This window comes from Lynx canadensis, chromosome E1, assembly GCF_007474595.2.
Source record: "Lynx canadensis isolate LIC74 chromosome E1, mLynCan4.pri.v2, whole genome shotgun sequence".
NCBI classification, from domain to species: Eukaryota; Metazoa; Chordata; class Mammalia; order Carnivora; family Felidae; genus Lynx; species Lynx canadensis.
Genome location: NC_044316.2, coordinates 4,050,566 through 4,191,513, shown reverse-complemented (window position 1 = coordinate 4,191,513; position 140,948 = coordinate 4,050,566). Strand labels below are relative to the sequence as shown.

At 50.1% G+C, this 140,948-nt stretch overlaps 5 protein-coding genes across 15 annotated transcripts in view; 4 read left to right on the top strand and 1 right to left on the bottom strand.

Annotated features, from left to right (window-relative positions):
• The window catches only part of GAS7 (growth arrest specific 7), a 201,908-nt gene extending 184,592 nt beyond the window's left edge, over positions 1 to 17,316 (top strand). For all 10 annotated transcript variants that reach the window (XM_030295012.1, XM_030295013.1, XM_030295022.1 and 7 more), the window contains 5 exons: positions 2,619 to 2,747; positions 3,337 to 3,460; positions 8,246 to 8,325; positions 9,644 to 9,742; positions 11,054 to 17,316. In XM_030295012.1, coding sequence (XP_030150872.1) covers positions 2,619 to 2,747; positions 3,337 to 3,460; positions 8,246 to 8,325; positions 9,644 to 9,742; positions 11,054 to 11,167 — 546 coding nt within the window. In that variant the 3' untranslated portion in view covers positions 11,168 to 17,316. The remainder of the gene's footprint in view (positions 1 to 2,618; positions 2,748 to 3,336; positions 3,461 to 8,245; positions 8,326 to 9,643; positions 9,743 to 11,053) is intronic.
• Positions 17,317 to 18,082: 766 nt separating this feature from the next.
• RCVRN (recoverin) lies at positions 18,083 to 27,934 on the top strand. The gene is made up of 3 exons (XM_030296764.1): positions 18,083 to 21,178; positions 24,628 to 24,739; positions 27,540 to 27,934. The coding sequence occupies exons 1-3, from the start codon at positions 20,453 to 20,455 to the stop codon at positions 27,653 to 27,655; spliced, it is 954 nt and encodes a 317-aa protein (XP_030152624.1). The 5' UTR covers positions 18,083 to 20,452; the 3' UTR covers positions 27,656 to 27,934.
• A 3,822-nt stretch (positions 27,935 to 31,756) lies between these two features.
• GLP2R (glucagon like peptide 2 receptor) lies at positions 31,757 to 83,829 on the bottom strand. Its single transcript, XM_030296149.1, has 13 exons — positions 83,731 to 83,829; positions 77,739 to 77,826; positions 75,641 to 75,745; positions 71,827 to 71,948; positions 64,391 to 64,497; positions 62,351 to 62,504; positions 60,498 to 60,657; positions 59,037 to 59,097; positions 57,592 to 57,661; positions 48,765 to 48,853; positions 41,617 to 41,755; positions 33,026 to 33,067; positions 31,757 to 32,160 (listed from the first exon to the last, which is right to left on the bottom strand). The coding sequence occupies exons 1-13, from the start codon at positions 83,827 to 83,829 to the stop codon at positions 31,825 to 31,827; spliced, it is 1,572 nt and encodes a 523-aa protein (XP_030152009.1). The 3' UTR covers positions 31,757 to 31,824.
• A 3,266-nt stretch (positions 83,830 to 87,095) lies between these two features.
• Positions 87,096 to 104,232, top strand: GSG1L2 (GSG1 like 2). Its single transcript, XM_030296451.1, has 5 exons — positions 87,096 to 87,402; positions 95,893 to 95,940; positions 97,580 to 97,732; positions 99,522 to 99,633; positions 103,502 to 104,232. Exons 1-5 carry the CDS (start codon positions 87,096 to 87,098, stop codon positions 103,755 to 103,757), a joined length of 876 nt encoding a protein of 291 aa, XP_030152311.1. The 3' UTR covers positions 103,758 to 104,232.
• Positions 104,233 to 114,495: 10,263 nt separating this feature from the next.
• Positions 114,496 to 131,290, top strand: DHRS7C (dehydrogenase/reductase 7C). 2 transcript variants are annotated; one of them, XM_030296943.1, is made up of 7 exons: positions 114,496 to 114,613; positions 114,841 to 115,000; positions 120,103 to 120,215; positions 122,218 to 122,428; positions 124,643 to 124,735; positions 129,342 to 129,497; positions 131,031 to 131,290. In XM_030296943.1, the coding sequence occupies exons 2-7, from the start codon at positions 114,847 to 114,849 to the stop codon at positions 131,237 to 131,239; spliced, it is 936 nt and encodes a 311-aa protein (XP_030152803.1). In that variant the 5' UTR covers positions 114,496 to 114,613; positions 114,841 to 114,846; the 3' UTR covers positions 131,240 to 131,290. The 2 variants fall into 2 exon arrangements, with proteins under 2 accessions (XP_030152803.1, XP_030152802.1); XM_030296942.1 differs by having other exon boundaries at positions 122,215 to 122,428.
• The last annotated feature ends 9,658 nt before the right edge of the window (positions 131,291 to 140,948 follow it).

Here is a 140,948-nt window from a genome sequence, read left to right as displayed (position 1 = left end):
AGGGGCCTGTCCCACCCGAGACAGCAGGGAGGTCATGAGGACAAATGTCCAGGAAGGCCTTCCACCATCTGGATAGACAGAGATGCTCAACAGTTAAGAATGAGTATAAGAGGACACTCAGCCAGAGTTCTTAAAGAAAGAATTAGCCTTTTTTTTTAATGTTTATTTATTTATTTTGAGAGAGAGAGTTGGAGGGGCATAAACAGAGAGAGAGAGAGAGAGAGAGAGAGAGAGACAGAGGGAGAATCCCAAGCAGGAGCCCACTGTGGGGGCTCGATCCCACGGACCATGAGATCATGACCCGAGCTGAAATCAAGAATCAGACGCTTAACCGACTGAGCCACTCAGGGGGCCCCCAAAAAGTTAGTTTTTTAGGGGCCCTTGAGTGGCTCAGTCGGTTAAACGTCTGTCTGACATCCACCCAGGTCGTGATCTCATGGTTTGTGAGTTCGAGCCCCACAATGGGCTCTGTGCTGACAGCTCAGAGCCTGGACCTTGCCTCGGATTCTGTGTCTCCCTCTTTCTCTGCCCCTCTCCTGCTCATGCTCTGTCTCTCAGTCTCTCAAAAATAAATAAATGTTAAAAAAATTTTTTTAAATTAGTTTTTTTAAAAGCACTTAAGATACAGGAGAATCCATGGGTCTCTATGGGATTGCCTATGGATGACAACCAGTGGCCTTATGTTTCCAGAAAGTCCTTCGAAATCTGGGGAACGGATTTTGCTGTATTGGCAGGTTCTTGGGCCCCTCCCCCAGACCACAGAACTAGGGGTACTGGAGCCCAGGATGAATGTTGAAAACACCCTCAGGGGGTCGCTCCTGGGCACATGGAAATCTGGAAATCAATTCCCTTTGTAGGCCCTGGGAAAGAGACCCCAGAGTTACCGAGTGAGCAGGCTGTTATCCCTCATAGACCCCCAGTCGGGGGCAGGTTCCTACTACGAAAGCTAAGTTTGGCTACTCCTTCCCTGATCTGTATGGAAAGGGATCTACGCAGTCCTCAGTGGCTGCTCTCAGGCGTGAAGCATTTTACAAGCTGCCACCAGATGGGGGTGTTTTCCTCTGCAAGGCAACTTCAAGGGGCACAGAAAATTCATAGGAAGCCTTTACAACTCACAGCAGGGGGAGAGGGCTATTTGGATGGCCTGCCCTCTATTAGCCTTTAAAGGTCATCTGACCACAAAGGTGTCACCTTCTGCCCCTGGGCATTGGGCACTGAAGATTTTGCCATTCTCCCCGGTAGTAAAGGGGCACCTGGCCCGCATGGGCTCCGACCAGACCCTGCGGACACAGTGGGGGCAAAGCCAGCAGGGCCTCTGCCCTCTTGGAGGTCACAGTCCCGAGTATTTGGTGGCTTAGAGCTGCAAACGCCCAAGGCCTGAGGTCTCCAGAGAAAGAGACAATGTAGCCAGAGCCTGGTGAAGAGGAAGAGAGAGAAGTGACAGATGTCCAGTGTTGGGAGGTCCTGTGTCCAGGATGGTTCAGCTGTGCTTTTCAAAGGCACTTCTGGGACAGGTGCAGGCCGAGGGACCCTGGAAGGCCGTCAGGGGGGCCCATCAGAGGTTGAGTCAGGGGCTTCTGGGAGGCTGAGTGCTGAATCTGGGGGGAGGACTGCTCTGGGAGGCTGAGCCTGGTGGGGGGGGAGCTCCAGGAGGCTGAGTTGGGGGGGGGGGGCAGAGGAATGAGCCAGGCGGGGGCTCCGGGAGACTGAGTGGAGGGGTGAATGAGACTCTGAGAGTGTGAGTCCTCTGGGCTCTGACTGTGGCTGCAACAGACCCACACCGTTCACATCAAACCCCCTCATCAAACATAACCTATGTTCACACACACACACACACACACACACACACACACAAGTAAAATCTCTCCTGAAGAGAGTGGAGTAGGGAAAAGGGAAGGAATAAAAGAGAAAGAAAAAGCTCGAAATACCCCCGTCACCCAGCGCCTCTCTGGCCCTTGAAGGGCGAGGCCGGCCCCTTCTGGCGGGAGGGTCCGTGCACCTGTCCCCATGCAGGCGGGAGGGGTGAGGAAAGCCTTCCTGGGCGCAGCTGTGAGCTTCTCCCAGCCTCCAGCGGCTCCCACCGGGGCTTCCTCGGGCTCTGAACTGTGTCCAGACCACCTTTGCGGTCCCAGCGCCTGGCACGTAGCAGATGTTCAACAAAGAGAGCTGACTTGAGTTCCTCTAATTAAATGGCGTCCGTGTGGCAGTCGCTGTGCGAAGTGCTTGGGGACACAGAGGTGGGCTTTTGGTTTCTGCCCCCAGGAGGTTCCCAGTGGGGAAGGGAAGGGTGACGGGCACCTGAGCAAAACCCAACGGGCAGCTCTAGGAATCTAGAGGAGGCAGGAGGTAGGAGGCAGCGGATGAAGGGCCCAGAAAGCCTCGGACACTAACCAACCCCTCAGTCCGTTGGCGTGAACCCCGGGGCCTCGCCAGCTGAGGGGACCTCCTCTCACCGGAGACCTGACACCTGGCCCCTTCTGTCTGCCTTCCTGTCGGGTGGCCCAGGCCACTGTCCCCGAGTCCACCTTCCCCTGTGGAGTTGGGGGGAGCGCCCCCCTCCTCCTCCCGCGGCGGCCGTCCCGGGGCCCTGAGCGCGTCCCCCCTCCTGTCCTTGACAGCTTCACAGCGAGGTCGAGAAGCCCCTGATGAACTTCCGGGAGAACTTTAAGAAGGACATGAAAAAGTGTGAACACCACATCACCGACCTCCGTAAGCAGCTTGCCAGCCGTCACGCCGCAGTGGAGAAGGTGAGCGGCCTGGGAGGCCGGACCTGCTGGGAGCGGGTGGGCCGGCTCCCCCGTGGCAGGGGCGGGGGGGCGGGGAGCGCCAGCCTCCAGCCCCGTCCCGGCCAAAGGGTCAGGGAGGAGCCGCTTCCCCGTGGCACTCGGGTCACTGCCACAGGGCCAGTGGGAGACACGGTGGGGCTCACTCAGGCACACGCACCGTGCTTTTGTGGGACGCCCCCCGCTGGCTCGTGTGCTGGTCCACAGGCCCTTCTCCGGGCCTCCCGGGGCTGATTCTCTCCTGAGTGCGTCGCTCCCCTGCCAAGGGCTGGGAGGTCCGACCTCGCCGGGAGCCGCTGACCCCAGCGCCTTGGGGAGGGGTGCAGGACAAGGGACGCGTACTCCTGTGGGCACCCCCGAGTTTGCCAGCTGCTGCTGGCAAAGGACCCATCCGGCCCCCAAACGGGCTGGCTGGTGCTTGCGGCCACTAAGCATGCTGGGAAAAAAACATCACGAACCAGGGAGAAGAGAGGACTCTTATCCGGCAAGGGGGAGGAGGGCCACATAACCTGTGGGGCCCTGTGAGCAGCGTCCCCGTGTCGTTGGACCCCAGGCCCGGAAGGCCCTCACGGAGAGGCAGAGAGACCTGGAGATAAAGACCCAGCAGCTGGAGATCAAGCTGAGCAACAAGACAGAGGAGGATATCAAGAAGGCGCGGAGGAAGTCCACGCAGGCTGGTGAGTGCGGCCAGCCCCGCCCCCACCTCTCCTGCCCTCCCCCGACCTTGGCCTTGGCCGCACAGAAAGACCAGGCTGGGGTGGGGGCCCTGACACTGTGTCCTGTTCCTCCGAGGAGCCCATAGCAGAAGTAAAGACCCCCCACGTCCCCAGGGAGTGATACTCCAAGGGCTCGCCCGTGGCGATCAGGGCTCTCCTGCCCCAGAACGGAGGCCCACGTCTTGTTCAGTGAAATAACCAGGTTTCACCTCCTCTCCTGAAGATTTGCCCAGTTGAGTCGGTTTCTGCTTCCACCTTGTGGCAAAAATTAGCCGATGCACAAGAAGGGTAAACCAGTAAAAAACTTAGTAAATATTCCTTCAGAAAGCCAGAGTTGTTGGGGTTTTTTTAAGATTTATTTTTGAGAGAGAGAGAGACTGCGAGCAGGGGAGGGGCAGAGAGAGAGAGGGAGACACAGAATCCAAAGCGGGCTCCAGGCTCTGAGCTGTCAGCACAGAGCCCCATGCGGGGCTCGAACCCACGAACCATGAGATCGTGACCTGAGATCGGTTGTTTAACCGACTGAGCCACCCAGGAACCCCTAGAAACCCAGAGTTTAACCGCCTGCAAGGACAGTGCGTGTTGCCCTCTGGGATTAAAGCGTGTGCTGTGATTAGGGTTTGGATCAGATGGCTTCTGAGTCTTTCCCACCTCAACTGCTGGTGAGCTCAGGACAGTTCATTCATCATAGAACAAAGCAGCCACCGTCTGGACGTTACGAGATACAGTGGCGTAGGAAGAGCGGATAGCAAAGCAATGTCACGTAAACACAACATTCGATGGAAAGATCTTACAACGTTTGGTGGTAATTGGATCCAGAAATAGAAGGCGTAATGTACTTAAGCGGGGATTGAGAAGGGAAACCCAGGACAGGGAGAGGCTATTTAAATTCGTTTAATTTATTAAGTTATTTTAAAAATAAAATTCTGTCGCTGCTTGGCAAAACATTGTAATCAGCACCTAAGAACATAAACTCTTCTCCACTTCATAATCACTATGAACACTTACTGGTGTTTGAATTTAAAAATAAAAATTTTTTTAATATTTATTTTTGAGAGAGAGTGAGAGAGGACAGAGTCGAGCGGGGGAGGAACAGAGAGAGAGGGAGACACAGAATCCGAAGCAGGCTCCAGGCTCCGAGCTGTCAGCACGGAGCCCAACATGGGGCTCGAACTCACAAACCGTGAGATCGTGACCTGAGCCGAAGTCGGATGCTTAACTGACTGAGCCACCCGGGCGTCCCCTGTACATCGGACTTCTTAAATGGTTGAATAGTGTCCAAGTGTGTGAGTGGCCCCGAATTTATTTCGTGAGTTCACCTGGTTGATGTTTGCAGGACTTTCAGATTCGTCAGCGGCCGTGATGGTTGTTAGTGTCCCGGGGTCTGTGTGTATGTGAGACTCAGTCCTCGGATAGAGAGAACACAGATGTGGATTTTCTGGGTCAAAGCGTTGTGTGGGTTTGGGTGGGCATTTCCAAATCGCTTTCCAGAGAGGTGTGCGTGTTCCCGAAAGTAGGGATGTCCGTTCCCTAAACTCTGGTCAGTGCTGTGTGCGATCCGACTTCGACACCATTGCTGTCTAGTGAGCATCCATATTGTGTGGGTAACTCAGTTTTACGTTTCTTTTTGAGTGAGTTTGAGCATTTTATTTTATTTTATTTTTTAATTTTTTTTAACGTTTATTTATTTTTGAGACAGAGAGACAGAGCATGAACGGGGGAGGGTCAGAGAGAGGGAGACACAGAATCTGAAACAGGCTCCAGGCTCCGAGCCGTCAGCACAGAGCCCGACGCGGGGCTCGAACCCACGGACTGCGAGATCATGACCCGAGCCGAAGTCAGCCGCTTAACTGACTGAGCCACCCAGGCGCCCCGAGTTTGAGCATTTTAAAAACAGACTTGTGGAGGTCACGTGTGACTTTTTCATGTGAACTGATGAACTCCTGTCCTGTCCCCAGTTTCTTGTCGACGTAGCTGGTCTTTTTCTGACAGATTGGTTGACGAGGATTACGTTTCTGTGTCAGGAAAATTAACCTTCTGTGGTTTGAATTGGAAATATTTTTCCGGGGTTGCCCTCGATCATTTAATTTTGGTCTTTGTGTTTCTTTCTTTTCTTCTCTCTCTGGCTTGTTTTGTTGAATTTCTTTGTACAGCGGTCTTTTCCCTTGTAAATTCTGGGTTTTGTGACTGACTTAGACCTTTCCTTTCTGAATATTTTTTTAATCACTTTTTTTGCCTTTGACCCCAGGTTTAAAAAATAAATACGTAAATATTTGCCCCGGTGGGTGTTTATTTTTCCTCACACCACTGCTCCTTGCCATGTTCCTGAAGTCCTGATTTCTCGTGTTTTCCTTTCTCTTGTGTTCTAGATGAATCTTGGAATTGCTACTTCTACTAAATCTAAGCCAAATTTAGAAAATGTTGCATTTTCACAAGCCGGGGGCTCGGTTAGTTTGGCTCTCTGGTTTTGCTGTGTCTCCATTGGGGGCATTGCCATCAGACAATATGTCTCTTATCCCTAAAGTTTGGAATTATTTTGTGATGGAAGTGACTTGTCCTTGTCCTTGGATCTGATCGTGAAAAAGTCTACCTTTCCCAAACCTTTTCTGTGTGCGAGGTGCCCAGCCCATGTGTCATAGCCTCCGCATTGAACCCCCCATTCCTGCAGGGAGGTATTTCTATGCCCTTTACAGGCGAGAAAGCAGATGGCAGGTGACAAACATTCCCCAGGATCACAATCATGGAGCCCCGTGGCCCAGAATCCCACCTTCTTTTCTTCCAAAGACTCCTTGTCTCCGTTTCGCTGGACAGCATGTTACCCAGAAGATGCCTGCTTTTCTTCTCTCCTTTCTTTTCCTTCCCTCCCTCATCCTTTCCAAGGCTGCTGGAAGGGAGTACCTCTGGGTCCTCAGGGGGCTTGACCTCATTTGTCACCGTCACCCCCTTAGCTCGCGTTACTGTCACGCTAACTCTGCCTGTGTCCATTCCAAACACCAGACAGGTATCGGGTGACTTAACTGTCCGCGTGACCCTGTGAAGGTACTGTTGTTTTATAGATGTTTGCATAGATGAGGAAACTGAGGCTTAAGCAGGTTCATTGATTTGTCCAAGTTCCCACAGCTCCTACACAGGGATGCCGGTAAGACAGCCCGGATACTCTGGTTCCAGAATCCACGTTTTCCCACTCAGCTTGTTCAGAAGGGTACCCTTGGGCTACTTGGAGAGAAGACACAGTCTCCTTCAGCTACCCTATTTCCTGGTGTCGGAGAAGTTTTCCGAAGCATGTTCTCGAAATCGGGATCGACAAAGAGGGCTTTGGGAGTTTTATCATTGTACGTTTGTAGGGTGATATGCTGACCCCCCTCGGCCAGGCGGTGGGCGGGGGCTGGTGGGAATGTGTTTGCAGTGAAGCATACACTTCCTTCTCTCCTGGTCATTCCGTCTTGGGATCGGGGACCCATTCGCTGGCCATAGATCAAAAGCAAAATGAACACAGCCCTTGACTGGGTTCTGTCACTCAGCCCCGTCTCCCAGCTGGCTAGGTATAGTTCAGTAGAGGGGGTACTGAGCTGGGCCCTGGGTCACGTGGACACGAGTCTCCCTGATTTCTTTCACCTCCCTTTCAGAATACCCGCGAGCCAGGGGATATTATTAAGTAACTTTGAATTTGCTGGAATTACCATACTAGACCTGAAGAGTGAGCTTCGGGTTGGCTCATGAGGTTTTCCCACCGCAAACAAAGACCACGATGCCTTCCTGTCTCTGGCACCCTGCGATGATCAGAAAACCACACTGAGACGGAGCCGCGTGCTCTGGTGGTACCCCAGCGGCAAGGTGCACGCCGCTCACCCGAGGCTCTTCTGAAAATGCAGTTTCCTGTTCGGCAGGCCTCCTCTGTGCCCCGAGATCTGCATTTCTAGCAAGCTCTCAGTGCACGTAGATGCTACAGGTCCAGGAATTGTGTTTCAGGTGATGAGGTTCTTGGTGCCTATTTACTTAGTAATGTTTGCAATTGTTTTTACATAAAGCGTGTTTTCTTACTGGTTAACGAAAGGCTTCAAATGTACCTGCCGTTACAGAAGGTAGTAACATGCCAGCCATCGAGATTGAGTAGTTACGTTGGTTTCCCGTCTCTCTTTTATGAAATAAAATGCTGTGGGAAGAGCTCATTCCCTCCCACCTACCCTCTCTTTGTTTCCCTCTCTTTGTCACCCCTGTCCTGGAATTGGTATATAGCTGCCAGTGCACGTTTTTGTACCCTCGCTGCACATGAACGAGCCACAAACCGTCAGACACGTTATTTTGTGTTTCAGAATTATATTCTGGGGTGCACACACACACACACACACACAATTTGCAGACTTTTCCTTTTGAACTCTTGGCTGCTTCCAGGTTGCTGTGACACGTTTTAAAACCAAGAAGGACCCTCCAATCTCAAATGAAACTGGCATCTTTAGAGAGGGAAGCTTTCCTTGGGCTCATGGTAGGATTGGGGGTGCCCTGGGAGCACCGCACACGTTCGCACGTACACACACTGAGGAAACCGTCATCCTGAGTTCTTGGTTATCTGGGGTCAAGTTCCGATGGGCACTCCGAAGCTGTTCTCTCGTGATGCTGGGTGGCCCCTTTCCTTTGCTCTGCTTTCCATCTGTCCGCTTTCCAGTGGCTTCCACGACCCAGGGACACGAGAGGGCAGCCATGGTGAGGACAAGACAGAGTGTGATGGTGGCTGATGGTCTCTTCCAGGAGATGACCTCATGCGCTGCGTGGATCTCTACAACCAGGCCCAGTCCAAGTGGTTTGAAGAGATGGTGACCACCACACTGGTGAGTGAGCAGAGATGTGTAAGCGTGTCGGCACAGGGACCCGTGCTCAGGAAGTCCTGGGGGTGGGGGGGTGGGGGGGGATGCTGGCGTCCGTGAGGATGATGGAGTGGAGGTGGCCGTCAAGGTGGTCGTTAGATCCGCTCTACCGCCAAGGTCAAGACCTCGACCCTGAGCCAGTCTGTGTGGGCACTTCCTAGCCGTGTGGACACAGGAGAGGGTTGAGTCTTACTGTGTCCTCCTTGGCTGTCCTCTGAGGGGTCCGGGTCATCCAAGGATGCCCTCAACCAAACGTACAGTGGTGCCTTTAGGACAAACAGCCAGGTTGTAGGACGCGTGACCCTTCCCACCCCCAGAAGGATAACGTATAGAGTGGGATGGGGGGTAGTAGGTACTTAGGGAGAGTGGGAGGGGAGGTCCCTGCCCAAAGGGCACAGGGAATAGGCATCAGACCCCTTTTCTTTTGCCTTCCTGAGTATTTCTTGTGAAGGGAGAGCATCTCCTCCCCAGCACCCGTTGGATTGGACAGTGAAGCGTGGTTGGCACTTGGGCCATCGGGTCGGACGAGAAGGGAGGTCTTGGGCCAGGCATTATTGTCCCCACCACCCAAAGCTATCCTCGTCCATCCAGCACAGGACAGAAGAACTTTCTGCCTTCCCCACGTGTCAGCCCCCCAGAGCAGATTAGAGGCCTTCCCCACGTGTCAGCCCCCCAGAGCAGATTAGAGGACAGCAACCCAGTTTTCCTCCTGGTTAATCCCCTAATTAAGCCCCCCTGACTTACCCTCCTTCCCGGTTAATCACTTAGGCAGTGACCTAGTTGTGCCCAGAACAGCAGTCTGATCCCCTAAATTCCCAAGGTGCAGAACCCTCTAGAAGCCAGAGGACAAACCCTTTCTCTTCCGTTTCCCAGTGGCCGTCCCCTCCGCTCCCTGCTTCCCCTGACCTGGTCTCTGGTCTGAACCTCAGCACCCGGAATGGACACAGGAGGGGAGGCTGTTCCGCAGAGGCCCAGGGACAGAGTCCCAAGAGTCGGAGGCACAGAACCTCCACACGTGACCTATTTGTCCACCTCATTGGGGAACTAGGGCTGGGTATGCACTGGTGCAGAATCAGGAGTCCGAGCCCAACAGACCCTGCTTCGAACCCCACTGCTCCCCCATAATGCCGCGCGCTTCAGGCAAGCGATGCTTGTGTGTTAAAATCATCGAGGACAATTAAGTCGCGTGTCTTGCGTACAGGGCGGGCTGGGACCTGCATGGTGGGAAGGTCCCCCGAGGGGAGGGCGCACGCTCAGGGCTGTGTGGTCTCCTCCTCGGCAGGAGCTAGAGCGGCTGGAGGCGGAGAGGGTAGAGATGATTCGACAGCATCTATGCCAGTACACGCAGCTGCGGCACGAGACAGACATGTTCAACCAAAGCGTGAGTTCCCTGCCCGGGGCCGGTAGGACCCACGGGGCGGGGCGAGAGGAGAGCCACCCTGCGCTGGGCTGGCGAAGGTGGTCCGTGGCAGGTGCTGGAACCCACGGGCCACCTCTTGGGAGGGGCTCACGGTCTGTTCTGCACGTCCGTGTGAATCCGTCCCAAGCACGTGACTTGGAGACGCACGTGAGCTGCTCCCTTGAGGAGAGAGAAGGTCATGACCATTGAAGTACTGAAGGCCTATTGCCTCCCCTGGCAAATGTCTTTTTTTGTTTGTTTGTTTATTCACTTATTTATTTATTTTTTTTAATTTTTTTTTTCAACGTTTATTTATTTTTGGGACAGAGAGAGACAGAGCATGAACGGGGGAGGGGCAGAGAGAGAGGGAGACACAGAATCGGAAGCAGGCTCCAGGCTCTGAGCCATCAGCCCAGAGCCTGACGCGGGGCTCGAACTCACGGACCGTGAGATCGTGACCTGGCTGAAGTCGGACGCTTAACCGACTGCGCCACCCAGGCGCCCCTCACTTATTTATTTTTTAAATATTTATTTTTGAGACAGAGAGACAGAGCACAAGCAAGGGGAGGGTAGAGAGAGAGAGAGGGAAACACAGAATCTCAGGCTGCAGGCTCTGAGCCATCAGCACAGAGCCCGACGCGGGGCTCGAACCCACAAACCATGAGATCACGACCTGAGCTGAAGTCAGACGCTTAACCGACTGAGCCCGCCCCCCAGGCACCCCGAGTTTGTTTGTTTATTTTGAGAGAAAGAGAGAGTCAGAGAGAGAGAATCCCAACCAGGCTCCGTGCTGTCGGCACAGAGCCCAACACGGGGCTTGAACCCACCAACCGTGAGATCATGATCTGAGCTGAAATCAAGACTCAGGCACTTAACCGACTGAGCCACCCAGGCACCCCCTCCCCTGGCAAATTTCTTACCACCTGCCTGCTCACCCCCAAAATAATAAATAACCCGGAAGCGTTGTTCAAAATCTCTAAAGCTGAAGTTCTGTCTGCCATGTTCTTGGATGGTTAAGGTGGGGACGGATGGAGGAGTTCCCGGACTGGTGGCCATGGGCCACCCTGCCTGGTCACGCAGGCCTGTGGGCTGGAGGGCAGAAGGGGGACAGGAGCCTGGGGCTCCCTGCTCTTGCAACCCTGCGTACGGCCGTCCCTCCCCAGGGCCTCCCTTGGGGCCCCCACGACCTTCTAGAAAGGCTACTCCGAAGGCCAGAAGGCATAAGCAGCGTGGCCCAATGGTGCTGTCCCCAGCCGCCACCTCTGACCACGTCCCTTTCTCTGTCCCTTACAGACAGTCGAGCCTGTGGACCAACTGCTTCGGAAAGTGGACCCAGCCAAAGACCGGGAGCTGTGGGTCAGAGAGCACAAGACAGGCAACATCCGCCCCGTGGACATGGAGATTTAGACGGGCGTGCACGGCCCCGGGGGTCCTGCCGAGGAGAGGGGCCGGGGGGTCCCATGGAGAGCAGGTGGCCAGGGGGCCGCTGCTGGGTGCAGCTGTCCTCCCGCCCACTGTCCGGGTCTGCTGAGCTGGTGATTCCAGAAAGGCGGCCCCGCAGGGAGCTGCCTGTGTCCCCAGGCCAAGAAGACCGATCCACAGCCCTGCCCTTGTCTCCGAGGCTGAAGCCCCCCGATTCCTGTCCTGTGCTTGCTGCTCCGAGAACAGACTGAGGCTGGAACTTTATGGTCCCTGCTGCACCCTGTAGGGGTCACGTCCCCACCCAGAGCTGGCTGCGTCGCACGCTTGTGTCCCCGGAAGCCCCAAGGCCCTGCCTCCGGCTGTGTCGCGGGCTTTTGGAGGGTCATGGGAGAAAGGTCCCTGTCTCCAACCCAGGATGAGGGTCGGAATCGTGGATAGAAGGCACCGTTCAGCTCAACAGCCCGCACCCAGAACCTCTTGCGGCCCGCCCTCTTAGTTTTTTTCCCCCCCGTTGCATTCTGGGAACCCACATCCTGGCTCTTCCTTTGCCACTTTTCATCGTCTGGGGTCTTGGGAATAAGGCCTGGTTCCTCTCTACCCAGACTGACCCTGCCTGGAGAGGTCAGGACGGAACTACCTCATTCAGCACATCGGCCCCAAGTCAGAGTGTTGAGTCGTGTTTTATATTCGGTCAGGCATCTCCTGTCAGGTCTCTGGGGCTGGAAACCTTCCTCCAACCCAGCCCTCGGCTGTTTCCTCAAGGAAGCTCCCGCCCCCACCCCCTCCCGGGCTCTTACTGGGGCTGGGTCGGTCCCCTGTGGGAGATGGGTTGGGATGGGTCTTTGCCACCCCCAGAAGAGGGCTCCTCCTGCTTGTGCATGGGGGGGTGGGGGTGACTCTCCAACCCCCCCCCAACCCCCATGAGGCTTTCGCTCCCTGGTGGACACCGTGCGGGCATGGCAGACGGTCCTGGCTTCCAGGCAGTGTCCTGTCACCTTGACCTCCGCTTCGGCACAATCCAGAGCCCTGCTTGGTGCTGGTGCCCCCTTCCCCTTTCGCCACTCCCCCCCACCCCGAATTCCTGGGAAAGCCGGGTTAGTGCGTGACTTGGGAAGCTTTCAGCCCGTCCCATTGGGTCCTCGCTCATCAGTCTCTCCCTTTATAGAAACACGGCAAACAACCTTGTGCAGCATCTAACCCTGAGAATTGGCTCCAGGGGACCCGTAGAAGTGCCCCCTGAAGGTGGGCGTGATCACACGGCCAGCAGGGGGCAGAGTCTAGCCCAGAACCCGTGCCCTGAGAGCCCATCCTTCTTAGTTCGTCTTTCCCTTCGATTACTTTGGACGTGCAGGGTCCATACCCCACCCCCCCCCACCCCCCAACACACACAAGGTCATGATTCTAAGAGCACAACTCGCTGGTCCCTGGGTCTCCCGTGGCGGGAGTTGATGACTTCGAGTCTTTCGGCCCCTCTTTCACTGATTCAGAATTACCACCTCACAGCTTCTAGTAGAAAGATGCTGAGTGTTCTAGAGCAAGCCAGACGTTGTCACTTTTCTTCTTGAACCGTCCCCGACCCAGACGGGTCAGCGTGAAAGCCTTCCCCAGCGCGAGAGTGTGAGAATGGGTGCGTCCCTGCCACGGAGGACGACAGCTTCCAGATCTGGGGTTGGCGCCCATGACACCAGCGACCAATTTTAGGATGCTATTTCTGGGTTTCTCTGTTCAAAATGGGTGCTCCAGTCATCGCTTTGTGGCTTAGTAAACTAATTTGTGGGTGATTTTCAAATGTTCAAAGCCAGTAAGTAGCCTTGTTACTAACACAGATATTTTGAGCGCGATACGGCTCGTTGATTTTGTTTTCTCCTTCCCGTGTGAGGATTCTTGAGTCTTCCTTTGCTCCCTGGGACGGGGGGAGCTCTCTTGCCTTTTCCAGGGGAGCCTGGATTGGGCCCCGTGTGGGCCGGTCTATTTTCCGGAATCATTCTTCCCGCCCCCCCTCCCCCACGTTAGTACACACTTCGTTTCTTTGCTTTTCGTTGTTCTCTCCTCCTCTCCGTTCACTGAGAATTTAGAGAAGGCTGGGCAGTGCGCTGAGATCTGGGGACAAGACCGGGCACGGGATCTCTTCGTTGGTATAGACTTAGACTTTTTTCACCGGGGCTCTTGCAATTCGGCGACCTTGGCATTCACACCCAAGTACTCTCTGCAGCATTGAGGTTTCCTGAGATCCTGTTATGCTGGTAGATCCGCGTTCATTCATTCACTCGCTCACTCGTTCACTTATCGAGTGATAACTGGGCATGAGCCAGGCGGGGTGCTGGAAACGTAGCTACATGTGAGACCGGCAGTCTCTCCCCATCCCCTTTGTTCTCCACGCAGACAAGGGGCTCTTGGGAGGTCTTTCTGGACAGTGAGAGCATTGCATCTGTCCCACATTCGACCCACCTGGAGCCTGTCATGAGAACACAAACCACCGCCAGTGCGGGGTCCACCATTGGATGGCAGGTGGACAGTCAACAAGAGTGTAATCACCTGGTCACCAGAGCTCGCAGCCCATATCCGACTGGGATCTCAGAGATCTCTCTTGTTTCTCGTAAATAACTCTCCTCTCTTCACAAAGAGGAATAACGAAGCCCAAGGCCGGCCAGCGAGCCCAGTGAATGAAGAGCGCGGTCTGTTCACGGGGCTCCTGCCCTGGGGGGGGGATCCGAGCTTAGGGTGAAGTCTAGAATGTCCCAAAGCGAGCTTTGGGAGTAGCCCTCTGTCTCGTTGTTGTTGTTCTCTTTTGTTCTTGCGTTCGGGTTAGAAGAGGGTTGGCCGGGCGTATTCGGGAGTGTGTCTGGAATGTTCCTGAGCCCCTCCATTGTTCTCTTTCTCGGAACAGGTGGGTCCTTCTCCCTGCCCCCCGGGAAACATGGACGCACCTCGTTTGGTCAGTGAAAGCCAGATCGTTGAGAAACGAAATGTAAGACAAATGGTGTGCAGAGTAAGTCGGTTTCCATGACAGTGTCTGGGAGAAATCTCTTGTTCCTTCCTTTTTTTTTTTTTTTTTTTCTGTCGCCTTCAATCACTATTGCAAAGCACCGGCCAGCAGAGCCATAGGGTAGCTGCGATCAAGACCACCTTGGGTCTCCTTTCTACCCTCCACCCACCTCCTGTCGAGCCAGGAGCATTTCTGCAGTAGGAGGCCCCCCTCATTGGGGCTGGTTAGCGACTGAAGCAGACGGGAACGCTGTGCATGTGCACAAAGCAGGGCTTTCTAATCCCTTTGTGAGAACCAATCGATTGCTGGATGAGTGGATGGGTGCATGAACATCTCGGGCTGAGCCAAACTCCCTTCTTGGAAACACAAGCCATAAACTTCAAAGGACGGCAAAGACTTTGGCTTGTTTTAAGTGATTTCGCTTCCAGCCGTGCGTGGCCTTGACAGGGAGATCTTAAACAGGACCCTATGCTGGTGGTCGTGTACACAGAGAAAGCACTTTAAAGATGTGAAGTGAGGTACAGATCCGCATATTCCCCCCACCCCCAACCCCGTCGCCCCTCCAAGACCTACTGCCTTTTCTTTTCTTCAGGTTTATCGAGAGGTATTTGACGTAACAGTATCGGGGCTCATTGATGTGCAGTGAGAGTCCTCCCGGCCCGTGAGTTTTGACAAATGCACCACCAAAGTCAACATAATATTTCCATCACTCCTGAAAATTCCCTGCGGCTCCCTTACGGTCGATCCACTCCTGTCCCCCTTCCCCCCACTCCCACTGGTGGGTTTTCTGATGCTGTGGTGTTTGCCTCGTCTAGAATGTCGGGGAAACGGAGCTGCTGATGTGGCCCTCGCGCCTTCTTCCTCTCGGCTTAATGCTTTGGGTCACCCACGTTGTGCGTGTGTCACCAGCGTGTCCCCTTGTCTCGCAGAGTAGCGCTCCGTTGCACGGGTGGGTGACCCACGGCCGCTTCCCCGCTCTTTGAAGTGAGTTGTTCGCGCCCGTGAGTGGTTCCCGGCCCGGCGTCTCCGGCTTATTTGCACGACTGCTTCCTGTGTCTCCCGAGGCTCCCTCTCCAGATGCCAGCTGTGCCCACAGTGGTTCTTTGTGGTCCATTTGAGGCTTTTGTGCAGAAAGGGGCCAGGGAAGGGGGGGGGGAAGGGGGCCTCCCACTTGTGTTGCACTGCTGGCTGGCAAATCCACACACTCCCTGGGACCCTGGCTTCAACCCCCCGCCGTGGCCCTGGGCAGGCACTGAGCATTAGGAGGTGTGGAAAGCGAACAGACAAAGCGGGGGGTGAGAACACGGGGCTGGCTCGTCAGCGGCCTTCCCCTGGATCTGTGTCGCTTCGTTGGCGGGCTGCAGGTGTCCATTCTGGTCTCCCCAGGCTCCTCCAGCTACTTTGCACGCTGTCCCCTTCTTGTTTCCGGTCCCTCACCTGACACCCGGTCGTGCCTGGCCTGGGCCCCACGGGCGCCGTTGTGCACGCTGGGGTCTGGAACCTGCCCGAGAGGGGTACCCTGGCACTTCTCTGTGTAGACGCAAAGCGGAGCTAAAACTAAAGAGTTTCCTGAGCCGGTGAGAATGAAGCAGTTCCTCCCGGGCCCCTGAAGGAAGCAGAAGTCATTACCTTTTGGGTCTCGTCCGCCGATCTTTGATCGCGTGTGCTGAGGTCTTCGGGCGTGAAGAACGCGTCTCTCCCCGCGAGGTTCCTGTCCCTGCTGGAGCCTCGTTCAGCTGGCGGTCACATCGGGCCAGGCGTGTGCCTGCGGCCCACTGGGTAGTGGCCGGCGGTGACGGAGATAGGACCAAACCCCACTAACGCCGGGCAGGCTGTGGGCGTGACCCCCAAGGTAATGACTCCACCAACCGTGTCTTGCTTAGGTCCTGCTCAGTGGAAGGTGAGCCCTTGAAGGCAACCAGGCACCCCCCGCCCCGCCCCCAGCAAACAAAACATTCCTGGGTCCCGGCCAGGTGAAGGTGTTGGCCGTGGAGCCCAAGTCCGCAGGGTCCCATGCTTCGTGGGCGCCTCTGGGTCGAGATGTGCCAGGAAGGACTCCCAACATCCCCCCCCCCACCCCCGCGGGAGAATTTTTTTTGTGGACGGTGAAGGACCCGATCCTGTTGCAACAGGCTTGGGTGGGAATAAGACCGGTGACCAGAACCGATGGTTCGTTTTCCTTGACCCTTTAGATGCTGGCGCGTGGCTCTGTCCGGAGCCTTTCTGTTGGGAGGGTCCTCTGACGGAGACGGGTGGCGGTGCCCCTCGGATCTCTCTGTGTGCCGTTCCGGGGACATTGACCCTTGGTGTTTGAGAGACGTTTCTAGTAGGATCGCAGTGGTGGAATGCAAAAGGTCTGGGCTCGCGGGTGCTGTAATGGGGACGGTGTGACGTGGGGACAGAGAAGGAAAGCCTATGGCGTCGGGGCAAGAGCACTGGACTGGCCCCACTCTGCTGCCTCATTCGTCCCGTAACCCAAAGTCAAGTCACATTCCCTTCCGAGACCTCTACTCCCCTGTCAAGCGGAGACGGGCCCTTTCTGGCATCGCGCTCAGCAGACTGGCTCTTAGCAGCCACATGGACCCAGGAACAGACATATAAAGGGACGCCAGCCATCCTTGGTGACGAGGGGTCCCAAATTGGCATCCCTTCCCTTTCCTTCCCTTCGGAAGAGGAGATGGGGGCCGGGGGCGGGGGCAGCCCTTTCACAGACGAGCACATCAGCAAAGCCCGTGACAGTGGAATTTTCTAACAAAATAAACTTGCTTATTTGGTCTGTTTTCTGTAACTTTTGCTAAATACTTTATACATTTTTAATGTTAAAAAGCTGCGTCTCCTGCCAGCATTGCTCATCCTGGTATGAATGTGTTTACCCCACATTGTATATCCTTCCTTCCTCTGGCTGCCTAGATCAGTAAATAACATCGATGTACCATAATTTATAAGTAACACTGTTGAAACTCTGATCCCTATGGAGGCTGTAACTCGCCCTTTCCTCCGGTCCCCCGGCTGCCCCCCGCCCCGTCCCCCGTAATAGCATTTGTGTGTATTAATGCTAAAGAACTAATGTTTAAAGGGTTTAAATTTTGAAGGCGTTTGCTATATATAATTGTTCTGCATTATTATAAAGCGTTTTCAGGAAGTTAAATGCTCTCTCTCTCTTTCTTCCCCCCCCCCACTTTGGCTCTGTGTATACACTCGAGATGCTTACATTCATCCCATGTAAAATAAACTGTCCAGAGACACTGGGTCCTGCTGGGTGACCCTCCTTCCTGGAGCCCGCTGTCACCCTCTCCTTTGTATAAATGGGCTCAGCATAACCACAGGGCGCCCAGGGGTGGTGATCATTTTATGCCTGATGTCTTAGCAGAGGGCACCTAGGCACTGACCGCACCCCCCCCCCAGATGGGTACCACGATGCCAGACCCAGGCACTTGGCCCTGCTCGGCCCCCTCCCCTGGTGCCTAACGTCCCTGTGGACAGAAGTGGCTCCTGGCTTTTGTTCTCCCCCCATCCATCCATCCATCCATCCAACCATTCATCCATGCGGTAATTATCGAGCACGTACTCGATCCCAAACACCACTTTAGGTCATGGGGACGCATCGGCGAGTGAGCCCTGCCCTCGTGGACCTGGCTTTTTGCCAGGGAGAGGCAAACAAAGAAGGTCGACATAATAACGAGTCTAGCGTGGCTGTGGAAGGTGCTAGGTGTTCGGGAGAAAGAAGCACAGGGCAGGGTGTGAGGCTGACCATGGGTACGTCGCAGTATTAAAGAGGGCAGCTGGGGCGGCGTCCTTGAGAAGGCGGCATTGGCTCGAAGGCAAGGAGACCCGGGTGGTGGGGGAGGCAGGTGCGGGATGGTGGGCGGGGACAGCTTCTGTGGGGCTTTGCTGGTCCTTGAAGGACTCTGGCTTTCACGCCGGGGAGGGGTTTCTGAGCCAAGGAGCACACGGCCTACTTCATGGCTATGGGGCTGGCTTCACAGCCTGCTGGGGACAAGGGCAGAGGCAGGGACCAGACCGGTGACAGTGCCTGCAGGAGGTGGTATCGTGGAAGTCAGGGAAGTCATCAGGGGCCGGATGTGCCGGCACACTGGGGTGGGGTGTGATAGGTGCTGACGGGACAGGACGGCCCCAGGACTCCAGTCCAAGCCACCGAAAGATGGACAGCCACTTAGTGCAACAGGGGAGCCGTGGGAGGGCCGCCCGGACACCCTCTCCACACCCCCTTTCCGGGCACCAGTGCGGACGGGGGTGCCGGCTCCGGTTCCGGGACGAGTGAGGGAAGGCCACCTTGCCCTTCGGCTCTGAGGAAGGGAAGGTAGGAGTTGGGGGTGGCATGAGTGTGGCGACCAGGCCCCCGTGAGCGGCCGAGATAGAGCTCCTGGCTCCAGGAGGGACCGACCCGGCCTCTGGGAAGAGACCGCTTCTTTCCGTGGAGGCAAGGCCGGGATGGGGAGACACAAACGGAGGACCTCTGGTTGGGGGGCCGGCCTCCTCCCCAGCACCCTCTGGGGTTCGAGGAGAGTTTATGGCCCCAGCTCAGACTTAACAAACCCATTCACAATACATCATCTCCAACAACTTGTTTGACTAAGGCGCATACGCATAAACTCTCCCTCTGATAGAAGATGTTTATACAGGTTTTCAAACAAACCCCCCAGGTCATGACCCCTCTCCCAACAGCATCAACACAGCTGCCTGTGGTCCTTTCCACGCGGCGGGGCCCTCCTGGGTACGACAACCTGAGGAATGTGGACCCAAAGTACCAGGCTGCTTCCCACCTGGTTCTGGCTCCTTCCTCCTTGACTTTGCACAGGGCAGAAGGCCCCAGGGCGGAGGGGGGGGGGGTGTCTTTGGCTCCCTCCTGTGTTAACCCAGGGCCCTGTCTCCTTGCCCACCACCTCTTCTGCCAGGGCAACCCCAGCTCTTACAAAAATGGAGCTTCTTAGCCCCTCACTCAGGCCTCCTTGGGAAAGGAGGTAGTTGCAATATAACAAAAAGACCCCGAACAGAGAGCCTGGCAGACCGGGGCTTTCCTTCCGGCTTTGCCGTTTAGCAACATGTGACCCAGGCAGGCTACATGCCCTTCAGGGCTCCATTTCCTCCCTATAATATTGCTTCTCCTGATCCGCAGGCCCCACGCGGACAGGCCCAGCACGAGCAGGCATTTCTAATCACCTCCCCCCTCTGGTTCAAGGGCAAGAGGTGAAGCCTGTGGCCTCACTTTCATGGGCTGGGGTGGATTGGTTTGTTGGTTGGTTGGTTTTTGAGTTTGGTGACTGTCCTATTCCCAACTGCTCTTGAGAACAAATGCCTCACTATGGGATAGTGAAGTTCTAGGAAAAAAAAGAAAAGCCTTCCATTACGAAATCACATGCGCTCACAAACTGGTGGGAAAAAATAGTAAGTAAACACAGAGTCACACAGAAACACCCCCAACATTAAGGCCTCCTGAGAAATCCTCTGGAACCCCAGGGGTCAGCACTGAAAAATCTGGTAACACTGGGCTGTCATCTCGGATGACCACATTCACATGGCTTTGACCACAGGCAGCCCCTTCTGTGTGTGGTACAGGCCTTACCACCTGTCTTGTCCCTGATTCACCTGCTTCGCTCACTTCCTCCACCTGCTGGCCCCTGAAGGCAGTCTAGATTTTGATCCCTGTTGCAGATGAATAATAAGTAACACGAATTTAGCACTGACTGTGTGCCAGGCTCTAACTGCATTGCATGTATTAACTCATTTTAGCCTCAAAATAACAATGAGATAGATACTGTTTTTATGCCTTTTCACTCAAGGAATATTCACCGAGAGCCCAAACCTGCCAGGCACCATTCGGGCAGTGGCAATGTGGCTGAGAACAAAACAGAGAGAATCCCTGCCTTCACGGAGCTTTCGTTCTGGTACAGGCATAGCACACGGGATCATTAAAAGTGAATCAGGAGGTGTACCTGCAAGGGAGGAAAATAAAGCAGGGTTTGGGGCATGCAGACGGCTGGCAGCGGGGTGCGTTGTTGTAAATAGAGTAGTCAGTCCAGCTTGCTGAGAAGGTGACATTTGAGGGAAGCCCTGAAGGAGGTGAAGAATTTGAGGAGCACTGTAGGCACAGAGAGGTTAAGAAACACGCCTAGGGTCACACAGCTAGTAAGTTGCAAAGCTGGGGTTTGAACCGGGGCTGGCTCCAGAGCCTGGCTTTTAAGGGTTGCGGTATAGGGCCCAATGCAAGATGCCACTCCTGTCCCTGGGACCTTCAGAGTTTGGGGTGGGGGGGAGGACAGGCCATGAGCCTCATGGCTTCTGGAAAGCTGGAGTCGAAGAGGAGGAGGAGGGACGGACAAGGGGCAGCAGGGAAGGCCAAGGCTTTGGCTCTGAAGTTTCTGACCTCCTGCCCTGTCCTCCCAGAAGGCCGAGATGGATTGGCCACCTGCTGTCAGCTCTTTATTTTAATCTTGGTGGGGGGGGGGGGTCTTGGAGCTTGCACCCGCCCCCACCCGATCCCGGCCCCTCCTCCCTCCCAGTGCTGGGGTGAACCCGCCACACGGCCTCTCATCTGCCAGCACCTTCTCTGCCTCCAGCAGCACCCGCCTCTGCAGCCAGGAGACCACCCCAGCCGCCCGGCCTCACCCATGGGGAACAGCAAAAGCGGGGCCCTGTCCAAGGAGATCCTGGAGGAGCTGCAGCTGAACACCAAGTTCACAGAGGAGGAGCTGTGTGCCTGGTACCAGTCCTTCCTGAAGGACTGTCCCAGCGGCCGCATCACGCGACAGGAGTTCCAGAGCATCTACGCCAAGTTCTTCCCCGAAGCCGACCCCAAGGCCTACGCCCAGCATGTGTTCCGAAGCTTCGACGCCAACAGCGACGGCACCCTGGACTTCAAGGAGTATGTCATCGCCCTGCACATGACCTCCGCGGGCAAGACCAACCAGAAGCTGGAGTGGGCCTTCTCCCTCTACGACGTGGACGGCAACGGAGCCATCAGCAAGAACGAAGTGCTGGAGATTGTCATGGTCGGTCTCCAGCGCCCCGTGGTGGGACCGGGGTCACGGGCTTGGGGGGCGGGGTCCGGGCCCCCGCCGCCGCTGCCGCCCCCGGGGTGTGGGGGTGCCCGACGGGGGCCGGGCTGGCAGGTGGAGCGGGGATCCCAGCTCTGGGGCTCAGGGGTGCTGAGTGCACGGGAGGAGGGGTCTCCAGGGTTTCTTCTCTCCCTTCCTTCCTTCCTTCCTTCTTTCCCTCCCTCCTTCTTCCTTTCTTCTTTCCTTCCTTCCTTGCCTTCTTTCTTTCCTTCCTTCCCTCCTTCTTTCTTTCCTTCCTTCCCTCCCTCCTTCCTTCCTCCCTTCCTTCCTTCCCTCCTTCTTTCTTTCCTTCCTTCCTTCCCTCCCTCCTTCTTCCTTCCTTCCCCCTTCCTTTCCTTCTTCCTTCCTTCCTTCCTTCCTTCCTTCCTTCCCTCCCTCCCTCCTTTCCTCCCTCCTTCCTCCCTTCTTTCCTTCCTTCCCTCCCTCCTTCTTTCCTCCCTTCTTTCCTTCCTTCCCTCCCTCCTTCTTTCCTCCCTTCTTTCCTTCCTTCCCTCCCTCCTTCTTTCCTCCCTTCTTTCCTTCCTTCCCTCCCTCCTTCTTTCCTCCCTTCTTCCTCCCCTCCCTCCTTCTTTCCTACCTTCCTTCCCTCCTTCTTTCTTTCCTTCCTTCCTTCCCTCCTTCTGTCCTTCCTTCCATCTGTCCTTCTCTCCATGTGCCCTTCCATTCATCCTTCCAACCTCCATTAAAATGTTTCCAAACCTTCCACAGTACATATTCAGCTTCTTCCACAATTAGTTTTAAGTCTGTAACATGTTTCCAATACACAGCAGAAGGAGGCCAGCTTTGAGGGACGTGAAATCTGGGTTCCAGGCCTCATGGTCTTTCGTAGCCTGGGACAGGCCACTTCACCCCGGGCCGTTGGGTCGGGGGGCTCTGCTTTCACACCCACCGCCCCCCTCCCCAACCGTGTGCTCTGGGCTGAGCGAGGGGTCTTCAGGCTCCTTGCTGGCCAGCGCTTCCGCAAACACGCTCACTCTCCTTCCCGCCCGCACTGGCCCAGCATCACATCATTTGCTGTAAAGAATTTAGGTGTCTCGAGAATAGTCCTATTTAATAGGTGAAACTTAAAAGCAATTGCAATTGCCTTTAATTCCATCATCCAGAGGGAGAGACCGTCAGCATATTGGTATAAGCCTTCCCAGCCTTTCATCTCTATATATTTAAAGATAATTTTAGGAACGATGGCGTCGCCATGTATGATTTCTATCAGAACTTTCTTCGGTTACGATTTTGTTATGTTTTCTCTCTCCGTGGATTCTCTTCAAAACCATTTGAAATAGTTGCTTAAAATTCCATCTTAATGGAAGTGCCATAAAAGACATATAAGTAGCCCCATATTTTGGGGCAATTCGGATGCTTCTATTTTTTCCGTATGATGTCATTTGAGGTACTCTTCACTTGGTATCTTTTCCCTAAATCTTTTTAGTCCCCCCTCACCCCACATCCTTGCTTTATTTCCCTAATTCCGTGCCTGGCGAGAGGGGAGACTGTCTCCGTCTTTTATTTCATTTTTTTGGTGCATTTGTAACCTTGTTTTCGTTTGCACGGCCCACCCCCTGATTAGGGAGAGACCATAGACCAAGTAGCCAAGAGGGCAGCCCGCGGGCAGCAGACTCTGCTAGGGCCTCCCGTTCAGGGCGGGAACCTCACTGGCACCCGGGCACCGCCCACAGACAGCTCCCCTGGGTTGGCAGGTGGCCTGGGACAGGGACCGCGTCCTCAGAACCACCTAAAGGGGGTCAGGCCCAGCCGTGGCCTGCAAGTTGGTTGCTCCTTGAGGAAGAGGAGGAGGAAGGGGAGGGAGGGGGGGAGGGGAAGAAAGAAGGGAGGGAAAGAGGGAGAGGGGGCGGGGTGGCAGCCAGCCGCTGAGGCTGTGCAAGGTGGTGCCCGGGTTCTGCAATTCACTGGATCGCGCGGCCGCTGCCCTGGGAGACCCAAGTTATGGGTTCTAATCCCAGCTCTCGTGGCCTTGGAAAAAATCTCTGGGGCCCGGGGTAAGGCCTGTTCCTTCACTGAGCCCCTGGCGGTCTGTCCTCGGAGTAGGAAGCAGGGTGGGGCAGACAGGCACGGTGGCCGGTGTTCAGCAGTTGGGCCTGCACGTGGTCGCCCCGGCTCAGGACAGAGAGAGGCGTTCAGGGAGCCCCCCACCCACACTTGCTGGGCCCCCCTAGGCCCTGAGCGCTGCCAGCCAGGCTCCTGCCTGGAGTGGATTTTTGCTTCTCTTGCTACAGCTTGCGGGGGGAGGGACGGGGGCGAGGGGGGACTTGGGAGGAGACTTCCCAAAGCTTTTGACCTTCCCTCCAGGCTAGTTTCACAGGCTTACTGCGCCTGCCTCGGTGTCTCCAAGGTGCCCCCCACTCCCACCCAACACGCCTGCCTGCCCTCCAGGTCTGGGTTTACGGAGCTGGTGGAATCCCAGTAACCCGGAGCTGGCAGAGCCCAGGGAGACCTGCCCAGGTCTCCCCTCCCTGTCACCGGCGCTGCTTTGTCCTACGTCACACATCGAGCTCCTTTACTAGCGCGAGCAGAGGGAGGCGAGAAGGATCCTGGAGCCTAAATCTAAACCTTTCTCTGGATCCCCCCCTGAGCGGAAGCATAAATGAGAGGCTTCCTGTGTCCTGGGTGGGGTGGGGGTGGGGGTGGGGGTGGGGGCTTTGGAATGTTCTCGTTGACACTCCCCTCTCCCCCAGCCTCTGGGATGCCCTCCAAGTGGAGGTTCTAGAACCAAACTGCTGGGTTAGAATCTCTGCTCTGCTTCTAGCCGGGAGACTTTTAGCACACTAGTTTGTCTCAGTTTTTTCACCCATAAAATGGGGCCAGTGACACCCACCTCGTGAGGTTGTCGTGAAGGTAACATATGAAGATGTTTGGAAATGTGGCACGGGAAGTGTTCAACACTTCTCATCAATTCTTACCACGCGGCCAGCCCGGCTGGGCAACCAAGGTACCACATGGACCCGGAAGAAGCCGTTTGATATCCTAAAACTTCCGGGCATCAGGCTCAAGGTAGCGGATCCCAGACTGCAACCTGGGGGCTGCTGTGGGCTTATCATCACAACGCTTTTAAGTTCTTCCTCTCATATTTTCATAAAATGAAAGTAATGTGCCTACATGGTCGGGAAATGCAAAAGGCACAGGAGGGAGAAAATAACCGACGGCCTCTTCACTTCTCCACCATGTTCCCTGTCCCTCCTGAGGATCTCGGAGGTGGAGACGCCCCGACCCCACTCCCGTGAATTCTGGTTCAACAGGGCAGCCCGGGGCCTGGACATCTGCATTTCAGTCTCTGCCATAGAGGATGCTTGGCCCCGGGCGGGGGGGAGGGGGTGCACACAGGCTTCTGCTTCTCCTTCTGATGAGACCTTCATCTTTATTTGGTTCAGGCTATTTTCAAAATGATCAGTCCCGAGGACGCGAAGAACCTTCCAGAGGATGAAAACACCCCAGAGAAGCGAACCGAGAAGATCTGGGGGTTCTTTGGAAAGAAAGATGATGGTGAATTCCCTCCCCTTCATAGCCTGTGGTTTTACGGTCACGGGTTGTTTCCTGGAGACCCCGAGAGTGATCCTTCCGGGGGCCAGTGCCCAGACAGGACCAGGACACCTCATCCCAGCATGCACGGCAGGGCTGTCTGGGGGCTTGGAGTTGCGGGCAGGGGACACCCCATCCCAGCATGCACTGCAGGGCTGTCTGAGGGCCTGGGGTCGGGGCCGGGGGACACTCATCCCAGCATGCACTGCAGGGCTGTCTGGGGGCTTGGGGACAGGGGCAGGGGACATCTCAACCCAGCATGCACTGCAGGGCTGTCTGGGGGCCTGGGGTCGGGGGCAGGGGACACCCCATCCCAGCATGCACTGCAGGGCAGTCTGGGGCCTGGGGTCGGGGGCCGGAGGACACTCATCCCAGCATGCACTGCAGGGCAGTCTGGGGCCTGGGGTCGGGGGCCGGAGGACACTCATCCCAGCATGCACTGCAGGGCAGTCTGGGGGCCTGGGGTCGGGGGCAGGGGACACCCCATCCCAGCATGCACTGCAGGGCAGTCTGGGGCCTGGGGTCGGGGGCAGGGGACACTCCATCCCAGCATGCACTGCAGGGCTGACTGAGGGCCTGGGGTCGGGGCCGGGAGACACTCATCCCAGCATGCACTGCAGGGCTGTCTGGGGGCTTGGGGACAGGGGCAGGGGACATCTCAACCCAGCACGCACTGCAGGGCAGGCTGGGGGCCTGGGGTCGGGGGCAGGGGACACCCCTTCCCAGCATGCACTGCAGGGCCGTCTGGGGGCCTGGGGGGGGGCCTGGAGGGGGGTCAGCAGAGCAGTCAGCAGGGCCCAGCTCTGCTCCAGCCCTGGAACAGAAGCTGCTGATGGGGAATGCCACCACACGCCCCTGGCTCGCCCAGCTCCATGGCTGCCTGAGCCTCTGGGGCCGAGGGAAGGCTCTGGGCGGTGGGGCGCCTGTGAAGGACATCTGTCGCCAGCCTCAGCGGCCCTCGGAGTGGTGGAGAGTAAGGCCAGCAGCTCCTAAGCCGAGCGGACGCAGTGGCGGGTTTAGGGGAACTACAAAGCAGCTTTCTGTTTAAACGGGCTGCTTATCCGCCTTAGACGCTTGGGCGTGCTTTACTCGGTCTTAAGGATGCTCTCTGCAAGGTTAGGACAGGGCCGGCCGACTTTGGCTCAGTCTCCGGCCGTATTAGCATCGAGTCCCCGGTAAGTGGGCTCTCGGCTTACCTGGTTTTACTCTAGGGAGTCAGTCTGGGTCCCGGAGAAGATGGAATTCAATTTAGAGTAGATTGCAAGGGATTTACTGAGGAAGGGCCTAGGGAGGCCGGGCTCGGGGAGGAGGGACTCGGAGGAGGCCGGGAATGCCACCAGACTGCAGAGAAGGTGGGACCCGCAGAGGAAGGTGCAGCAGAGAGTGGCGTCAGGCGGGAGCTGCAAAGTCACATGGTCACAGGGACCCGGATGGTGAAGGGACAGAAGGGGACAGTAGGCCTACTACATGACAGGGACTGGCAGATAGTGGTCTGATGGCTTCCTGCTGATTGCTGCAGGCCCACTGGGGCCCACTGGGACCCCATCACCTGATTTCCTCTCTTTCTTTTTTGGTAAATTTTTTGTTTACTTATTTTTGAGAGAGAGAGCACAAGCGGGGAGGAGGGAGAGAGAGAGGGAGACACAGAATCCAAAGCAGGCTCCAGGCTCCGAGCTGTCAGCCCGACGCGGGGCTCGAACCCACAATCCATGAGATCACGCCCTGAGCCAAAGTCGAGGTTCAACCGACTGGGCCGTCCAGGCACCCCACCCCCACCCCCACTGGCTCTTTAACCCCGTCTGGCACATCGCTCAGGTCTGCTTCGTGTGGGGTCCCCTGTTCTACCTGAAAACTGACCCAGGTGAACATCACGGTCACAGGAGGCGGTGGTGTTCGGGGGCTGGTTCCGGATGGCCCCACTGGAGACAATGAATGCCTCACTCCACAGTTGGGCTCTGACTGTGGAAGTTTCAAGCTCTGTGTGAGGCTGATGGGGCAGCTGAGCCTTTACGACCCAAATTTCACGACCCAGACCTGTGCAGAGAATCACCCTGAACCCGGGAAGGCACTAAGGATTTCCAGAAGGCGCGGAACATAGGCCAATGGAAACCCAGTTCAGTTCAGCCGAGCTTTGCATGTAGCAGGTGCTGTGCACAGAACCGTAAGCAGAAAGACGCTCCTCCTTCCAGAGGTTTTTCAACATGGGACTGCCTTCCCCATCAGACCAGGAGCTGCAGCGACCTCAGCCCCAAGCACAGTGGCACTGCCACAGCCCGAGCACTGGGAGGGGGACGGAGAGACCTCTCCGCAAGCCAGGCTCTCCCAGGGAACCACGTTTGGACCCCTCACTTGTCACTCCTCACTCCCTGGGTGGATGCTGTTTCCTGCTTCTGACAGGGATTCTGTTTGCTTTGCTCAGTCTCCCAGAAGTCCCCCCCCCCCCCCCAGGGCTTGAAGCTTGGGGGCTAGGGCAATATTCTAAATAATAACCAGCAAGGCAAAGGCTTGCTATGAAATGTTCTAAATATTTAATAACCCGCCAGAAAAGTCGAGGCACCGGAATGCACCCTGGAGGATCACCGAGAGGCCCAGGGCGCCCTGGGGAGGAGCTGGGTCTCTGGGGGGCGGAAGCCTCGGGGGGCGCAGATACTCCGTGTTTTCATATCGGATAATGTCCGCACGGGGCGCGCTGGCCGGCCTCAGCTCGGCCGCAGCTTGAAACAGCCGAGCCTGACGGCGCTCTTTTCCCCCCCTTCGCGCACAGACAAACTCACGGAGGAAGAGTTCATCGAGGGGACCCTGGCCAATAAGGAAATCCTGCGACTGATCCAATTTGAGCCTCAAAAAGTGAAGGAAAAGTTAAAGGAGAAGAAACCCTGATGCCAACTGCGCAGCCCTGTCCCCCTCACCCCTTCCCCCGCCGCGCACAGAAACCCGGGCATGCGCACACCTCCCCAGGGGCCAAGGGGGTTTCCCAGGCCTCAGCGTCCCTCCCGTTCCTCCCAGCCACCTCCTCTCCCTTGCCCGCCCCTTGGGGCCTCCGTGATAATCCCAGGATTGGGTCGCTGGAGTCCTACCAACCCCCCCCCCCCACCCGCCCACCACCGTGTAAGCTCCTTTGTGGTTTGCTGGGTAAGCAGGTTCCAATAAATGCGAGAGGAGCTGGGCACACAGCTGACTGGTCGTTCTTGAACTGGGAGAAGGAATGATTTCTGTTGTCTCAGCCTCCGAGACCAGGACGTATGGCCGTTGCAGACACCCGCCAGGGTGGGGAGGGGTGAGGGGAGGGGAGCAAGCACTGCCCTGCTCTCTGGCAGATGGAGGGCTGCAGGGGGTGCCCTGTGGGCCTCCAACAAGCTGTTCCGGGTGGTGAGGTTACCGTGGAGACCTGCACAGCATGGGCAGGAGGGGCCAGCTGCTCGAGAGGGTCAGGGAAGGGGTTATTGTTACAATCACCTGCCTAAGACACCCCTCCAGTATCAGACAAGTAGGAGCCAGCTCAGGGGGAGAAGAAGGACCTTGGGTCCAGCTCAGGGTAGCCCAAGGGTTGAGCCAAAGGGCTTCAGGGTTCCTTCGCCAACCCCCACCCTGCCCCCCAGCCCTCCACGAGTGAATCTGATTTGTTGGGGAGTCAGGTTGGGGGCTTTTCACTTCTCTCTGAAGTCAGGGCACCCATGTCACTTGAGTTGAAAAGGAGATAGGGCACCTGGGTGGCTCTGTTGGTTAAGCGTCCACCCAGGACATCGATTTCGGCTCAGGTCATGATCTCATGGTTGTGAGATCAAGCCCCGGGTGGGGCTGTGTGTTGAGTGTAGAGCCTACATGAGGTTCTCTCTTTGCCCCTTCCCCCCACTCACATGTGCTCGCACACTCTCTGTCTCTCAAAAATAAAAACAAAACAAAAATGCAAATTAAAACCACTCTAGCTACCATCCCGTACCTGTTAGGATGGCAATTATCAAAAAAGGAGAAAGTAGGTGTTGGCAAGGATGTGGATAAATTGGAACCCTTGTGCTTGGTGGGTGGGACTATAAAATGGTGCAGTTTCGGAGAACAGCTTGGCCATTCCTCAGCTTGGTTAAACAGAATGATCATGTGATCCAGCCGTTCTCCTAAGCATCTATCCAAAGAATTGAAAACAGAGACCCAAGCAGACCCCTTCACACCGCCATGCTGACACAGCGTGATTCGACAGTGGCTAAAATGGGGAAGCAACCCAGGCGTCCATCAACCGATGAATGGATCGAAAAAATAGCCGTACAATGGAATATTATTCTGTCATAAGAAAGAATGAAATTTGGGGTGCCCGGGTGGCTCAGTCGGTTCAGTGTCCAACTTCGGCTCAGGTCATGATCTCACGGTCCGTGAGTTCGAGCCCCACATTGGGCTCTGTGCTGAGGGCTCAGAGCCTGGAGCCTGCTTTGGATTCTGTGTCTCCCTATCTCTCTGTTCCTCCCCTGCTCTCTCGCGCTCTCTCTCTCTCTCAAAAATAAACAAAAAAGAATGAATGAAATTCTAGTACATGCTGCACCATGGATGAACCTTGAGGACATTATGCTGAGCGAGGTAAGCCAGTCACCAAAAGACAAATACCGTGATTCCGCTGATATAATTAATGTACCTAGAGTCGTCACGTTCAGAGACAGGAGGTAGAATGGTTGTGCCAGGGGCTGGGGTGGGAAGATGGGGGGTTATTGTTTAATGGGGGCAGAGTTTCCGTTTGGGAAGGTGAGAAAGTTCTGGAGACGGACGGTAGGGATGGTTGGACAACAGTGACTTAATGTCACTGAACTATAGACTTAAAAGTGGTTAGAGTGGCAAATTCGGTGTTATATATATTTAACCACAGTAAAAAAACAGAATCACTCAAGAACTTCTAAAAATACCTGTGTCCAGGTTCATTCAGACCAATTTCGTCAGAATCTCTGGCTCAGGCCCCGGCCATCAGTGTTTCTAGAAATTTCCTCAGGTAATTGTCATGCCAGGATTGAGACCCACTAGGCCAGACCTTCAAAGCAACAAGCAAAGTGAATGACCTACGGGGTGGTCTAGATGAGGGAAGACACTTGCTCCCCGCCCTCTCGACCGCTGACCTCTGACCTCTGTCCCCTACCCTTCTGCCCACTCCTCTTGGTCCCCGAGGAAGCTTAATGCCACAGCCCTTTCTTCTATTTCTTTTTTTTTTTAATTTTTTTTTTAACGTTTATTCATTTTTGAGAGACAGAATGCAAGCAGGGGAGGGGCAGAGAGAGAGGGAGAGGGAGACACAGAATCTGAAACGGGCTCCAGGCTCTGAGCTGTCAGCACAGAGCCCGACGCGGGGCTTGAACTCACGAACCGTGAGATCATGACCTGAGCCGAAGCCGGCTGCCTAACCGACTGAGCCACCCGGGTGCCCCCTGTTTCTTCCACTTCTACCCAAGAACAGCTCACTGGGTCCTTCAAGGCACCAGTAAGAAACACATGTCAAAGAATCGACCACATACAAACCAAATTAAATAAACTTGTTATTTTAATGTTTAGCAAGAGCAAGCTGTGTGTGTGTGTGTGTGCGTGTGTGTGTGTGTGTGTGAGTGTGCGTGCACGCGCCCACATGCACGCCATTTGCGGAGTGAAGACAGGGCGGGACATATTTACAGATGCTTTGGGGAAAGAAAAGTTCCCTCTATTCGAGGCCGGATCCCGGGTGACTCACCCGCATCTGATGATCCCAGGACATTTCTGTCCTGTGTCACCGATGAACGTGTGCTGAGTGCCTACTCTGGTCCAGCTGTGCTGGGACCCCAGCTTTCTAGGATGAGGAAAGTCAGAAACATTGAGAGCAAGGAGAAATTAGAAGGATGTGTATTTTAATGACTGAACTCTGGAAAATCTGGACCCCGCCCCCCCACAAATACCCCTTTGCTTTGTTATGCCCTCGTCTGTCCTGGGGAAAGTGCCAAGAAAACCTCAATCACCAAGATAAATAATATTTTGGGGCAATCGTTTAAAAATAGAAACGAATATTAAAAAGTCCATGATGAGCAGAATAGTCAATAAAGTCGGGATCAGGCTCTGACTTTGTAGGAACTGACCTCACTCTCAGCCTGGCCCTGGTTCTGGTAAAAAGTTATGTTTACAAAGGGCCCATCCGCTGTAGCTCGCGGATTATAGTTTTTTGTTTTTTTTTTTTAATTTTTTTTCAACGTTTATTTATTTTTGGGACAGAGAGAGACAGAGCATGAACGGGCGAGGGGCAGAGAGAGAGGGAGACACAGAATCGGAAGCAGGCTCCAGGCTCCGAGCCGTCAGCCCAGAGCCCGACGCGGGGCTCGAACTCACGGACCGCGAGATCGCGACCCGGCTGAGGTCGGACGCTTAACCGACTGCGCCACCCAGGCGCCCCTATAGTTTATTTTTTTAATGTCGTGTTAAAATATCACTTATCGTGACAATCGAGGTGTTTTTCCCAGGACTGTCCGAAATCTTGTACCCAAACTGCGTTCCTCACCTGCCTCACCCTTGTCCCCACCCGTGTTGCAAAGCATCCTTGACAATGGAGTTGCCAAATAAAATACAGGATGCAGGACTTCATCTGAGTTGCAGATAAAGGGGGAATACTGCTACAATACGATTATTCATGTATCTGAAATGCAAATGTAACTGACTGTTATGTATTTGAACTCCTAAGTCTGGCAACCCGCCTTGATAAATACCATACCGTCCCTCCCCCTGTTGCGTGGCTCTATCTGGTCCCCTGGCAACGTACCCGCCCACGTACACATGCATTTTGCACTCCCTAAAAGCGACACTCCAGGGAATGAACACGCTCTTCTCTAGGCTGTTCCTCCTGTGGTTTTCCTTCAGCCCCTTGACTTATGCATTCAGTCGCTGAGCCTGACTCTAATGGCCCGGACCCCGCTCAGCCTCCGGATCACGCTCCCCTCAAGGTCTCCAGCATGCAAGACTGGGACGTGAACTTGATGCCAAAGTGGCCGGGGTGCGTGGGGAAGACCGGTGACTCTGAACCGTGCTCTCGGGGAGCAGAGCCAGGGCGGTGGGCCTCCAGCCTAGATCTCGCTCTCTTCCAGAATCTCCTCCATGGTGTGGGTCAGGGTGAAGTCTCCCTCGCTGCTCTCGGACAGGCTGCTGCCCCGGGGCCAGGCCCCGTGTCCCCGCGGCGGCCGAGCGCCCAGCCCCCCCAGGCCCTGCATGGCCAGGTGCAGGAGCTGCCCACCGCCCGGCGAGGCCTGCGGCTTCTGGAGCGTCCCCTTGCCGTCTGCCTGGGACAGCTTCTTGGGACATTTCCCCAGGAATCGGAAGTTCTTCTCCAGGACCCAGGCCCTGCAGCCGGAGTGGCGGGCGAGCAGGAAGCGGACCCAGTGCTTGCGCAGCTCAGCCTTCACCTGCCGGGGTGGGGGTGGAGGGGAGAGAGGGCGGGTCACTGCCCTGGAGTCACTCTGCCGTGTGTGTGTGTGTGTGTGTGTGTGTGTGTGTCCTCTCGGTGATTATTTACTGCGTGGCTCCTACGTGTCGCCGCTGGGACACTTACCTCCTAACTGGGGATGATGAGCAGACAGAAGCAACTGAGAAGCACAGGACGCTGAGCAGGACAGTGGGGCGAGGGGGCAGAACTTTCAGATACGGTGTTCTGGAAAGGACTGTGTCAAGGCAGCACAGGACACGTGCCTGGCGGGCAAGGTGCCCCCTCGCGAAGACAGAGGCAGCAGCAATGAACAGGGAGGGGGAAGCGGGTTTTGCTGTCGAGAAGCTCCCATTCTAGTGGGTGAAAGGGGGCCTGGAAATTCCACCAACTCCTAAAGCCGAGAGAGAACCGTCTGGCCCCTGCCCCCCTCCTTTCGAGCCTCTTTCCAGTGTTTGCAATAATATTAATAAGAAAAGCCATCATAGTTACCAGGTGTGGGGCTTTTACCAGGAGCTCAGCAAGCCCAGGGCAATACTATAGGGCAGGGACAGATATTATTCCCAATGCACAGATGAGAAAACTGAGGCTCAAATAGCTACGGTGCCCCGATTGACTCAGGGTTGGGTTCTGAGCTTTTCACTCATCCCAACACATTTTCCCACTGGTCTCAGCTGACTCCTGCTCCCCCTGCTGGGTGCTCAGGGTACAAATTTGTCCCAATACGTGCCCGGCACTGCACCCACCCCGCCCCACGGCACCATCACACGCCCAGCCACCTCCAGGGGGGACAGCAGGAGGCCAACCCCGGCCTCACCGGAACCTGGCTGGCCGCTCCGGAGACGTACCTCTCCATTGGCAAAGCAGTACTGCAAAGCCACGAGCAATCCCTGTAACAAAAGGAGGAGGCGGTGAGAGGTTTGACTCGGTCAAAGGTGTCCGAGAGTCCCCTGGAAAGCCCAAGGGCCCGCCAGTCCTGGTAGCGTCCAGAAGAGGCAGACAATTACAATGCTAGCACTAACCAGAGGGTCGTCATCCGGGTTATGTTAACCTGGATTTCGTTGGGGTCTCTTCTCACTTTGACCCCCCACCCCCCACATCAGCCCAGATGTTCGCTTAGATGCTTACAGGTGAATGACGATGGAATCCCAAAGACCCTATATTCTTCACCCAGTTGTACAAATATTGTACAAGACCGCCGTCCCACGTCTACTTGCCCACAGTAAGCCTTGGCTAACTGTTTTGGGCCTGAATTTCATTCTTTCCTTTTGGGAGCTCACCCTCCCCTATTCTCCGGGCTTCTGGGAAGGCTGCCAGTCACGGTCCCCACGTTCCAGGATGGTCATCACCACAATAAACCAGCCCAAATGGGCACAGGGCCCAAACAGGGCCAACTGAGTTCTTTTCACTGGGAACAGAAAAAAGGGTTCAACTCTCTTCCCTGTGTTTGCCAACTGTATCCTGTCCAAGGAAGCCTGGAGATGCTCATGAGTACCCAGCTGCATGGAGGGGGCAAGGATGATGCCAACAGAGAGAAAAGCAGAGGCTGGAGATGGTAAGATTTACAATTTTTATTGGAGTACCTGGATCTAGCTATGCCTTCTCTTGTCAGAACATTTGTTTTCGAAAGGTAGATTGGGGTGCCTGGGTGGCTCAGTGGGTTGGGCATCCAACTTCAGCTCAGGTCATGATCTCAACGTTTGTGAGTTTGAGCCCCGTGTCGGGCTCTGGGCTGACAGTGCAGAGCCTGGAGCCTTCTTCAGATTGTCTCTCTTTCTCTCTCTCTCTCTCTGCCCCTCCCCCACTCACACTCTTGTGTCTCTCACTCAAAACTAAATAAACATTAAAATTTTTTTTTAAAAAAAGAAAAGTTAGGGGCGCCTGGGTGGCTCAGTCAGTTGGGCGTCTGACTTTGGCTCAGGTCATGATCTCACGGTCTGTGGGTTCGATCCCCGCGTCGGGTTCTGTGCTGACAGCTCAGAGCCTGGAGCCTGCTTCGGATTCTGTGTCTCCCTCTCTCTCTATCCCTCCCTGACTAGTCCTCTGTCTCTCAAAAATAATAAATGTAAAAAAAAAAATTAAAAAATAAAGAAAAGATAGATCATTTCATGCCAGTAATTTCTCATCACGCTTAGATAAAATAGTATCTCCTCACCACAGAAGGGACTAAAGGCGACCTGGGCTCCGTGTCTGTGTCGCTGACTTGATCTTTGTGCCCTGTTTACCCTTAACCACTGTTTTCCAGCCACACCGGCCTTCTGGTTCCCTCCAGCATCTCAAGCTAATGTATTAGTTACCTGTTGCCATATAACTTGGTAGATCAAAACAGTAAAGATTTATCGCCTCACATACTTACTATGGGCCAAGAATCTGGCAGTGGCTAAGCTGGGTATTTTGGCTCAGGGTCACCGTTCAAATTATGGTCAAGATGTTGGATGGAGCCTTAGTCATCTGAAGGCTTGACTTGCTTCCAAGATGGTTCACACGCCTGGCACGTTGGTGCCGGTGGGTGGTAGGAGGCCTCAGTCTCCCCCACAGAGCTGCTTGAATGTCCTCATGACCCGGGGGCTGGCTTCCCCCAGAGTGGGGGTTGATCCAAGGGAGCAAAATGGAAACTACAACCCCTTGATGACGTGGCCTCCAAAGCCACACACCTTCATGTCCACAATACGGTCACACAGGTCAACCCCATTCCATATGAACGGGGACTCTGCGGGGCCATGAGCACCAGGAGGAGACGATCCTTGGGGGCCATATTGGAGACTGACTAGCATGACTCATTCCTTACTGAGGTCCTTTCACACTTTCTGTCTTCTGGACCCTTCTTCTCTCAACTCTCTGCCTAACTGGCTTCTCAAAATCCAGGTCTTAGCTCAAATATCACCAGAGCTGTGGGCTCTCTCGTTTATATTCTTTGTGGCCCGAGAATTATATTGTTACTTGCCTATTATCTGTCCTTCCCTGCCCCTGCCCCAGCAAGCCTCGCATCTTTTCACGGCCAGATCCCCAGCACCAGAAACAAATGTCTGGCACATGAGAGGAGCTCAATCATATCCATAAAAGGAATACGTGAATGAGTGAATGAGTGAATGAATGAATGAGTTGGATTTCTGTAACTTACTCCTACAGGAGTCTTGCCTTGTACGACGTCGGACGATTTCTAAAATAGGACAGGACAGTTTCCTTTCTGTTGTCTCCCTAGTCATTTGTAAAGAATTGTGGGGGCCCCTGGGTGGTTCCGTTGGTTAAGCATCTGAGTCTTGACTTCGGCTTAGGTCATGATCTCACGGTTCATGGGTTCGAGCCCTGCATCGGGCTCTGTGCTGACAGTGCAGAGCCTGCTTGGGATTCTCTCTCTCTCCCTATCTCTCTGTTCCTCCCCCTCTCAAAATAAATAAGTAAACATTAAAGGAAAAAAAGAACGGTGGACACAAGGGTCCCAGTAAAAACAATAGGCCACCTTCACACAGCACTTCCCTTTCCAGAACATCTCTGCTGGGGAATTCTCAGTACAGGGATACTGACTTGATATTGGAAAATTTTTCTGGATTCACTGCTCAACTGCCAGAGGTCTGGAATCAAGGCTACTCGAGCTCATGTTGGTCTCCCAGCATTTTCTGACTCCTATGCTTCCTCATGTGATAACCACCCGAGCTGAGCTCCATGCCACGGCTTCCCGCCCACCATGACATGAGGGTCTAGGGGGCCTGGACTGTGTGCCTGAAATACTGGACCTCCATACGTGTTCAGGACCCAAGCACTTGAGTGTTTATGGGAGGAACCTCGTAAAAAGCCAGGACTCACAAGCAAAGGACACATTTCCAACTGAAGAGTGAAGGTCACAGGGCAGGCTGACTCTCCCATCTCTGTTGAGAACAATTCTCTTACCCCTAGTGGCTGGTAAGGGGGGGTCTGGTACTGGGAAAGGAGCTGACATTGTAAAGGAATTATAACATGTTGCCCTGGGCGGGGGGGGAAGTTTTTATGCTTTCTTATGGAAGCTGAAAGTCTAGCATGCTGGCTATCCCGATGTCACTTTGGACTCTGTCCGTCAGTGCGGGATTTTCTTTCTCTTATGCACCCCATATTCCATGGCTATAGCTCCTAAACAGGGGCACAGTGGGACCAGTTTATCACTGTCAAACACACAAGTTCATTGGAGGCTCACAGCCGCCCGGTGCAGTTAGCAGGGCTGGTCATGCTTGCCTCTGGACATATGATATCAGAAGGGTGTCAGAATTCTCACAAATGACTTGGCTAAAATAGGATTCCACATCACAAACGTGTCCTTCACGTCTTCGGGTTCTTGGGTCACCATTTTAGGAGCCTCCTGGCGTCCAGTTAACTCTCCTTCCAGATAAAGCAAGTGAGAAGGGAGTAGTCCCACAGAAGAGACGACGCTCACTCCCAACGTGACCACCACTGGGCAGTCTTCCCAAAGATCCCTTGAAGGTGAAACTCCCTAAGAGATGGACGCTTGGGGGCGCCTAGATGGCTCGGTTGGTTGAGCTTCCGACTTCGGCTCAGGTCATGATCTCACAGTCCGTGGGTTCGAGCCCCGCGTCGGGCTCTGTGCTGACAGCTCAGAGCCTGGAGCCTGCTTCCGATTCTGTGTCTCTGTCTCTTCCCGCCCCTCCCTCACTCCCTCTCTCTCTCCCTCTCTCCCCCTACTCTCTCTGTCTCTCAAAAATAAACATTAAAAAATTTTAAAAAAGAAAAGAAATAAGCACTCGGAAGAGTGAAGGACCCTCCAAGCAGCTGCTAGGTTCATGCCAATTCCTGCCGATGCACTGAGATGGGACCCACCGGATTTGCTCCCACACCTCTGCCCACCCACACTCTCACTTCTGCCTGGCCACATGGAGGGGAGCCATGCAGGTTGCTCAGAAGGAGGGAAGTCTCTGCGCATGCACAGACCCTCTCAGTGTGCTTCCTGCCCCAGTCTGCAGGGCCACCCTGGTTCCTCACGTCCTTCAGCAGGTGCAGGGTGAAGGGCAGAGCTCCAGCTGCAGGACCAAAGGATCCAGCGTGGTGGCCAGTGTCTAGAAATGGTCCCAAAGACCTCTCCCCTCCCTGTAGGCATATGCTACCGCTCACAGGAAGTGTTAGACCTGGTTTGTCCCCTCCCCTCGAATCTGGGATGGACCTTGTGACTTTTTCTGCCGGTACAACATGGTGGAAGAGATATCCTGGGATTTCCAAGCCTACACCTTAGGAGGCTTGGAAGTGTCTACTTTCTCCCTCTTAGAACATTTGCTTTGGGGATGCTCTGAGAGGCCAGCTGCCCGGTTAGGAGATGCCCAAGATACATGGAGGAGAGCTGAAGTTCTGTGATTAAGAGCCTCCGCGGAGCCCCAGCCAACAGACCGTGTCAATGTCCAGCCACGCGAATGGGTCATTTTGGATGTTCTGACCCAACCGAGCTTTCAAATGTGCTCAGCCCCATTCAAAACCTGCATGTAACCAAAGTATCACCCTGCTGAGTCCAGGTGGCCCAGCTTATAGATTCATTAAAGATAACACGGTTCCTTGCTTTAAGCCATGAAGTTTTGGGGTAGTTTGCCACATAGCAAATGATGGCTCCCTTGCCAGACGGGTCTGATAGGCTGATTCTTCCTCAAAATCTTCCATAGCTCCCCATGGCTGTCTGGTCTTCAGACGGCCTTGAGTGTGTAAGATCCCTGGTTCGTATGACCAATCAAGGCCTCAGAGGAAGAAAGACCATCAAATACTAACTGACAGAACAGCTGTCGCTTCTTGCTTTGTTGTTGATGTTTCTAATTTGGGATTACCTTTTTTAAAAAATTCTTTTATTTATTTTTGAGAGACAGAGACCGAGTGCAAGCAGGGGAGGGGCAGAGAGAGAGAGGAAGACACAGAATCCGAAGCAGGCTCCAGGCTCTGAGCTGTCAGCACAGAGCCCGACGCGGGGCTCGAACCCACAAATTGCAAGATCATGCCCTGAGCTGAAGTCGGATGCTTTAACAGACTGAGCCACCCAGGCGCCCCTGAGATTACCTTTTAAAGAAGATTAAACTGAACAACATAAAACCCCAAATTATTAAAGCTTAGCCATTGAAATCCCCCAAAAGATTGAAATAACTTAAACATGGTTTCATAATGAAAAAAAAAAAGGTTAGCAATGGGTCCTGTCTCAGCTCAAAGCCACAGCTCTAACAGGAGAGAGGAGCCATCATCCATCTGCCCAGACCGCATGCCCCAGGCTGTGTCCCTGGCCTTTGGTGAGCCTGCAGCGGGCAGGCACATTCTCCCTGCTCCGTCCTGGAATCTTAGCACCTGGCTCCACCTGGTGGCAGTGGCTTTAAGACTGCGATGCAGAGGGGTGCCTCAGTGGTTCAGCTGGTTCAGCGTCCGACTTCGGCTCAGGTCACGATCTCTGGGTTCGTGCGTTCGAGCCCCGCGTCAGGCTCTGGGCTGACAGCTCGGAGCCTGGAGCCCACTTCGGGTTCTGTGTCTCCCTCTCTTTCTGCCCCTAGCCCACTCACACTCTGTCTCTGTCTCTGAAAAATGAATAAACCTTAAAAAAAAAAAAAAAAAAAAGACTGTGATGCGGGATTGGGGGGGCGTCGGAATCTGACATCAAGCCTCTCAAGTGAAATTTCCATTATTGTACTTTTCAACTCCGGAATTTTCCAAAAGACTGGTTCTTTTTTAATATATATATGTTATATATATTAATATATATATATATTTATATATATATGTTATATATATTAATATATATATATATATTTATATATATATAAATAATTTTTTATTATTAAAAAAATTTTTAACGTTTATTCATTTTTGAGAGACAGAGTTAGAGTGCGAGTGGGGGAGGGGCAGAGCGAGAGGGAGACACAGAATCTGAAGCAGACTCCAGGCTCCGAGCTGTCAGCACAGAGCCTGACGCGGGGCTCGAACCCACAGACTGTGAGATCATGACCTGAGCGGAGATCAAGAGTCAGACACTCCCTTGACTGCGCCACCCAGGCGCCCCCAGATTGGTTCTTATCATTTCTCTCTCTGTGCTGAGATTTCCTGATCGATACATCTTTGTCATCATACATACATGTTTCTTCCAATCCTTTGAACATATATTTTTTAAAGATTCTATTTTTAATTAATCGCTAGCCCCAACGTGGGGCTCAAACGCACAACCCTGAGACTGAGAGTTGCATGCTCTACGAACTGAGCCAGCCAGTCACCCCCGAACATATTTATAATAGCTTCTTTGAAGTCTTTGTCTAAGAGAATTCTCAGCGAGTTGCTATGGACTGATTTTCTTTTCCCTGAGTACGTGTCGTACTTTCCTGTTTCCATACTTTCCTTTTTGTGTTCAAAACTGGAAGTTTTAGATCATATATTGTAGCAGCTCAGGAATCTGGTTCCCTACTCCCCACTCCCTGGGTGGTTGCTGGTGTTTTGTTTGTTTAGTAATTTGCCTGGACCGCCAGTTCTGTGACATCTTTCTCCCCTGGGGCACACAGCCACTGATGTCTGTGCTCCTTTCAAAAACTTTTGGTTTTGTGTGTAAGCCTGGCCTCCTGGCCCCGACTACTCACTGATTGGTCAGAAGTTGTGCTCACCCACCTTAAGCCAAGAAAGCTTCCACACCCTTTGACAACGGATCTGTGCGTGGCCTGGGGGGCCAGTTCCAAGTTTAGACGGTTTATAAGTCTTCGGTGGCTTTTATTTTCCACCTCCTGTGTCTACTGGGTGTGTGTGTGTGGGAACTCAGCCAGCAACGTGTCGATATCCTCTCTGGTCTCTCCCGAGTGTGTGTGCAACCTTGTCCATGTACACAAGCCTCCAGCCCCCCAGAGAGATATGTAGAAGCTGATCAAGGCTCATGACAGCTGTCTCATTCCTCAGATCCCCCATTAGAATTCTGGCTAGCTCACCAGGCTGTTTCTCGTCCCAGTTAGGACCACCATGTCAGCCTATGACATTGTCATTCCTCGATCGTTTGCCACTGAGATCACTGCTGTATCTGACAATGGCCAGGGGTGTGGGCTTTTTCCGCTTTCCGACTGATCTACACTGGGTCAGCCCCTCTCTGCAGTGAAGTTCCTTACTGACAGAGACGAGGTCGGAGAACAAACACACTCGAGGCTAAACCAACAGACCCCACTGTTCTCACTCAGCTTCAGTCATTTTTCTTGAGTAAACCCTTCCCAACCTTTTGTATGCCTTTGGCTAGATTCCACGGTGCTCCAATTTTATTGTTGCTTTTGGGGGAGGGTATGTGCCACGAGCCTCTCTTCTCCATTCCAGAAGTCCTGCCCTATATTAGCATTTTAGAATGATTAGTCCTGAGGTTACCACTCTATGGGACCTCTGCTGCCAACACTACTTATGGTGGTCACTTGCATTCATGGCTTTGGCTACCGAGCCATGCCTCTCAGTATCGGTGCCCCGTGTGGTCTCCTCCCCTTCAGTCCAGGCTGGGTCTGGGATTTGCTTTAAATGTTAAAACGCACTGGAAGTATCACTGCTAAGTGTCAGGCTTAGGCATATAAAAGGCCTGGAAGTCCCTGTTTTTGTGCCCTTGGGAGCTCTGAACTGCCACATAAGAAGTTCCAGCTTTCCTGCAAGGAGGACCACGGAAAAAGAACATGTAGTGAGAGAGAAGCCCTAAGACGATACGGAACTGAGGAATGTAGCTGGCAGTGAGAAATGAAGCCCCAGAAATTCGACCCAAATGAAGCCACTCCAGCCACGTGAGCCTTCCCAGTTCAGGCACCAGACATATGAGTGGCGAAGCATCTTGGAAGTTCCAGCCCCGGGAGGCACGCATGGAGCAGAGGTGAGCCATCCCATCTGTGCCCCACCTGGAATTCTGGTCCCCAGAATAATGAGAAATAATAAAAATCATCACTGTTGTGAGCTACGGGGTAATGAATAGCCCATTTAAGGAATGGATACCCAAAATATCCAGGTGAAGGAATCACGGCTGGCCTTTTGGCTCTCGTTTCAGCCCCATCTGACACATCTTGACATGTCTGTCTAGGTTCAAGAGCCTCCTGGTCTCAACTCACTGGTTCCTACCAAGTGGTGTTATATTCTGAGTGTGTCACCTGAAGCATAAACAACGTTCGTTTCGTACAGTGCCCTGCGGAGAATCCAGCAAAAATAGACACTTAATGAAAGGCTTCGCGTTGATACTCACGGTTAATATGGTTGTGAGATACACCAACTCTTACCGCCCAGGAAACAGAGCACTTTTCGCTTCTTAGTCACTGAGTCATGCTGGCAGGATCAAGGCAATGCTTTTGGTCCGCCCACTCTTCTAGTGCCAAAGGCCCTCTCATAGAGCCCGCTGGCACTACGGCTTCATTTACATCTGTGGGCTTTCTCAATTCTGAGGCTGCTGGGGTCAAGAGCATTTTATTTTCACCACAGCACAGGAATCCTGGTTCAGACGCCTACTTACATGGAAGGAGCTCAGAGTCAACTGAATGAAGAGTCGTATAAGTTTTGAAAATCCTTCGACTTGATCGTCAGTGATGAAAGAGAAGAGAATCTCGTGAACGCCCAACAAAGGAATGAGGACCAGCGTTGACTTTGCCAATCTGCAAATGAAAACCAACAACACTGTCACGAGGACCACATTGGGAAGAGGCAACGTTTCCCGCTCTTCTGTGTGTGACTTTATGGTAGCTCTTATCCTACTGATAAATATTTGACCTTCCGGTTTGTCTCCTTGGCTACACATGGGATGTCTTGAGGGCCAGTGTGGTCTTCGTTACTGATGCACCCCTCCACCTGACTCGTGGCCAGACGTTCAGAAAACAAACATGAATTGAGTGAATGGATGAATGGATGGATGAATTCTCCTATATAGATTATGATGTGTCTATCATCATCTATAAACATCAGATTATGTTTTGCCTGATGGATAGATTTCCACGTGCATGGCTGTCACCTTGGGACACTACAGCACTACCACATTTGACAGATTTCCTATTACCTGATTACCTGGCTAGCAGGTGCCTCTCTTCCTTTCTCTATTCAGGACTTCCAACGTCAGTGCTTTACTGAACCTGAGAAGGGAAAGAAACTGACATGTCTGGGGTCCCATAGCTACTAAGTGACAAATCCAGGCCTGGAAGTAAGATTTCTGACTTCACACTCACACCCTTCACATTCCATGGAGGGCTTGACCGCTAGCCTCCATGCTGCCCCTCAGCCCCAAGACGGCAAGGGCTGCAGGAAATGAGAGGCTGATCCTCCTCATAAAAAGTGCTGTGTGGAAGCTCCTGTTGTATATACTCTACGTAAAAAAGACAAACATTCCTTTGTACCACCCACGTGCAAAGTGCACAGCTGGGGCCCAAACATTCCATACTGCATACCGGTGGTTCCCAAACATGGTTTACCGTTAGAATTCCTCAAGGAACTTAAAAAGGTAGAGATGGATGGATGGATGGATGGATGGATGGATACACAGATGGATAGACAGATAGATGGATAGGCAGATAGATGGTAGATAGATAGATAAATAGATACATTGATGATAGGAAGATAGATAAATGGATAGATATATAAGAAGATAGGTGATAGATAGACATATAGATAGATAAATGGATGGATGGATAGATAGGTAAATGGATGGATAGATAGATAGATAGATGATAGATAATAGATAATAGATAATAGATAGAGCCAGCTAGCTTCCTAGGCCCCAGTATCAACCTCCTGAGTCAAAACCTCTGGATGTCCAGTCCTGGGAATGTGAATTTTTAAGGCATTCCTCATGGGATTCTGATAAGCAGCCACATTTGGGAACAACTGCTTTTCAGTACTGAGATTAATTTAAAACTAACTACATTAGCAAAAGTGACTCATATGCAGGGTACAAACAGAGCTACTGTCTTGTATATACACATTGGAAAGAAAGAGTTTCATCGTAATGACTTTTAGCCCGAATCACTTGTCTTAAAGGGCCAGCCTTGGAGAAATCTCTCCCCTGCCGAAGGCCGTGGACTTAAAGATGTTGGAGTGTCAGCAGCTCCTGGGCAGTATCCTCAGGAAGGTTTAATTGTGCCCAAGAGAAAGTGCTTAGTATGGATCCTGTACCCGTGAGAGCCATTCAAGTGTAATGTTATCAAGGAAACAAGAAAACCCTCACCTTTGTGCCCCGAAACGACCTAAAGCCCATTAAAGAGCAGAGGGGACTCCCCCCAGGCCCGTGGTCAAGAGATATTTGTGTTTTAATTTCCAGGAGTATTTTTAAAATGCTTGGGTCAGACAATGGCGAAATGGTGGCCACAGGGTGTATTTTTCCTGCAGACGGACGGTTTTTACTTATGCGAAGAGGGTGATTTTTGTCATCGGAGCCATCTTTAAGTAATAAGTAAGGAGAGTTTGAGCAGAGGTCCAGATTTCCGGCTTCTTTTGAAAAGCGGGAGAAGCTGGCTCTACGGGGCCCGAATTCTTGCTTGGTGACCATCGGCTCCGGCCTGAGGGTGGCTGTTTCTTTCTAGAGGGAACACATGTTCCAGGACACGCAGCCGGTCTGCCCCACTCACCCACAGTTCCTCGCCTGGCCCCCGAAAGTGTCTCAGTTTGCCACCCTCGCTCCGGTCATCTGGGTTTCGAGGACACATACTTACTTACTGAGTGCAGATCCGCGTCTCGCTCTCAAATCATTCTCGGGGCCTCGCTATGCCATTACGTGCTTTGAATAAGCTCCTTATTTTGGAATAATCTTGGATGTGTGGAAAAGTAGCAAAAATAGTACAGAGAGCGCCCACATACAACTTCACTGTTTCCACTAATGTTAGTCTTGTATTAACCACAGCCCATTTGTCCAACATTGGTATGTGACTAACAACTATACATCCGGATTCCATTCGGGTTTCACCAATTTTTCCCACGGATGTCCTCTGCACGTGTCAGAATCCTGCATTTAGTACGGAATGATCTTTTAAAAAATGACATCTTCTTTATGAGGTTTTGGTAACGACCAGATCCATGGATGTCAAGGGATTTCCCGTTCCTCACCTTGCTCTGACTTCTGCTTAGACAGAACCCCGTGTGTGTCCTTGGTCGAATGGAAATCCATAAATGTCTTTCGCCGTTTACGCTTGCGAACCGTATTTATGCTTATGTTTTCATCTACGGCCAATTGTTTATTTAAATTGTTTGGCTTATTGCAGTCTGTCAGCCATCCAACAAATATTTATTGAGCATGAGTCAGCGCAGTGAGAGAGGAAGAGTCGCCATCAAAGAGAGCACAGGCCAGTGTCTGGGCCTGGGTTCAAATCCCAGCACCGTCAATGACTGGCCATGTAGCTTTGGGCAGACTATTTCACCTCTCGTCTGTAAAAACAAGGGTTCTACGGCTGATAATAAGAAGTGTTGAAACCATAATAAGATATTATTTATTAATAATAATACAGTCATTTTAAAAGACGAAATGACATGTAAACCCTCAAAATTACGGTATCTGACACTCTGAGAGAGAGGAATCTTCTTGCACTGTTGCTGGGAATGCAAACTGGTGCAGCCACTCTGGAAAACGGTGTGGAGGGTCCTCAACAAATTAAAAATCAAGCTACCCTACGAGCCAGCAATTGCACTAGTAGGTATTTATCCAAGGGTACAAAAATGCTGATTCGAAGGGGCACATACATGCCAATATTTATAGCAGCGCTATTGACAATAGTCAAAGGATGGAAAGAGCCCAAGTGTCCGTTGACTGATGAATGGATAAAGAAAACGTGGTGTATACATACAATGGAATACTACTCGGCGATCAAAAACAATGAAATCTTGCCATTTGCAACAACATGGATGGAACTAGAGTGTATTCTGCTAAGCGAAATGCTTTCACGCATATGTGGAATTTGAGACAAGATAGCTGAACATAAGGGAAGGGAAGCAAAAATAAGGTAAAAACACAGAGGGAGACAAACCCTAAGAGACTCTTAAATACAGAGAACAAACTGTATTTTTGTTGCTGAGGGGGTGTTGGGTGGGGGGACGGGCTAAATGGGGGATGGGCATTAGGGGGACGCTTGTTGGGATGAGCACCGGGTGTTATATATAGGGGATGAATCAGTAAATTCTATTCCTGAAGCCATTATTAAACTAAACGTTAACCAACTTGGATTTAAATTAAAAAAAATAAAGAAGCCATCCCTGCCCTGGGGTGCCTTTGTAGCCTCAATGATCAATTTTACTTCCATTTGTGACTTTTTTTTTTTTGTCTTTGGTTGCCTGCTAGAAAGTCTTTTAAGAGAGGGCTCTGGGGTCCAGCAGGTTAAGAAATAATTCTCCTTTATAAATTCGTCAAGAGCTCTGCCCACACACCACACACAGAGTTAAGACGGGTCCTCCAGGGGGACAGTCGCCTGAAGGCTGGGAGCCACACAGATCAGAGACCTCACTGATCGTCGGCAGGTGTCTGTCCACATTCAGGGGGCCTGGGTCAGCTCTCCTGCTCCGGGCCAGGCAGGGGGACCCCGTAACGTTCCTCTGCCTGAATGGTGGGAGCCCAGAGACAGAGCTAGGACTACAAAAGTTCCTCCACCTCCTAGCCACTTGCCTTTTTGGCAAGACCTAAATATATTTAATTTAAACCTTCCTAAAATATTCTCCTGGAGGGGGGCCAAATCTTGAGAGCCACGTTCTGAAAGTTCTCAAAATCTGGGAGAGGTGGAGGCAGACCCGTTTCTACCAGAGTTTGGACAAAATGCCCTGGGTCCCTCTGCCTCTTCCTCCCCACCCTGGCAGAGGACGACAAAAGAAAACAAAGCTGGAGGGGGACCTGGAGGGGGAGGGGGAGACCCCTCCAATGTAGGAAGAGGGCAGTGTGAGCTGGGGGTGCTGATGACCCACCGTGGGTGACGGAACTTAGAAATGAGGGTGTTAGCGCTATTGGGAGAGAAAAATGGGCAATTGCCTCATCGACGTTGGAGGATTCTCCAGCCCAGGCGGTAAAGTAAGGTGGCCCGGTGTGCCCTGAGAGACAGGGCCTGGATTTTTGCTCATTAATGAGCACAAGCTACTTAATTGTACTGTACTCTGCACGGAGACAGGGTAAGTAAAGAGAAATTGATGGCCAACCAAAATGATGGAGAAAATCACCGAGAAGTGAGAAGTCCCCTGGACTTACCCAGCCCTACGCATGGAGACCCTCGGGAATGAACCCTGCTCTCGCCAGGCAGGTGGCTGTGCCAGGCAAGGGTGGCTGCTCACAGTCAGTGATCCTTCCCACCGACCACCCTACTCACACCGGCGAGACTCTGGTGACCGCTTGGGATTTCTGGATCGTTTGTTGCCAATGGAGCTAGGAGTGCCGGCACCAGAAGGAAGCTTCAGCCCACCCCTGCCTTCCACGGTCTCTTAAGAATGAACAGTTGTAGAGTCTGGTTTATGTATCTGTCTCTTGTGAGTTTAGTTGGTGTGTGAGTCGGCCCTCTAAAGTCTCAGCCACGTGGGGACAGTGATAGGTCCCCAGCTCAGCCGCCAGGTGGTAGCAAACTTGCCAAGGTGAGGTGGCTCACCCTGGGGGGCCTCCAGGTGGCCCTGCACCCTGGTTCCTCTTTTCAAGCTTTATCCTTGAATGAGAGTTGGGAAAGGAAAAGAGAACCTTCCAGATAGATTGTGTATGTCAGACAGGTTATCCCTTCTTCCCCCAAAATAGCTGTCCTGAATCATTGCTCGGCCATGAGGGTCTCCCCGGTATCTTGATTTACGATTCCCTAGATCACTGGTTCCCAATCGGTCATGTACGCTTCAGGGATAGTCAAGACAATCCATTTGGTATTAGGAGAAAATATAAGAAGGAAAGATAATGGGAGTTCTGTGTGCTAATATTTAATCTATCTTTTATAATTTTCTCTCTTTTTTGTGTTTTATAATGTCCGTATTAGTTCAGCAGACCATGTGTACATATGATGAGAGGCATGCTCAAAATTTCTTTACTGAAAAAGATGCATGATCAGGAAAGTTTAGAGACCGCCATCTTGGATAACTCCAAAGGAGACCTTGCAAAAAGGGGTATTGAGGCTGCTTAGAAACACATCTGCCACGGCCCCACCAGAAAATTCCACGCATTATTTCACTAGGGCATCTGAGGCAGAGGTCCTGCACTCTGTGTATCAAAATCTCTTGGGGAGCTCCATAAGGAGTCCACATGGGGGGGGGGGGCCATGTCGCACTTACTGAGTCCAAATATCCAGTGGGGAGACTCACGAGTCTATCCTTTAGGCTGGCTGTCAGGTGACACTTACAAGCAGCCAGAATGGAAAGTTACTGCAGGGGCACTGTGGGTCTGGAGCACGGGGAGAGCCCCAGTGGTACATGGCGGGCTTTGGGGCCACCAAATAGCAGGGTGCAGGCTCTCAGTCTGCATGGAGAGTGGTGTCTTGGGATCTGTCTGCTCCCTGATCTGTCTGTGGGGAGCGATGTTCTCTTTCCAGTTTCCCAGATGCCCCAGTGTCCCTTGCACCTGGTTGGTGAGAGGGCTGCCCTCCCTGAATGGACCCTCAGTGGGCGGACTAGAACAGCTCTGACTACGCTTTTGGACCTCCACCCTCACAGAACAGTTGGAGGCTGAGCCTTGGGAAAGGGCCAAAGAAACTTTGAGCCACTTAGAGTCTCCACCAGAGGCGCCAAGAGAGTCGGCGTGGCTCTGTGTTGTCCAAGCCAGCCCAAGTGCTCTGGGGATAAGGGTGTTTGCAAAATATTTGGGCCAATTATAGCATATATTTTGCCAGTGTGGAACCATGCGTGTTTACCCTTCGGGACCTCCTGGAAGAAGGGTTTTAAGCAGATAGGACTTGGGGTCTGGATCCTGGGCAAACACCACTCACCACATCTGATTAGACTGAGAACCCACATCTATGACCTTCTTCGGTCCTCCAAACAGGCAAGAGATGGGTCTCATGTGACATTCCCATTCTCCACACCAGAAATCAGACCCAGAGAGGCCAAGTGACTTGCCCAAGGTCACTCAGAGAATCCGGAGCCGTGGCCAGCACCAGCCTCCCTGATGCACGTTCACGCCAATATACTAGTCCTTGGGGTTGGAATGTGTGGTCTTTGCAGACCGGGTCTGCATAGTACCTTTCTTTTGTTCCAAGCTCAGTGCCAGGCACATGGTAGGCGTTCATTAAATGTTTGTCAGCTAAACAGGAAAACCACCTTCCCAGCACGTGTGGGTCAGACCCGATTCTAGCCTTAGAGAAAAACAGAGCTCTGGCTGTCCCCACTCACATCTCTGCCTATGACCTGCCATGGGGACTAAAATCCTTACCATTAGAGCCCCTCCTTTGGCTCACCCAAATGGCTCAACTACCCATTCTTAGGGGCATTTTAAGCTTCCTGCTACGGGAAATGTGTACCCTTGACTACTCGCTTCATTTCCACGGGGCCAGAAGGTCCTCATCAGTGGCAAAAACCCCACACGACACCATGACACCTTTTAAGAGGGTCTCTTCCAGATACTCTTATCTTAGGAGATAGACATACTGATGTAACTCATGCCCCTCTTCCCAGAGCATTAACCAGGACAGCCCGAAGGGGTCAAAATAATCTTGGAGCGTTGGGTACTGACCTCAGGCCACTCACCTGTATTTATAATCTCTGAAGCACATTTGATGGGCTTTGAGCTTAGAAATGAGAAGCTTGACAATTTTCAGGAAGATGAAGAAATTGACCTTGGGGGGAAAAAAAAGCAGATATGGGTAAATACGTGATGGAGTCCATGTGGTTATGAATATCAAGGTCATCTGGGGCCTGGCCATTGGATCCTTATCCAGATAAACCAGGGGAAACTTGGCAATTGACCATTCGGGTAGTATGTGCCTGTGGTCATCCACACTCTTCCTAGGGCCATCTTGATACATCCATAGATTATTTTATTTAATCCTTATAAGAATCCTCTGAGGAAACCACACTATTTTTATGTTGTGATACAATGAAAAAACAGAGGCACAGAGGAACAATTACAATTACCAAGTTCGCACAGCAGGTAAGTGATGGAGCTGGTACTTACACACAGCTTTACCCGATAATTACCTTTCCTTCCGTGAAACAGAAAACTCACTGCCTCCCTTCTGTAAAGAACTCCAGCCCTATTGGTATCTAACCTGAGATCTTGTTGCTGCCATGGAATTTATTGGAAAGTACATGTTCCCCACTCCCTAGACTATATTCCACACCTGTCATGGGTTGGGAAAGTTCATCCCTTTGTTGTCAGCCTTGGTAGAGATTTTTAACTATGTGTGTCAATTCTTCAACACTGCTCCCTTCAAAAGGCAGAGCCTAATTTCTCCCTTCCCTCTGGTATGTGAGCTAGACTTAGCTGTGTGCATCTAATGAAAAGAATACGGCGGACAATTCTTCAACAGTGCTCCCTTCGAAAGGCAGAGCCTAATTTCTCCCTTCCCTCTGGTACGTGAGCTAGACTTAGCTGTGTGCATCTAATAAAAAGAATATGGCGGAAGGGATGCTATGTGACTTCTGAAGTTAGGTGCTCAGGAGCATGGTATCCACCTGGTTCTGTCTCTCTTGCTCTCTCTTTCCCTCTGGGGAAAGTTAACCGCCATGTTGTGAGGACACTTCAGCAGGCTGTGGAGAAACCCACATGGCAGAACTGAGTCTTCCTACCAACAACCAGCACCGCTTACCAACCATGTGTATGAGCCACTGGGAAGCTGATTCTCCAGCCCCAGTCAAGCCATCTGACGGCCACAGCCCTGGCCAACACCTTGACAGCAACCACGTGAGACATTGTGGGGCTCTTGAAGAGGTAGAAGGGCAAATATTTGAGTGTGGGTAGGGCTTGAAGAATGAGAACAAGAACTGTGAAAAGTGAGGCTGGAGTAGGGGTGGAGAACCAGCTCCTGCACAGTCTTCTCAAGGTTAGAGGAAGGAGTTTAGGTTTTCTCCTGAGAGCAATGGAAAGCCGGTGATGAATCTCAAGCAGGTAAGTTACCCGATGAGATTTATATTTCTGAACTTCAGAAATTTAAGCTTTTAGAAGCTGTGGGAAGAATGGATTAGATGAAGGCAAAATCAGAGGAGGGGAGACTAACAGAGAATCAGAGGAGGGGACACTAATCATTGGAAGATGATGGAGAGATGAGGTAAAGCCACAGCCATGGTGCATCAGTGATGGGAAGTAGGAGAGGGATTCGAACTTTCTAAGGAGTTTGAGTCAAATGGCCTTTGTTAGTGGTTGAATGTGAGGTCAGAGAAGACCCCAACATTTCTCGGCTGATCTCAGATGTACAGTATTACCATTCACTGAGAATAAGCACATGGAAGAAGAAGAACGGTGTGGGGAGAAGAGGGATGATTCCAGCTGTTTTGGACACAAGCGATGTCCCAAGGCAGTGACATATTTATGTCTGCATCTCAGCAGAGAGGTCCCAGCTGGAGCATGGAGCCAGTGATGGCTGGCTCCAGCCAGAAAAGCTGTGCAGACTGGGAGAAAAAGAGGGTAAGAGACTCACCTTGTAATGAAGGGAATGGCGGAAGCGGAGACGGCAAAGGAGATTGAGAAAGAACAGGCCCGGGCAGTTGGAGCGAACCACAAGGAAGTGGTGTCCTGGAAACTCATGTCTGTAAGAACTTTGAGGAGGCTTAAATGCTACCCAAAATTTCAGCAAAATAAGACTGCATTTAGCAACAAAGAGCTGAGAGAAGGTGCAGTTCACAGGTGGGAGCCCAAGGTAGATTGCAATGCTTTGTTTTGTAAGCTAGATGTAAAGAGGGAGATGGCCAGTGTAGACCACATTGAAGAGGCTTGGCTGTGAAGGGAAGCAGAAGAATAAAAAGAGTAATTGACAAGAGATACAGAAGGAGATCACTTTTCTGTGCAGGGCTGGAAGAGGTTTGGGGTTACAGGTTTTTGGTTTTTTGTTTTTTTTTTAATGGAAAAGACAAAACTGCCTCTATGCAATGAAAAAAGAGCCAGTGGAGACAGTGATTGGGTAACAATTAATGGAGTCTACAAACTAGAGATCAAAGTCTCTATGAACTTTGAGCCAGTGCAGTACTAATCCCCCACCCCTGTCTGGAAACAAATCCCTTGAACCACATATTGAAACACAAGCTACAGAATCCAATGTGTACCTACTGAGACTTGTCTTATTGGCCTCAGGAGAGTCAGTGCTCAAAGCTAGCAGTCTACAGTTCCAGGCAAGAGGCTATTTATCCCAACCCACTAGCCAACAGGAATGATGGAGCTTCCTAGCCAAGGAATATTTAGCAACAGGACACTTAAATACAAACTAAATGCAACCAAGTAATTTATTTCTTTAATGGGATATCTGCTTTTCCTCATGAAGAGAAAACGTTGTGTCCTTGGCTAAGTGATTTGTTGAACTCAAGCATTTTTTCTTGTAAAGTAAGCTTAACTGGGGAAAGGCACATATTTCAGCAAGTTAATTTCGATCAGGACTGTTTCCTAGGATACGAAGGGTTGTGATGGAGAGGATGTGGATTTGCTGTTGTTTGTGCCTTCCAGGGACCAGACATGAGAAAATGGGCATCAACCAATGGGCCGTGCAGAGGAAGTGCTTCTTCAGTGCCACGGGATGAAACACCAGCCTGGTTGACCATGGAGCTTGGGTTCATGGTCAAGACACAAGACAAGAGTCAGTAGTCACGTTGGGTAGTACTGTTCTTCATCTGTACAGAAGTAGGAAAAGGGGCAGAAGGAGGAAATCTTCCAAGAACCCAGCCAATTCCTCTTAGATGCTGTGATCAGAATGGGGGTGCTTAGGACCCCGGATATATAACGTTCCCTTTCAGGTCCTAGACAGTGCAGAATGCATTATCAGATATAAGATTCTTGGTGACACTTCCTTGGCATTGCAGCTTCTGTGTTTAGCTCCTGTGCTAGAAGAGGTGATGGCTAACATAGTAGGGGGCTCAGAAGTAGGCTTCATCTACCCCTAAGCTTCTCCACCTACCCCCAACCCCTCCTCCTCTGGCCTGCTGTGTGGACTAAAATGCCTACCATTAGAGTTGCTCCTTTGGTTTAAAATAGTTCATCCCTAGAATGCTGCTGACGTGTACACATCACATAGAAGATAAAGAACACTTGGGGTGGGGTGGGGGGGACTTTCTCCAACTCTTATTCATTCATGTGTCCATTTTCACAATGAATAATTCAATTGCTTACTTATGATCTGACCTACTTTCACCATGGGAAGCAGAAGATGGGATGCGTCAAAACTAAGTTTTAACGGGGTGGGAAAATACAGGGTATGGAGAGATTCCCACTGTAACTCTTAGAGGAGGGGATATGGAAATTAGGAGATGCTTTGAGGACACAGCACGCCCCTGGGTTCCTGGTGAGGTGGAAGACCTAAAAAGGAACAAGACCAGTGAAGACTAATTTTACTGATTTCTCAGCTTTGCCAAGTCCTGAGGCTGCTAGAGAAGATCCAGTAAGAACAAATGAAGGCATTGGACTATATAACTTCATAAAGTCAACAGATGGTCTATTCAGTCATTGGCTCAAAAAAGCTATTCAACTGGCTGTTTAATTTGGTTGTTCCGTTATCTCCAGGAATTATGATATGGATAGAACAATCTTGCACAATGTATGTATTTTGTAAACCCTGAAGGTTTGAACTAATTAAAGCTTTATGGATTTTCTACTGGGAGCAGAGGAGACTGGGATATAAGAATATTCCATATTTCAGGATGGTTCTATTCTTTTTTTTAATGTTTATTTTATTTTGAAAGAAAAAAGAGAGAGAGAACAAGTGGGGAGAGGATCAGAGAGAGAGGGAGAGAGAGAATCCCAAGCATGCTCTGTACTGTCAGTGCAGAGCCCGACATGGGGTTCGGTGCCACGAACTGTGAGATCATGACCTGAGCTGAAATCAAGAGTTGGACGCTTAACCAACTGAACCACCCAGGTGCCCCAGAATGGTTCTATTCTTAATGTACACTCAGGGGTAACAGCTTAATTTAAGTAGTAGAGTCTTTTATCCTGAAGAAGATGGGAATTGGGAAGTCTCCAATTTCTATGTCTCATGAAAGACCTACAGAGCATCTGAATTGTTCAGGCTGTCATAATATGTTATTCTGAAACACAGAGAATCCAGAAGGCAGTAGATAAAGTCAGGTGGGAGGTCTGAAAACCCAACATGACATTCATTCACTTCGCCCAGATGCTGATCTGTAGACACAGACCCAATCTGGAGGTGGTGGGGGAAGCCCAGCTATGGCAACAAGGATGCTGCCTGGGGGGCTGAGTTGGCCTGGGGGTTTCCCAGAAACCTCTGATCCATCCTCTAGAGAATAGGAACCAGCCTCAGATTTGGACAAGGTGAAATGAGATTGCGAAGTGCCCTGAAATGCCAAATGCTATGAGCAACATCTTGATTATTATGTTATTTTTAGTATTTCAGCTTAGCTAGAAAATATGTGGTCAAGAAACTCTTTTTGTTCCCCCAAACACAATAAAGGTTTATTATTATTATTATTATTATTATTATTAATTATTTTGCTTACTAAATACTCTATTGCAATGGGAGAAGCTCTGCTCTATGAAGACATTCAGGGGCCCTGGTTCCTTCCATGTGTGGTTCAAGGAATTCTACTTTGGAGTTTGGGTTACATTCACTCAGGTCAGAGGAAAACTGTAACATGTGGTGTTCTAACTAAGCATGAAGGCAACTATTGGCTCAGTCATAGTCTGATGAGTCTCAAAATCACAACTATTAGATTTGAACTGACTGAGGGCAAAAACTATGGGGAATTCATCTTTTTTCTCCCACAAAGAAATTAGCACTGAGCTAAGCACACAGCTGGTGCTCCATAAATGTTAAATGAAGGTGCAAGAGAGTGAATGCGTGTGATTCCAAAGCTAAGGAAGCCCAACCTGGCAGTTCTGTTTCCATCAATCTAGGGTAGAGTCCAGTTTGGGGGTAGTTATGGCTTTTTCCTTATCCTCCTGAGCTATAATGTACAGCCAACTGTCTAGTCCTGGGTTCCTCAACCTCAGTACTCTTGACCATAATGCTTTGTGGTGGGGGCTGTTTTGTGCACCAGCACCCTTGGCCTCTATGCATTAGCTGCCAGCAGCACCCCCGCTCCAGTTGAGATGATTAGAAATATCTCCAGAGTTGCCCAAATGAGGGGGTAGAATCACCTTCAGTTGAGAACCATTGGTCTGGGCCAACTCTGATTTTATAGATGAAACAGCAGCCTAGAGAGGTCAGCACACCATAGATTAACCACGAAGCCTGCACTTCATGTAGGGCATGCAAATCCCACTGTCCTTGGAGTGTATAGGATCCTAGAGCTGGTGGGGGGTGGGGGGAAGGAGAGGAAGACATGAGGTGGGGTGGGGGGAGGGAGAGGAAGACATCGGTTAGGGGGGAGGGAGAGGAAGACATGAGGTGAGGTGGGGGAGGGAGAGGAAGACATGAGGAAGGGGAGGGAAAGGAAGACATCAGGTGGAGCGGGGGGAGGGAGAGGAAGACATGAGGTGGGGTGGGGGAGGGAGAGGAAGACATGAGGAAGGGGAGGGAAAGGAAGACATCAGGTGGAGCGGGGGGAGGGAGAGGAAGACATCAGGTGGGAGGGGAGGGAGAGGAAGACATGAGGTGAGGAGGGAGAGGAAGACATGAGGTGAGGGAGGGGGAGGGAGAGGAAGACATCAGGTGGGGTGGGGGGAGGGAGAGGAAGACATGAGTTTCTGCAGTCTCCTTCTCAGGACAGAGTCTCTCCTCTTGGAAATGGACAGAGATAAACAACCCAAAGCCTTTCTCTGTGGTCCACACCAATGTTTTACCAGTTTAGATTCTGACGTTCTTCCTTGTGTCCAAAGGGAAGTTTTCCCATTTCTATTTAAGCCCATTCCTCTTGTCCAAGACCCTGTACGCAGACAACCATAGTTCAGCAAGGTCCTCTGTAAGATCTTCACAGACCTGAGGACGATTATGAACGTGTCCCTTTCAGGCATGCCTGTCGACTCTTCCTTAATTTGAGAGGTAGAGAGATTCGTAAAGAGCTTAGTCTCCAAGCAGGAAGTTAAGTGTTCACCAGTCGCGGGGCCATCCGATGGGCATTGGGGGCAGGAAGGCAGTGTGTGCAAAATGTGGGACTAGCGAAACAGCAGCGTGGATACGGGGAACGGTGAGTTTCTCCATATAAATAAAGCATGGGGTGCTTGCGGTTGGATGAGAAGACCAGGAGTAACAACACTTTCCACACTAAGGAGTTTGGAAGGCACGCCCGAGGGCAACGGTGCGCCACGAGAAGGACACACGTAGAAGACAGAAGTAACCAAAGTTTGCTCAAGAAAGACCACTCTGGCCGCAATGCGGAGGATGGATTGTCAGAGGGCGAGAAGGAAGAAGGGAGACCAAGCAGGTGGCATTTGCACAAGTGTGCACGAGAAATCCCCATTGGCTGAAGAACAAGGGAGACAGGGGTGGGGGGGTGGGGGGGCGAAGGGACAGCTTGGAGAGATCTTTGGAGAGAGAACTAATGACTTAAGTCTGAGTGCATTTTGCAGGGAGGAAGGGAGAGCAGGCAGGAGGGCACCCAGGTTTGGGGCTTGGGTAGCTGGTAGATGGATGGCGGTGTCATTCGCTGGGCAGGGGGAGCAGTGGGGGAGCGGGAGGTGTGGATGGGAGAGCAAGGAGCCACCGTGAGCTAAGGTGACTCTGGCCACTTCTGCGTAGCTGGTGACAGCAAGAGTGCGCAAAGGTCACTTTATCGGAGATGAGCCGATAGAGCTCATTGTCTGCTCCCCTGCGGGGAGAGAATATGGCTACGGGAACAAGGAGGGACCAGGAGAAGTCCATTCGAACCACCTGCGAGCTTGTAAGACTACAACCGCCCGGGCCCCACCTCCAGAATTTCTGATGTAATTCTCTGCAATACGAGTCACTAAGTTTCTAACGCACGGCCAGCTTGGAGAACCACTGGTGTGTGGGCAAAGAGCTCCCCAGACTCCGATGTGCACCCCAAACCTGGGGATCTTGTTGCAGTGCAGATTCGGATTCAGCAGGGCCGGGGTGGGGCCTGAGAACCCGAAGCTACAAGAGTTTGGGTGGCCACACTTGGAGCATTGAGCGTGTGTCACAAGATGTTCTTCAACCCTGGCAGCACCTTGGAATCGCTGGGTCACACCTGAGATCAACGCAACACAAATCTCTGGGTGTGAGACCCAAGCACAGAAGAATCTTTAAAGACACCCCGATGGGGCGCCCGGGGGACTCAGTCGGTGAAGCATCTGACTTCGGCTCAGGTCATGATCTCACGGTTTGTGAGTTTGAGCCTTGCGTCGGGCTCTGTGCTGACAGCTCGGAGCCCGGAGCCTGCTTCGGATTCTGTGTCTCCTTGTCTCTCTGCCCTTCCCCTGCTCTCTCTCTCTCTCTCTCTCTCAAAAATAAATAAACATTAAAAAAAAAAAAAAAGACTCCACGGTGCTTCTAAGAGCAGCCAAGGGAATCAATCAAGAGCATCAATAACAAGCATGGATGTCTCCTCTAGAAGGACTGCAGAGTAAACACTGGGGTTCCAGCTGCACCGAGCCTGAGCTCCATCCCGGGGAGGGCCTGGCTGGTTAGCGAGAACGTTCTAGTGCCGGGGAGCGTGGGTCCCAGGCGTTCGCTGAGTAAGCCCATGTGGACAGCCATTTGTCCGGACTGGCTGCCAGGATGAAGAACACAGGGCTCACGGGGGCAGCGGACAGGTTTTAGACACATACATGTAAGGAAACATTGCCGGGACCGTAACTTCTGCTATGGAAGTAGCAGATCTGGAAGGACACAAGGCGGGGTGTGACCATCCACCTTTCGGTGGAAATGTCTGGGGACAGCAGCTGGGTGGGGGGAAGTGGGTGGATAAAGCGGCAAATCTCAGGATGGTCCAAAGCGAGGTACTAATGCGTGACAGGTCTGCATCAGGCACGTGGGCAGGAGTCAATAAATATTTGGGGGGGGGGGGCAGAAGCACAGGGCTGTGGCGACAAGTGCCAGTGCCCCCAGTCAGTCCCTTTGAGCTGAGAATCAGCGCCCCCACTTACTGGGACTTGAGGCAAGTCTCTTGCCATCTCCTCCGTGTCCTCGTGGGTAGAAGAAACAGAACAATGACACCTACCCACGTACAAATCACAGCCCCCAATACGGGGTCGCCGAGCAGGTGATAGATAGGTTGCTATACATAGTTTGCGGACCCAGAGAGAAGGAGGCGTGCGTACAAGCCTGCATTTGAGCCCAGAGCCAGAACAAGGAGAAGTTTCCAAGTTGTTCCTTCTCATTCAACACATCCTACTCACAGCTCGGCGACTCCTTCTCCAAGGAACTGGTCCGGGCTCATTTGGAGCCAGAGAATTTGGTGGGGGGCAGGGGCAGGGGTGCGGGGTGCCCCACAGCTGCCAAGTTCAGAGAGGAAAAAGGGGGGGGATGGTCCTTACCATGACACAAAGCAGCATGGGCCCCCGGATGATCCACCAGATTTTCTTATTCCTGTTGGTTCCCCAGCATCTACGGCAAAGAGCAGGCAGGACAAGGTTGAGTGTGACGGCCTCAGACCCTCTGGAAGAAGGACTGACTTCCCACCCACGATTCTCCTGAGGGGGGAAGAGGGAAAAAGCAGGATTAAAACCCCTTCCTTGGTGTGTGACCCTCTACACTTTTCCCCACGTTCGCACAAAAATAAATTCTTTTTTTCCCCTCCAAAAGTAAATTCTTAATTATGCGTAGGGGACTTTTGGTAATGATTATTTGGAGGGAAAAGAATATGATCACACGACATACATTATTCACAACAGGCTTGGCAATGTGCTGTTGGGAGTCAGCCCGAGAAGCCGAAAGATACGGAACCAACCTGTTTTTTTCAGTATTCCCCATAATATTCCGCAATACAGGTATGCCACAGTTTGTTCATGGCTTCTCATTTTTGTGCATGATCAGGCACTTTTTTGTTTGGTTGGTTGGGGTTATTTTTTAATTGAGGTATAATGGATACATAACATTATATTAGTTTCAGGTGTATAACATGACTCGATATTTGTATATATCTCAGAATGACCGCCACAATAAATCCAGTTAACGTCTATCACCACACATAGTTACAAATATTTTTTCTTGCAACAGGGACCTTTAAAATAGACCCATTTAGGGGCGCCTGGGTGGCTCAGTCCGTTGAGCGTCCGACTTCGGCTCGGGTCGTGATCTCACAGTCCGAGAATTCGAGCTCCACGTGGGGCTCTGTGCTGACAGCTCAGAGCCTGGAGCCTGCTTCGGATTCTGTGTCCCCCCCCCCATTCTCTCTCTGCCCCTCCCCTGCTCACACTCTGTCTCTGTCTCTCTCTTTCTTTCTCAAAAATAAATTTAAAAAACATTTAAATAAATCAATAAACAAAACAGACTTGCTTAGCAACTTTCAAATATACAATATAGTATTATCAACTCACCATGCTGTCTCCATGTTGCACTTCATATCCCTGGGATTTACTTATTTTATAAGGAACTTTGTACCTTTTGACCCCCTTCACTCATTTCAGTTCGCTTCTTTTGCCCCCCCTCCACTGTGAATAATGACACCATAACCAATTTTGTACCCATATCCTTACATATTGAGGGTCACTGCTAACCTAGGCAGCCAATTTTTGCATTAATTTGAGCAGATTTTGTGCTAATTTGCGTGTATACCTAAGCTAACAAACTCATTACTGTAAGAAAGGTCTTTGATTTTTTTAATCTACATTCCTAAGCATATTCTAGACAGCCAAAATGGAAGGGGGTGGTGGATATGCTCTTTGGGAAAATGGCATAAATCCTTGCATCTAGGCATATCTTAGAATTCCTGGCTGCGAGCAGGTGAAAGCAGGTGTGAAAGCGGGTGTGAATTTCCTACCCGGTGTTCTCCAGCTGTGCACGAGCAACACTCCAGGGTACCACAAACAGCAGCGGGAAGGCTGGGGAGACAACAGGGAAATGCAGTTAGGGGCCGGGTGACTCAATCTGCCTGCCACCCACCCCAGCCTGATGGGCCAAACACATCCGGTTACAAGCCCAACTATTAGAGAATTGCAGGCTGAGATCTGGAGAGACCTGGGGTGGCACAGAGCCCATCTGTTGTTTTACTGTCCCACAAACCAGGAAGCAGAGAGGAGAAAACATTTGCCACATGTTGCAAAGCAGCTCAGAGTAAATCCAAGGCGTTAGCCAAAGTCTCCCAAGTTGTCGGTCAAGGGCATTTCCTCTGAATCCTGCAGCGTCACGTTCTCTAAGAGTTTGTGACAACGGGGTTTCAGGGTCTAGACCCCATCTTTTTTTTGTAATTTTTTAAAATCTTTATTTATTTTTGAGAGAGAGAGGGAAACAGAGTGCGAGAGGGGGAGGAACAGAAAGAGAGGGAGACACAGAATCTTAACTGACTGAGCCACTCAGGAGTCCCTTTCTAGAAAAAATTTTTAATGTTTATTTATTTGTGTGTGTGTGTGAGAGAGAGAGAGAGAGAGAGAGAGAGAGAGAGAGAGAGAGTGGAGGAGGGGCAGAGACAGAGGGAGAAACAGAATCTGAAGCGGGTTCCAGGCTCCAGGCTGACAGCAGCGGGCCCAACATGGGGCTCGAACTCATGAACTGTGAGATCATGACCTGACCTGAAGCTGGATGCCCAACCAACTGAGCCACCCAGATGCCCCTCTAAATCTTGTCTTGAAGACTCAGTTGGTGTTATGGGTTGAATGTTTGTGTCCCCTCCCATCCCATGTTGAAGCTCCAACCCTCAGTGTGATGGTAATTGCAGGTGGGACCTTTGGAGGTAGTTAGGTTTGGAGGGAGGGGTAAGCATCATGATGGGATTAATGTCCTTGTGGGAAGAGACCAGAGAGCTTGCTTTCTCTCGGTCTCTGTCTCTGTCTCTCTCTCTCTCTCCACCATGTGAGGCTACAGTCAGAATCCAGCTGTCTACAAGCCAGGAAGAGGCCCTTGCCAGAACTGGGCCACCCTGGCATCCTGATCTCAAACTTCCCAGACTCCACAACTATGAGAAATAAATGTCTGTTGGTTAAGCCATAAAGTCTATGCATTTTGTTATGGTGGCCCAAGCAGGTGACTACAGCTGAGGACGGGGTGGGAGGAATGGTATCTGATTCTCCCAAAACCTTGTCGGTTTTTTAACGTAAGCATTGGGTCTACAGCACCTGTGCATCTCTGTGCATGTGCGCACCCCGCCCCCCGCTCTCTTCAGTCTCTCGTCCCTGAGGAGTTATCCATCCCAGATGGTCCCTCCAGTTGGGAAACCAAAGGATCTGTTGGGTTCATATGTTCCGATGGCCCCTAGGAGAAGAGGTTGGGGGCTCAGGTCACTCACCCCAACCCACCAGCATGTATCTGGGCCACAGCCGCCTCTCAGAGAGCACTGTGGGCTCCAGCAGCGTGTGGAGGTAAAGGCCTTCGACCAGCAGCCACGAGTAATTGGCTCCCACAAAGTAGTGCAGCAGGAACTGGGCAGAGCGGCAGGAGACAGATATCTGAGGAGGACAGAGCACCCGAGGGTGAGGCCAGGCATTCCCGCATGGACCCAAGATGGTGAAGAAGGGCCCCCCCCCCCACAGCCCTCCCTCTTCACCCCCTCACTCCCGAACCTGCTGACAATCTCAGAGAGGCTGGTGACAATACCAAAATGGGAAGGGGGCCTTCCTGTAGGTTTCAAAGCCCAGTCTCTTCTTTTAACGTTCTAGGCATTTGTAGACAAACAAAAACAGAGAGAATTCCCTGGCACCATTTCCCTAAAGGAAACCCTGAAAGGTATGTTCTCTGGTGTTGGTTCAATTAAGCTAGAAACCAAAAATCTAAAAAACAAAACAAAACAAAACAAACAAACAAAAAACAACTTCAGATGATTGGAAAGGAGGAAAGAAATTTCTAAATAACCCAGGAATCAAAAAGGAAATAATATAAATTAGAACTTATTTCTGACCCAGATGAATAGAAAATACCGCATATCAAAATGTGTGGTATACAGCTAATACCACACCTGGAGTGAAGCCTATAATCTTAAAAGCCTTAGTTAAAAAAGAAAAAGGCTGAAAGTCCACTATCCTAACTATCATGTCAGAGAAAGAGCAGCAAAATCTAACCTAAGGAAAGGATGTGGAAGGAAAGCATAAAGGTAAAAGCAGAAACTAATGAAATAGGGAACATAAAACAAAGAGAATCAGCAATGCCAAAATTTCATTCTATGGAAAATCCAGTAAAACTGAAAAACATCTGGTAAGGATGATCAAGAGGGAAGAGAGTGAAAGTATAAATAGTCAGTATCAGGGACACAGAAAGCAATACTGCTCTAACTATGATGGTAAGATCTTAAAAGATCTTCAGAAACTACGAACAACATGATGGCAAGAAATTTGAAAAGTTAGATGAAGCGTACAAATCCCTAGAAAAACACCAGGTACTAAAGCTGACACAAGAAGAAATAGAAAATCTGAATATAAGAGCTGAAAACAGTCCCCAGTTAAAAGCCTTCCAACAAAGCAAACTTTGGACCCAAGTGGCTTCACTGGAATGATCTATCAAACATTTAAAGAAGAAAAATACTCATTTTAAATAAGTTCTTCCAGAGAACAGAGAAAGAGGTAACAAGTTCGCTTTGTTTGACGTAAGCGTAAATTTTAGCTTCTTTATCACAAGAAAATTACTCACTGAGGCAGATGAGAGAATGCTAAACAAAACAGCCTCAGCAAACAAATCCAGAAATATAGGAAAAAGAGTAATATATCAGAACCTAGTTGGGTTTATTCCAGGGGTGCAAGGTTAATTTAACAAGTTACTACAACCAGTATTAATAGGATAAAAGAAAAAGCATCCCAACAGAGGCAGATTTCAATTTGGAAAGCTTTGCCTCTTTAAAAATTAGTAATAATAGTTTTTTAAAAAGACTGATCTGGTTCAGCTCTTTGGTTCACAGATGAAGAAATTTCCCACCCGCGGGCACACAGCAGCCCATGGCTGATTTCCTTTACCTGCCTCACTCTCGGGAGGTTTGGGGGTTTTTGGGGGGGTTTGGTTTTGGGGTTTTGTTTTTAGTCCGATGATACTTCTCTCACCAGAGGCCTTTGACACCCCTTCATGTCCTTCTTGCCTTTCCCCGTCCTACCTTCCCACCCCACGGTTCCCAGCCCTGATCTGCCGGGTAGGAGGCTATGGTAGGGAGGCACATACCTCTGACACGAAGGACAGCCACTTGTTGTCGCTGTTGGGCCTCCTGGAGTAAGAGTTGTAGAAGATGGCATCCTTCACCAGCACAGCCAGGGCTCTCAGGATGAAAGAAGCAAACAGGTTCATGTGGATATAGTTGCGTGTGCAGTGGAGTTTTCTGCGCAGGGAAAAAACCAAGTGTCTCCCCTCAGGAAAGAACAGCTCAGACCAACAGGCATGTGCCGGAAACACCTGTGTACCTATCACTAGAGGACAGACATTCATCGTGTAGGCTCCAGAGCCATGCGGCCGGGTTATGTGATTTTCTCTGTACCTCATTTCCCTCAACTGGAAAATGGGGATAACATGTACACGTGGAGGACAAATTGGGAAATTGAGGCAGAAGGGTTAAGCCAGCTGTCCAAAGTCCTAGAGAAGTAAGTGGTGGAGGTGAGATTCAGACCCAGACACTCTGAGGCCAAAGCACAGCTCTCCAAGGCTCTACTGCCTGTAAGGACGAGAGCACTTCCTTCAAGGATCGCCATAGTAACAATCTGGTTTGGGGTGCAAAGTACTCACACAGTACCTACACCTAGTAAGTGCCCAGAAAATGTCAGCTCTCATTACCTCCCTCTCACCCACATGAAGCCTCCTGCAGGCTCTTTTTCTTGTACTGGCTGGTGTAAAACTGTGTGTCCTTAGTGTCTCTAGACAAAAGGACCCTTTTCCATCACTGTGCCTTCACAGCCTTGCCTGTGCCCCCATGCAGCACACACACCTGCCTGGCTTTAGAGCTATTATTACTTTTTAAATTGCTAAACAGTACTTGAGGCAGGTGTTTTATTATTTATGCATCCTTCTCCCTAATTAGACTGGGTGCCACTCAAGGGCAGGCACTGGATCTTGTTCTTTCCAGCACTAGGGGCAAAATGGATGTCTGGTCAACCTAGGCTTCACTAAAGCAGTTGCTTAGCTGGGCAGTTACTTTCTCCTGGCTTGCTTCTGGGACTTTGGGAAGGCGAGTGTAGGAGGTCATGGATAGCAGGGGGTACAGGCTATGGAATTCTCCCACTGCTCAAGGATTGTTCTCTAGATGGGGTATATGGTCATGACTGTGCTCTGGGGAGCCATAGAACATCCTGGGATTGAGGGGCCAGACATGGTGCTACAGGAGCCTATGTGGGGACCTGTTCTAGAACTAGCATCCAGGCCTCCACAGTGCCCATCTAGGTCTCCTGCATCTGTATCAAATGTTCATTCGGCCACATCATACTCAGTTATGTTCCTGAAGGGGTGAGGCCAAGACGCAGGCTTGGAGGGCTCCTTAGGACGTCCATAAATAAATCACTTGGTTGATGTCTGAAAACATGGTTTAGTAAAATGCACTCAGGCTTTGGGATTCTGAAAGGCAGCGTAAGGGAATGAAAATGCTCAGGCTCTGAACTGCCTGGTTGTGAACCTGTCCCCAGCACTCACCAGCTGTGTGACATTGGGCAAGTTCCTTGATCTCTCCATATTTTTGTCAACTCGTTTATAAAATGGGGCTAATAATAATGCTAATCTTCTAGGATTAGAATTTACCTTAATTCTAATTAGGGAAGAAATTTAAAGGGCTCAATGCATGTAACGTGGTTAGAACAATGCTTGGCACCAAGGAAGCATTCAAATGATTAATAGCTAATTGGAGTCTGAGGGCCATGGATTAAAATCACAGCTCTACCGCTCACTAATTTGCTTTGGAGAAGTTTCTTAATCTCTTCTGTAAAAATCATGCCTCCAGTAGGGCAGGGCACACAGGAGGCTATCCAATCCCAAAGTGGCTAAATCAGAGTTAGGACTCCCAGATTCCAGTTCTAGCAGTGCCCCGTGACCTGCAGTGACCCAGTGCTTCTCACTGGACCATCGTTATCCCTTTCCCCTCTGGCTGCACAACGGGGTTGATGGGCTGGAGACTCTCAGATCCCTTCCAGCTCTGGTGGACCATGATGTCATTCAGCCCAGTCTTCTGCCTTCTAGAGGGAGCCAGGAAGCAAATCCCAGGGTGCCAGCAGAAGTTCCACTCACCGAAGAAACAAGAGGATGGTGAGAGCCAAGAGGAGGGAGACGACGGAGAGAGAGTACCCCACGGTGTATAACAGCTGCAAGGTCGACAGCAAGGCGTGGTTTTCCACCTGAGCACAGACAAGGGGTAGATCTGACCACCAAGCCCGGAAGCTATGACCTCCAACCCCCAGCTCCATTCCCAGGATGACCAAGATTCTAGGCAGGCACTGTAGCCTTGTTGACAGCCAAGTAGGGTAGCTTAGACTGTTCTCTGGCACACTTAGAGGCCAAAGAGTCTTGATGAATTGAAGAGCCCACTGGGGGTCTCACCCTCCTGGCTTGTCCCATAGCCCAGCATTGATGCACCAAGATTCTCAGTATCATGGAAGTTTTGTGCCCAGAACACCAGAACACCAAAGGGTGGCTTAGAAATGAGGACAGGTTCTTTGTCCCTGGGCATGCTGTTCCTAGAATATAGAAGTCCCTTTCTCTGAAGATGGGGCCCTCCTAAAACAACTTTTCATTCATGACCCCTTAGATGGACACCCAATAAAATAGTGGAATATTTTCCCTGAGTCTCTGGATAGCCTGATTGTGGACAGGGCATAATTTACCGGAAAGTCTGTTGTTGTGATTTTCCAGTGGAATCCCACCTTCTCACTCAATCCATCATACTAATCACCATAAAAATTATGTTTCTTAATACATTTTTGTACAAGAACCCACAGAGAATACGTATTACCTGCTAAATCATGCCTTAAACGTCTCCACATAACACTTTTATCAGCTTCATTGAAGCATGCCTGGTGGACCGTAAACTGTACATATTTGAAGAATTAACCTTGATGAACTTAGGTATGAATATGTCGGTGATCTCATCACCACACTCAAGATAATGAACATTTCTATAACCTCCCAAAGGTTTCCTTGTGACCCTTTATAATACATCTCTCATTCCTGCCTACCATTTATGCCCAAGTAAACCCTGGTCTGCTTTCTGTCATTTGAGATGAATTTCCATTTTTTAAAAATTTTATATAAGAATCCTATGATATGTACTCTTTATCATTTTTTTGATCAGCCTTATTTCCCTTGGAATAATTACTTTGAGATTCCCCCCATGTCATAGCATGTATCAATAGTCTACTTTTTTATTGTTGAGTGGTATTCCATTGCGAATATACCACAATTTACTTATCCATTCACCTATTGATGGACATTTGAGTTGTTTTCAGAGTTTGGCTTTCACCAATAAAGTTTCTATGAAAATTTCTGTACAAGTCTTTATGTAGACATAGGTTTTTATTTCTCTCAGATAAATATGCAGAAATAAAATGGTGGGAGTAGCATGATGTATGTTTTAACTTCTTCAGAAACTGTCGAACTGTTTTCTAAATAAGTTGTATCAACTCACATTTCCACCAGCAGTGGATTAAGAGTTCCAGTGGCTCTAGATTCTACTAACACTTCATATCATCCGTATTTAAAATTTTAGCCATTCTAATGGGTATGTAGTGGGATTCTTACTGGGGTTGTAACGTGAATTCCTCTAATGATTAATGATGTTAAGAATCATTTCATGTGCTGATTTGCCATCTGTGTATCTTATTTGATAAAGTATCTGTTCAAATATTTGGCCATCTTTTAAGTTGGATTGTTTGTCTGAATGTTGAATTGTGAATGTTCTTTATATATTGTAGATATAAATCTCTTGTCAGGTAAGTGTTTTGCAAGCATTTTCTCCCATCCTGTGGCTTGCCTTTGTATTTTTTTAACAGTGTCTTTAGAAGAGCAGAAGTGGTTTTTTTTTTTTTTTTATTGTGTTGAAGTTCGATTTATCAACTTTTTTATATAGTTGTGCTTTTTGTGTCCTGTTTAAAAAGTCTTAGGGCACCTGGATGGCTCAGTCAGTTAAACATCTGACTCTTGAATTAAGCTCAGGTCATGAGCTCAGGGTAGTGAGATCGAGCCCTATGTCAGGCTCCATGCTTAAGATTCTCTCTTTCCCTCTCCCTCTGCCTCTCTTCTGCTTGCACTTGAGTTCTCCCTGAAAAAAATATTGACCTGACCAAGGTCCTTAATATTTTCAGCTATTTTTTCCCTAGAAGTTGAATAGAATGAGCTCTTAAATTTAGGTATATGATCCATTTCTAGTTCATTTTTATTCATGGTGTAAAGCAAGGGTTGAAGTTTAGGGTTGTTTGCTTTTTTGTTTGTTCGCTTTCTTTTTTTTCCCATCCCATTGTTCTGGTGCTCTTTTTTGGTAGGATCATTCTTTCCCGCACTGAATTGCCTTGACGCTTTTGTCAAAAATCAATTGCCTGGGTCTTGTAGACAGAACATAGTTGGATTTTGTTGTTTTGTTTTATCTTCTTAATCTAACCTGAGAGTTTCTGTCTTTTAATGAGGGTTTAGACCATTTACATTTAATGGGGTTATTTATCTGGCTGAGTTTCGATCTTCGTCCCATCTTGTCCTTGTTCTCTGTCCTTATTTTGGTTTGGGTGTATTTTTTTAACTCAATTTTTTCTTCAATGACCTACTAGCCATACCTCTTTGTTTTGCTTTTTAGTGGTTGCTCTCATGTTTACAGTACACATCTTTAACTTACCATACTAATACGTCCCTCACCCTGGCCTTTGTGCAACTGCTGAACATTTTACTTGTATGTATATTAGAGCCCATAATACATTGTTACTATTTTCACTTTAACTGATCACTTATCTTTTGAAAAAGTTTTTAATGTTTATTTATTTTTGAGAGAGACAGAGTGTGAGCAGGAGAGGGGCAGAGAGAGAGGGAGACACGGAATCAGAAGCAGGCTCCAGGCTCTGAGCCATCAGCACAGAGCCCAATGAGGGGCTCAAACACACGAACCATGAGATCATGACCTGAGTCGAGGTCAGATGCTTAACCGACTGAGCCACCCAGGCGCCCCTATTCACTTATCTTTTAAGAGATTTAAAAAATAAGATTAAAAATTTTGCCTTCCTAGTTACCATTTCTGGTGCTCTGCATTCCTTTATGTTGATACAAATTCCATTTGGCATATATGCCTTTCTATGTTAAGGATTTTCTTAAACGTTTCTTATAGTGGTGGCCTGGATGCAGAAATCGCTACGTAACTTTTGAGTCTTTCCAAATCAAGCCCAACCATATTTCTATCTAGGATTAGTTTCTACGGACCCCATCAAGATCTCCATAATCCTGTCCTGTCCCTAACTGTTGTCGTTGGTCTCTCCTCTCCTCAAAACTAAATCTATCCTTCTAAAACCAGCACCAACCTACCTCTTACAAGAAGTCCTCCTTGAATGCCTGTCTGTGTATTGTCAACTCTGAACTTCGAAGACACTTGTGGTCTGTTTCACAAAGAGGGGCCTCAGTTATATTATTCATTAATGTGTTATTTGCATTTGTTTTGGATTTCTAGATAGGCTATAAACCAAGAACCAGAGAACCAGCAAAGAAACGCATGTGCTAACGCTAAGAAGTTAGACAATTGTGTACTGAATTGGTTAGGGCAAGGGGATGTACGTAAGTACCAAGAGCACCTAGAACAATTGGTTTAACTGCACCCCTTCAGAGGAGTTTCTTAAACTGTCCTCTATGTGCAGCTCTCCAGTAAAACCTGGCTACTTCCCTAGTGACCCCAGAACACCCAGGTCACTCTCAGCACCAACAGGTGAGTCTTAAGTCACTCAGACATCTTTACGAAATGCTTCGTAATCATGGTGTGCAATATGCATACACTGAGGTATGCATATTGAAGGCAGGTATTCTCGGACATTGAAGGGAGGGCAAAATGGCACAACTCCTATGGGGGGGGGCGGGACTCTGGCAATATTTAACACAGCTGTATATGCATCTACTTTTTAATCTAGCAGCCCCATTTCTGGGAATCTTTCCAGAGATACACCATCACAGATACGAACTAACATAGGCATACAAGGTTATTCGAGGTGGCATCATTAGCAATAAAATGTTGGAAATAATCCCAGTGGCCACAGCAGAGTGCCTGAATGGACAATGGTAGATACACAGGGTAGACAGAGTACTATGCAACTGTGAAAGGAAAAAAGGGAGAAATGCTTCTAGAACATGCTGTTAAGTGAAAAAGGCAAAATGCAGAATGCCTATCAGGCTTCAGATGTACAGCCTTTTACGTAAGAAAAATGGTAAAACAACATATTTAGATTTTGGCTTAGTTTTGCAAAAAGAAACATAAGCTGTATGTCATAATCTGATAAAAAGGGAAGAAGAAGAAAAGAAAAAAAAAGGAAGCAAAGATAAACCGAAAAATCTTTAAAATGGTTAGTTATCTAGAGGAGATAGGCAGAAACGGTAAAGACAGCGATAGGAGCGTGGTTTCTCCGACCAAATGTTTTGTATCTAGTCTTGGCTTTCAAACCCTGTCAATATTGTATTTATTAAAAATAAAATAAGAGAGAAGAGAAGAGAAGGAAAGAGAGAAGAAAAAGGCAAATCCTTAACACTAATAGGAACAATTGAATAAAACCGTGTCTCCAATCAGTAACATGACCACGTAGAGAAAATAATTATTTCCAATAATTATAAACACTGTACTCTGAACATATAGTCTAAGGAAAAAACATCCTGCAAATGTGATTTTTTTTTCTTAAATCTGTATACTACAAAGGTCCTAGTTGTAGTGACAGTGAACACACCACCTAGCAATCAGATTTTGGTTTCTAATAACATTCCTCCACGTAGAGAATCCAGAACTCTTTGGAGAACTCGCTGATTTGGGCCCGGGACCGGGAAAACACGAGATGATCCTGGACCATCGTCTTGTGCCAGAAAATAAGGAAACGCTCCAAGACTAACGAGACTATCACAAAAGGACACAAGAGCCAGTTTGGAGGGATTTCACTAGCTAAATTTAGAAAAACACTGATCATCAAAATCATCATAATAATAAGTGAATAAAGCAATTAGTGAGCTCAGGGCCACGCTCAAAGCCAGAGGGAAGGGGAAGGAGCCTCCTCAGAAGAATGCCAGCTAGTAAATGTAGAAGAAAGGACAGAGCTCGAATCAATTCAAGCAAGCATCATCAATGAAGGTTGAAACACTGATAAAGGTTTCTTAGGGATTAAGATCCAAGGTTCCAAACTATTGTCCTACCAATGACTGACCATATACAAGAGGAAAAAGCGCCTTTACCGTGGAGAGATCTGGCTGTCACCCCCTAGATCAAATGATCGCACGGAACATCACTGTGGTATGACACCCGATATTCTGGTCTCCCGATGTAATGCTATACAAAGTACCCAGCACCTGTGTGGATCAGCTTGAGTCTTCCCAAGTCTCTAAATCCAACTTCCAGATTACAGGAAATACAGAAGACAAGAGAGTGCATCTAATAACATCCCGAGGAAACAAACAAATCCAGCTTGTGTGACATTCTAGAACAAAGTTCTTTGGGCGGGGGGGGGGGGGGTCTTCTAAAAGCCAGTGTCGTAATATCATATGATTGCGCTCATACATGCAATTTGAGAAAAAAAACAGGCGGACATACGGGAAGGGAAGCGAAAATAAGATGAAAATACAGAGGGAGACAAGCCGTAAGAGACTCTTAAATACAGGGAACAAACTGAGGGGTGGGGTGTTGGGTGGGGGGTGGGCTAATGGGGGATGGGCATTAAGGAGGGCAGTTGTCGGGATGAGCACTGGGTGTCATATGTAAGTGATGAATCACCAGATTGTATTCCTGAAATCATTATTACACTATATGTTAACTAACTTGATTTTAAATTTTTTTAAAAAACCAGCGTCATGGGCCAGGGTGGGGAGATTACAGATGAAAAGATACGAAAGTGATATAGAATGAAATGCTCTATACAAACCTGGACAAGACTCTAGTCCAAGGAAGAAAAGCTATAAAAATTGGAGGGAAAAATGGGGGATATTTGAATATGGATAAAACATCAGCTGATATGCAGTTAATTGCTGGTTTGTACTCATGAGGGATAATGTCTTTGCTTAGGAAGGACCTGATGAATATTTAAGAGTGAAATCTCATGACGCCTGCAAATTATTGTCAGACATTTCACGAGAAGAGAGGCAAAGCAAAAGCAAATCCGGGGAAATGTTAAGACAGTTTGAATTTTAGATAATGGGTCTGTGAGTGTTTATTATTCTTGTAACTTTTCTGTATGTTTGGATATTTCAAAATACAATGCTGAAAAACACATATAGTTGATATATCTTGTGTTATATGGAAACCAAATGTCATCACTAAAATTATAAATTAAAGTTATACACACACACATACACATATACACAAGTGCACTAACACAATCTCTGTAAAAAGTACCATTTATCGTACACAAGGACCCCCAACTGATGAGATTTTTGTTTACCAACACTCTGAAAAGCAAAGATCTAATATCACTAGCCTTTCGTGGGCAAAATGTCAACCCTCTATTAGAAACACAGGCAAACATGGCCAGAAGTTGGTTTTTATGTGTTTTGGAGTTTTTGCGTTTTTTGTGGATTTTGTTTTTTGTTTTTTGGGTTTTTTTGTTTGTTTGTTTTTTTGAGTATTTGAATTCCTGGAAATACGGTCATTTGCAGAGGGGAGGAGGCCATACCCTGGTCGTCACCTTCCTAAAGAGAGAAATCTTTACTTGCAATCTTGGAGAGTGCAGTTTTCAACTCCTGTTTTGCTGTCCCTGCCCCCTGCCTCCGAGGGGGCCCCTGCAGACCTGAGCCCAGAGGAAGCGGCAGGCTGTCATGTCAGCCCTGCTGGTGAGTCCCCGGGATCACCTCTGCCCCAGCCTCAGCTGCCCGTTGGCTTCCCCTGGGGAACTAGGTACCCGTCTGATGCCCAGACCCCATCACAGACCCACCGACTCAGAATCTGTGAAACCAGGGGCGCCCGGGTGGCTCAGTCGGTCAAGCGTCCGACTTCGGCTCAGGTAATGATCTCGAGGTTCGTGAGTTTGAGCCCCGCGTCGGGCTCTGTGCTGACATCTTGGAGCTTGGAGCCTGGAGCCTGCTTTGGATACTGTCTCCCTCTCTCTCTCTCTCTCTCTCTCTCTCTCTCTCTCTCTGCTCATGCTCTGCCTCTCTCTCTCCCCAAAATAAATAAACATTAAAAAAAGAATCTGTGAAACCATCCCTTCGGTGTTTATTAAGTGCCCACGGTGTGAAAACGTTTCTGGGCACCCCAGTACTAGGCCAGGGGTGAGAAGCGGAGGGTCCTTGGGGGTCCACACGTCACCCTGAGCTGCAAAAGAAATTCAGCCGGAAAAACAGCCGGAGGTTGGCTGTTGTGTGACTGTGGACCTTCCGCAGGTGAGTCTGGGGCAGACTGGCTTCAGAGGAAGGCTCTCTGTGTGGCCCCAAAAGCCAACCGGGGGTGGGGGTGGGGGTGGAGGGGGACCCTGGTGGAGGGGGGGGGAGGACCCCGTCGTCACCGGGCCAAGCAGACTCACTTTCTGTTCGGAACTGTGCTTCTTGGAGCATTCAGAATCATCTTGCCAAATATTTGTGGAGTTCTCCAGTGTCTGCCAGGTGCCCTGAGCCAGGCAGCGTCTGTAGGCCCTTCCAGAGTTTTCTGCAAAAGTAAACAGAGCTCTGGGAGAAAGGTCAGGGGCCACAGCCCATTCCCCAGTACGTGGTGAAGTCCTCACCGCAGAGCTGTGGAAAATCCCAGGGAAAGGGGATTTGCGTTTCCCTCAGGAAAACACGGAAGCTTCTGCGTTTCGTAACAAACCACGACCCGCTCACGTCTGCTGTGTTTACCCAAAGTCCCGGGAGCCAGAACTGTCCCTCTGAGTCCCTGATTCGGAGATGCACAGCCCAGCTGGGAGACTCGCGGACCTGGGGCACGACCGGAGGGCCATCGCGTCCTGGTGCTTAAGGGGCGACGTCGCGAGGAAGAGACAGGGGTGGACCCAGCCTGCTGGGCCACCTCCAAGCTCGGTGGCCTGGAGCTCGTGGTCCCTCCGCTCCCTGAGATGCTCTGCCCGTGATGATGATCGATGTGGCCCAGCCACATCCATTGCCGGGACCCTTCCCCAAAGGGGTCTCCCCCTCCCTGGGCCACTGGCAACTAGACTTGCAAATGAGAAATGGAAAATGTCCGAACTTTCCCGTCCCGAGCCTGTCGGCGGCAGGCTGCTGGTGACGCTTCGCTGGCTTTAATGGACAGACACCCAGAAGGAGCTCCCATCTGCCACCCGAAGGGCCCCTCGGAGCCTGTCCGACTGACCCCTCCAGCACCATTCTCCCAACACCTGCTCCCCAGACCTGCGCCCCCTGCCCACTTCCTGCCTCTGTTGATGGCAGACCCTTTTTCCCAGGCCTGGGGCCCCAAACCTTGGAGCCTTCCTTGATTTTTCTCTGTGTCTCTTATGCACAGAGACACATGTGCATATGTGCATATGTGATGGGCTTCACCCGGCCCATCAACCAAGCCTGTCAGCTGCCGGGCTTCCAACCTACCTGAGTCTGAGCACAGCCTTTCACCTTTCACCTTCTGTTCCCCCTCCCTGGAGCTGCCCTTCTCCCTCTCCCCCTCTCCCTCTCTCGGTTTATTGCAAATGCCTCTAATACTCCTACCCCTCCTCATGGTCTATGGGTAACACGACAGCCACACCATGTCATGCCTCGTCCCAAATCTTCCCAGGGCTGTCTGAAAACAAGTCAGGGTCCTTCCCTGGCCCCCACAAAGCCCTGGAAGGTCTGGCTCCTAGTACTCTCTGACCTGACCTCCCGGTGGCTCTCTTTCCCCTTCAGGGCCGTCACCGTTACAGTCCCCCGTCACACCCTCCCCTCCCTCCGATTGGAGTTCTTGTTCCCCTGGTCTTTTCCCACCAGAATTGTTCTCCTTCTTCCTTCTCTAACCCTCTCCTTTGCCTCCATATTTTCTTCTCACTTGCAAGAACCCGTCTGGATTCTAAGATTTAACGCACAGGATGTTGAGCAGAAGAGTAACTTCCCACCTTCTGCGAATCACACTCCCTCTGGGACACTCCAGAAGCCCAGATCCCATTTTTAAAAAAAGCCTTGAACTCAACTTCTTTGCAAGTTTAGATTTTGGACCACGTTTCCCCCCCGCCCCCCAAATGGAATGTACCCGTGTCTTTAGCTCTTGGGAAAAACAGGTGGACGGAGGGGCCGGGTGGTGATGGTCCGTTTCATGTGCCCTTGAGACCCATGGACATTCAGGGTCTTAAAGACCTTCAGGAATCCAGGGGCTTGACCTCGGTCTCAGCCTCAGTTCCGTTTACGAAGCACCTACCGTGCGGCTGACTCCGTGCCTGCCTTTTTGTTCATTCCTCTGCGTGGCCTTAAAAGTTGCCACTGTTTGCTTCACTTTGCAGACAAGAAAACCACAGCTCGGAGGGCTTGGACACTTGCCCAAAGTCCCAGAGGGCAAAAGCAAGGGGCAGGCTCTGGACCCCACACGCAGGGCTCTTTCCACCCCACTACGCTGGCTTGCCCCAACTATCCAGACTCTCTGGTCCAGCAGACTCTGGTATCTTCCTTTAAACGTCACGTCCTCATGCCTTCTGGGTCACCTCCAGCTGGATTTGACCAGAGCACAGTTCCACAGAATATGCTACTAGCTTTCCCATCGAGACATGCATCTCTCTTCCTTGGAAACTCTCTCTTAATCGAAACCAGGTTTTAACTGATGATGAGTTAGTGAGATGAAATTAAACACAAAGTATCACCATCTCGCCTGCACAGAAACCCGTTCTCACTTGGTTTTGCCTAGAACTTTGTAACCGCTTATGTTTTTTGAGAATAAGTTTTTTTTTACTTGCTCTCTGATGGTCTGCGATCAAAGGCAAAAGAGTTCTAACCAGTAATTGCTTCTGTCCCCTTCCAGAATAAACCCACCAAGAGGCTGGGCTGCTGGGGCCGGTGGGGGGCAGGATAATCATCCTGGAGTCCTACGTAATAGCCACTTCCTTCAGGCAGGGTGGGGGCGAGCTGAGTGGTTAAAGATTCCATCCAAGTCCCATGGGGTTTAAAAGCACCATCCACCAGCACCACCTTCCAATGTTATTGCAAGGGTAATTTTTTTTAAGGTTAAAAAATTGGGGGGCACCTGGGTGGCTCAGTCGGTTAAGCATCCGACTTCAGCTCAGGTCATGATCTCACAGTCCATGAGTTCGAGCTCCGCATCAGGCTCTGTGATGACAGCTCGGAGCCTGGAGCCTGCTTCAGATTCTGTCTTCCTCTCTCTTTGCCCCTGCCCCCCTCTGTCTCTCTCTCTGTCAAAAATAAAACAAACGGGGGCGCCTGGGTGGCGTAGACGGTTAAGCGTCCGACTTCAGCCAGGTCACGATCTCGCGGTCCGTGAGTTCGAGCCCCGCGTCAGGCTCTGGGCTGATGGCTCAGAGCCTGGAGCCTGTTTCCGATTCTGTGTCTCCCTCTCTCTCTGCCCCTCCCCCGTTCATGCTCTGTCTCTCTCTGTCCCAAAAATAAATAAACGTTGAAAAAAAAAATTAAAAAAAAAATAAATAAAATAAAACAAACGTTTTTTAAAAATTATAAAAAAAAAGATTAAAACTTTTTTTTAATGTTCATTTTATTTTTGACAGAGAGAGAGGGAGAGAGCATGCATGCGAGTAGGGGAGAGGCAGAGAGAGGGAGAGGGAGACACAGATTCAGAAGCAGGCTCCAGGCTCTGAGCTGTCAGCACAGGGCCCAACGTGGGGCTTGAACCCATGAACTGTGAGACCATGACCTGAGCCGAAGTCAGGTGCTTAACTGACTGAGCCACCCAGGTTCCCCAAGATTTTATTTTTAAGTAATCTGTGCACCCAACACGGGGCTCGAACTCACAACCCTGAGATCAAGAGTTGCGTGCTTTACTGACCGAGCCAGCCGGGCACCCATTGTGAGGATAGTTTTGATGCCCTTCTTCTCCATCTGACAAGCCCAAAGTTGGGGATGTGAGCATCCCAATCTCTCCCCCACCTCTCACTCCTCTCCACGATGACCCTGCAGTAAATTCAGTGATAGCTGGGCCTAGACTCTCCAGTCTTCAAAGAAAAGAGGACTATTGCATTAATGGAGCATCTGGGTGCAGAAGACAAGAGGAGGCACACAGAGAAGAAGGAGAGTGCGTTACTGACAGTGTAGGAGACCTTCTGTGGGGAGCAGGACTTGAGAAGACCACAAGATTGGAGCGCTCTCTCTCTCTCTCTCTAATTGCTCCCTGACTGGCCTACCCAGGAGGGAGCAGCCCTTAAGGAAACCGCCAGAAAATGGTAAAATAAGACTTACTACCTTCATGCCACCACGGTAAGTAGGAAGGGCAGGGAACAGAGACATTTCCTGGAGAAGAATGAGGCCAGCACACGTATCGATCAAAGGTCCCGTTACAAAAGGTCCCTGTGGAGAGAAAAGGTCCAGAATGAATGGAAGTGTTGGAGCATCCAAGCCACTGATGGAGGCAGAGGTGCCCAGGAGCCCAGAGCCCCCTTCCTGGCATGGGAAGCTGGTGCATCTTGCTCAGGAACTAGCACGGGTATCCCACTGACCAGACGGTCAAGGTTGCAAAACGGTGTGGGGAGGAAGGAATCAGCTTAGCGCATCCCCAAGCACTGTGACTCTGTCTACCCAACCTGACCTCTGGCCCTGGTCCCATCAGCTATGTCAGTGTGTACGTCATGCTGATGTTGGTTTGTTTTAACATGGACTGAACTCTCACACAAACTCGGGGTCAAGAGGACACTTGGGGATTCAGCCAGGGCCTTCTGTTCCATAATTAACTAAAGAATCGTCAAACCTTCATCAGTTAGATCCTGGAACACCCATACTGTGAAATGTGCAAGATGGCCAGTGGGTAGACAGGGAGAATTGAGGTTCTTGGTTACATGTATCTGACCCAACCCCTATTTGGTCATATTTCTCCATTCGAAGACCAAGCCAACAATCATTATGAGATATCTGCACCATCTCAAATTCAAGGGATGATTTACACCCTGGCACTTGGCAATGAGAAGATAAAAACCTACGATGCAGCCTTATGGGCCTCCTGGAATGGAGTGAAGGGGTTTCAGGCCGGTTCCCAAATGTCCATATTGCAAGTGGCTCACTCCTGGGAGCCAAGCATCGTTCCTATCTGCTTCCTATTGGGTCTGGAACGCAAGGGCCACTCAGGTTGAACAGCCACGTTCCTGGCGTCAGGACCCCACAGACACAGATCTGCCAGGTTATGAGCTGGCTCGGGCGTCTCGCGGACCCAACTGCCAAGTGTCGGCACATGGTCTATGTGAAGCAGTGCTCACCTGGCCGAGCTGCTCACGGCATGACTTCAAATAAAGAGGACTTGTCCTACTTTGATTTCAGAAAGCAAAGTATTTCAGCATTCCCCAAAGTGAGGGGTGGTTCTTGTAACAGATGTCAAGCATCGATTGCTACCAGTCTGGGCTGAAAAGAATATTCAGAGGGAGAGGGGTATGGCTTGAAGGCTGGCACTGGTTTTGGGTCCGGAAAAAGAAGAGAGGGTTCATGATGTCCTGTCTTCTTGTGGGCCCCTAAATGAAATACTCTGAAAGCAGCCAGAAGGATAAGGAGGGGCCGGCTTTCATCATTACAAAAGTTAAAAAAAAAAAAAAAAAAGAGTCTAGATGCACTCAAAGAGTCAGTATGAGGGCAGGAGAGGCCATGGACTGATCAAACTATTAGCATAGTTGCTAGAACACTCTAAATCTACTGTAGATCTGGATAAGAGAAATGTTAAGACTCAGATTCAGATAATACCCTGGGGGACTGAGGACTTCCTCCCACCCACCTACCCAATAGAGTCCCAGGTTAATCTATGGCAGTTGCTCACGTCATGGTGGTGAGTGTGCTGTGACCGATGGCTTTAATAAATAGTCACATCTATGAACATCTTGTCTCATATTCCCTTTTATAATAAGAGGTGGGAGTCTCTCTTCCCTTTCCTTGAACCTGGGTAGGCCTTGGTAACCATCTGACCCAATTAAACATGGAGGAAGTAGCTTCTGAGGCTAGATCATAAAAGGCAACATGGCCTCTGGTCACCCGCCATGCTGTGAGGAGCCCAGGCGGTGTAGACAGGCTGTGGGGAAGTGTTATGGCCAACGGACTCTCAGCTGGGAGCCATCATCAACCAGCAGACGTAAGTGTGAACAAGCCTTCAGATGATTCCAGCCCCAGTCATCGAGTCTTCCAGCTAAACTTCAGATACTGAAGAGCAAAAACAAGCCATCCTCGCTGTGCCTGGTCTGAATTCCTCACCCACAGGAACTGTGAGAGATCATAAATGATGATGATGATGATGACGATGATTGCTTTAAGCCACTAACCTTTGGAGTTATTTGTTACACAGCCATGGGTAGCTCATACATGTGCTTACCAGGAGGTTCCTTGAGTAAGTCTCTCAGACACTTCTCTTTGTATTGAGCCCACTTGCGAGTTGTGTCCTCAAGGAGGGATCCTGTAACCTGGGCAGAAAACACCACGGTGACCCCCAGGTTAGCCACAAACACAGAGGAGGTCTCATTAGCATTTTGCCATGACTCTCAAACCGTCCCACTGAAGGGACCCTCCTGCCCTGCACTGAGAAGCAGAACTTCTTCAACATCTCATGTCCCATCTTACAGACGCACACGGATTTCGCATTCACTCCCTGATCTAATCACACTGGTTTTAGTACAAATATGGAAGATTTTTCTTCCGCCACAAAATCTTCAACTGGGGTTGACGTTTCAAGAGGAGGCAACCCGCTCACCCTGAATGGCACGCCCTGGTAGATGAATATTTGCATGTTCCTAAGATTATGTGCATCTCAAAGAGAGAAGCATTGTATCAAGAAGGGCCCGATACTGTCAGGGAAAGGCTACGAATTTTAGGGACCTGTGCCATCCCACCTAGCGGCCCGTGGGTCCAGAGTCAAAGATTGGGTAGACAGATGCTCTGCTACTAAACTGAGGCCTTGGGAGTTTTTTCTTTCTGACATGAACTATCTCCTCCCATAGAGTCTTAAAAATACAGCACATCTTTTTGGGCTTTGCAGACAACAGAGTTCTCCAACAACATCTAACTGAGTATCCGTACCACTGCTTTTGTCTTTTGAACAAAACAAGGGGTTTAAAGGGGTTTTCTCTTCTTTGACTTAACTCATCTTTATTGAGCACCTGTTGTGCGCTAGGCTTTGCATTAAGGAGGGACCAAAGGGGTGCAATGATGAGCAAGATATAGCTTCTGCCCTAAAGGACTTAGAATCTGCTAAAGATAAGACAACTGTGTAATTGGCTGGCATGCAAAGTCAAGTGACATTCTTATGCCATCGTCCTCTGCTTCTAAAGAGCCTCATCTCCTAGTGGCTCAGTATTGGCACCATTGGTCATGAACCAGAAATGAGGAGTTTTCCTTGGCTCAACTAAGCACCAGATTCTGTCCTAAGCCTCTCTCCTGTCTAACCCTGCCTCCCGTTTCTTCTACCTCTGACCTGGTCCACACTGCCCCCAAAGGAATAGGTCCACAGGGCTCTCCTGCGTAAGGTCTTCCCCTCGCAGCCTGTTGACTTGACTTCACATCTCAACCACCCCCAGCTCAAGCCTCTCGACCCCAGTCATGCTTTTCTACGACTTTGGAAAACGTCCTCTCGTCCGCCCTCGTCGTCAACCTGGCTCACTCCTTGTTCGCCCCTGTTCACTCGAGACTAATGACCCCTGATCATGCTTGACTACCTCTGTCACTCAAGTCTTGAGCTAGTGACCCTTCTCCCCAGTGACCCCACACATAAACAAGTCCTATGGCCCATTGTGTTGTATTGTCATTGGGGCTTGAATTGTCCAACCCCTTCACTATCCCATATATTCCTTGAGGGCTGACATGTGTCTTTTCATCTCTGAATACAAGCCCCTAGCACAGGGCAGGAGCTATTGTCCTCAGTTTCCCCCAAATTCCAGCTAAAGAAACAGAAGCACAGGTGTGGGACAGAGTTGGGGTGGGGCTGAACACAGGAGGGGTTAAATATGTGATCACACACACACACACACACACACACACACAGCCAGCACCACCATCACCCTCACCCCCCCCCACGAAAAAACCCCAACCACCTATGAGCCCAATGGGGCAGCCAGTTTCCACCTTCTGAGTAATTAGTCCAATCTACCTTCTCCCTCCTCTGCCCTGCGTGGCCCACCCCCCAGTGCTATGGAATTCACGACGGGGTCTGGGAATAGTTCCTTCACATTTTTTTCCCAAAGAATCACACGGCTAGCTTTTTGAAGAATTGGTATAGTCATTGTTAGACTAGGGGTTCCCAAACTTTCTCAACTCATGGCACCCTCAGTGGCTCCATCATTTCCCCAACCAAAAGCCAAAAGAAATGCCTAAAGTCCCATTCGTTTAGTAGGTAGGGCCAAACAACTTAAGAAACTTTTGCATCCTAGCAACTTTGTGCCCACCGGAGATTGGACAACCTCCCAAATCCGGGAATCAGATCGGACACAGCCATGTTTGCACCTGTTCCATACTGATGTTTGGGTGGTCCTTGCTTTTTATGATAGCATCTGCAAAACACTCCCAGCTTTGTAGAGATCCAACATCATCAAAAGGAGAGGAGTGTTACCGAATACTGAAACTATGAACTACCCCGAGCCAGGTCCGGCAGATGTCATGTATAGCTGGACTTCCCTTGAAAAATTAAAATGTCTTACAGCAGCCCTGTGAACTCACAGCGGTGCCTCGAGGCACCTTAGCACACAATTTAGAAACCATGGGATTAGCCAACAAGTAACAATGATAATGATAATGAGGAGGAAATAGTTGGCATTTATCCCTAGGCAATAGGCTTTCAGTCTCCCCTTAATATTTTCTGTCTCTGAGTTGTGGCAAGAATCAAGATGGAAGTTTATTAACACATTAAGGAAATAAACATCCTAACAGGACCATAGCGGACTCTATATTATTTTCCACAAGTTCAGCACATAAGTTGATAGCCAAATTGTCAGCTTCCAGAATCCTGCAGGCCGCCGAAGTAAGACCCTTTCTTAGATAAGGTGCTGTTTATGTCCTCAGGGACTTCCCCAGAACTGGCCGAGGAAAAGACAATAAAATCAGTCAGGCACGTGAACTGTCCCTGGATGGACATGACCCTCTCCTCCTGCCCTATGCCATGACTGACGGCCATGGCTAAAAGTGCAAGGAGAAGAAGGGGGAGGAGAAGGAGGGGAGGAGGCAGTGGCGGGGGGGGGGGGGGGAGAAGGAGAAGGACAAAGAAGAGAAGAAAAAGAAGGAGAAGAAATCTACAAAGCACTGAATTTGGTCAATGTAGGGGAGCTGGAAAAATTCAGACTGCCTTTCCAAGTACCAAGTCCTAAAGACACAAGGAACACAAGATGCAAATCCAAGTTCAATCACAGCCCGATTCAAACAAAATAGAGGCAAGGCAAGAACACGGATGGATGTTTTCTAACTGGAAAAACTGACTTGATCTCGATTCTTCTTTCCCTCTTCCCTTTCTCACAGGCAACCAGCATCAGCGACTAACTTGGCTGAAAAGAGAGGAAAAGGAAAAAAAGACCTTCTGTTGATGGCTTTAAATACATTTTATTGTATTCTTGGTTCAAGAAGGCATCTGCCTCTCTGTCAATCAAACAAAAATTACAGGAAAGCAAAAAGGGGAGAAGGTGGAATCAGAATCTTATATCAGAAATTACCATCTCCTTCCGGACTCTTCTCTCCGTGCACATGCTTCCGTTTACTTTCCTCTTTTTCTTTCCCCTTTTATTTTAACCAAAAAAGGAAATCATCTTGCTTTGTGTTTTCACCAGAAGATATAGGGTGACTATGTATCCATTTCGAGACCCATACTTCTAAAATGCCATTTAAACAGCGACATAATGTTCTATGAACACATGTGATATAATTTTAAATCTTCCAGCATGAAACACTTGCACTGGCTTAGAGGCTTGCTAATAGGAATGATGTTGCACCGAAAATATTCACAGTTAAACGTTTGAGCACATCTTCATTTTCTTAGGAGAAATTCCTTCAATTGGAATTTCTGGGCCAGAGAGGATACACATTTTTAAAGGGTTCTGGTAACATAGCGCCAAACTGTCCTCGCCAAACTTTTTTTAATTTAAAAATATGCACCTTTTTACACTCTCATCAGCAATGCACGAAAGAGTCACAGATTTGTTTCTCCAAGAGCCTTCGATAGAGAGTTCATGTTTTTTAAAGCCAGAGCAACTGCTAATTCACTTAAATGAGCTGGGGTGGGGGGTGGGGGGTGGGGGGTGGAACCTGCTTGGATTTAGAAACTAAACCATCCCTGAGAATTTCTCATGAAGTGAATTTTATGAAGACTTTCTGCTAGAAAACATGCCATGGTCATTAATATTCCAGGCAGGGAAAGCATCTGTGAGCAAAATCCATCATGAAAGTCTACGCAAAGCCTCGTCGTGTAAACATCTGGAGGGAAAATATGGGTTTTTAAGACTGAGAACCAAGAGCGGGGCGGGGGGGGGGGGGGGACATTGGGGCTATAGATGCACACTGGAGGACAGACAGAGGAAAGAGCTTCTAGAAATAGACGCGGATGGCAGACCGGAGACACTGCTCGCTTGGAAAGAGTATTGATTGTGAGAATGCCAAATGATAGAGCTGAGGTGTGGCTTTCTCAGTGTCATAAGCCGGCCTGACACATTGCAAATTTCGCTGCCGTAACATATATACGTATATATTCCGTATGTCGACAGCTCCCAAAGGAATGCCAGGGAAGTGAGAACACTTCAGACACCACGGGCTGACTTGACTCCTTGGTGCCACTGTTCACAAGCCACGTGATCTCAGGTGACCGTCTAACTCCCACTGACCTTAATTTCCCCGACTGTAAAATGGGCTCGCTAATAACACCTCCGTCCGAGGCTCGTGGCAGGGACCTAGCGGGATAATGCTACAGCCGCGGTGGGCACTTAGGGGACGATCGACGCGTGATCGTGTGTAAGAAGGGGAACGAGGCCAGACAGTTCTGTGTTCAGTATTAACGCGCCACGTACAGAAGATTGAAGCCAGGATGCGAGTTCCATAGGGACTCGCCCGGCAACCCGCCGGGTCTCAGGAGCACGATGGTGGCCCTCCACGAAACCATCCATCGGGCTCACATCCACGGTCCGTGAGGGCTTGAAGGCAGTCTCGGGGAGGAGTCGGATGCAGAGAATTTGGTGGGTATTTTCTGCCTGTCTGGTCCCGGGTTAGCACCAAAGAAAGCCCGATGAGGTGCACACTTACGAGATCAGGGACACAGCCCTCCCTGTTATGGGGGCAGAGGAGGCATTTCTAACAGGAGGGCCTCCCTCTCGGGGTTGCTGAGAGCACGAAATGAGTTAGTACACAGGACGTGCCAGGCACCGGCCCTGGAGAACATCGTGAGTGTTCCATCCAAGTGTTAGCTTGTGTTAGCTCTTACTGTATTTCGTTAGGACGAAAGCAGGTTGCAATACAATATTTATAATCCGAGCCTATGTTAAAAAAAAAACAAACACACAACTATATGGAAATAAATGGCAGAAAAATGTCTGAAAGTACGAGACCCCCAAAGCGAACGAGGGTGGTTTCTGGGGGATGGGAACCCAGTGATTTATAGCTGGTGCTTGTACTTCTTCAGATTGCATACGTTTAATTTTTTAACCAATGCTCATTCTATATTTTCATACTGAGAAGGAAGGAAAAGGAGAAAGGAAAGGAGGGAAAAAAAAAAAAAAAACCCACTGCCCATCAACCTAAATACTCAGGCCTGAGAAAACTGTAAAAGCAGACAAGAGGACCTATGTGACAAGTTTAAATGCTATTTACAAAAAAATTTTTAAGTTGATTTTTGAGAGAGAGAGAGAGAGAGGGAGACAGAGTGTGAGCGGGGAGGGGCAGAGAGAGAGGGAGACACAGAATCTGAAGCAGGCTCCAGGCTCCGAGCTGTCGGCGCAGAGCCCGAGGTGGGTCTCGAACCCACGAACCGCCAGATGGTGACCTGAGCCGAAGTCGGACACCCAACTGATTGAGCCACCCAGGTGCCCCTTGAACGTTATTGACAGAGTTCACGTGGGCCCTGGGAAATGCTTACATAAATGATGTCAAGGGGAAAGTGGGATTCAAAACGCTTTATACATCACGATTTCAGCTGCCTAGAAGCACGCATAGGATTTGCAGAAAACATGCCAAAATTCAAACAGCGATGGCCTCCGAATACCGGGATTGTGGTTTCTCGCTGCTTCCGTCTTAACGTTTTTCCAAACTGCCTACCAGAGCCCCACACGGCTTCTCGGATCGGAAAAGATACAAAAGCGGTCCTAACAGCAATCATTGTAACAATAACAGTGAGAACGCGCTCTTACTTGCTTGACGAAGACGAGGAGCAGCAGGCCGAGGACCGGGGGAGAGTGCTTCCCGGAGGCGGGGAGAGGCCTGGCCCCCCGGGCAACGGGGGTGCCCATGGGCAGCGCGTGGACTCCAGGGGGGGGACCCCGCTTCCTTCTCCGGGGCGCCGCCCCGCTCGGTGCCGGCCTCCCCTTCCTTGCCGCGACTTCACAAGTGCGGGCACGCTTCTAGAAAGGTCCGAGATGTACCACAGGCGGCCTCCCGCTGCATTCTTCCCTGCACGGGGCGGGGGGGGGGGGGGGGGGGGAATGTTTGCACAAACCCAGTGCGCGCACGCGGGGAGGAGCGCCTCCGAACCGGTCTAGAGCCACCTACCGAATCTGCAGGGTTTCTCAGAAGCCGGCGGCTCATCCCCCGCCCCGGCCCCCACCCCGAGGGCAGGGAGATTTTTCCCAGACCTTCCCCAAGTCGGCTCTGCTCCCAGGGACTTCCTCAGCAGAGGCCGCCCCGGGAGGAAAAGCCGGGCGGGCAATCGGCCCCGCTTCCGAAGCCCCCGCTCAGCGCACAAGGCCACCTCCGGTTCCAGCTGCCCTTCAGCAGGACAGGGTGGGCCCGGTTCCAGCTGTGCGGTGGGCGTCTTGGTGAGGGGGTTGCGTTTCTTACTAAGGCAGCAGCTCGTCCTGGCCGCGAGGGCAGGGTCTCCTCCTGGGGGGCCCCGTCTATGTTAACACTTCCAGGGAGAGCTCAGGTCCGGACCCAGGTCCTGAAGCAAAGCCCCCAGTGGGGGCCCCGGGCCCCGTCTACACCAGAGCACAAGGACGAGGGGAAAAGGCAACTAACATGTTTGTAGTTTCACACAGGGGCATTTGCACACGAGCTTTCGGCCCACCGCCTGCTTCCTTTGCCCTCACGATGGTCCGGTGAGGGCGTGATCATGTCCCCACTTGACAGATGAGCAGGTGAGGTCCAGAGAGGTTAGGATGCTTGCTCAAGGCCACACAGCAGTAAATGGGAGAGCCGGGGTTACCCAGAATCACCTGCCACGGTTACTTGGCCACGTGCTCTATCTCACCTTAGGTCTGCAGGCCTTGTTCCTTTGTGCTGGTGGGTTCCTCGCGGGGCCTCTGAAAGGCTCCATTCGGCCCTTCTCACCTCACCTCTCCCCGTCCAGCCCAGAGAGGCCCAGGAGGAAGAGGTCCTGACTGGATGCAACGCAGTCTGCAAGAGACAAAAAAGATTGTGTTTTCATTTAGTTTACTCTTGCTTTTCTCTCCATTCAAGTTCGAACAGGGGGGCTCACCTGCGCTCACTTATCTGAGTAAATGATTGCTGAACCGTGGGGGAGAAACAAGCAAACATCGCTTATTGGAAATCCTTGCAGATCTTGGGGCTCCCAGGGGGCTCAGTCGGTTGAGCGTCCGACTCATGACCTCAGCTCAGGTCGCGATCTCATGGTTCGGGGGTTCAAGCCCCACGTTGGGCTCTTTGCTGGAAGCACAGAGCCTGCTGGGGATTCTCTCTCTCTCTGCCCCTCCCCTGCTTGCATTTTCTTTCTCTCTCTCTCAAAATAAATAAATGCACTAAAAAAAAAATTTAATTAAAAAAAAAAAAAGAACAAGCATCCTTTTTTCCCTGAAGGGACAGGAGTCTGGGCCACGCACGAGCTCTCGGCTGCTGGACAGGTGCCATCTAGTGATGAAACGTGGTAACTCCTCTTCCCAAGACATGGGTGGCCAACCCCACAAATGCAGGGCTCACAGGAGGAGCCAGCAGGAGGCAGAGAGTGACAGTGACCCACAGGGCACTGCCCTTCTCCCCTGCCCGCCCAGCCCGGTGATTCTCTGGTACATCTGGGGGCACATCTGGGGGGTCATACAGTCTAGGACCCGTGTGTTTCCATGTAGGACCACGTGGAACCTTCTGTGATGTTTTTCCTGTTCTTATTCCTGCATCAGGGTCCTCCGCCCGAGAAGTGACTGTAGTGTCCTCTGTGTCACCACTCCCGGAGAGCCCCCATGATAAGGACAGGACCCAGGGTGCCAATGGGTGTGCCTGCCGGCTTTGGAGACCCCGGGACGGTGCTGGGTGCCACACCCCTGCTCTACACAGCCCCGAGGCCCCAGAGGAGGCTGCCTGAACCTTGAGTCTCTCCGTCCCCGAAGCAGGACGTTGTCTTTGGCGGTCCCTGTCTCCGTAGGGTGGGGCAGGGAGCAGGCTGTGGCAGGCTGCGGGATCCCGAATTTCTGGAACCCAACCCTGAGCACCCCAATGGATGCAAAAGGCAAGCGGGGGGTGGTCCAGACTCACCCAGACACCTGCCCATATGCCCCTGGTCTTCATCAAGCACCGACCTCCTCCATACAAACCAAAGCGCGGAAGCAACCCAAGTGTCCGTGGACAGATCGACAAACAAAACGTGGTCTGTCCACACCGGGGATGCCACAGAACCTTCCAAAGGAAGGAAATTCTGGGGGCGCCTGGGGGGGCGGCTCAGTTGGTGGGTTGTGAAACTTTTGATCTTGGGGTCGTGAGTTTGAGCCCCACGTTTGATGTAGAGATGACTTAAAAAATATCTGGGACGCCCTGGGGGGGGCTCAGTCGGTTGAGCGTCCGACTCTTGGTTTCGACTCAGGTCATGATCTCACCGTTTGTGAGTTCGAGCCCCTACATTGGGCTCTGTGCTCACAGCGTGAAGCCCGCTTGGGATTCTGTCTCTCTCTCTCTCTCTCTCTCTGCCCCTCCCCCATTCACTATCTCCTCTAAAGAAATAAAAGGAAACTTAAAAAATACATAAAAACAAAGGAAGGAAACTCTGACCCCCGCTACGACACGGGTGAACCTTGAGGACATTACACTGAGTGAAAGAAGCCGCTCAGGAAGAGAGGGTACTGCATGACCCCACCTGTGTGAGATCCCCGGAGTGGCCGGGTTGGTAGAGACAGGAAGCGGACTGGCGGGTGCCCGGGCCGGGGACAGGGAAGGGGAGCTCCGCCCCCGGGGTCCCAAGATGAAGAGGGGACTAGAGACTGGGACACAGCAGTATGAAAGTAGAAAATGGTCACCATGGTGAATTTCGTCTTGTGCGTATTTTACCCCGGGTTTAAAAAGACAAAAACAGAGCCGGCATCGTCCTACACACCCACACCCTGGGGAGGGTGGGGGCGCGAACGCAGCTGATGGGAACACGTCGGCTTCGTGCTTTCTTTCTCCCGTGGCTTCTCAGGCCACAGGCGCGCACACGGGCGTCACACGCTGGGGGGCCCCCGGGGATGGGAGAGAAGCCCGTAAGGGTGCCAGATGGCAGGGCTGAGAGGGGCGGGCAGCACGCGGAGGCGGGGAGGCGGCCCGCTGCTCATCCCGAGGCCGCACGCCTCCTCCAGTCATGGACGGGGCCGGGAGACAGCAGGTGCACGCCCTACTTCCCGTCTGCCTCGCCCTGGCCTTCTCCCTCGCCGCCCTGGGCAGCAGCCACTGGTGCGAGGGGACCCGCAGGGTGGCAAAGCCTCTGTGCCAGGACCATCCGGGAGGGCTAGGATGCATTCATCTCAACAGGGGCCACGGCGGTGGCAGGAGGGACGACGAGAGCCAGGCCGTCCAGTACATTTGGGAGACGGGAGACGACAGGTTCATCCAGAGCCGGTTCCACGTGGGGCTCTGGCAGTCCTGTGAGGAAAACCTCGGCAGCGCAGGTGAGCGAGCGTGGCCGCAGGTGCCGGGGGTGGGGGCGACAGAGGCAGGGGCTCGGGAGCCAGGCTGCCTGGGTTTGAATCCCAGTGCTGCCGCTGACAGCCTCTGTATCCTTGGGTGAGCTTCTTCACCTCTCTGGGCCTCCGTTTTCTCATCTGTGAAATAGGATGACAGCAGTATGTCAGCAAGAATTATTATAAGGCGTAAATGACTGGCTTCCCTGCCTTGCAACAGTGCCTGATGTGGGGCGTTTGTAAGAATGCGCTTTGACCATTTGCTAGTGTCTACCCAATCCCCCGAGAACCCAAAGTGGCCCCGTCTGACCCCAAGCCGCATCCTTGTGCTTTTTAGGGGGTCTTGAAATGGCAGGTTCTCAGGGGCACCTGGGGGGCTCCGTCGGTTAAGCGTCCGACTCTTGATTTCAGCTCAGGTCATGATCTCACGGTTCGTGGGCTCGAGCCCCGCATCGGGCCCCACACTGATAATGTGGAGCCTTCTTGGGATTCTTTCTGTCTGCCCCTTACTCTATCTCTCCCCCAAAATAAATAAATAAACTTAAAAATAAAATTTAAAAACTTACAAAAAAAAAGAAATGGCAAGTTCTCTTGGAAAATTGACTTTTATCATCATCGGTGGGAAAGGATCCTCCCTCTTGGGGGGCACCTTCAAGAAGTAAGAATCCTTAACAAGCTAGACCTTTGTCTCTGGAAATCCTTGCAATAACCCTGCAGAGTAGATATTATTTCCTCAGCTCACAAGTGAGGAAACTGAGGCTCAGAGTTTCAGGTCATATGGCTGGCGAGCCCAACCCTGCTTTTGCCATATTACTCAGCCCTGGTTCCATATCTTTTGAACTTCTGCCAGTTGGTAAGGGAAATGGGAGAGGAAGACAAGAGAGAAGAGGGAAGGGAATGGTTGGTATTTGGAACACCTATTTCAGAAAAAAAAATTTTTTTGTTTTACATCCTAAGGAACTGAGGAGGGAGGAGCTGAACTCTGCAGTGTCATACAGCCTGAGGGCAAACCCAAATCCATGCTTGGGGCCACAATGCTCTGCCCTTCCTACTAGAAAAGCACACCCGTCAAGGTGGAAAGGAGAGGACCTCCCCCCCTTTTTTCTCTTGACCTCAGGCTTAACACATTAAATTTCTTGACCAGCTTTTTGTTTTCCCTGGAGTTTCTAATTGCCTTTTTTTCATCCTTATAGCATTAGTGGTTTCTTCTGAGGTCTAAGTAAAAGTCTCCAAGTAGGAACCCTCTCAATGCTGCTTACCCCTCTCCATCCTGCCCCACTGGGGGCCACCAGTGCCTAGTCTTACCCTTCTATGTGTCCCCGTCAGTACATATGGCCTTTGCTTTAAGTGTGGTACACACAATACAATAGTACCTAGAGCTAAAGCTACTGGAAGGGCCTCCTGCCCCTCTCCTCTGGGGGGTGCCACTATCTTCCTATACGTCCTCTCTCTCTACCCCCACAGACACAGGAGGCTCATGATCCTGCATTCTGGAGGGCACTGAAGGCAGTCTCAGATTTTCAGTTTGGAAAATATAGTCACCAAACCCATAGGCAAGTTGCTTGGGAATTTCCACTCCCCTTCCAAGTCCCCATGTGAGGTCTGCCTACTTCTATTTCCATAGCTGCATATAAGCACCACTCCGGTTATCAAATGTTTGTTGTGCATGAGAATCGCCCAGCAAGTTAATACAAGTCCAGGTGCCCAGTGCAGGAGATTCTGGTTCCATAGATCTAAATGGGGTCTAGATATCCACAGTCTTTTAAAAAAAAAAAAATATATATATATATATATATATATATATTTAAGTAAGGTAATATTTATACATAGATAAGAGATCAAATCATTTAAAAACACTTATAAGAGAAACCAACAGTCCCCTGCTACCTTCCTGCTCTATAACCTGGTCCCACCCTTCAGAGAAACCACTTTTAGCTCAGTTGTTTCTTCTGGTATTTGCCTCCATGTTTCAAAAACCATATGCTGTCTTCATGTTAGACATGATTCATTAACTTCCTGTCATGACAGATAAGGATAAATCTCTCATACCACCACATCCCATGTCTGTTCTCCCATCTTCCTAATATACTTATATTGTTGTTTTCTATAAATCAATAAACCAATAATTATTTAGACTGTATAGATATTGTTCATTACAGAATCAAGGAGGTGCTATCAGTACATTAAATTTCTTGTACAGCCTTTTGCTTTCCCTGGAGTTCCTAATTGCCTTTTCTTTTCCCATCCTCATAGCATTGCTTTTTATTCCCCTCAGCTCTCTTTTCTATCTGGTGTTATCTGTATCTCTAATAAGCTCCCCTGGTGATTAAGACACACACCAGGGTTAGAGAAGCATGCCCTGGAGTATAGCAAAGCCCTCTGGAAAGGGCGTTCCAAGCAGCATGGAACAAATTCACTAAAAAGCATTTCCTTGTCAAGCACAAGATGAGGGGAATGGGGGGATACAAAGGTGAGTGGACTACAGTGGTGAGGATCGAGATGAAACTAAAACAAGGAAAAATATGACCATGGTTACCACAAAGATTCACATATGATATTGGAATAGAAAGGAGAAAGAGGTTATTCACAGCTCTGGGCATGGCGAAGGCTTCATAAAGGAGGTGGCCACTGTACCAGGCCTCCAAGCAGGACTGTGATTTTAATAGATGGAGATTAGGATATTCCAGGCAGACAGGACAGAGTGTCTGAGGCAAAACAGTCCAGGTATTTGCATTAGAACACAAAGCAGGGTGGAAGGGGAAGCCTCGTTACAGAAGAACTTAACCCACGTGTCTCTTCAGTGTCACCCGAGGCAACTCTCCTCCCCTGCCACGCAAGGTCACGGTCACTCCAGGACAAGGATCTGGGCAAGACAGCAAGACAGTGTTCCCTAGAAAGAAACACCTAAATGAACAAGATGAGAAGCACTGCTTCTCAGGAGCCAGGAAATTAGACACCTGTCCCTGAGCTTTCTGGTAAAAACCTGTGACCCAGGTGGGAGGAGGGGGGCTTTCTCGACCTAAGCAGAGGCCGACAGCAGAGTTATGGGGCCGTGAGAAGACCTTTCACACTTCTTCCTCTAGAGACCCGGAATCTCCTTGACATTCTACCAACACACACACACACACACACACACACACACACACACACACACAACCTTCTCGTGGATCACACCTCTGCAAGGTTTTTAAATATATTGTCAGGAACACAGGCTGAATTCTAAGGAGGGTTGATGTTCTCAACGTTTCATGGACAAAGCCAAGTAGAAATAAAGAGTGAATTCTTGACTCCTTTCTGATTTATGTGCATCTTATATACTTTTTTTTTAATTTTCTTTTTTTTAATGTTTTTATTTATTTTGGGGACAGAGAGGGACAGAGCATGAGCAGGGGAGGGGCAGAGAGAGAGGGAGACACAGAATCCGAAGCAGGCTCTAGGCTCTGAGCTGTCAGCACCGAGCCCGATGCAGGGCTCGAACTCACAAACCATAAGATCGTGACCTGAGCTGAAGTCAGATGCTCAACCGACTGAGCATCCCAGGTGCCCTCATTCTTTGTAAAAGTCTTACCCAGACTCCCTCTTTCCCCCCACAGTGCCCAAAACTCAACTGAAGAGAAGTTGTCTTATAATTGCCAATGAATAATTTTGTGTCTATCAATCCAAAAAAAAACCCTCTGCTCACATTTTTTATGCTTCCTAAGATAATAAGTTCATCCGAGTAAACTACAGTCTCTAAATACCATCATCACTTTATTAAGAGCCAAGAAGAAGCATGTTCTCCAGAACACCTTTTTTTCCCTTGGAGAGATATGATCACCTTCATGTGTTATGAGACGCTCCCAGAGCAAAAAGCTTAGAATGAAATTTTTACTAAAGAGTAACTAAATTAACAGCAAACACACAAAGGAATAAAACAAAAGATACATGCCACAGGTCGCAAACCAATGCCCACAGAAGGTGGTAACAAAAGCAAATGAAGCAAGGTCATCAGAGAATACCAATGACCTTGAAACCTCATCCCCAGATAAAGAGGCAGCCCCTGGCTCAGCTCAACTTTATGGTCATGAGGGCTTACGTGCTCAATGTTGTCAGATCCTCCGAGTTTTCCAGAAAAGAAAAATACTTGGATGTCCCCGTGAAAATCCCCAATTTTAAAGCATCTCGAAAACATTGCATAGGACCAGGAAAACACATTGGCCACGGAATATAGCCTGGGGCCCCCAGTTGAAGATCAGTCCCCATAAACATCTGCTCGTAAGTCTCATTTATCACAAGTGTCTGGGAGATTTGGGGTAGACGACAGAAAAGGATTACTCCCCTACTCATGCATACTCTCTCTCTCCCAAAAATAAATACACATTAAAAAAAAAAAAAAAAGAAAAGAGAAGGATTACAGCTGGAGGTGAACGGGAGGGCACCCAAACTGCTCAAAGAGAGAGTCCTGGAGGAGGGGGGAGCTCAGGACACCTGACAGTAAGGACTCTATCCTGGGGAGGGTGCCCCTTGATCCGAGAAAGCCCAGGAAAGGGGTCTCGGGAAGTCCAACACCCCCTCCCCAGCTCTGATGTCCCCAGAAGCGTCCCTGGATCTTTTCCTTCTGAATCAGCTCTGTCCTTGCAAAAGCTGACCTTCCAGGGGAGGCTTATCCGGAGTGTGATTTTAGGACATCCTCTGCAGAAGCCACCTTCTCCCATTCCTTTATGCCATGGTCTAAAGTGCCTTTAAATTTTTTTTTAATGTGTTTATTATTGAGAGACAGAGACAGAGCATGAGCAGGAGAGGGGGAGAAAGAGAAGGAGAGACACAGAATCGGAAGCAGGCTCCAGGTTCCGAGCCATCAGCACAGAGCCTGACGCGGGGCTCGAACCCACAGACGGAGAGATCATGACCTGAGCTGAAGTCGGACGCTTAGCCGACTGAGCCCCCCGGGGGCCCCTGCCTAACGTGCCTTTAAAGGGGTGCAGCGCCTCTGATCCCACACTCTGAAATGGAGATTTGAAATGAAAGTGTCCAATCAATGAGCCAAGAAAAGGTGTCCGTCTCCAATTCTTCGCTGTTGCACTAAACCCCAAAGGTCAAGGACAGAGGGGCCTGGGCACCCCATAGAGGGGAGGGGGTGAGGAACAAGCAGACAGAGATGCTGGAGTCCAGCACTGGGGACCCGGACACCAGTTCCCAAGCTGGCATGTTGCCCTGCTTGGCTGGTGAAACTCTATCGCCAAGCTCCGTTAACACCCGCCTCTCTGGCTTCGTGGGATTTATGAAGATTTTTCCTTTTAATCCCGCTGGCCTCATTCAAAAGGAACACCATTTCTGAGGATTCAAATTAATCAAGGGGTCACAACGGCCTGACATCTGGCCCAGGCTGACCTCAGCCTTCTGAGCTATTGTGAATTCTCCTAATCTCCTTGGCCGGCCTCCGCTTTCTTTTCTGCCCTGCCCCTGGCTCTGCACCTGGCCTCCATTTTATTCCTGAGAGAAAGGGCGGCCCTCCAAGGAAGGCAAGAGAGAGAATTCGTCCTCCGTGCATTATGGAGAAAGACAGCAGGTGGGTGATGTGCATAAGGCACTGGGTCTCAGGTGTTTCGATTCCTGACTCTACCGACCTATTTGCGCCTGGCCTCCAGATCTGTAAAATGTGGCTGTGTGCACTTGTCTTTATTGATAACAAAACACTCAAAAAGAAAACAAAAACACAAGGCAGTTCACAGAATACTTTCGCAACTTTGTCATTGGAGGACTTCTATCACACCCATTTCACAGATGAAGAGACCGAGGTTCAGAGTGGTCCGATTACTGAATGGCAGAACCAGGCACAGAAGCCAGGCCTTGAAGATTTACGTGCCCCATTCTGTCCTTGACACGCACTTGTTCCCCCCCTGCCGGCCTCACTCATTGGGTCTCGTGGGGATGACGTGGGGGCTTACATGAAGAAGCACTTGCCGGCCCCAAAAGGGCTCTCTGAGAGCAGCGTGTGAGTGTGGAGATGTCCCCAGTGCAATGGCGACTTCCTTGGTCCAACCAGGAAAAACTGGCCGAAGTTTTGCTGCTGCGACCCTAACACCGTGCCCACTGCCAAAATCGGAGAATCTTCAGGAAAACGGTTGCATCCATCCAAAGTGGGCTTAATTCAAAAGCTGAATGGGCCACCGCGGCTACAGATTGGCAGACGGGTCCCCAGGGCTGTCATCCTCACCCCCAGGCTGTGTAAGTGCCCTCCCTTGGGTCATGTGACGGGTAAAGCCTGCGACACGTTCGCCAGAAAGAATCCCATCGGGGCAGCTCCACCAAGTGGCTGTATCATAAACCCAGCCTTTGTTCCTCTTCTTCCCAGAGCCCAGCAGAGGCGCAGGGCAGACGTGGGAAGCAATGAGGCCCCAGGGCGCTTGGTGTTTCGTGAGGACAAGCGTGGCCAATCTGAAGGTCTGTGGCATTTAGACATGCACCACCGTGAGCGTGCACCTGTTCGTGCGGACGGTCCTTCCCGCATGAGCCTGACGCCGTAGAAGGTGAACCAAAGGGAAGGGCTGTGTGTTGAGGAAGCAAGGCCCTCAAAGAAGAGGAACCTTGACTCAGCACTGGAGGAATAGGGAGCCACTGCAGGTTCTTGAGTAGGAGAGTTACCTGGGGTTTTCTCTCCTACAAAGGAGAAATAATTTCTGCGGTCTAAAGATGCTCCCCCAAGCTTCCTTCCGTCCCTGAAAACTTCCAGGAAAGGTAGGTGACGTGACCCTGGCCCTCAGGATACTTACAGTGTGCTATATTTAATAACAATCTGTGCCCTAACCACATGCAAACAGCCCCCAGTACAACTCATTTTATTTCAGGGAGATTTCGGTGCGTAGGAACTGAGAGCGGCTTTCCTGTCCATTATTTCATTAAATCCTTGACGCGAGGCCAACGCGGGGACCACTAAGCTTGGTTTAGGGCTGAGAAAGCCATTCCTTTGGAGAGGCAGTGATCTGTGCCCCAACTGGCCCTGTTTTAGTTCCCACCAGCCCAGACGGGGAGCAGCTCCGGGGCTCAGGCTTGTCTGCATCCTCCGGCACCTTCCGGGCTGTGCACCAGATTGCATCCAGTCAGTGATGCAGCGGGGGCGGTGTCCTAATGCGGCCCGAGTCCTAATGCTCCTGTACCAGTCACTTACCCTCAGGGGTCCTTGGGGCCACTCCCCTGAACTCTGCAGGGAAGAAGCAGATGATTGTGCAGGCATCTGGGCATCTGTCATGGCAGACGATACTCCCAGGCTTCCGGGACCCTTCCGGAACACGAAATAAGCAGCCTCTGGTGCACACGCAGTAACTCCCCCCCCGTCCTTCCATGCTCCAGAAAGCACGGTGGGATGCCAGCAGCGAGGTCACTCGGTACCAGCTCTGAATCTGCTCCAGTGTGTTTTTTAAAATCATTACAGGGGCGCCCGGGTGGCTCAGTCGGTTAAGCATCTGACTTCAGCTCAGGTCATGATCTCATCGTTCGTGAGTTCAAGCCCCGCGTCGGGCTCTGTGCTGACAGCTCAGAGCCTGGAGCCTCTTCTGATTCTGTGTCTCCCTCTCTCTCTGCTTCACTCCCCTGCTTGCACTCTGTTTCTCTCTCACACACACACACACAAATAAACATTAAAAATTTAAAAAAAACAATACAAACTTTGTTCCTTTCCCTCTAACCAGAGACAAACTGAGACTCATACCATAACGGATGCTGTTTGGGAAGGTGAGAACCTGTGGTCTAAGGCTCGCAGTATCAGCCCAGACGGGCTGGATTATGCCTCAGTAACAAACAACCCCCAAATCCCAGGGGTTTAAATCAACAAGTTCATCCCTAGTTCATTCTGCATGTATTTTTTAGGTTGGCGAAGGGTGACTCCTCCCCACAGCTATCCAGGGACCCAGGCTGATGGGGACTCCATCGGGACAGGCGCTTCTGTGATCACAGAGACAGGGGAACAAGAACCAGAACATTGGCTCTTAAAGCTTCTGACCAGAAGTGACCCACCCCATGCCAGCTCCCAGTTCATTGGCCAAAGGAAGTCCTATGGCCAAGCCTGGATTCACCACGATGGGATTGAATCATGTTCCTGTTGGGGGGTGGGTCGGGTGGGTAGGGGGGCCAGCACATGTCTGTGAACAGTAAAGCCATCTGCCACATCCCCCAATCCTTGTTCGAAATGACCTGGGATAGGGGCGCCCGGGTGGCTCAGTCAGTTGTGCGTCCGACTTCGGCTCAGATCATGATGTCATGGTTCCCGAGTTCGGGCCCCGCCTCGGGCTCTGTGCTGACAGCTCGGAGCCTGGAGCCTGCTTGGGATTCTGCGTCTCCCTCTCTCTCTGCCCCTCCCCCACTCATGCTCTGTCTCTCTCTCCCCATTAAAATGACCCTGGATAGACTGAAGGTGCTCGAAACACAGTCTGTCCCTAAGAGAGTGAGGGTGCTAGAAACACAGTTACTCCTCCTTATGAGTATATTCTCTTTGTGTTCTAGGTGAAAAGTGTAGAAGTTTCCAGAGTATAATACCAGCTGAAGAACACGGTAAATACCCATGTTCTGTCCACCAGGGCGCCTCACAGCGTGGGTCACTTTGATTGTGTGTGTTGGGGGAGACGGGGGGAGGGGCGGAGACACGAGAGAGCTCTTTGTGGTTTTTCCACAAAGTCAAGTCCAAGCGCTGGAACCACCTGCCCCCTGCATGTGCCCTGTAGTCGTCAGGGGCTCTGGAAAAGGTGGTACAACCGACCTTGCCGGCGGGGAGGGGCGGGAAGCCCTGACCGGTAGTGTTTACCGGGTCCCAGGGCACGCATACGCCCACAGCGGCCCACGGCGGACGCAGGGCTGGGAAGAGATGGGCTCCCGCACGCTTCGTCTTGTCTGTGCCGCTCATCAAATCCGTGATGGTTTCGCGGGGTCTGTTTCCCCAGCGGGAGTGCAGGTTTTGTGAAAGCTGGATCTACACCTGTTTCGCCCATTGCTGGGGCCCCAGGACGCAGCTCACAGACACCAGCTTCCCTCCCTGTTCCTCTGTCTTCTTACCTCCACCTGCAGCACAGTGTCTCCTAGAAGCGGGCGGGATGCCCTCCGGAGGGCAAAGAAACGGCCCACACAGATACAAACAAGGTTTCGGGATCTCTAACCAGGGCTCCTAAACGCTCAGCCGCCTTCTTCCTTAAGTTTGGTGTCTTCTTTAAAAAACCAAGATTGGGGCGCCTGGGTGGCTCAGTCGGTTGAGCGTCCGACTTTGGTTCAGGTCATGATCTCCCGGTTCATGGGTTCGAGCCCCGTGTCGGGCTCTGTGCTGACAGCTCGGAGCCTGGAGCCTGCTTTGGATTGTCTCCCTCTCTCTCTGCCCCAACCCACTCGCATCCTGTCTCTCTCTCAAAAATAAATAAAACATTGTAAAAAAAAATAAAAAATAAATAAAAGGACCAAGATAAAGTCTTCTGGTCAAATCCAAACAACGTACTAACTTCTGAACTGGGGAATAGAGAGGCCACCCCCCCAGCCTCTCTCCTGCCCCACATCAGACTCCTGCTTTATTGTTGTTGTTTTTATTTTTCCCCCTCCCAGCGAAGGACAATCTTTTTTAAAAAAATATTTTTAATGTTTATTTATTTTTGAGAGAGAGAGAGAGAGAGAGAGAGAGACAGAGCATGAGCAGGGGAGGGGCAGAGAGAGAGGGAGACAATCCGAAGCAGGCTCCAGGCTTTGAGCTGTCAGCACAGAGCCTGACGCGGGGCTAGAACTCACAGACCGTGAGATCATGACCTGAGCTGAAGTTGGACGCTTAACCGACTAAGCCACCCAGGAGCCCCTGTTTTCTGTTTCTTTTTAAATGCTGACCATCTCTGTATTTTATTTTTTAATTTTTAAAAAATTTTTAATGTTTATTTTTTGAGAGAGAGACAGAGCATGAGCGGGGGAGGAGAGAGAAAGAGGGAGACACAGAATGTAGAACAGGCTCCAGGCTCCGAGCTGTCAGCACAGAGCCCGCCGCGGGGCTCGAACTCACAAACAGTGAGATCATGACCTGAGCCAAAGCTGGACGCTCAACCGACTGAGCCATCCAGGCCACCCTGTTTTTGTGTCTTAGAAGGGAACAGGATCAAAGGGTTCGACATCACGGTGCTTGTGAACTCTCCAGGCTCAGGGTCTCTATCACCCTCACACTTTGCAGGACTTTTGTGGCTGTCCATTGGGGCCGAGATCCTGAACATCCTTCTGGTGTTGACGAGTGCCGTCCTCCTGGGCTCCGGAGTGAGTTCTCAGAGCGCTGGTTTCCGCTGGCTCAAGGTGGATGCTTCTGTAGCCATCCTCACGGTGCTCGCAGGTACTTGTCGCCAGCAGCCAACAGGTGATTCCCCACAGCCTGTCCCAGCGGGAGGGACAAAGCTCCGGGCTGTCTGTCCCCACTGCCAAAGCGCAGGCTGGCTCTTCTCCTGTCAACGGCCCGTTCAGCAGGACGGCTAGCTGGTCCACTGGAGAAGTCACTGAATAAATCCCACTGGAGGGGCAGGGGGCGGGGGAAAGCAATGATGCTTTGGCTGACGGATGAAAAGAAAAGGGATGGAAAATAAAATGTATTACTGGGTCTTTATCACAACCCTGGGAAGGAGACACATGGGCTCTGAGAACAGAAATTGCCTAATGTAGCACAGTAGTTTGTCAGGAAATCCTACCTGGGTGTCAGTTCTCTGCTACGTGAGTGCTGTGTGACCCCAGGCAAGTTACTCAACCTCTCTAAGCCAGCTACCTCCAGTGGCTATAGTGATGACTAAGTAAATGCACCTACTCTGTGGGAAGAATGCAAGAAATTGTTGCTTGCTGAAAGTCATTATCAAGCTCGATGTACGTGTAAGAATAAAGAACTCCCTTTCTTTGGGGTGGCGGTCTTCCTTCTGTATCCTCCTCTGTATCAGAGCAGCTTCATTTGGTCTCCTGAGTGGCCTTTCCATCAAGAAAAGGACCCCCAACAGATGACTTCCTTTGTTTCTCTGTCCCCATACTCCAAGCCCTGCTAACAGTGCATCAGTCCAGCTGGGAGCTCACTTCTGTGCGTGATAAGTATCAGGAGTCTTTGCCAAGCTTTATCATCAGCGAATAGGGTGATAAAATCCAATTTCTGGATCTTCATAACAAAGAGGTAGGCCATGGGCTCTTGGAGACTCCTCCCCAGGTCCTGGCACCCTCCAGTGCTCCCCTCGACCCCTGCCAAGGTCATGAGTCAGCCTCTTTCTGGATGTCTGTTCAGTTTCAAGTGTGAAAACACAGTTTCAGGTAGACTGTTGGAGGGTTTACATCACAAGGACTTTAGATGGCCCATTAATATATAAATAATTGCCCCCACCAATTAAAACTCATTTCTATTTGGGCCTCTGAAGCTGATCCCTACCTGGCCACCATTGGCCATACATTTATCCAATGAAAACACGCGTGAGATTAGACTCCCCGCAAAAGAAAGACACAACAACGAAACAGCCAGCGTTTAAAAATGAAATCCAAGGCAACTTTCTTGGGTTTTTTAATGTTTATTTATTTCGAGAGAGAGAGAAAGAGCTCGAGCGGGGGGGGGGGCAGAGAGAAAGGGAGAGAAAGAATCCCAAGCAGGCTCCATGCCATCAGCACAGAGCTCGAGGTGAGGCTCGAACTCACAAAATGTGAGATCATGACCTGATCCGAAATCAAGAGTTGGATGCTCAACCGACTGAGCCACCCAGGCTTGCCCCCCATACTCAGATTTTTCCCTAAAGTATCCCAGAGTTAGCAAACCATCCACACGCAAAAGAAGTAACAGAACAGAACCCCGTGGAGTGTGGCTTCAGGCCAAATGTGGTCCAAGGACCCGTCCTCTGCGCTGGGAAGGAGAGACTGGAGCATTGGTGCCTCTGAGCACAGGGACACAGGGGCATGACACACGGGGAGAGGTGGCCACGGGAGGAACAACACGTCAGAGGAACACACGCCATATGCATTCACGACAACGAGGAATTGGTATGAACGTGAGACGGGGGATCTGCTTGGAAGGGTTCAAGAAGGACGCTCCTGGGGTTTACATCCAACTCGCGCAAGGTAGGGAAACCCCATCCCCACCTGTGGCTCACAAAGCTTTCCTTGTGCAGGGCTCCTCGGGATGGTGGCCCACATGATGTACACAACCATCTTTCAAATCGCTGTGAACCTTGGTCCCGAAGACTGGAAGCCTCAGACGTGGGACTATGGCTGGTCATACTGGTAAGTTGCTGGCCGTGGTGCCCAAGCCCCGACAGACCCGCAGGGTTACACGCAGGTTCTGTAAGACTACTGACCTTGGCCATTGCTCTGCCGTCTGACTTTGGGTTGATTTCTTGACCTTTCTGGAGCCCAGCTCTCTCATCTGGAAGATGATGAAACCTGTCTCATGTGTCCCTAGGCATTCAAAGAGATTATGTTTGTAAAATCCTTGGCAAAGAGTGAAGCCCTCAAGAAATGGGGCTCCTGGGGGCTCCTGGGTGGCTCAGTCGGTTGAGTGCCCGACTTCGGCTCAGGTCATGATCTCATGGTTCATGGGTTCGAGCCCCGCATTGGGCTCTGTCCTGATAGCTCAGAGCCTGGAGCCTGGTTCAGCTTCTGTGTCTCCCTCTCTCTCTTCCCCTCCCCTGTTCATGTTCTGTCTCCCTCTGTGTCAAAAATAAACAAACATTAAAAAATAATAATAAAAATAATAAAAAATAAATAAATGGGGATACTGATGTTATCCCATTCTTAAACATGGCTTACGGGGAAGAGTCCTAAGTTATAATGCTGCCTAATAAATACTTCAATCATGAGAGACCCTGCCCCTGCTTCTAATGGACAGATAAGTTGTGTTCCTAACAGAAAGTCTCAGCCATGTCATATTATACAGGGGCACCTGGGTGGCTCAGTCGGTTAAGCGTCTGACTCTTGATTTCAGCTCAGGTCATGATCCCAGGGTCGTGGGATTGAGCCCCACGTTGGGCTCCACGCCAAGCTTGGGATTCTCTCTCTCCCTCTCTCTCCTCCTCCCCCCACCCCTGCTTGTGATCTCTCTCAAAAAATGGTATTTGTTCCAATATCATTTTGTTTTGTTTTGTTTCCTATTACTTGTAATTACTTAACTTCTAATCAAAGAAGTACATACAAATAGTTTTTAAAACTCAAATAGTATTGAACAAGGGTGCCTGGCTATCTCAGTCAGTAGAGTGTATGACTTTTGAACTTGGGGCTGTAAGTCTGAACCCCACATGAGGTGTAGGGATTGCTTAAAAATAATATCTTTTTAAAAAATCATGGGTTGGTTAAGCGTCCAACTTCCACTCAGGTCGTGATCTCACCACTCGTGGGTTCGAGCCCTGCGTTGGGCTCTGTGCTGACAGCTCAGAGCCTGGAGCCTGCTTGGGATTCTGCGTCTCCCTCTCTCTCTGCCCCTCCCCTTGCTCTCTTTCTCTCTCAAATATAAATAAAAACATTAAAAAAATTTTTTTTTCAACGTTTATTTATTTTTGGGACAGAGAGAGACAGAGCATGAACGGGGGAGGGGCAGAGAGAGAGGGAGACACAGAATCGGAAACAGGCTCCAGGCTCCGAGCCATCAGCCCAGAGCCTGACGCGGGGCTCGAACTCACGGACCGTGAGATCGTGACCTGGTTGAAGTCGGACGCTCAACCGACTGCGCCACCCAGGCGCCCCATAAATGTTATTTATTTTTGAGAGAGAGACAGAGTGTGAGTGGGGGAGGGGCAGAGAGAGAGGGAGACACAGAATCCGAAGCAGGCAGGCTCCCAGCTGTCGGCATAGAGCCTGACGTGGGGCTCAAGCTCACAAGCTGTGAGATCACGACCTGAGGTGAAGTCACTTAACTGACTGAACCACCCAGGTGCTCTGCAATAAAGTATTTTTATTTTTTTTATTTTTTAACGTTTTTTCATTTATTATTGAGAGCAAGAGGGACAGAGCATGAGTATGGGAGGGGCCGAGAGACGGAGAGACACAGAATCCGAAGCAGGCTCCAGGCTCCGAGCTGTCAGCACAGAGCCTGATGCGGGGCTCGAACTCACGGACCGCGAGATCGTGACCTGGCTGAAGTCGGACGCTCAACCTACTGTGCCACCCAGGCGCCCCTAAATAAAAACATTTAAAGATGTTTAAAAATTGAAAATAAAATGGCATTAAACATAGCAATCTCTCAATTCTGTCTCCCCCTATCCCACTCTTCCAGCCCCAACCAAAACCCTCCACATTCCCCTCCGCTCTGGACCCCCTGCCTGGAGGTTTGCCACAGTGCTGTGAGCAGAGAGCTGTTTCTGCGCCCCATGTCATTATCTAACTTAGTTCACATTCACATTTTGTGGGAGCACATCCCCCAGTAGCTTTCTAAGAAAGGGTTCGAGGGGCAAAGATATTATTTCGTGCATATTTGGAAATGTATTTGTCCAATGCTCTATATTTGATAGTTTAGCAGCGTGCGTAATCCTTTGTTGGAAATCATTTTCCCTTAAAATGTTGAAGGTGTGGCTCAGTTCCTTCTAGAATTGACTGCTTCAGGCACGAGTTCCGTACTATTCTGATTCATGTCCCTTTATAGGTCAGCTGCTGCTTTCTACTCTTTATTATCGGTATTCTGAAACGTCAGGATAATGCACCTTGGAGGGAAAATCTCTCATTCACACTCATTCTCCCTTTCCTGTGCTTGACGGGCCCTAGAATTCACATCCTAGAATTCTGGGTTTTTTTCTGGTATTATTTCTTTGATTATTTCCATTTCTTAGCTTTCTGTTCCTTCTTTTTTACATTCTTTAAAAATGTCTTTATTATTTATTTTTGATAGTGAGCGTGAGTGGGGGAGGGGCAGAGAGAGAGAGAGAGAGAGAGACACAGAATCCGAAGCAGGCTCCGGGCTCTGAGCTGTCAGCACAGAGCCCAATGTGGGGCTCGAACCCACAAACTGTGAAATCATCTCCTGAGCCAAAGTCAGATGCTTAACCGACCGAGACACCCAGGCGCCCCATGGTTGTTTGTTTTTCAATGTTTATGTATTTTTTAGAGACAGAGTGTGAGCAGGGGAGGGGCAGAGAGAGAGGGAGACACAGAATCCGAAGCAGGCTCCAGGCTCCGAGCTGTCAGCACAAAGCCCAACACAGGGCTTGAACCCATGAACCAGGAGATCGTGACCTGAGCCGAACTCGGATGCTTAACCTACTGAGCCACCCAGGTGCCCTAGGTCTTTCTTGTTTTCTAATTATTCCTTTTCTAAATATCCTGATCTTGCTTTGTTCATGCAATAGCTTCTCCTATGTCTCTGTAGATAGTAATCAAAAGGTTTTCTTCTTGGTGTTTTCTTCTGTTCTTAGCTCTTTTCTTTGGATTTTTTCTTCTGTTTGTTGTTGGGCTTTCCCCCTAGATGCTGGTGTCCTTGAGGGTCAAGTCATGTTTAGGGATGATTGGAAACTCTGGAGCGAGTTTAGAACTTAGCTACAGTAGGCTTCTTTGTAGGTAATTGGAGGTGGAGGCTTCTCTTCTACCTGGGAATTTCGTCCCCCGAAAACACACACTCGTCACTTGGCAGAGGTTCTTTCTCTTTCATTCCTCCTTGTTCTGTGGAAGATGAAAAGTGTAGCTAGACCATCATCTCCGAACGCAACAGGCTTCCAGAGGGTGGGGATATAAAGTAACAACACGCAGGGCTGGTGTCCTGCGTTAGAGCCAAGAGCAACAATAACAAAAAAGCAACACTTCTGTATCAGCAGATTCCATGCTGAGTACTTCCCACACATTAGTTCATTAAATTCCTCACCACCGGCCTGTGTGCAGTGTTACTATCCGTCAAGTTTTGCAGACGAGGAAACTGATACAGAGAGGTGAAGTCATCAGCTCAAGGGTGCACAGTTCCTAAGAGATGGGCGTAAACCCGCAGTGCACACTGGGCACAATGACTCCGAAATCTTTTCCCTTAACAACACTGTTGGCTGGTGTCCGAAACTTGTGATCCAAAGTCCGGGTCCGAGCTCAGTGGAACTATGAGCTGGATTTTCATCAGACTGACCTCCCGCAGGAAGGAAACCATAGCCCCACACTCTTCCCTAACTGTGCCTTTTGTTGACAGCCTCGCGTGGGGTTCTTTCGCGCTCTGCATGGCTGTGTCGGTCATGGCCGTGAACAGATACACGGCAGCCCGCCTGGAGTTCACAGAGAAGCAGAGGGTACGGAAAGGCAGTAAGCACTCTCAACACAAATTCCCGGAACCCAAGGCTTCGGAAAGTGTTCGGGAAATGGAAGCTCCCAGCCCTGCCGGGCATGCCCTTGTGAGTGCATCTGAGCACCTGCCACCAAATGCCCCAGGGAAGGTGTCCATGTGCTAGCCACAACCTACCAGCTCTGCAGAGGCAGACCAGCCAGGCACTTACGTCCACAATGAACATCTCTGGGGTGGACTTCAGAAGGCTGTGGTCTGGGTAAACTTTCTACCCATCATCTTACCCTTCATTAAACACCTTTGGCTTCAGCTACTGATTCCTGGTAAAATGCCAGTATCTTTAAGTGAGATCACTCTTACAGAAGATATCAACCATTGACACTCTAGTATAAATCAGCACCTCAGGCTTTCCTGACAGTGAGTTTAATCACGGTAACCAAAGGAGATGGGACATGTGAACACTTAGGGTAAGAAGTTTTGAAGACAGGGGAAAGCAAGATTCTAACCACCAAAAGTATAAAATGTGTTGCCCGCACATGTTTGTTGACGGGAGAGTATCCAGAAATTTTTTCCCTTAATTAACAGACACAGATTGATAGCATGTGTGACTATCCCATACTTCCTTTTTTTATTTTCATCAAGAAGCCACGAATTTAAATTTAAAAAATTAGTTTTGTGTTACTTTAAATATATATTTTCTTCGAAATTTCCTAATTTCTACCTATAGTAAAATCTACTTAGAAGCATAATCAAATGATAAAACAAAATGAGAACAGCCGGATGGAATGACACCTTATCGCAACTAAGTAGAACAAATGTTGGAAATGTTGTACTTAAATTGCTAGGCACTTTTGCTTCTAAAAATAAACATTGCTATGGGGCTTCCTGGTGGCTCAGTCGACTGAGCGTTCAACTTTGGCTCAGGTCATGGTCTCATGGTTTGTGGGTTCAAGCCCCGCGTCGGGCTCTGTGCTGACAGCTCGGAGCCTGGAGCCTGCTTCGGATTCTGTGTCTCCCTCTCTCTCTGCCCCTCCCCTGCTCATGTTCTGCCTCTCTCTGTCTCTCAAAAATAAACATTTAAAAAAAATAAAAAATAAACACTGCTAAACGTGCAAGTTTTGTTTAAAGCAGTGGTATTCTGCGTGGTTCCTAATGTGTTGTTATAATATTATATAAACTTATCTTATATTTTAAACTAACATATCATCGAGGCCACAGGTTGCTGAACACATAATTTAGGTTGCTGTTTTTTTATTTAAAATAAGCTGCTAAATTATAACAACCCTAATTATGCCCTAACTTAGATTCATCTAAAGAAAGTATTCATGTGTTTAGTGAACGTGTCATTTCTGGAAAAATGAACAAACCATCCCTGAATGTTACGAATAAAATCACTTGATCTGCTTATGCCGAACGGTAGCCACAGAATAAGGAGAAATCAGCTAAGTTCTTCATGTTTGGGGCTCTAGTCAGGTATGTGCCCAATGAATGATGGTCGCATGGAATTTTGTGGTTTGTCGAACCAGGCATATTTGGACAGATGTCGGATGGATTTTTGTCAGAGTAAGCCCAACCAGGAGGGCGTGCTGAGGTCTCCTGCACTGTTTCCTCGCCTAGAGCAGGGGGGTCCGTACCCAGTGGCCTCTGCCCTCCACAGTGTACAGGGTCCTTTGTATGGTTCATAACCCCTGTGTGTCCACGTAGGAAAGGTTCACAAAGAGACACTCAGTTCGCTTTTAAAAAGCAAAGCAAGGGGCGCCTGGGTGGCTCAGTTGGTTAAGCATCAGACTCTTGATTTCGGCTCAGGTCATGATCTCGTGGTTCCTGGTTCCAGCCCCCATCAGGCTCTGTACCGACAGCTCAGAGCCTGCTTGGGATTCTCTCTCCCTCTCTCTGACCCTCCCCTGCATGCTCTCTCCCCCCCCCCCCAAAAAATAAATAAAATAAACTTAAAAAAAATGTAAAAAGCAATGCAAAACAAGACATATCTGTGCAGAATGCAGTAGAAGGTGCCAGAGAGAAAAATGCATTTTCTGGAGCCACATGAGAGAAGCTGATGTCATCGGAGGGCCCAGGTGGCACTTTGAGAGACAAGCAGTGATCAGATGCCGGGGCAGGACACAGGGTGCTTGATCCCTGAGGCTCCGGCCAAAACTGAATCTTTGCTATACCCTCTGAGCTCCCAAGACACTTTTCTTCCTTTCAAGTGTTTTAAAGTGTTGATTATATTAAAGTATATAACCCACATAACCCTAAATGCATCGCTTAGTGAATTTTCAGACAATGAACATAACCTGTACCCACCACCCACATCAAGAAACAGGGGCGCCTGGGTTGGGGGGGCGGGGGTGCTCAGTCTGTTAAGCGTCCAACTTTGGCTCAGGTCTTGGTCTCGTGGTTTGTGAGTTCGAGCCCCACATCAAGCTCTCTGCTCTCAGCACAGAGCCCGCTTCAGATCCTCTGTCCCCCTTTCTCTGTGCCCCTCCACCCCATTCTCTCTCTCTCTCTCATCCTCAAAATGAATAAATAAATAAAAACATTTAAAAAAAGGGAAAAGAGCCAAGGTGTCTCAGTTTCATATAGCTTTGCTCTAAGACAGACCCCGGTGGATTTTAATTCCTCGGTATATTGAAATGATCTATTTATATACCTGTTTCCCTCTTACAGATTGTAAATTACTTCTCTAGGGCAAGGACTGTTCTCTGCATTCCCCGACATCTAAGACCATGGTGCACAAGTAGAAAATCCTCAGACACACAGACATATTTGTATATATGTGTGTATGTGATGTGTGCATTGAGAGAATATCAATGAATATATATGTAATATATACATATATAAATATATATACATATATTATATATATATATATATATATATATATATATATATATATATATATACCTCAGCTCCCCCCACCTTGACCTTGGGTGAGTCACTTGTCTGTCTGTGCCTCAGTTTTCTTATCTGTAAAATGAGAGAATAGCCCCCCTTTTTCGGGGGTTGTGAGGACTAAGTGGGTTAATGTGTGTGAAGATCTTAGAATAATACTTGGCATTTAGCGAGCAAAACAGAAGGATTAACTGCTAAGATCTGCCATGTGCAAAGCACTGTGTCGGGTCCTCTGGGTATTTAAGGAAACCAGATGGAGTCTGAGCCCCTGCCAGCGAGGTGGGGAAACAAGAGTGAAATCTCAGTGGCCGCGCCGGGGAGAAAGCCAGGATCCAATGAATGCCAATCCACCAACCATTTTTAGCCTGGACACCATCCACCCTGAGTTAACCATTCAGTGACTTTCCTCAGGTGTCTACAATGCTCCAGGCACGACACCATTCCTCCTAGAAGTAAGGACTCAACCTTTGCCCTTTTCTGGTATGAGCTGAATGCCCGTTTGGGGTCCGTTGATACAGAACTGGTCCATGTCTACAGTCTACTTACTTCAACAACAGATGAGTCAGTCTCCAAGCTGCTGGCATTCAGTTGTTCTGACTAAGGAATCCATCACAAGAAGCAGCCAGCAGGGGCTCCCGATGGCCTCCTCCAACCAGGCTCGGAGGACTGGAGGGCAAAGGGTCCATGTCTCCTCTTACGAGGTAGGTGGCAAAAAAAAAAAAAAAAAAAAAGATGGCGGCTGACTCAAAATATTCTGAGTCTACATAACAGCACGTTTTTGAAGGTGGTAGTATTGGGGTCTCCATTTCCAGAAGATGGCCATGAGATTCAGGTTTAACTGTATGCCTGAGACTGTACAAAAAGTCAGGAGCGGAATGGAGATTCAGACTCAGGGCTGGAAGGCTCCTGGGGGCAGAGTGGGAGACAAATCCTCTCCTCTCCTTCCTCCCTAGGTGAGACTGTCCAAGGGCAGGGCCCTGGGCACCTTGTGGGAGGAGTCAAGGGGTTGAAAACGCCAGGAGGAAGCCATTGAGGGAGCCCTTCTCTCTGATCCAGAGATGGGTCAGGGAAATTTGAAGCTACACTCAATTCAAAACATGGCTTCTGCTTGGGACAAAGGATACTGAAGAGACTCCAGGTAAGAAGACAGGCGGGGGGCTTGCTCTGCGTTATACTGCGGCTTTCATGCCCCGGGTTTCCCGGAATGCCCCCCAATCCCACAGATGCATTCACACTGCTTAGTCTTAGTTCTCAATTCTTGGACTAGAAAATACCTTTATTTCAGGGTCAGGCCAATCTTTAGGCTTCTCTCCTAAAGTAGGGCTATAAAGTAGACTGGGATTTGGAGCAAGAATCTCTTTGTAGACTAAGCAACATGCTTTGGGTTGGAATATCCCTTGTCTATGGCAGTCAAGCCATAAACAGAAAAAGGAACCCCCCCCTACCCTTAGTGGATGTGAGTTTTCACTGTTCCCCCTGAGAGCTGCATCTGAGCCCAAACATGGGTCCATGCCAGAGATCCTGCCGCCCTGTCCTGCTTTTCTGCATCTCCAGGGCCATGGGGAAAAGTGGAAGCTGCCTAACATTATTCAACCAAGCTCCAAGGGCCGGTGTCCCTGAGCATCTCTCAGACATAGCAAGGCTCTCATCCAAATATCAAGGTATGCAGAAGACCATGTTTTCAAAGCGTCAGGTGCAGGGAGCTTGGATGGATCGTGAGCCACCTTGCAGGGCTGGCTTGTTACGGAACCATGGACAGTAAGACTGAAGGAGAACTGAACTCATGATAATCTTCACACAGGAGTTCCTGTCAATGTCTCCACTGGCTCCACATGACTAAAGTCAAGGTCACCACTCAGACCTTATCTCACTTGACCAATCAGCAGTATCAGATGCAGGCGGTCACCTCCTGCTTCAAATACTGTCTTCACCAGGTTCCTGGACACTGCTCTCTTACGTCTCCCCCACCACACTGGCCACATCTATTCAGTCTCCTTTGATGACACTACTTCAAGTCCCCAGTCTCTGGATGATGGGAGTACCAAAGAGCATAGCCCTCCAATATCCCCCCTGTCTACACTCAAGTCTTAGGAGAGCTTGCATGTCATTGCATGTCTAGAAATACCACCTACCTGTGATAACTCCCAAATGTATAACCTGAGCCTAGACCTCTCTCAGCTGGACATACCTCCAGAATGGCTTACCCCACTTCCCACTCAACACCTCCACTTAGATTTAACTGGGTTGCAAAATTAACATAGAACGCAACGTGGAATTCACCCATACCCCCAATCTCTGCCTCCTGCAGTCTTCCCCATCTCAAAAGAAAAAAAAAAGAAAATAAATAAAGAAGGAAGGAAGGAAGGAAGGAAGGGAGGAAGGAAGGAGGAAGAATAGATGGGAGGGAGGGAGGGAGGGAGGAAGGGAAAAAGGGAGGGAGGGAAGGAGGAAGGAAGGAAGGAAAGAAGGAAGGAAGGAAAGATAGGAGGGAAGGAAGGAGGGAGGGAGGGAGGGAGGGAGGGAGGAAGGAAGGAAGGAAAGAAGGAGGAAGGGAGGGAGAGAAGGAGGAAGGAAGGGAGGAAAGATGGGAGGGAGGGAGGGAAGGAGGGAGGGGGGGAGGGAGGAAGGAAGGAAAGATGGGAGGGAGGGAAGGAGGGAGGGAGGAAGGAAGGAAGAAAGGAAAGATGGGAGGGAGGGAAGGAGGATGGAAGGAAGGAAGGAAAGAAGGAAGGAAGGAAGGAAGGAAGGAAGGAAGGAAGGAAGGAAGGAAGAAAGGAAAGATGGGAGGGAGGGAAGGAGGAAGGAAGGAAGGAAGGAAGGAAGGAAGGAAGGAAGGAAGGAAGGAAGGAAAGTGAAGAGTAACTCTATCCTATTAGTCATTCAAGTCAAAATGTCAAAATCTGGGAGTAATCTTGACTCTTCTCTTTCCTTTGTTCCCCTCCGTCCAACCCATGAGCAAATCCTGTCTGCTCTACCTTCAAATCTGTCTGAATCCAGGCACTTCTCACCACCTTGACTTCTACCCAATGAAGCCAAGCCAAGGCCACCATTACTGCTTCCCTGGGTTACTGTCACAAAAGTCTCCAGCTGCCTTTCCACTTCCATCCTTGTACCCACACAACCTAGTCCCAGTACAACAGGTGTACGTGAAAGTCAAATCACATCTTTTCTCTCCTCTGGACACTCCAAGGATTACCATCTCATTTACAGCAAAAGCCAAACATTGAACCATGTCCTACAAGATATGTAGGCCCTCCAACAGACACATGAAAAGATGCTCAGCATCACTCATCATCAGGGAAATGCAAATCAAAACCACAATGGAAAAGGAACCCTTGTGCTCTGTTGATGGGAATGTAACTTGGTACAGCCACTCTGGAAAACATTATGTAGGGCCTCAAAACATTAAAAATAGAAATACCGGGGCACCTGGATGGCTCAGTTGGTTAAGCACTGACTTCAGCTCAGGTCATGATCTCACAGTTCAAACCCCCACGTCGAGCTCTGTGTGGAGGGCTCAGAGCCTGGGTCTCCCCCTCTCTCTCTGCCCCTCCCCCACTTGTGCTCTGTTTCTGTCTCTTAAAAATAAATAAGAGTTAAAAAATAATAAAAAAATAAAAACTAAAAATAGAAATACCGTATGATCCAGTAATTTCACTACTGGGTATTTACCCAAAGAAAACAAAAACACTATCTTGAAAAGATATATATAGCCCTATACTTACTGCAGCATTTACAACAGCCACGCTACAGAAGCATTCCAAGTGTCCATCAATACATAAATGGATAAAGAAGATATATGTATGCAATGGAGTATTATTCAGCCATTAAAAATGACATCTTGCCATTTGTGACAACATGGACATATCTTGAGGGTATTAAGCTAAGTAAACTAAGTCAGAGAAAAACAAATACTGCATGAAAACCCAAAATAAACAAACAAAAACTAGACGCTTAAATACAGAGAACTGGTGGTTTCCAGAGGGGTGTGGTTGGGGGATGGGTGAAATAGAGAAAAGAGACTAAGAGGTACAAATTTCTGGTTATAAAATAAATAAATCATAAAGATGAAAAGCACAGAATAGAGAATAAAGTCAATAATATTGTAATAACATCATACAGGACAGATGATGACCACACTTATCAAGGTGAGCATTGAAAATGTATAGAATTTTCAAATCAGTATGTTGCACACCTGAAATTACTATAAGGTTACATGTTAATTATGCTTCAATAAAAAACTGGGGTGCCTGGGTGGCTCAGTCAGTTGAGTGTCTGACTCTTGATTTCAGCCCAGGGTCATGATCCCAGAGTTGTGGGATCGAGCCCCACATTGGGTTTGGAGCTGAGTGTGGAGCCTTCTTAATATTCCAAGCACATTCTGCCTCAGGGCTTTTGCACTTTGCTGGTCCCTTTGCCTAGAACATCTGTCCGGCACAGATCCCCATCACTTCCTCAGGCATCCGTCAGCTCCTCATCGTCTTTTTACCAACACTCTCTGATCACCCATGAAATCAGAGGGACTCATTCTCAGTTTGCCTCTTCCCCTCTCCTGTGATAGATGCTGTGATGTGTCACTCAGGTTCCTCTTCACTGATGGATTTGTTGCCCCAGCTGTTGGTAGTGCAGTCAGCGGACAGCCAGCTCTCAGCGCCTTCAGGGATCACCTCAGTTAGAGAGAACTGACCTTTGGCCCAAGCAGGTAGAGAAGGCACTAGTACATTGCATTAAAACTCCGTGATACCCACCTGTGCTCATTGATGGCCTTTGCTTTCCATTGAAGGAAAATGGTAGGTAGGGATGGTTTACAGACGAGTCTGTCTGATACACTGGCATCAGCTAGAGGCAGATGATCCCGTTCAAGAGTGGCTCTGACACACGGTAGAGAAGGAAGAACTTCTGTGCACAGAACTCGAGCAGTACCTATTGTCCACTTCCTTTGGGTGGGAAGATGGCCTGAGTTACAGATCTACACAGTCATATTGGTAGTTGGGTTGGCCAGCAGGTTGGAGACTATGGAAAAAGAATTGGTGACAAGGAAATTTGGGGAAGAGATGTGTGGACATTCGCCTGGTAATGACACCTGAGTATGAATGAGTATGAAGGTATTTGGTCCTGTGAGCATGTCCTCAAGAGACTAATCATTGTGCAGGGGCTGTTGTTAATCAGGTGGGCAAGATACCCTTGCTGTTTCTGTTGGTCTGCTTCTCTTCCCAGCCAGCCCCATGCTTGTTCAAATACACCATGGTGTCAGAGACTGGAAAGATGGCCATCAAGGTATTTCTTCCTGCTTTGGCCCATTTTCACAGACAGTAGCAGCTACTTTCCATGGCTATAGAATATGCTAGATGCAACCCCCCCACCCCGACCCTGACCCCAAGTTCTACCTCCTCTCATTGGTCTGCAGTAACTCTTTTTCTATCCCTTGTCTGAAGGGGTGCTAACAGCTTTTCACTGTTGCTGGTCTCTGGGTGCCTCAGTGGCCCTGGTGTACGTATCCTTAATCCTTTCACAGCCCTGCAAATGACCCTCCCATTAAAGCCTCTTGAACCATCCAGGGAGATTTTGTCTCCTGCCTGGACACCCAGGGATTCCCTGGGTTTTGTTTTCCTCTTAGAGGACTTACCACCTTCTGACATACTACAGGATTACTTCCTTGTGGATTCACTGTCCGCTTCCCAACACGAGGTGGTCAGAAAGCTCCGTGAGGGTGAGTACTCTCTCTCTGTCATTCAGCGCTGTGTTCCTCACACATAGATCTCTCCTTGGCTCATGATAGCTGAGCAATAAATAATGGTTGAGAAATAAATGACAGAATCAATGAATGACATTTCTGGACATTCTGGAAACATTAAGCTCCACATCTGAGGATGTTTGCTAGTCTTTAGGTGGATGGTTGGTCAATGATCACTGTTTACAGCAGCGTAGAAACTATGCCTGGAACATCCTTACGATGGCTTGGAAGAGGCAGATAATTCTGCTAGCGCACCTGATCGTGGATAACCACCGTCATCCACATCTACTTAAACAGAAAGACTGCCATGAACTATTACAGGAGACCCAGATAGCTACCCTTTCATAAAGGACCTTGTACTGCTGTGAGGCTTGCCATCAAATACAGGTGTGAATTGTCCAACCACAGCAGTGGCCACACTTGAACAAGGGAACTGAAGAACTTGTATGTTGACTAAGCCAACCTTGGCAGGTAGACATTATACCACTCAGTATTTTCAGCCTCCCAACGTAGGCAGGTCCTCTAAAAGAATGCTCATTAGAAATGTCCTCGTTCTTAATTTCAAAGAACAGTTCTATTAAAAAAAAAAACACACCGCCATCCCAAGTGGCACTCTCAGGGGAACGAAGTAAAAATGCGAGGTATATTCACACACCGAATGAGTAATCTCCAACTTCACACAACAATATGGATAAATCTTCAGCAAAACAGTAACAACTTTGTGAATCTATTTTTTTTCATAACATTTATTTATTTTTGAGAGACAGAGCATGAGCAGGGGAGGGGCAGAGAGAGAGGGAGACGCAGAATCCCAAGCAGGCTCCAGGCTCCGAGCTGTCAGCACAGAGACCGACGTGGGGCTCGAACTCACGAACCGCAAAATCCTGACCTGAGCTGAAGTCGGACACTTAACCGACTGAGCTACCCAGGTGCCCCAAGATGGCCACCTTTAAAGGCATTTATTAAATAAACTTTTTTATAACAATAAAATTATATAAATATTATAAAAATATATTTATATTTATACTTATAAATATAAAATAATAAAATATTAATAAATCTATTTTTTTAAGTTTATTTATTTATTTTGAGAGAGAGAGAGAGAAAATGAGCATGGGAGGGGCAGAGAGAGAGGAGAGAGAAGATCCCAAGCAGGCTTCACACTGTCAGCACAGAGCCCGACCGGGCACTTGAACTCATGAACCGTGAGATTGTGACCTGAGCCGAAACCAAGAGTCAGATGCTTAACCCCACTGAGCTAACCAGGTGCCCTTAGGGCATCATTATGACTGGTCTTCTGGTTTCTGGAGGTTTGAATGCTTGAACTGGTTCTTAGCTTTTGATGTGTCTTCATTTCTAATCCTATCATGTTCCCTTATGTAATTAAGATATTTCACATTTGGGATAAATTCTTACTATTCTTTTTTTAAGACTTCATTTATTCTTTTTTATAAATTTGTTTATTTATTTTTGAGAGGGAGAGGGGGACAGAGTGCAAGCAGGGGAGGGGCAGGGAGAGAGGGAGACACAGAATCCCAAGCAGGCTCCAGGCTCCAAGCTGTCAGCCCAGAGGCCGACGCGGGCCTGGAACCCATGAACCGCGAGATCATGACCTGATCAAGCCTGATCTAGTCAGACGCTTAACCAACTGAGCCACCCAGGCACCCCCAAGACTTTATTTTTAAGTAATCTCTACACCCAACACGGGGCTTGAATCCACAACCTTGAGATCGAGAGTCATGCACTCCATTGACTGAACCAGCCAGGCACCACAAATTCTTAGCGCTCTTAATCATTCCGGAGGATAATAGTTATCTTCTTAGACATAGTATCTTAGTCCGTCTCCCAAGAGGCACGCAAGATGACTATGTTACGCCCACTTTATAGATAAGGAAGCTAAGGCCCAGGGAGGTGAAAGAGCTTGACTAGGAAGAAACACCCCCACACTCTGTTCAGGTCACACCTACCAGGGGTTCATTCTGCAACAGGCTCCATTCTTCTTAACGGTTCTTCTATGCTTTTCATCACCTGATCCAAGGGTTACAGGAACAGAGCACAGGGATGTTTGCCTGAAAATCCCAGGTCCCAATCCCTAATGCCCAGCTCCGAACAGCAGAGGAAACCCGTAACGGTCAGGCAAGCCAGAGAGCTTTAAAAGCCCTGGCAAGAGCTCTGAAATCAGACCCGGCCAGCATGTGTCCCTGAATATCAGAATAGACACTATATTTACCCTGAAAAGCCCTTCAGTGTGCTGAGAGCTATAAATAGTCATTAGGGCCCAAGCAAGTGGCCTTAACACAAGGATTTCCTTCCAAAAATGCAGACCCACTTTAATTAAATTTGTAACTAACCTTTGGGAGGGCAGGCCCCGGATTCCGTTTGCTTTTGGACACACCGTGAGTAGTTTCCTATTCATTGAGCGTTTGGGGATTAACATGGTCGCTTGGGTGTTTAGCTCGGAAGGAGCCCTCCGGGAGCTTGCACAGAGCCCGGCTCCCTGGAGAAGACACGTGGGTGCATGGCGAGTGCACCCTGTAGCCTTGGGCCGCCTCCCTGCTCCGGGGGGTCTCATCAGAGTCTCTTTGCAAAGCCAAGTCCTTTCCCTGCCCCCCACTGCCCCCAGAACAAGATGGGAGTCACGGCTGTGTTTATCCTGCCTCTGCTGCTCCTGGGAATCAGTGGCCTTCTCTTCATCTACCAAGAGGTGTCCCGGCTGTGGTCAAAGTCAGCCGTGCAGAACAAAGTGGTGGTGCTCACCGATGCCATCTCAGGACTGGGCAAGGGTAAGCCAGCTCTGTCCCCACTGCGCCCACTCCTGACGTGAAGGACACGAGGTGGCAGGATGGCGTGTGGCCATCTGCTAGGCGGGGGGCGGGGGAAATCGAGGCTGTGTCCTCTCCCAGGGTCCGTGGCTAACCAGCGAGTGTCTTCTCTCTTGGGGGCTATAGCTCCCTGTGCCCGAGAAACAAGGGGATCGGGAGAGCTGGGTTGGTTGCAAACTCACAGCCTCAGGGCCAAAACTGATCAGCAGATGTCACTTGTTTTTGCGCTCATGGGGTTCCAGAAAATTTGAAATGCAAAGCCCTTGGATGGGGCGGCATATCAACTATGAGCCCAGACTTGGGTGCTGGGTGAAGTTCCAGGCTCTGTCACCTACTAGCTGGTGATTGCACTGCTCTGCTTTGGATTTCTCATCCAGGGAAGCGAGGACACTGGTAATGTCTACCTCACAGGGTTGTTGGGAGGAACGAATGAATTCCTCGATGGAAAGCACGTAGAAGCCGTCAGGTGACCGTGACGGTCATAACGATGAGCAAATTCAGGCAGAGTGTGCCCAATGTGGTACACACCCCACCGATCCCCGCTGTATCGCAGTCAGGCTGATGACCTCAACCATATTACCTCCTGGCCTTGAAGGCAGTTAGGTTTGTGACCCCTGATTTAGACGGTCTCAGGGCGCTTTTCTGCTGGTGGCATCTGACATGAGGGTAATAACTGTCCTTAGGTCTGTAAGACTCTGACCCTATCACTCCTAGCAATGTTTGTGTAGCCGCGTTTGGGATAACTTGGGCATCATTTTTGCTGTTGTTTGTGTTGTTTTTAATCAAGCATAGAACCCACATTGACAAACATTCATTAAGTCACTCAACAGGTATCCAAGGAGTCCATTATGTGCTGGGTATTGAGATGAACACTGTCCCTACTTTGAAGATGGGTTCTGTTCCAGGGGGTGATTGCCCCAGGCTCACCATGTGACATAAAAAACAAAGCACAGGGGCGCCTGGGTGGCTCAGTCAGTTAAGCGTCCGACTTCAGCCCTAGTCATGGTCTCTTGCTTCGTGGGTTTGAACCCTGTATCGGGCTCTGTGCTGACAGCTAGGAGCCTGGAGCCTACTTCGGATCCTCTGTCCTCCTCTTTCTCTGCCCCTCCCCTGCTCATGATCCATATCTCTCAAAAATAAGTAAACATTAAAAAAAAAATAAACCAAGCATGAGGTGGGTAAACTGGCCCTCCATGGGGCCCAGAAGCAATTCCCGAGGAGAACATTTTGCTGCATTAGACTCCATGCTCAAAACGGAGGAGGGATACAAGCTCCAGCTTCTACAGGGACAAGTCAGAGCACACACGCTTGTCAACGAGATCAGATACAAGATGATGGGGACCAGTTGTTGCCCTGGGGAAATGGAACAGAAACACTCACCTAGAGACAGTCAGAGTCCGTGTTGGGGCAAACCTGTCCTTCAAACAGAATATGTCCGCATAGCATCAGGCCAGCCGCCAACAAGAAACCCCTTCATCAGGAAGCCTTCCTTGCCCCCTGCTCTTTCTTCTTGGGTGCTCCCCGAGGAACCAGTCTCTGGGCTCCCATGGCTCCTCATATGAACACCCTGCTATCCCCACACTCCTCACGCTGTGCCCTACATGTGTCTTTCTCAGCTGATCGGCCAGACCCAAGCTCCCTTATGGTGGAACCTGTGTGTGTTCCTAACCCCAGTGTCCCAGCACCTAGATCAAAGCTTGGTGTATAATAAGCACTCAAAAAAAAAAAAAAAGTTTATTTAATAACTGCCTTTAAAAGTGGCCATCTTGGGGCACCTGGGTGGCTCAGTGGGTTAAGCGTCTGGCTTCGGCTCAGGTCATGATCTCGCAGTTCATGGGTTTGAGGCCCGTGTTGGGCTCTGTGCTGACAGCTCAGAGCCTGGAGCCTGCTTCCGATTCTGTGTCTCCCTCTCTCTCTCTCTGCCCGTCCCCTGGCTCATGCTGTCTCTCAAAAATAAATAAAACGTTGAAAAAAAAAATTAAAAAAAAAAAAAGTAGCCACCTTACGGGAAAGCACTCATTTGGATACAAGTACGTTGTAGATTTGTCTTGTTGATTTCGGACTAGATTCCATCATGATCAGAGAACATATTTTGTATGATTTCGATTCTTTTAAATTTGTTGAGGTGTGCTTTACCACCCAAGACACGGCCCGTCTCCGTGAACGATACGCGGGTGTTTGAAAACGGTGTGCGTTCTGCCGTGGTTGGGAGGAGAGTCCCACAAAACGTCGATCAGACCCCGCTGGTTGGTTGAGAAGGCTGTTCAGTCCTGTATCCTCCGAGAGGTACCTGTTTCAGTTGTCTTTTTGTTTTTTGGGTTTTTTTTTTTTTGAGTCTCATTCGGGTTATAGTGACCCCGTGTTCAACTCAGGCACCCAGGAAATACATCTCTGGGGGGCGGGGGGATAGGGAATGGCATTTTCAGAGGAATTTGGTCTAGTCTCTGCCCTAACATCGGTGTCCTCTTGTGCTGTGTCTTAACGGACCCACCCTGGAAAGAAATGCAAAGCTGGAAGAAAAAAAAGCAAGTCCAAATATTTAGAAGTAACCCGAGAAGCTGGGTGTGCGTGGCCTCAAATAACACGCAGCTGACCGCAGCGGTTATGGGTTCGGACTGCTCTGCTTTTCAGGTCCGAGGCAACAAAAATGTGACGGGCCCTGAGCGGACAGTGCAGGCTTTACGTGGCCCACAGCACAGCCTCGATCCCCTGGAACCCGACCAAGCCCGGCAGGTAGCCCCGGAGAGTTGCAAGGACCCAGCGCCACGCTGTGGGCCAGGGAAATCGGACGAAGATCAGGACATGTGAACCTGCCCCAAACCCCCACACGACTCAGCCAAGCTGGGAATCGGGTCACTTTGTGTGTGTGCGTTTTTTAATGTTTATTTATTTTTGAGAGAGTAAAAGAGAGCATGGGTGGTGGAGGGACAGAGAGGGAGAGAGAGAGAGAATCCCAAGCAGGCTCTGTGCTGTCATCACAGAGCCTGATGCAGGGCTTGAACCCACAAACTGTGAGATCATGACCTGAGCTGAAATCAAGAGTCTGACTGAGCCACCCAGGCGCCCACGGGTCACTTTGTACCCACTGTGTCTTTGGCAAGAAGGACTCTCGAAATCCTCACACTCTCTGTGCCTCGAAGAGCTCGGCACCCTGTCTGTGTTTCAGCATCTCTGAGGCGCACCCCAAATGCTTCCGAAACTGAGCCTGCTTGCCTGTCGGTCGACAGCCCGTTCCGATGGTCACAGGCCACCCTTTGGCATTTTCATCTCCCTGAAATCAGAAAGCATCTCTGCCCGGTGGCACCTTAGAGTCAAGGAGATGTGGAAGGAAAGGTGTGGCTCATATTTGCTGCGTGAAAAAGGAAAAGCCTGGAGAAACGTTGTGCTGAGCTGAGCTGATCCAGAATCAAAGCAAGAGAGCCTGAGCATAGCAGCTAGCACCTGCGTTGGCAGAAATGACTTGTTTGGAAGGATGCCTTCGGGCTCGCTGTTCCGCAGTGATGAATGCATCCCTAGGCTGCAGCCTCCCCGGGCGCACCTGCGAGAGGCGAGGTTCCCTTGGAGGAGAGTGGGTGGGTGATAGTGAGGGCCCCTGGCCGCCTCTCCCAAGGAGGTCAAGGTCACAGGCCCCTCACCTGCCCCCGTGCTCAGCTTGTAGATGTAGAGTGTGAGTGGGCGACAGAACCCTCCCCCCGGCCACATGCTCCTTTCTGGGAGGTGGGTCAAGAGGTGGAGAACAGGGTGCCCCCCGCCCCGCCCCAGGCATGTCCCTGGCTTCACTGCTTACCTGCTGCGGGACTGTGGGTGAATCATTTCTACTCACTGAATGTCACCTCACAGGTTTGCAAAACACGGCCATCGTGGCTGCCCCACGCGTGGGGGAGAGACGGACCCTTCCCCGTGGTCCCAACAACTCAAGGTGACATTGTCCACACAGTTATTTCTTGATTCAGGTTTCCACCAGTCAGAACTGCCCACCTCCTCCCCCTCCCCCTCCCCCGCTCTCCGCCACACCCAGCACACCTGTTTCTAGACCTCACTGGGACCTCCATCTGTCCTGTGTCCGTGCGTCTCTCCCGCTGAGACTGAAGGGTCCAGCACCGCAGCTGTCCTCCTCCAATACCACAATCCCCCTGCCCACGTGCCCGCCGATCAAACCCCAGCCGGCCCCCTTCTCTGCACCCGCACGCAACCCCGAAACCGCTTGGAGCCATTGCATTCCAGAAGCCAGTCTCCCGTGGGCACCCGGGGCGCCCAGGTATCCTCTGTCATGCTCGCTCGGTCCAGGCTCACCGCTGTGTGGTGTAAAACAGGGCGATAAGACGTACTGAGCACCGCCAGTGGGTGTTTGGCGATGCCCTTCCCAGGTCCCTGTACGTGGCCAGGCTCTGTGAGTGTTGGCTGCCCGGCTCACACACTTGCCCTCTGCCAGTGGGCACTGCCTCCCCGGGGCCTTCCATGCCCTCTGCACCCAGCCCTGGAGGGAAGCTCGATCAGCACACTGAGTAGACACGAGCGTATAAAAGGCCGGCCCCTTGCCTCCAGGTGGGACAGCTCAGCAGTGGGTTGTACCCTCCAGAACTTTCCTCGGATCCAGCCAAGACTACGCTTTACCTGAGACCTTACTCCCCGATGGATTTTTCTCTGACGGGCACTCCTGGCTGCCTGAGTCCCTGTCTCTGATTCTGCTTCTGGGAGACCCACGCAGGAGCCTTTCCAATATCTTTAGATTAAGATCGGTCAAGGGCTTTGATCCTGGAGGGCTAGGTGGATAGGGTCACCTTTCTGTCCAGCTTAGGGAACAATCTTCTCCTAATCAGAACCATCCCACAAAGGACAGGCTATTTCACTCCACTCCAAGCTCCCCTTCACGGGAGGTAACCATGCTGAGGCCGGAAAGGGAAGATAAAAAATTCCAGCCCTGGGAGGAAGTTGAATGAAATGACCTCCAAAGGATTTCAATGGCCCACAGACTTTGGAATCCTGAATTCGTAAGAGAGACGCTCATCATCAGTGGCTCCATCCACACAGTGCGCCCTGCCCTCTTTCCTTCTTCCCCACAGAGTGTGCTCGGGTGTTCCACGCTGGTGGGGCGAGGCTGGTGCTGTGTGGGAAGAACTGGGAGAGGCTAGAGACCCTGTATGATGCCCTGATCAGCGTGGCTGACCCCAGCAAGGTAAGGGCTTCTAGCAGCTGGCTTGGGGATGCCCTTGGGCACCCTTAACCTTCACTGTTTTTGTTTTTGTTGTTGTTGTTGTTTTTAGCAGCTCTTTGACCAGGTGGGTGAAATTTGGTGATTGCTTTGGGAGGCAGCGGTCTCACTAACCTTGACACAGGTTGTCTGCCACTCGTCTTGACCATTCTTGCCAAGGACTTGCTCACCCTCCCCACCCCCTGTTATATTTAAGCCAGAGTCCACGAGGACCCAGAAGCTAGAGCATGACACCCATATGGGAGTGATTATAAACTCTTAGGGCTGATTTTTCTAAATAAAATCTCGGGGGCGCCCGGCTTGCTCAGTCTGCGGAGCGTGGGACTCCTGATCTCGGGGTTCTGAATTCGAGCCCCATGTTGGGTGTAGAGATTACTTAAAAATAAAATCTTTAGGGGTGCCTGGGTGGCTCAGTCAGTGAAGCGTCCGACTTTGGCTCAGGTCACGATCTCAGTTTGTGGGTTTGAGCCCTGTGTCGGTCGGGCTCTGTGCTGACAGCTGGGAGCCCGGAGCCTGTTTCGGATTCTGTGTCTCCCTCTGTCTCTGCCCCTCCCCTGCTTGTGCTCTGTCTCTCTCAAAAATAAACATTAAAAACATAAAATCTTTAAAAGGGAAAATAATACCTCAAATGATATTTCTGTGAAGGAAATCAGGGAAGTGAAGTCACCTTCTAAGAAGCCACTGGGAGGTGAACACTTTCCAGGAGGCTGTGGTTTTCAAAGTGTTTCTGGAGCACTGCCTTCAGTGCTGTCTTCATGGTTTGTGTTTTTTGTTTTGTTTTGTTTTGTTTTGTGGTTTTTTTGTTTTGTTTTGTTTTTGTCTTTGTTTTTTGTTTCTTTGGATTTTTTGGGTTTTTTTTTTTTTTTGCCCTTGATATTGAATTACTTTTTGGAAAAAAACAAAAATAATTCAGAAAGAAGCCTGGCATTTGGGGGGATGGAACACACTGGACAACACAGCATTCCAGTTCTGTTTTGGGGGATGTTACCAGGTGTTGAATTAAAAAGAGGTACTGACATCAATTGTGTGGAAAATACCCAGTGATGGTTTCTTTACTGCAGGACTTTTCAGAACCTTTTATATGCTACCGTGCATTGTGTATCCCCAAGAACAACATATAATAAATAGTCTGTGTTTCCCAAACAAATTTGACCAAGGAACCCTCTCTTCAGGACTAATGTTTGTCAAACACAGGGATCGGGGTCGCATTTATCACATGGTGTCATCAATTTTCCAACCTGTTCCCTGCTCTCCAGCACGAGAGTCTTTTTTTTTTTTTAATGTTTATTTTTGAGAGAGAAAGAGAGACAGAGTGCAAGCAGGAGAGTGTCAGAGAGAGAAAGAGACACAGAATCCCAAGCAGGCTCCAGGCTCTGAGCTGTCCGCACAGAGCCCGACGCGGGGCTCGAACTCCCAAACCGCGAGATCATGACCCAAGCCGAAGTCGGACGCTTAACCGACTGAGCCACCCAGGCGCCCCTAGACCATGAGAGTCTTGATGGCAGTGAGTGTGTAGGTCTGGTACACAGATGGTGCTCCAAAACTATTGTGTGTAAGACTTGGGTCAAAAACGAAATGTAGCTCCAAAAGCACTATGATAAATTCTCCTGTGGTTCGTAAGTGAGCTTGGCAAGCCGTTTGCAAAAAGGAACTCATAAGATGTTATAAGGATGTCACCACTGGAATCCATGCACGGCCTCCTCTGTAAAGGGTGGTATTCATTTGGATTCATCAGTTCTGGCCCCTTGGCCAAAAGTTCAGACTGATGACTGCATATTGGCACCTTTGGACTCCGCTACCCAAGAATGGAATCTCTATCAGCTTCCTTCCTCCCAGAGCCATGTCTGCTTTTTCCTCCTCATTTTTTTCCCCCTGTGGTCATTCCATGAGCTCTGAATTTCAAAAGAGGGGTGGGGGCCCCCAAGGTATTCCCACACATGCCTTGACTCTTTCATTGGTTCAGCAGACATTCACCCCAAAGCTGGTCCTCTTGGACCTCTCGGACGTCAGCTGTGTCCCAGATGTGGCCAAAGAGGTCCTCGACTGCTATGGCTGTGTGGACATCCTCATCAACAATGCCAGTATGAAGGTGAAGGGGCCTGCCCATAAGATTTCTCTGGAGCTCGACAAGAAGATCATGGATGCCAATTACTTTGGACCCATCACACTGACCAAAGGTCTCGTGAGTTTGACCTTCCTGCAGATTTCGGGGCCACCGGCTGCTAGGGAGGGCTCTGTCACATAGCCAGATGGACAGTCATCCAACTGTGGATGGAATCTCCAGCCCCCTCAGAAAAACTCCTACCAATTTGGTGAAAGCTTTCACCATTCTGACGATAAATGTTGATAAAAGAAAAGGGATTTGGGAAGTATCTTACTAGTATATTCCAACCTCCCTCTGTGGGAAACCCCCTCCCCATCTAAGCTCTCCCTTCATCCCCTTTCTTCTTACTCTTGTCCACGGCTCTCCCACCAATCTCCTCCCACATCACTGGACCACTGTCTTCATGCTTCGCGTATATTTTCATATATCACCCTTGCCCTTGATCTGTCCCTACCCATGACAGTTGGTCAAGGGTAGAGATTCTGTCCTCAGAAATATAGAAGAGAAAGGTTTATCCCAAACTACAAGAGACCCAATGTGGTGTCACACCCTTTGCAGAAACAGGGAGAACAGAAACACTTTTGAGGGCAAAATGGCAGCTCCTGTGTGGAGGTATCTCACAGCCAAAGGTCAAATGCAGGTCTGGATCCTGGGGGTTTGGGGCTGGAGATGACACGTAATAGAGCCAAGAGTTGAAGCAACAAGCCCCGCCCCCCCATCCCCCCACCAAAGTTTATCAAAGCAGAATCCCAAAAGGGAGGATGTATGAGTGGAGACTTTCTGAATTTAGCATGTGGGGTTCCCTGGCTGAGGAAGCGTGATCTTAGAACTGCCTCCTCCATGGCCCCAGTCCCCATGATCATGGGGACTGGGGCACTAGGATAGATGAAGGGAAACTTATCTGAAGCAGAAAGATGACTTTCCAGAGCTTCTGAAATGATGCCCCAGAGATAATGGTTTGCTCCAGTCCAGCCTCTGTGGACACACTGTGCTTCTAAGAGTCCAGGGTTCACTGGCATCGAAGTGAAGGATGCAGACAGTGGAAGGGGAAATCCAGGGCTGGTGTATCTTCCTGGCTGGGCCTCTCACTTGCTTACAGACCTGAAGTCCAGTCACTAGCTCTGGGCCTCAGTTTACCCATCTGAGGCACGCAAGGGCTTGATGTCAATGGCCATTCTGAAAGTTGAGTCTCTTGATTTTTTTTTTTTTTGCCATATCCCCATTCCACCTGTAACTATTATTTATTTCATTCTCTAAAGTTCTGCATTTTCTTTTTTTTTTTTAAATTTTTTTTTCAACGTTTTTTATTTATTTTTGGGACAGAGAGAGACAGAGCATGAACGGGGGAGGGGCAGAGAGAGGGAGACACAGAATCGGAAACAGGCTCCAGGCTCCGAGCCATCAGCCCAGAGCCTGACGCGGGGCTCGAACTCACGGACCGCGAGATCGTGACCTGGCTGAAGTCGGACGCTTAACCGACTGCGCCACCCAGGCGCCCCAGTTCTGCATTTTCAAATCAGTTCTTTTCAGGGGAAGTCTTCATAATATCACCATAAATTAAAAACCATTTTCTCTCTCAATAAATAGGAGAACACTGGGGCGCCTGGGTGGCTCAGTCGGTTAAGCATCTGGCTCCGGCTCAGGTCATGATCACACGGTTCGTGAGTTTGAGCCCCGCATTGGGCTCTGTGCTGACAGCTTCGAGCCTGGAGCCTCTTCGGAGTCTGTGTCTCCCTCTCTCTCTCAGCCCCTCCCCCGCTTGCACTCTGTCTCTCTCTCTCTCTCTCTCTCTCTCTCCCAAAAATAAACAAAAAACATTTTAAAAAATAAAAAAAATAGGAGAACCCTGAAAATAGAACAAAGTGGTAGGTTCTCCCAAGACACAGGGCTGAAGCCTGTCCTTTCTTTGTTGAAAGATTTGCACGTGCAAGAGAGGTGTTGAAGACACATTAGGACCAATATGAGCCTTCCTGCTGAAGGCAAGACTTGGGTTGAAATAGGATGATCTATGACCTTTCTCACCACTGAGATCCGTGTCCCTTCACGCACATGGGTGGGTCACGGAAAACCACCCATCAATCGCAATCACCAGTTGAGCCAAGCCCACTCTTGGGAAACACGGGAGAGGGGATGTGCTTGCTCCTGTCCACCTGTGTCTTGGGGTAATCGAATGACCGGGGAGGTAGTGGGGTCCTGCGTGATGAAAGGGGTCTGGGGAAGGGGTCTCCCCACTGCTGTCTGCCTTGGTTTCTGATGCATAACCATGACTCTGTCCTGTGCTTTCTAGCCCTGCTCCCCGACATGATCTCCCGGAGGACAGGCCAGATCGTGTTAGTGAATAACATCCAAGGGAAGCTTGGAATCCCATTCCGTACAGCTTGTAAGTTGCTACGACAAAAACGTTTGGCCATATGTTATGTGTCTTAATAGACCACGGATGTCATGTCCCGCACTAGGCATGCGGTTATAAGGCGGGGGTGGGGGAGGGGAAGTGTCCGGATGTGAAATGGTCTATTGGCTTTTCTTTTATGCCTTGGGTTCCTATTTTCAAGCACCTATGGCTTGCAGGTGACTGGGTCCCTCTCCCCCAGAAATTCACATCCCACAGGTGGTCAGGGCATGCCCTGGCTGAACACGATCAATGCCAGACGAAGTGCCCCCTCCTGGCAGGGGCACATGGCCCCAGCTCAAGTGACCCTTCCTCTGTAAGGACAGGAAATGTTACAACTGAGAAGGGCGCATATCACACAAGGGGAAAAGGGCGGAAGGTTCTGAGGGAGGAGGGAGGGGAAAGTGAAAGGCGCAGAATCCAAGGAGAGGTGAAGAGAAAATTCCAAAGGCAGGTGTCCTTTAAAAAGTCCAGGGAAGAGGGGGACTTCTCGGCATATATTCATGGGATCCAGCTGGGAGATGTCTGCCTCCCTCGCGATAGGATGCTGGAGGGCAGAACGCATACCTTATACATTTCTCTATGGCCCACAGCATCTCGCACAAAATGAGAACCCAGTAAATGGCTGGTGGGCAGAGGGCGGGAGGGAGGAAAGAAAATCAGGTGGGTCTCCTGTCTGAGCCTCCTCCGGCTGCCGTGATGAAACAGCACAGATCGAGGGGCTTCTACAACACGGTTCTGGAGGCTGAGGTCCAGTGTCAAGGTGTTGGTGGGTTTGGCTTCTCCCGAGGCCCCTCTCCTCGGGTTGTGGACAGCCGCCTTCTCCCTTCACATGGCTTCTCTTCTGTACATCCCTTGCGTCCTTCTCTGTGTGTCCAAATTTCCTCTTCTTTGAGGACACCAGTTGGATCGGATAAGGACCAGTCCTGATGGCCTCATTTAAAGTAAATCACCGTTATCTTCAAACCCAGTCCCATTCTGAGACACCAGGGTTAGGACTTCCCACATATGAGCTGGGAGTGGTGGGGGACACAATTCAGCTCATAATATCCCCCCCAGTAGAGTTTTCTTTTCCCATCTGTTCTAGTTAGATTAAGCCCAGGACAGTGGGCTCCTCACTGTCACTCAGGGACCCCGAGTTGCGCCAGATCACTGCTTTGCCATCATTTCCCACATGGCCAAAGCTGGTGCCCACCTTGTCTGGGTTCTGGCTGCGAGAAGAAGGCAGAGAGCCTTGGGGAGCCATGCCCAGGGTCTACAGCCCCAGGCCAGGAGCTAGCAAACATCTCCGCTCACATCCTGCTGGCGAGAACTCAGGTGCACACTTAACACCCAGCTGCCAGGGACGCTGGGAAGCACCTGTCTACCTGTGGGCCCAGGAGGGAGAGAAGAATGGAGTTTGCTTCACACACAGCTGTCTTGGCCACGTCCCTCATTTTCCTTTCTTTCCAACCCACTGATAAACATCACCACTATTCCTCGGATTTGTGAACTCTCCACGTATGTTATTCCCAGGAACCGGATGACTTTTCACTTCCCTTGATCTATGCCTTCATTCGTTCAACAAACAGCAATCGAGGCCCTAAAGCCAGGTGCTGGGGACACAGACAGCAGGGACATGACATTTGCAGTATTGGGACAGACCCTTTGGCCACCAACCCAAAACATGGGGCCAGTGCATGGGTTTTTCTGGAGCATTTCTGAAACATGGCATTGAGGGTGGGGCAGTCTAATGAGGCTCTCCACCCCCACCCCCCACCCCCCATCAGCTCTCTGATGTCCAGCTTCTCTGCAGCGGAGGAATGGAGGGGTGCAGAGTTTCCCACATAAATGTCACAAACTACAGAGGGGCCACCCTGGGCAGGCCCCAAGTTCTCTCCTTCCTCCAGATCTGACCATGACTGGGGTCATCTGACTGTAGTGGGTCTCCTTCCACACCCACAGGCAATGTAGCATCCCTGATGCCACAGCACTGGGTAGGGAGATGGGGCTCTGAGGCTCAGCCCAGAAGCACAGGGGAGATAACCCAGCCCGCCTCTGCCTCCAGCTCCTCACCCGGGGCCCCACCCAAGGAGAAGCTTCCTTGTTGAATAATCGGAGGAATTGACAAGTCAGTGAATGAACAGCAAGCTGATAACCCTTCTTTGGAAGTAACAGCTCTATTGACATAGAGCTTACAGACCATATAGTTCTCCCATTTGAAGTATACAATTTGGTGGTTTTGAGTATATCTCGGTATACTAAAATCCATCACAATTGCTTAAATCCATCACAACTCTTGCTATTATTCATCTGTTTGATTCTAGCCGCGCTAGTGGCATGAAGTGGCATCTCGCTGTGGTTTTGGCATGAACTGTCCCAATGGCGATGATGAGCTTTTCATGCAGGCAGAGTTGGAGTGACTGTGAACCATGAGGGGGGTCCTGATGGGGCTCTTCTCTCGTCATTAAGTGGGGATAATAGCCTCTGTCTCTCTTCGTTCAGTAGATTCCATTAGGGAGACCGAGTCTCACCCAGGTCCAGACGAGGTCAAACGAGCAGATGTATGGAAATTCATTTTATGAACCAGGGAAGGGCAGCCCGGGAGCCCCACGGCATTTGGTTTTGGCCAGCATGCTGGCAAACCTCTTTCTAATTAGCGATGTAGTGTTGTGATATGATGGTTTATAATAAGAAATATATATTTGGTCTTCATCCCATTTCTGGCACAGAGCTTTTAAAACCCTTGAATTCCCTAAGTGATGAGTGGTCAGTGTCTCTTGTTACATGAATGAGGTGACTTTTGGACGCCACCCAAAGATGGGGGCACTGCTGGCCAGGGGCACCAACCAGGTGATCAGGGGGTGGGAGCTTCCAGTCAACCCCTACCGCTGAGGAGCAGAGAGGATCAGGGAATTTTTCTAGCGCCAAAGGCCCATGGTTTAATCAATCGTGCCTATAACAAAGCCTCCATAAAATCCCAGAAGGTTGGCTTTGGAGAGCTCCAAGGTTGGAGAGCTCGTGGGGAGTCGGGGAGAGTGGTGCACCCAGAGAGGGTGTGAACCTCTGAACACACTCCCACACACTTCACCCACTACACCTCTTCCATCTGGCCGTTCTGAGTTAGGTCTTTTTTTTTTTTTTTTAGTTTATTTATTTATTTTTGAGAGAGAGAGAGAGAGAGAGAGAGAGAGAGAGAGACAGGGAGGGGCAGAGAGAGAGGGAGGGAGAATCCTAAGCAGGCTCTGTGCCGTCAGCTCAGAGCCCCATGCAGGGCTCAAACTCATGAACTGTGAGGTCATGACCTGAGCCCAAATCAAGAGTCAGACGCCTAACCAACTGAGCCACCCAGGTGCCCCGAGTTATGTCCTTTTATAATAAACCTGTGATTTACTAAGTAAAACATTTCTCTGAGTTCTACGAGCTGCTCTAACAAGTTAATCTGTCTTGAGGAGGGGATCATCGGAACGCCCCGATCTCCAGCCACTCTGTCAGAAGTGCAGGTGACCATCAGGACTCATGCTTGGTCTGAATTGAGTGGGGACAGAGGACAGTCATGGGACAGAACCCTTACCCTGAGGGATCTGACTTTATCTCCAGGTAGACAGTGTCAGAATTAGGTTGTAGGAGCCCCAGCTGGTGTCGGAGACTTGGTGCTGTGGGCCAGAGACCGTGTGTTGGAATTAGGTGCAGAATTGGTCAGTATTTAATTATTTGAATACGAGGACATTTCCGTCAAAATCAGGATTTCCAGCTCCCTGAACGATAATAGATCTGGCGCCACAGGGCCCACCTTCTCGAGGCAATAGTTGGCAGGGCCCAGTGCAGACCAAGCGCGACTTTCCCTTGTCCCATGCCCCCCACCCCCCCAGGGCACCTGCATTCTTCCCCCTGCACGATGAGGGGGCCAGTGGCTTGCAAGGGCCATCTGGGGACCATGCATCCCGTAGGTACCAGCATGATGGCAGAGATCCCAGTACACCCACCCCCGGCCTGTTTCAGCCTCCAGGTGACACCCCCGAAATGGGAAGTTGAGGTTTGTCATACCCCAGATGGGGCTCTGATTCCCCAAGGCTTTAAGGAGTGTCTTCTCCACTCTTTTTGGAATTCCTGGAAAGGTTCTTGTTAGCCCAAGCATTTGGCCCGACCATTTGGAGTGAATCTGGTGAGTGGCTCAGATGGACAGGACCTCAGAGGAAAAGGCCGGGAAGTGGGAGGGGAGACTTGTGCTTCGGGCTCATTGAGACCTCCAGCTGGCCCTGGGACCCTGGAGAAATCGCTCGGTGCCAGCCTTACTGGGAAGGAATGGGAACCTGTGCCTGGGCCGTCACAACAACTTGCCAAGGGTGATATTATCCCCATCTTAAAGATAAGAAAACTGGGACATCTGGGTGGGCTTAATCGGTTTAGCGTCCGACTTGATTCCAGCTCTGCCTCCGTCCGCCGTTTCATGGGGTCTGTCTGTCCTCATCTACGAAGGGAGGGGCAGGGCGAGGCCACGGTGGAGGCCCCTTCCAGCTGACCTCTAGGATTGTGCACGCAGGCCTCTGTCTCCACTGCTCCTGCTGGGGAGCAGGGCTGCTCCCCCCCACCCGCCCCTGCCCGGTCTCTCTTCCAGATGCCGCCTCCAAGCACGCGGCTCTAGGCTTCTTTGACTGCCTCCGAGCCGAAGTAGAAGAATACGACGTAGTTGTCAGCACGGTGAGCCCCACTTTCGTCCGGTCATACCACATTGACCCAGGCCAAGGAAACTGGGAAGCCTCCATGTGGAAATGTGAGCTTTCAGGGGGGAAGCTGGGGTCTGGGAAGGCATCTGGACGGGGTGGTGGGGGGAGGGGGTGCTCTGGGGCAGCCGGGTTTCACCGGGCCTGCAGGGGAGTGGGTGCTCCTGAAGTCTGAGACTAGAGGTGGTGGGGACCTTCACCCAGCTAACAGCAGGGAGGGGAACCCCAAATTTCAGTCCCGAGGCACCAGGTGGAAAGAATCCTAACCCACAACCAGCAGATCAAGTCCCAGCTAGGCTTTGGCACTCACACAGCTCTGTGACCTCGCACACGTGACTGTCTGTCTCTGGGCCTCAGTTTCCCTTGTGGAAGAGCCAGATTTGGCCTTTAAGAACTTGCTACCCCCCTGCCCCCCCCCCTTTTCCTAGGAGGCGGCACAGAGTAGAGGCTGAGAGTCTCGCACCAGATTGCCTACACTTGAAGCTTGTGCCTGGTATGCATTCAGTGTTCAAACGCAGGCGGGTCCCTTGATCTCTGTGCCTCAGCTTTCCCTTTAAGAAACTGAGGATTGTAGGAGCACCTGGGTGGCTCAGTCATTTAAGCATCCGACTTCGCCTCAGGTCATGATCTCACGGTTTGTGGGTTCGAGCCCTGCGTCGGGCTCTGTGCCGACAGCTCAGAGCCTGGATGGAGACTGCTTTGGACTCTGTGTCTCCCCCTCTCTCTATGCCCCTCCCCCATTTGTGCTCTGTCTCACTCGGTCTCTCAAAAATAAATAAATGTAAAATAAAAAAAATTTTATGAAATTGAGGACTGTGGTAATACCTGCCTTGCGGAGGCACTGGGAGGACTGAAGGCCCATAAATGGTTTACAACAGCAACCAGCACAAAGCAAGCGCTCTGTAAACATACCATATTATTACTGCTATTCTAGAATGCTCTAAACAGAGAGCTGCTACGTCCTGCCCAAGGCTCTGTCTACATTAGGGAATCAAGATGAACCAAGATGTGGGCAAACGGTCCCAGGAGGTTCTTGATAAGCATGGCTTTGCAACAGTTGTCAACAACAGCTCCTTAATTCATCTGGTGCCTTCTTTCTTCTTAAATTTGTGTTAATGTTTATTTATTTTTGAGAGACAGAGAGAGACAGAATGCAAGTAGGGGAGGGGCAGAGAGCAAGGGAGACACAGAATCGGAAGCAGGCTCCAGGCTCCTAGCTGTCAACACAGAGCCCCACGAGGGGCTGAACCCACAAACCGTGAGATCATGACCTGATTGAAGTCGGACGCTCAACCGACTGAGCCACCCAGGCGTCCCTGGTACCTTCTTTCTCAATTAAGCTCTTTCTCGTCCCTGCGATGACTCATAACCACCCTGAAAAGTTAATAGGGCAGGAAACTATGCCCACTTTACGGATGAAGAAGCTGAGGCTCAGGGGGTCAAGAGTAGCCCCCCCCCCCAGGGCCTCACAACCAGCAGAGGGCGGAGCTGGTCGGGGAGCCCATGACCCCAGGCCCAGCCCACGCTTCCCTCTCTTTGGGCATCAGGGGCCGTAACCCCTGCCCCTACTGGGGGCTTTTCAGTCTTTTTCAGGAAGCTGACCTACGGGGTGCACCCTGTGGACGTAGCGGAGGAGGTGATGCGCACCGTGAGACGGAAGAAACAAGAGGTCTTCATGGCCAACCCCATCCCCAAGGCCGCCATGTACATCCGCACCTTCTTCCCCGAGTTCTTTTTCGCCGTGGTGGCCTGTGGGGTGAAGGAGAAACTCAACGTCCCAGAGGAGAGCTAACCGCAGAGGCTATGTGGGTCCCCTCGATGGGAATAAAGGCTTTCCTGGCAAGTGCTGGTCCTCTGTCCTCTCAACACTGGGGCCCAATACAAGCCATATCCTCCTAACCCACACCCACCTATGGGAGATTTTCTTCATCCCAGTGAGGATGGCTTGGATGCCAGCTCAGCCACTTACAGGCCCTCAACATTCCCAGGACGCACTTCCAGAAGCTTCTCTGCAGGGTGACAGCAAGTAGAAAAATAGGAACCATAATGGGTCTGACCCCCACAGACACACACACACACACACACACACACACACACACACACACACACTATGGCCATCCACCTGCTCAGGAACTCAGGAACCTAGAAAACCACCTGCATTTTATACAGGACTGACCTGCCCTTGTCAGCCTCCAACAACAGAAGCAGAACTCAGCAACCCTCTAGGGCAGCCACACGGAACTTTCTGTGATGGTGGACATAGTCTATAAGCCACATTGTCCAGTGTGGCAACCACTAGCCACATATGGCCATTGAGTACTGGAAATACGGCCTGTGCAATGGAGAGTCTGAGCTCTGAATTTTATCTCACTTGAATTAATGTGAATTTCAGCAGCCACACGCGGCTAGTGGCTCCCAGGCTTGCAGAACATCAGAATCAGCCTCGTCCCTGGAATTAACTGGTCTGAGGAGGCCCCGGGCCCAGCTGTTCTTAGAATATTTCTCAGTTGACTCTAAGGTGCCCTGGGAGCTATCTACCTTTTTCATGCATTCTCAAAGCAAAATTCACTTCAAACTGCCTCTCTTGTTATTGGTGGGCATCTCTCTGATTTTAGCTTTTCTTATGCCCAACAGCGAATGATTCTTGGGATCTTGGAAAGTACAGGGTACGGTTTTTGGCACTCATATTGTAACTACTGATTCAAACTACTGATTCGAACTGTTGTAATACTTATGGGTGAAAAAGGGCTCAAATTTCCAGCCTGAATCCAAGCCACTTACAAAATCGGCATATGTACTGTATTCATATGCACACGTATAAATCTTAATCTCGAGAGCAAAATGGCCAGGGTCATGTGATCACCACAGGACCCGGCCCACCCCGGGATGACGCTGGTGGTCAAGATGTGGTGTCAGAATGTAGGAGGGTGAGCTAAGCAGCAGGCAGGGCAGGCCGAGGGTCAGCAAGATCGTCTTCTGTCTTTGGCGGGGGGTATTACTATCAGTGGGGAGACAGGTGCTATAGTGATGCTCAGGCTAGAACCAGTGGGGGCCGGTGGGGTGTGGGAGCACAACAGCAACAGGAAATGCCTAAAACCTGACTGGTGGTCAGAGACAGAGATGCAGCTTCGGGACAGGAAGGGCTGGAGACAGGGCCACGGGCAGCTGGTCCTGGGACACGTCAGAGCTGGGCTCCAGGCCAAACTTGGCCACAACCCAGACCCGGGCCACGTGGTTCCTGACCTGCTCCTTTTAGGGGTTCTGCCTCCTCTCAGGGGAGTTCTCTGGAATGGGACAGAGGGGGCCATCTTTCGGTGAGAAGGCAGGTGGGGACAGGATGGACAGGGAGGGGGTGTCCACATGGCACCAAGTCATAAGGACTCTGCCAGGGGGGTGGTCAGACCTCAGATACCGCAACTCCCCAAAATAAGTTACTTGGATCAAGGGGGTGGGAAGAAGGACATCCTGTGTCAGTGGGTTTGCTCTAGTGTCCCCCTGCCCACTGACTGCCCCACAGGTGAGGAGGCCGGGACCATACAGGAGGACGCAGTCTCAGCAGGACTGAATGGCCAGCACCCCAAGTATCCCGAAGTTGAATTTTCTGCCCATGTGCTTTGGTATCCCTCTGGCTGGATGACCCCTATTGCCTTTCAGATGTCCCTGTGCCCACTTGGTCTCTGCTGCCCTCTCACCATGGAGCATCTCACCACCTAGCAAAGGAAAACCCACAACGCTTAGTTGAAACGGGGGAAAAAATTGCAGAAGTGTCATGCAATGTGTAGAATGGCCACCAGGTGTCGCTGTGGCTGCAAACCCATTTTTACATCTACCTTCTCTCCACTGACTCCCCACACAGGACAGGTGTCCCTACAAAATCACATGCAGTTCAGTCTCCGATGGGCATTCCCCTCTATGACCCTGTTTGGACTTGCCATTAACCTTGGCTCACTGGCAGGGCTGACAAATCCACAGTTGAGAAAACTCAGCGTGACCATGTTCTGTAACACACTCAGGGCAGCCTGGGGACGTTGAGGGGACTGGACTGAGTCACAGAGTCACGGAGTGACATTGCAGACTGGAAGCAGCCCCCACCACTCCTTGCTAGGAGAGATGGAGGGGGGTTTCAGGGTTTCCCCCACCTTCCCCCCAGTGTCTACAAAATGTCACAAATCGGGGAAAAGCAGGAAAGCATAAGGAAGCAGAGAGAAAAAGCGACCACACGCCCTGGCGAGACCTGTTGACATCTGGGCACTTCTCTGAGCCTCTATAATCCCTTCGTGAAACCCACCTCAATACCCATGTTATGGGGAGATTTGTGGTTCTCCATAAAAAGATGTGTTGAAATCCTAACCCTTAATATGCTTAGTAACCCCTAGTCCTAGGACCTTAGAAATGTGTCCTTATTTGAAAATAGGGTCACTGCAAATGTAACTGGTTAACATGAGGTCACCCTCGGGGAGGTTGGACCCCGAATTCAACGTGATTGTTGTCCTTCTAAGAGTAGAGCCGTGTGAAGACAGACACACAGAGACCATGCCATGTAATGGCCAAAACAGAGACCAGAATGCCACGGCTGCAGACCACAGAGCTCAGGGGTTGCAGGGAACTTCCAGGAGCTTGGAGGAGGCGAGGAAGGAAGAGCTGTCCCCTACGACACGGCCCCCGAACCGTGAGACAATCCACTTCTGTTGTTTGAAGCCCCCTAGTTTGTGGGGATTTATGAGAGCAGCCCAAGACCATGAATACACCTCATTTGAGTGCACATCTGTTTCCAGCCTGGGTCCTAATCGTGGACCCAATTCTAGTCAATGCCCGCAGGAAATCTGTGAGGCTCCTCTGGGGAAAGTCAAGAACCAGAGGAAATGAGGCCAGTCTCTCAAGGGGACACAAGCATCTTGCAGATGTGCTTATGGTGCCCAAAGAACGACTACTTCTGTATGTCATCAAAAATGAAATAGTGTCTAATCAGAGGCCCCCCCCCTCCTTGTTTCCTCCTTGTTTTTGAGAGCAAGAGAGACAGAGCACGAGCAGGGGAGGAACAGAGAGAGAGGAAGACACAGAATCTGAAGCCAAATCCAGGCTCCAAGCTGTCAGCACAGAGCCCAATGCGGGGCTTGAACCCACGAACCATGAGATCATGACCTGAGCCAAAGTCAGACGCTGAACCGATGGAGCCACCCAGACACCCAGCAGCTCATTATTTGTTAAAGGGGAAAAAATGTCTGCAAAATTCATCTGTGCCTCCATCAAGCTATGGATAAAGTAAGCCAGCAATGACAGCAAAATGTCTTGAGCCCTATCAGATTTCTGTCCTTACCTGATGCCACTCTTGGGACCTGGACCAAGATAATAAATTCTCCTCTTAAAAGCTTTCGATATATCCTTCCTTTCTTTCTTGGTTCAGTATCAGAATGGTTGACCCTCAATTCCATTCTCCTAGTCTCCATATACACCTGTCATAGTCGTCTCTCTGCTGAATCACATTTTATCTGTCAGTGAGTGACTGTGGCCAAGACAAATAATCATGCCCTTTTCATAGCTATGAATGGGTTGGCTTGGACAAGACGTATTCCAAATCCCCTTCTAATGTTATGGTCCTTTAGATCTGTGATATCTTAGCTCCCAGCATCTGTTTGACAAGCTTCCTTCACCCACCCACCCACCCAAATCTCCTCACTGGTCAGAAATATCTGCTACCCTCTTGGCTCCTACAAGGGTCCTCAAGCTGAATCTGACCAAGTTCTGGGTCAGAACAAGATTCTGTTTCCTCTCTTCTTTTGGGCTACCTGAGAATGATCAGGAAAGTGGGGCCATTAGAATATTTCCTTCTTTTGATCAGTCATGAGTAATTCGGAATGTGAAGCCACCTTCCCAAATCTAAAGAATTACTTAAACCTGAGGTTTCTTGGTTAGAAGAACTCTGACCCAGCTCCCCCCGCCCCCCCGACTCTGTAAACCCTGGAGGAGAGGGGAGGGCCTCAGACCCATTCTGTTCCCATGCCCTGGCTTGGTAATGCCTAGCTGTCAGGATGTGAATGAACTATGGCTGCTCCTAGGATTCTGCCCAACACGCAGGGAGAGGGCTCAGGACCACCTCATCTCATGTAGATTCAACAAGGACATGCTCTTTTCTGACACTGATGTATTTCCAGGGTTGACATAATGAATTACCTGGTGTATGCATAAAGGCCCTCCTCCCCCTTTCTCTGGCCACAGCGTAAATCATTTGAAAATACCAGGCCACCTAAGTGTTCTCCTCCAAATGCTTTAAAAGAAAGCTATTGAAGAATTTGACCTGGCTGAAAATTTGAATTGGTCTCTAGTGGCTAAGCGGGGGCTATTTCTTTCAGCTCAGCCACAAAGCCGCAGCCTGCCCGTTTGGTTCAAATGGCACATTTACTACTCCCGGGCAAGCAACGCGCGCACACACACACACACACACACACACACACAGGGCACTTCATGTTCTCTGAGGTTGAGCAAGAAAACTGCCCAGCTTCTGTCCCCCGCTAGGATCATGGCATGCTGGACTCAGGATCCAAGAGCCCCTTAGGTAGTTCAGCACTTAGACCTGAGATAGAAAGGCTATATTGGGAGGGAGTTTTCCAAGAGAAGAAATTGAACCTCTCCCAGTAAAACTACGATGGTAGTTCTCCAAGTGTGCTCGTCATAACAGCAGCAGCATCCGGGACTTTGTTAGAAGTATGAAATCTCAGGCCACACCCCACATCTGCTGAATGGGAATCCGGGGGGTAGGGCCCAGTGATCTGTGTTGCAACAGGTCCCCCAGGTGACGCTCGCTGAAGTCGGAGAACCACTGACCTATGGTGGCCTCTCCTCTCCCGACTCATGCTCTGTGCTGACAAATGTTCCCACCGGAAAAGAGAGGGAAGCAAAGTCACCTTGGAAGCCCTCAGATCTCACTGCTTCCGAGGGCTTACAGCAGAAAATTATATATGGATCACAGCTATATACAAACCTACCGATGACAGATCAGAAGCAAATTTATGGTGCTGTTTATAGGTGATTTTATGTTTATTGAGAATAAGCTCCTTTAAAAAAAAAGTTGTTCACAGACATTAAAAAATATATGCTATTTATCCACTTCGATATAAGACTTTTGGGGGGCACCTGGGGGGTACCTCAGGCTTCCCCACCCCTCTTCTCTGGCAACCGCCAGTTTATTCCCTGTATTTATGTGTCTGCTTCTGCTTTTTGTTTGTTCCTTTGTTTTGTTTTTTAGATTCCACATATAAGTGAAATCATATGATATTTGCCTTTGTCTGACTTATTTCACTTAGCATCACACCCTCAGGCTCCATCCATGTTGTTGCAAATGGCAAGATCTCATTCTTTTTTATGGCCGAGAAATATTCCATTGTGCATCTATACCACATTATCTTTATCCATTCACCTATCGATGGACACTTGGATTCCTTCCATATCTTGGCTGTTGTAAATAATGCTGCAATAAATATAGGGGTGCGTATATCTTTTTGAATTAGTGTTCTCATTTTCTTTGGTAAGTACCTAGTAGTGGGATTATTGAATCGTATGGTAGTCCTATTTTTAATTTTTTGAGGAACCTCCATACTGGTTTCCACAGAGGCTACGCCAATTTGTGTTCCCACCAATAGTACACGAGGGTTTCTTTTTCTCCACATCCTTGCCAGCACTTGGTGTTTCTTGTGTTTTGGATTTTAGCCATTCTGACAGGTGTGAAGTCATACTTCATTATGCTTTTGATTTGAGTTTTCCTAACGATGAGCGATGTTGAGCATCTGTTCATGTGTCTACTGGCCATCTGGATGTCTTCCTTGGGAAAAAAAAATCCCTAGAAGTTTGTACTTTTGTTTTATTTTGCTGCAAGACATTCCATGAAATGAGTGTTCAAGTCTATTCACTGCAGGGATATTTTCTATTGATCTGCACTTGCATTTACGCAACTTGTCGTCTGCCAAATCCGTTATGCTGTTAAATACACCTACTGAGGGGCACCTGGATGGCTCAGTTGGTTGAGCATCTGACTTCGGCTCAGCTCATGATCTCTCAGTCTGTGGGTTCGAGCCCCGTGTCGGGCTCTGTGCTGACAGCTCAGAGCCTGGAGCCTGCTTCGGATTCTGTGTCTCCCTCTCTCTCTGCCCCTCCCCTGTTCAGGCTCTGTCTCTGTCTCTCTCTCTCTCAAAAATAAATAAACATTAAAAAAATGCACCTACTGAGCTCTTAGCTTCTGATACTGTAGTTTTGTTTCATTTTTAGAATTCCCCCTTGACTGTTTTTTCAAAAAGATTCTAATTTTCCGGTACAATTCTCCACTCTCTTTTCTTGATTTAATTAGAATCGTTTTCAAGCCCTCGCTTGCTTATCCTAATAACCTAGTGGAAACTACATTTCATATGCTCTCCATTACATGGGTTTCATCGTGGCTTCCAGCTCAAAGCAAATACAATTCTAACCTGAACTGCTGACTGACTCTGCCAAGAAAATTTCCAACAGATTCCTTCTGGTTCTTTCAAAAACCATCTATGGGCTCCTTCAGAGGTGAAATGACCCACCAAGTTTTTTTAAATTAACCAGTCCTTGGCAGGTCAATGTGCTGGCTGTATTATGTTTGAGAACATCCTGACTGAGGTCATTCCCGGGCTCCCACAAGGCAGTTGCAGAATAAAATGGCTACAGATTTGCAACAGCAGGTCAGAACATCAAAGTATTTCATTGTGCCCGTGACCACCCTCCTCTGTCCAGTCCAACTCTTTCCCCAGGATTTTAGGACTTCGGATCCTCTGCCCTATCAGCAAATGCCTCCAGTAAGAACACTCCTTACCTGGTCCAAATCTTTCATTTAGCTTTGGGTATGATTCATTTATCTCGGTTTTCTAAAATAGAAAAAGATAATAGATAATAAGATAGAAATTTTCCTCAAGTACAGCTTTTATTATATTGCTTCCTTGATCCAAAGAATTCAATGGCTTCTCCTTGCCCATCTTGGCACCCACAGACCTCTCTTGCAGATTTGCATTTAATTAACACCTTAGGCAGACCTACTGCTCTAGTGAAGCTAGTCTGTTCCAGAAACATCCCAAGTGTCGCACGATGGCTTACACTGTGACAATACGCCCCCTACACCCCATCAGGAGGTCTTGCTCTGCACATCCCCTGCAAACCTCCTGTCTGAAGGTCACAGTGTCTCATTCACCTCTGAAATCCCAGCAAGTAACACAAGACTCGTACACAGTAGGAACGCTAAATATGAAATCTCCACCATTATTTTGGGATGTATCAATACCAACGTCATCTTCTTCTTACCTGAAAATGACTCTAAGATCTCAAACTCTGAATTCTGCCCTCCTCGCCCCGATCGCTATGTCATCCGTGGATCACATCTTACAGGGAGGTTATGTTCTAAAGCCAGTCCAAACTCCAAACATTAAGAATTGTCAAATTTATTATGAACACGTGAAACTACCATAAACCTTGTGTTCAAATAAAAGAGAACTGTCAAATTTTCCCTCGGAAAATCCTGCAAGTAACTCACACACACACAAAAGAATGTTGATCATTTTAAGCGTACTATGATTTTTTTCCAGGAAGCTCGACACACCACAAGCAGCCATCTTGTCCTGACATTGGACGACGTGGCTGTTTTTCAGCTGAGAAAGCCATGCTGCATGAAAAATACATTTTCATTCACTTTTCACATGTTGGTTTTGTCTTCGTCCCTTGGGATGCGCAGTTGGTCTCCAATCAATGACATGTTCAAGTGATGAACTCCACTATTGTTCCATACTTCCCACCTCTCCCATTCCCCCTATACTCCTCAAACCCGCTCTTCAGCGACATGGGGATCTTGAACCTAGTTCTCAGTTTACTGGCTCCACCTCTGCTTTCCTTGTCTTTCTTTGAAACCTTCCCAAAGGTTCTATCATGTCCCTCCTGCTACATCCATGTTATCAATCTTCAAACCTGCATTTTCATGGATTTTCTTCAACAGCGTAATTTCTTCCTTCTTAGAACTTTCACAGCCCATCTGAGGGCTTCTGCTATGGCATGTGGACAATTTTATTTTGCTCAAGCTGCAAATCACAGACTAACCTGCAAGTGCCTTGTGGGCAGGAGATATAGCCCATCCATGTTCAGTACCCCTCCTGGAACCTGGCATGGTGCCATGAACACACCAAGTATTCTATGGTGTTTGTGGAATGAATGTGAATTGATGACATATTAGGAAGTGTATATATTGTGTATTCAGGATTTGGCTCCTGGAAATATAATAAAGGTGCAGAGAGACCAATTGGCAGCTGAGTATTCTGTGCAGAAGGGGTTAAAGCCTTCAGAGTGGAAATGGAGAGAATGACAGACACAAAGGGATGGACATATTTGAGGTTGGAAACAGGGCACAAAAGAAGTCTCCAAGGCTGACAACCCAGATGCCCAAGAGATTGATTTTACCACTTACAGAGTAGGGGTTATTTTTCCAGGGGGAAGGGAAGACTTAAGAGCTAGCCACGTTGAGCCTGAGATGCTGATAGGAGAGCCACGTGAAAATGTCCAGCACGAAGTCAGAAATAAGAATGCGTCGCTCAGGCAAGGGACCTAGATCTGACAGTGGAAATGGGAATCCTGTGTTGAAAGTGAAATGGAGAACACCCTCCAAGAGGCAGTGTCGATCGCAATGCAGGTGGACAAGGGCTTACCGTCGCGACATCCTGGGGACACACACACATAACTGGGTAGCTTTTTAAATGTCTTGTTCATCTACAATTGTAGCCACCGGCCACGTGGAGCTTTTAAAATTAAATAAACTTAAGAATTCAGTTCCGAAGTCCTACCAGTCACATTTCAAGGGCTCAGGAGCCACATGTGGCTACTGGGTATCATACTGGACAGCGCAGATATATAAAATTTCTGTCCCTGCAGAAAGTTCTGACAGATAGTTCTCGTCTAGACTGAAGGAAAAAAGAATGAGAATTGCAATAAGAGTCGTGGCACCACCCCGGGAAAGCACTAGGGTTGATTTGCCAAGCGAACATGCTAAATTTTAGTGCCTTTGCTATTTGCAGCAACAAGTTACTTTAAAAAAAACAAACAACTTTTTTATTATGTAAGTAACAGATGGCTCCATATAAAAAAATATTTTAAAAATTGGAAAGCATACGGGGCGTCTGGGTGGCTCCGTCAGTTAAGCATCCAACTCTTGATCTCGGCTCAGGTCATGATCTCACAGTCGTGAGGTCGAGCCCTGCGTGGGGCTCTGCACTGAGAGCACAGAGACTGCTTGGGATTCTCTCTCTCTGCCCCTCCCCAACTCTTTCTCTCTCAAAATAAATAAATAAACTTACAAAAAATGGAAAGCATAAATAATAGGGGTTCCCCGGGTGGCTCAGTCAGTTAAGTGTCCGACTTCCGCTCAGGTCATGATCTCAGAGTCCACGGTCTGGGATTCAAGCCCCGTGTTGGGCTCTGTGCTGACAGCTCAGAGCCTAGAGCCTGCTTCGGATTCT

Coding starts and splice junctions, on each gene's coding strand:
- RCVRN (XM_030296764.1), top strand. CDS start 20,453: ATGAGCCTCATGGCTTCTGGAAAGCTGGAGTCGAAGAGGAGGAGGAGG. Junction 21,179..24,627: donor AAGTGCTGGAGATTGTCATG/GTCGGTCTCCAG, acceptor TATTTGGTTCAG/GCTATTTTCAAAATGATCAG. Junction 24,740..27,539: donor CTTTGGAAAGAAAGATGATG/GTGAATTCCCTC, acceptor CTTCGCGCACAG/ACAAACTCACGGAGGAAGAG.
- GLP2R (XM_030296149.1), bottom strand. CDS start 83,829: ATGGGCACCCCCGTTGCCCGGGGGGCCAGGCCTCTCCCCGCCTCCGGG. Junction 71,949..75,640: donor CTTACCGTGGTGGCATGAAG/GTAGTAAGTCTT, acceptor TTACTTTTGCAG/AAAACTCTGGAAGGGCCTAC. Junction 57,662..59,036: donor GCACAGCTGGAGAACACCGG/GTAGGAAATTCA, acceptor TCTTTGCCGTAG/ATGCTGGGGAACCAACAGGA.
- GSG1L2 (XM_030296451.1), top strand. CDS start 87,096: ATGGACGGGGCCGGGAGACAGCAGGTGCACGCCCTACTTCCCGTCTGC. Junction 87,403..95,892: donor GGAAAACCTCGGCAGCGCAG/GTGAGCGAGCGT, acceptor TTTGTGTTCTAG/GTGAAAAGTGTAGAAGTTTC. Junction 95,941..97,579: donor AATACCAGCTGAAGAACACG/GTAAATACCCAT, acceptor CACACTTTGCAG/GACTTTTGTGGCTGTCCATT.
- DHRS7C (XM_030296942.1), top strand. CDS start 114,847: ATGGGAGTCACGGCTGTGTTTATCCTGCCTCTGCTGCTCCTGGGAATC. Junction 122,429..124,642: donor ACCCATCACACTGACCAAAG/GTCTCGTGAGTT, acceptor TGTGCTTTCTAG/CCCTGCTCCCCGACATGATC. Junction 129,498..131,030: donor GGAAGCCTCCATGTGGAAAT/GTGAGCTTTCAG, acceptor GGGGCTTTTCAG/TCTTTTTCAGGAAGCTGACC.